The 144,179-nt window shown below is 42.4% G+C and overlaps 1 protein-coding gene across 1 annotated transcript; it reads right to left on the bottom strand.

Annotated features, from left to right (window-relative positions):
* Positions 1 to 23,583: 23,583 nt before the first annotated feature.
* HNF1B (HNF1 homeobox B) lies at positions 23,584 to 134,387 on the bottom strand. The gene is made up of 9 exons (XM_068269375.1): positions 133,916 to 134,387; positions 107,512 to 107,711; positions 100,941 to 101,196; positions 100,259 to 100,500; positions 50,991 to 51,151; positions 44,088 to 44,226; positions 41,874 to 42,053; positions 36,582 to 36,700; positions 23,584 to 24,135 (listed from the first exon to the last, which is right to left on the bottom strand). The coding sequence occupies exons 1-9, from the start codon at positions 134,257 to 134,259 to the stop codon at positions 24,115 to 24,117; spliced, it is 1,662 nt and encodes a 553-aa protein (XP_068125476.1). The 5' UTR covers positions 134,260 to 134,387; the 3' UTR covers positions 23,584 to 24,114.
* Positions 134,388 to 144,179: the final 9,792 nt, after the last annotated feature.

Here is a 144,179-nt window from a genome sequence, read left to right as displayed (position 1 = left end):
TTATAGCATGTAAAAATCTCTTCTATGTTGCTGTCACGTACAGTAGGTAGTAAAGTAGGTAGTAGAAATCTGACAAAAACAACAGGTTTCTCCTCATTGGGGGTTCACAGGGATTTCTTTATTTTCAAAATGCACTTAGTGAATGGCAGTTGCTCTGTCCAACTGCCAAAAAAAGGTGTACGGTGAGCAGGGAGGCTTGCCAGCATCTTTGTATAAATCTTTTTTAGAGAGTGTCTTTATAAAGAATAAAGGCCTTGCTGAGAATCCCCTATGGAGAGATGGACTAGCCCAAAACCTGTCTGCAATGTCAGATTTCTACCACTAAAGACTAGAAACAAACCCCACGCTGCAATACTCAAGGGAATTAAAGAATATGCTTAATGATCTTTCCTCAGTATCATCTAACATACTTACATTAATACCAGATAATCCTAAAATAGGCACCTTCTACAACTTACCAAAAATACACAAAGAAGGAAAGCCAGGTCGACCTATCATCTCTGGTTTGGGGACACTAACAGAAAAGATATCTGGCTGGGTAGAAAACATTCTTAAACCTATGGTAAGAAATACAGCCAGCCACATCCAGGACACCACTGACCTTCTTAACAAATTGACTGCCATGGGTCCAATCCCAGGAGGGTGCTATCCTGGCTACAATGGATGTTGAATCCCTTTATACCAACATTCCACGCGAGGACGGTATTGCAGCTTGCCAACATTTCCTACAGCTGAATGATCTACCAACAGAGCCCACACTACAACTTATCAAATATATACTAACTCATAACTATTTTTCATTTGGGAATGATGTTTATCTACAGACAATGGGCAGTGCTATGGGAAGTAGAATGTCACCCCAGTATGCAAATGTTATGGCCAGATTGGAGGAAAACTTCCTTTCAACTTGTGAAATTAAACCAAGGGCTTACTTTAGATTTATAGACGATATCCTATTAATTTGGACAGCATCACAGGAAGAATTAATCAAATTCTCAGAATACCACAAGAACATCAAGTTAACTCTCAACCTTTCATCCTCCCACGTCAGTTTCCTGGATACCACAATTTATGTACAAAATAGATTTTTACAAACATCCATCTACCGTAAACCAACTGACCGGCATATTTACCTCAAGTGGAATAGTTTCCACCCGGAACACACCAAAAAATCTATTGTTTACAGCCAACTCTGAGGTATAACCGAATATGTTCTAATTCAGAGGACAGAGACAGACAACTTATGTCACTACGTAATATATTCATAGATCAGGGATATCATCCACGAATCGTTGATGATCAAATACACAGAGCAACTTTAAAATCTAGAGAGGAACTATTAAAGTACACACCAAAAGACTGAAAGCAATAGAGTCCCAATAGTGGTAACCCACAACCCAAGATTAACCACTTGCCGACCAAGTGATTTCCCATTGATCTGTGCTGAGTGTGCTCTTCAGCCCCCAGCACAGATCGTATTGCAGGCAGGGCGATTAGACTTCCCCCCTTTTTTCCCCACTAGGGGGATGTCCTGCTGGGGGGGTCTGATCGCCGCTGCTCTGCTGTGCCTTGCGGGGGGCTCCTCAAAGCCCCCCTCCGCAGCACTATTCCCCCCTTGTTCTCCTTCCCTCCCTCTCCCTGGCTCTGTGGGCGGTACAGGATGGCGATACGTCCTGTACTGCCTCTGATAGGCTTCAGCCTATCAGACGGCGGCGGTCCCCGGCCTATCAGAGGCCGGGAATCGCCGATCTCCTTTACGGCGCTGCTGCATCTGCAGCGCCGTACAGTGTAAACACTGGGGATTTCTTCCCTGCGTATTTACATTTCGCTTGCGAGCCGTGATCGGAGGCTCGCAGGCAGTTCACGGAGACACCCTCCGTGAACTGACATGGAACGTTTCCATGGAAACCCGCAGACAACCAGTTTATGCCGATCGGCGTTAGCTGGTCGTCAAGAGGTTAAAGACACTGAGGAAGATATCGAAAGCCCTGCAACCAATACTTCACAAAGACAAATGCCTGAAAGAAGTTTTTCCTGATTTACCACTGCTAACTTTCAGACAACCTCCCAATTTGAGACAAATGATTATCAGAAGTGCATTATCTACACCAGAAACTCCAGGCACATTACCCTGCAATAACGCAAGGTGTGAGACCTGCCCTTATATCTTGTGCACAAGCCAAATACAAATACCAAACTCACAGAAATCTCAAATATCAGACCAATTTTCCTGTGAGTCATCCAATGTTGTATACATGATACGCTGCATGAAATGCCCCTCAAGAGGAATCTATATAGGAGAAACAGGACAAAAACTGCGCAGAGGAATGACCCATCACTGCTTTAAAATGAATGAGGGTAATATGGACACACCAGTGGGCCAACACTTCTGTGAACCAGGACACAGCATGCAAGATCTCAAAGTACTTATTCTTGAAGGGTAACTTAAAAAATGAACTAGTAAGAAAGATTTCTGAGTACAAATTTATTAAAATGTTTAAGACATTAACAGAAGGGTTAAATTGTGGAACGGGATTCATGACTCCTTATGTAACATGATTGACTTGGCTTCATGATCTTCAGAAACCTGCTAGATTTCATGTTTGCTTGCATGAGCTCACTGGCTCCAGCCTGCTGATCACCTGACACCTAACGGATAAACAGCAACCAGCACAACTGCCATCTTTGTGTTTACTATTTACCTGCATCAGTGTTTTACTACAGCTAACATCTGGAAATATGCCTGAAGAAGGGGCTAGATCCCAGAAAGCTTGCATTATTTAACTTTATCAGTTAGCCATTAAAAGGTATTATTTTTTACAAGACTTTGTTTTTTTCTACCTACATATATTGTTTGGCTAACACGGTACAGAAACATTTTTACTACTACTTACTGTAAATGCCAGCAACATAGGGGAGAAGTAATTTATGGCTCATTTTACTCAGGAAGAAACGTACTTCTTATTTGTATTTGTTTTAAATTTTAAGATTTTTGCAACAGTTCCTCTTTAAAGTAAAGATTAAATACTTACCTATGTAGTGGGAAGGCCCTGGATACCATAGAGCCCTCCCAGTCCTCCCTTCTGCCCATCATTTCAGCGCCATCCTCGGGTATAGCTATTCGACCGGATCAATCTAATTGCTCTTCAGTAGAATCACTCCATAGTGATTCTGCGCATACTTTAACTACACACAGTTGCTTTGAATGATGTACAGACTGTGACTGAGGATATTCATTCAAAGTTCATGCAGAGATGCTGCAAATGCGTACTTGTGGCAACGGTTATTCATAATGATATTTTTACATATAGTCTACTGTCTAATATGTAACATAATTAATTTGCCAGATTGGATCCACCAGGATTTTGTCTGAGAACCCCAGATGGTCTTAATCTCTGCACAATATTTGGCTGTTTTTCAGCAAGTTATTGTCTGATGACCAGCAGTGGTTTATACATTTACAATTTCTTTTGTCTACCATGTGTAGAATGGTCTCTACAAAAAGAGACTAACCAAATAGTTGTTCGCACTGACCCATGCGACTTACTATTGTAGGGTATCTACAGTGTATGCCACATTGCATATAACTAAGGACCGTCATGGCTGAGAATTTTGCGTGTGTACAGGAGCACCCCCCACCACCACCACCATGTTGCCTAAAGATCTGGCAATCCAGATCTTTGTACAATAAAATTACAGTAGTATACTCACCCCTCGATCAGCCAGATCTTTAGCAATGAGAATGACCCATTGATACCTGAGCACATTGTTCTTCTCCTTAGCCCTAATGCCAGAAACTGCTTCATCCTATATCTTGTTACGCACGCCATCCCTCCTCCTCTTTCCATAGCAACAGCTAGACTGGAATCTGTACTGCCCTCACGCTCTGACCTGTCGCCAAAAAGGATTGAGTCCTGATCCCTGCAGGCAACAGTAGTTGTAAAGATAAGTACTCACCTTGCGATGCTGGGGGATGAATCCAGCAACGTCTCCTTGGCGACGAGCACTCCGCCGATCCATCTTTCCTGATCTTCCAGCCAGCGGGTATGCTCGATGTTACTCAACGGGCCCGACGAGACTTCAAGCAATCGCGGTACTTTGCGCAGGAGTCGTCAGGGATCTTAAGGATCTGATCTGCAGTGACGTCGATTTCGCCGTGCAACGCTAAGCAACATTTGCATGATTGTGCACCTGCACCCACGTTCCAAGATCACATAAACGATTGCTCGCAACTCAAAAAAAAAACACTGGTCATTGGGAAAATTTTCGGAAGTATTGCGAAACGGGTACGGGCCTTGAGTCTATGTTAGGTACACACCATACAATTTTCTGTTAGATAGATGGTTCTATAGATAATTTCTATCATGTTTGATCCTATTTTCAATCATTTTTCTGGTCAATTTCTCATAGAAGTGAATGGAAATCAATAAGAAAAGATAAGAAAATTGATCGGAAAATCGATCTAACAGAAAATTGTATGGTGTGTACCTAGCATTAAGATGAATGTTCATACATGGTCACACCACTAGGCAAGCACAAGGCAAAGCTTAGCAGTCTGTAATCAGCTTTATGCACACTGATTACTATAGACAGTGATTGCACCTTAATTATAACTATATTATCTGCATAGTGCAGCTGCATGCCTCTTAGGAGGTGGGAACTAATGATCACGTGTAATTTTACTAACAGCTCATCATTCACAGCAAAGGGCATTGTTAATTGTATTCACTCCAAAATAAATGTGATCACTTAACTAGCAATGATTCTAGCCTTAACTCATGACCTGAGACCCCTGCAGTGTGATCCAAATCATTAGCAGCTTTTGTGTCCTTTAGATCTCAGTGTGACTTGATGTAGTGCCTATTCTCTTTCAGGAAAGAAACATGCTCCTCTATTCATGTGCCCATTTCCACTTTCTGTTGCTTTGTCTTGTCCTTCTGTTCCCTGTGTTGTAACCTGGTCACAACTTCTTGACCCTGTGTCCCCTCCCACCCCCCATAGGTCTTCTATCTCTCCCTACAGTAAATGAGGACTTTTGCTTTTTTTTTTTTTTTTTTTTTTTTGCATGAGGCTTAACAGTGAAACAGCATCCAACTGGGCAGTGACTTTAACTAATTGTTGCTTAACACACTTTTAGCAACGGAATGGGTTATATGTACCTTTATTTTTAAAATGTTGCAATGTTGCTCCTCTGTGGGTAGAGCCAGACAGGAATGATTATCGGAGCTCTGTAAAGCACTATTTTATTTATTTATTTATGTATTTATATAGTGCTAACATATTACGCAGCGCTGTACAGAGTATATTGTCTTGTCACTAACTGTCCCTCATAGGGGCTCACAATCTAGTCCTTATCATAGTCATATGTCTATATATGTATAATGTAGTGTAGGTATCATAGTCTAGGGCCAATTTAGGGGAAGCCAATTATCTGCATGTTTTTGCGAAGTGGGAGGAAACCAGAGTGTCCGGAGGAAACCCACACAGACACAGGGAGAACATACAAACTCCTTGCAGATGTTGGCCTGGCTGGGATTCGAACCGGGGACCCAGCGCTAACCACTATGCCACCAAGCTGCCCATGATAGACGCACATAGGACAATGTAAATGAACAATCTGTTAATAAATTCAGCTGATCAAATTAAATAACTGGTACCAATCACTAGGTTTGATTTAACCCTGCTAGCAAGGCTGATTAATAAAAAGATTGTTCAGATTATTATTATTATTATTTTATACACAGAACTGACACATTTTCCAAAGCACTTTACAGACTGTATTCAAAAATTGACTGATGGCACTCACTAACTATCCCTCAAAAAGGCTCACAGTCTAAATTTCCTACACACAATACAATAAAATGATCAGATTTCACAGCTAATTCGATAAAAATGATTGGTTGTCCCAAAAAATCAAAAGCTTTTTTTTTTGTTTGATTGTCTTTTGTTTTGTTTTTTTATTCAAGTGAGAAATCTTATTAAATTTCCTTTTTTTTTTTTTTTTTTCTTTAATACAAGTCGATCGGAAGTGGTAGATTTCCAGCTTATTAATGTATAGTCCCAAGCAATTTTTTCAGAGTTTCCAATCTTTTTTTTTTTTTAAATATAATTGGGGAAAACTTGAACACACGTGCGTGGTACATTGGTCAGATTTTTTAAATGTTACAATCAATCAGAAAAATTGATTGTAATTACTGAATTAAAAATACATTTAAAACAATTGTATGATATGTGGCCACCTTTAATCCCAACTTTCTGGGAAAGCCAATTACACTACCAAAATGCTCTCTGTATTGTGAAATAAAACTTGAGTGCTTTAAAAGGACTCAGAACTGAAAATATTAAAAAGATTTATACATACCTGGTGCTTCCTCTAGCCCCATCTGCTTCGATTGCTCCCACGCCAGCGTCTTCCGCTGCTCGCAACTTCGCGAAACAGGTACCGTCACTGACGTCAGTCGGCTCCAGTCTACGCAAAGATAAGTGCGCCCTCTACGTATCTCTCTAGCGGCTGCTGGAGAGATACGCAAACAGCGCACGTCTCCTGTGTAGAGTGGAGCCGACTGATGTAAGTGACGGGACCCGTTTCCCAAAGCTGCGAGCAGCGGAGGATGCTGGCGTGGGAGCAATTGAAGCGGATAGGGCTAGAGGAAGCACCAGGTATGTATAAATCTTTTAAATATTTTCAGTTCTGGTACACTTTAAGGAAGCCAGAGCAAAAAGCGGAAGAAAGTACTAACTCAGATTTTAAACCAATCATTAGAAGGGGCAATATGTGTGGTGGGAGCATGGCCAGTTTCATAGCAATGCCTGTGTTACCTGGGTACAGCAGGTTGTGCTAATAGAGCAATGTGTGCTGCATCCCTGCCGTTAGTACCGGTAAAGTTACTGTGCACAACAATTTTACTGCTGCTTCGTGCATCAAGCTCTATGTTTGGAATATAGCTGATTCCACTATATAGTATAGGATGTCATTCATTTATTTAATTTATTTAACATGATGACAGTATAGGAACCAGCTGCCATTAGCAATCTCTGAGCACCATGCTGCTTTTATTTACAGTATTTAAGTATTTATATAGTGCTGACTTATTCCACAGCGCTGTACAGAGTATATTGTCTTGTCACTAACTGTCCCTCAGAGGGGCTCACAATGTAGTTCCTACCATAGTCATATGTCTATGTATGTATCGTGTAGTGCATGTATCATAGTCTAGGGCCAAATTAGGGGAAGCCTGTTAACTTATCTGTATGTTTTCTGGATGTGGGAGGAAACCGGAGTGGCTGGAGGAAAGCCACACAGACATGGGGAGAACATACAAACTCCTTGCAGATGTTGACCGGGCTGGGTTTCGAACCAGGCACCCAGTAGAGACATAGCGATGCAAGGCGAGAGCGCTAACTACTACGCCACCGTACTGCTACCTATGTGTCCAATTACCTTTTCACAACAATACTAGAAGAATACATCAAATGATGATATTCTGTCATTTCTAACTATGTACTACAAAATAAAAGCGCCCATACACTTGCTTAATTTTTCTAGCAGATTTGATAATTATCATCAAATCTGTCGGAGATTAATATTGCAACATGGTCACCAATTCATTCTGAAATGTACTGGAAATCTGTGTATAGTGTGTGGCAGTAATAGATCCCTCTCTTATCATATTCATTTAGAGAGGGATCCATTCGATGGTAAAATCTGATTTCCATCAACAAGTTAATGGGCACCTTTATTAGGAGCCAATTGAATCCACTGCATATATTTTTAATTAGCTGTCATAACACAGGCAGCTGCATGTATCTTATTCTTTCTTATTCGTTAATACCTACATCATTATTGTTTCATTGATTTAAATATCTCATCTCTGCATTGATTCTAATTGTTCTTTCAAAGCCACCCTTGATCTTACCACACTGTCTCCCCATACTGTTAAACTGCCATTCAGGACGATGACGCCTTAATTGGCAGCCGTGGCCAAAGGATTCTGGCTTTTTCTTGTTTTTCTACCCTTTTCCCTACCAATTTACCTTGTTTTCCCCCTGAAGGTGTGCAGTGTGATCTTGTGTAGCCTGGTACATTGGTGCGGGGAGTGGGGAGTCCGGGACCTGGAGTTTTTTCCACCTTGTCGCTGCCTGGGTCCATGTCCAGGTACAGGCCTTGAGGAGTCCACTGCTGCTACCCAGGTGGTCGAGGCTCCTCTAAGGTAGGAAGACACCATGTTGATCGGGAAACCTTTGGCCTTGTTAAATGCCGGCTCCATCCATCCATCCACTGGACGCTGTTGCTCCACCACCGCAGGGACACCACTGGTTCAGCCCCTCCATGATGCCAGCCACTTAACCATCCACCACAGCCGGATGCTTCTTAGACAGATTATCTTGACCAGCCCTGCTGAATGCTTCACAGGAGTCGGGACCCACCACAGAAACGAACACTACTACTGCACCTTTCAAACTGGAACACCTTGGCGATCACTGACAGATGCCAGATGTCAGCAATAAGGGCTCTCAGCAGTGTCAGCCATCACCGCAGGTTTCTTTCACGAAGAACAGGATCATCACTGCTGAACCTTCTCCTCTTTTTGCCCCCCCCCCCTTAGGGATGGCAGATGATTGCCAAGTGTGACTGGTGGCGCCGTAGTATGGCAGCCTTGGCTCTTGGCTTTTGAACATTATCCCCCGATTCTTCCAGAACCTGTATGAGCAAAAACCAATTCTGGGTACAACCCCCCATTTGTACTTGACAAAATTAATGATTCTGATACTGTCTGACTATTTCATAAGCAGAACAGATTTGGATCACGTTTTCTTGTTCTCATTTTTAAGCTATAAATAGTTTGACTAGATGTGACTAAGAAAACATCACTAAAATGATTCCCCATGGTTCAAAGGATGTACAGTACTTAGTAATGAGCAATGCAAATGCATGCTTGATGAAAAATGATTGTCCATGTTTGTAAGTTGTGGGTCGGTGTCAGCCATGAAGTGGAACCAGAAAAGTTATATAAGTTACTGTAGGTGATACATGTTGACCATGACCAACTGCATACAGAGGTTCCTAGATAGCTTTGAAGGATTCAGCTACCTTTGGCCGCCTTATGAAGGAGACTTGATCATTGAAAACTATCAAAATACCTCTATTTCCAGATAGTTAAAATATATTAGTTGCACTAATGTGAGATTCTAATTCTAAAAGAGATGTTATTCAGATCTGCAAATAGGGAATGCTAAAAATTGTTTCTTTGGGGGTACTCAAACAATGTTTATGAATTCTGAGTTTGGCAAATTGTCTAATTTTTTTGGAGCAGAAATAAAGGGTTGGTCTCTAGGTAAGACTGACCATTACCAGAGAACAAGAAGAAAACACAAAAAAAGAGACGGTGCTCCCCTTGTGTAAAGGTTTAATAGTGGTGAATCCCCTGTGCTAAAAAGATGCTCAAGTTATAGAGTGGCTGAAATTGTCACCCGACTAAATCAGCATAAAAAGCATGAGTTCTCCAAACATCAGTGGAAAAAAGCCATCTGCTGGAATCAGCTGTGCCGTCTGTGAAAGCAAAGCCAGAAGGTACTGTAGATCAGGGCTTTTCAACCTTTCCACTAATTGTACCACTTTTATTGCCTGAAAACTTTCAAGTACCACCAGTGTGCCTGCACAGTAGATTGGATGCAATTGGGCTTGGCTGTTTCTGCTGGAGCCTGAACGGAGAGCAGCTACTGCGCATGCGCACACCGATGAGGAGAACTTTGGGGCTCCCAGCACTAGATCCCATCTACTGTGGAGGAAGGGGGAAACCTCTTTAGGATACAAAGGCCTCCCCTTCCCTGAGGTAAGTACCCTCGAGGCACTTTTTTCTTACAAGGTACACTTTAAAGAGAAACTCCAACCAAGAATTGAACTTTATCCCAATCAGTAGCTGATACCCCCTTTTACATGAGAAATAGAATGATTTTCACAAACAGACCATCAGGGGGCGCTGTGTGACTGATTTTGTGCTGAAACCACTCCCACTAGAGGCTCTGAATACCGCGGTACTCCTGGCAAACTGCCACAATGTAACAATGTTCACAGACAGGAAATGGCTGTTTAGAGCTGTCTAACAGTCAGAACAGCTAGAAACAGATACATAACCTGCCCACAGTAACAATGTCACCATGTAATACATGTCAGAATGTGAATCTGGGAGAGGAAAGATTTTACAATGGGCAAACACTGACTAAATCATTTATACATAATTATGGTAAAAATGAAGCACTTTTTTTATTACATTATTTTCACTGGAGTTCCTCTTTAAGAAAAAAAGGCATTTGGGAGGGGAAAAGTAGGAGGCATTGGTGGGGAAAAAAACTACAATTAGATTGCAAGCCTACATATTGTCAGTATTGGCAACCTAGAGGTAGATTGTCAATATAGGTAGCCATACAAGTTCCCCCCACACGCGTTTAATTATAGGTAGCCTGGCCCACCACCTGAGAGCTAGGCAATGACTCACCACAAAGTTTGGCTCCCCCCTTGCTCACTCCTTGCTGTTCTGCCCTGCAGAATAGTTCACACCTCAGATCATCGGTAAGCCAGCCGCAGTGAATAGACAGCCAGGCAAGCGGTGCACAGTGACGGCGTGTATACTTCAAATGAGCAGTGATGTTACTTTCTGTATCTGCGCCATCACTCTGCACCGTTGGCCTGGCTGTCTCCTCCACACTATTTTGAGGTCTGAAGTATGCTGCAGAGAAGCACAGCAAAGAGCGAGGGAGGGGGAGCCAAACTTTGTGGAGGCAGGACAGGACCAGGACCAGGACAAGTGGCAGGTGGACAAAAAAGTGGCAGGCAAATCTGGTGTGTACCACCTGGCCAACAGCAAAGTACTACCAGTGGCAAGCGTACCACAGGTGCAAAGCCCTGGTCTAGAGAGATTAGCCTGTCTAATTAGGCCTTATCAACAAGTAAACAGCAAGTGTAAATTAGGGTTGTCAGATGTGCCACTCTATGCCATAGTTTGGGCTAATATGTAAACACAGGAGGTTAACCCTTTTGTGTTCCTAGGACACCGGAAAGTAAACACTGCAGGGTTTTTGTAAGATTCCTGTAAGTTGTAACAAAGAAATGTTTTTCTTTAAAGTTATGATGCTGTTGCTTATCTCCTTAGAGCAGAGAGGAAGCTCTCAGTTTAGGTCCGCTTCAAAAGCTGACAGAACCATCAGGTTTTGGACTAGTCCATCTCCTCATGATGGAGTCTCAGGGTTTCCCTTTGTTTTCAAAAGCATTTGCTGACCGGCCATTGTTAAGTCTGACTGCCAAAATAGTGTGCGAGTAGGGACGCTGGCTGGTCCTATTTTGAAGTTCGGGGTAAGCCGCGCAGGAGGTTTTCTCAGGCCCTGCTGGGCCGATTTGCACAATTTTTTTTTTTGGTGCACGCAGCCAGCACTTTGCTAGCTGCGTGAGCACACTGATCGCCGCCGGGTAGGGGGATGCCGCTGCACGGCGGCTATCATGTAGCGAGCCATAGGCTCGCTATACGATTTAAAAAAAAAAAAACGGCTGCGCTGCCCCCTGGCGGTTTTTAATAGACCGCCAGGGAGGTTAAAAAACAAAGAAAACCCTTTGTATCCCCAATGAGGAACTCGACTAGTCACAAACATGTTGGTTCTGAAAGATTTTAACTGCTTACTTTTTCACTGTAGTGGTCCTTTAAAATGGTAATTTGAAAACAACCGTGAAGGTCAGGATGTACTGCTGCATTGCTGAGCTTATTTCAGTAATGTGTTACAGACTCTCATGTGCTGTGCTGTGTTCTGACAAACTGCTGCATGCATCTCTGTGCCAACACACTGCTGCCTGATTGCAATTAATACTGCCATGCAGAGCAAAACACGTGCCATACATTTTTGTAAAGAGAAGTAAATGGTTGGCACTCCAAAAATTTGGTACAGAAAGATCTGTAATTAAGATAATCCAAAATTCCAAAGCAACAAAGTACCTCTTTATCAAGAAAAAAACAGTGCAAGTTAATCTGAAAAACAACTCCGCAACAATAAATCACCATAATGCATAATAAATAAATACTTTTGAAGTAGCCCAAGAAAAAGAGGGTCACCATTGTGGAGGAACACCAGTACCAAGCACTAAGGTAGAGAATGTGTGGACAAGTTTCAAAGGTGGCTAAGGGCTCGTTTCCACTATCGCGAATCTGCATGCGTCCAACGTATGCAGATCCGCACATGTAATACAAGTGGATGGGCCTGTTTCCACTGTAGCGTTGTTGAGGTGCGTTTTTTTCAGCGTGAAAAAAACGCACAAAAGAGCCAACGATTTCGCCTGCGTCGGGAATCCGTGCGAATCGCCGCTAATGTATTTAATAGTAAAAACGCATGCGTTTGTTACATGCGTTTTTACCCGCGATTTCGCACCCTTTTCAATTTTATTTAGCCCTGGCAGTGTCATGGTTAATTTCGCATGGCACCCTGCCATGCGAAATCGCGGGTAAAAACGCATGTGGAAACGCATCCGCATGCGTTTTTACAAGCGTCGGAATGCGGCCGAAATCGCGTCGCAACAGTGGAAACAAGCCCTAAAAGTGCTGCTAACCTGGAAAAAGAACCACTATGAAAGTTGAAGACAATAAATGGGTCATTAGACTGGGAGCAAGATAAGAAGATAAAAAGCCAACATAGGCTTTTTTCTCCACTCCCTCTCTACAGTTATTCATATAATAATTCCTTTTTTTGTATAGCGCTTTTCTCCTGTCTCAAAGTGCTTGCGAGGAAGCCACTACAGCGCACTCAGTAGGCAGTAGCAGTGTTAGGGAGTCTTGCCCAAAGAACTCCTTACTGAATAGGTGCTGGCTTACTGAATAGCAAGAGCCAAGATTTGAACCCAGGTCTCCTACAACAGAGGCAGCCACCATATCTGACACCTGTCACTGTTAGAGATAGCCAGTTTTAAATTGTGCAAATCGTGATGCAAATCTAGCCCCCCAAAACACAAAATGAGGTGGCAAATCAACATTCAACACTGAGGATCTCAAGGCTTGTGTTTGCGAAATAAATAAAATAGGAAAGGAAGAAGGAAACCATTGGAAAAGGATAGTCGAAAAATGGAAGTTAAAAAAATGACAGTTGGAAAATAATGGCAGTCAAAAAACAGTTGAAATTTGGCTGTTGGAAAATGACAGTTAGAAAATGGCAGTTTAAAAATGACAGTTGAAGAACAGTTAAAATTTGGCTGTTGTAAAATGACAGTTAGAAAATGGCAGTTGGAAAATGACAGGTGGAAAATGACAGGTGGAAAATTACAGTTAAAATTTGACAGTTGGAAAATGGCAGTTAAAAACAAGAGTTGAAAAATGACGGTTGGAAAATGGCAGTTAAAATTTGACAGTTGGAAAATGGCAGTTGGAAAATAACAGTTGGAAAAAAGCAGTTGAAAAATGACAGTTGGAAAATGGCAGTTAAAATTTGACAGTTGAAAAATGGCAGTTAAAATTTGACAGTTGAAAAATGGCAGTTAAAATTTGACAGTTGAAAAATGGCAGTTAAAATTTGACAGTTGAAAAATGGCAGTTAAAATGTGACAGTTGGAAAATGGCAGTTAAAATTTGACAGTTGGAAAATGGCAGTTAAAAAACAACAGTTGGAAAATGGCAGTTGAAAAATGGCAGTTGAAAAATGACAGTTCAACTTTTAACTGCCATTTTCCAACTGTCATTTTCCAACTGCCATTTTCCAACTGTCATTTTCCAACTGCCATTTTCCAACTGTCAAATTTTAACTGCCATTTTCCAACTGCCATTTTTAACTGTCAAATTTTAACTGCCATTTGCCATTTTCCAACTGCCATTTTTCAACTGCCATTTTTCAACTGCCAAATTTCAACTGCCCTTTTCGAACTGTCTTATTTAAACTGTCATTTTCCAACTGTCAAATTACAACTGTTTAAAGGACCACTACAGTGAAAAAGTGAGTAGTTGAAGGCATAAGTGAGAGGCATATTGAGGCTGCCATATTTATTTCCTTTTAAGCAATGGCAGTTACCTGGCTATCATGCTGATCCTCTGCCTCTAATACTTTTAGCCACAGCTCCTGAACAAACACATGCAGATCAGGTGTTTCTGACATTATTGTCAGATCTGACAAGGTTAGCTGCATGCTTGTTTCTGGTGTGATTCAGACACTTCTGCAGAGACATAGATCAGCAGAGCTGCCAGTCAACTTATATAGTTTAAAATGAAATTAATATAGCAGCCACCGTATTCTTCTCACTTAAAAGGAGTTCTTTTGCAGCCTAAGAATCAAACAAGCTGACACTTACCTGGGCTTCTATCGCCCCCCCTGCAGCGGTAATGTCCCACGCCGTCCTCTTCCGATGCTCCGTTCCCTGCCACCGGTCCTGGTGTAAGCACACGAGTTATTACACTGCGGCTGTGCAGTAAGCTCCCGATGACGCGAGCAGGAGCTAACATTATTCGTCTGTTTAGACGACTATTAAACTGGGACCGGCGGCGGGAAACGGAGTATCGTAGGAGGAAGGCACGGGACATTACAGCTGCATGGGGCCGATAGAAGCCCCAGATAAGTGTCAGCTTGTTTGATTGATTTTTAGACTCCCACACAACCTCTTTAAAGAAGACCTAAACTCAAGCACTGCAGTCAAGGAAAACAAATACTACTGCGCATGCGCACACCCTGACAAGGAGAACTTTGTGGCTCCCAGAGCTGGATCCCTTATACTGTGGAGGAAGGGGGAAACCTCTTTAGGATACAAAGGCCTCCCCTTCCCTGAGGTAAGTACCCCCCGGGGCACTTTTTTCTTACAGGTACACTTTAAGAAAAGAAGAGGGCATATGGGAGTGGAAAAGTAGGAGGCATTGGTGGGGAAAACGAATACAATTAGATTGCAAGCCTTCATATTGTCAGTATCGGCAATCTGTAGGTAGATTGCCAATATAGGTAGCCTTGCAAGTTCCTCTCTTTCCCCTCCCCCGCATACATATGAACTGCCCGCCGGGAGATTGGGCGCAGGATACAGCTGGTATACGGCAATTGCTGGAAGCCGAATTGTATTGTTTTAAAAGCAACTTCAGCACTCTCTTCTGATGCCGCCGAAGTTACTGACTGTGCGCCGCTATAGCCGTAATACCTATTTCAGCCTATGATGGCGCCGGCTGCGCCCCAAATCTCCTGCGCTGTTATTACAGTGCTCGCCCCCCCCCTCGCATAATTATAGATAGCCTAGTCCCACCATCAGAGAGCTGAGAGCTAGGCAGTGACTCACCACAAAGTTCGGCTCCCCCCTTGCTCACTCCTTGCTGTGCTGCCCTGTGGAATAGTTCCCACCTCAGATCATCGGTAAGCCAGCCGCAGAGAAGTGACAGTGAGGCAAACGGTGCATGGTGACGGCGTGTATACTTCAAATACAGCAAGTGAGCAGTGATGTCACTTTCTGTATCTGCGCCATTACTGTGCACTATTTGCCTGGCTGTCTCTTCCCCACTGATCTGAGGTCTGAAGTATGCCGCAGAGCAGCACAGCAAGGAGCGAGGGAGGAGGAGCCAAACTTTGTGGAGGCAGGACAGGACCAGGACAAGTGGCATGCGGGCAATAAAGTGGCTGGCAAACCTGGTGTGTACCACGTGGCCAACAGCAAAGTACCACCGGTGGTATGCGTACCACAGGTTAAAAAGCCTTGCTGTAGATAGCCTGTACATGCCCAGGGAACCACTTTAACAATGCCACCCAGACTCCGTGAGTTTCTCTTTTTTATTAACAGGATAAAAAAACATTCAAACTAAAACATTTTGCAAGGGTCCGACCTCACTTCCTCAGATGAGTCCTGATGGACTATTGGATAGTATTTGACACATGTATATGCTATTTCCTGAATTGGACCTTATATATACCATAGCCACAGGTTATATTGACATAGCATGCAATTTTGTATGTAACAAAAAGTCTAATGCCTAGTACAGAAAAATCTAACGGAAAATTGTATGGTGTGTACTAGGCATTAGGCTAATATGCAATTAACCTTTTCTCCTGAATTATGTACTAGCAGATAATTTTGAAATTCTCTTTAAAATAACTTTGAAGCATTTTACCATTGAAAAAAACACCCAAAAGTTGTTGAAAAAAAATACTATGAAAAGTATTTTAAGCATTTTCTTGCTTGCTGGTGGTTTAAAAGACATTTTATGACAAGAACCCATATGCAATTCACTTTTCCTCCTGAGATTTCTCCTAGGTGATATTTTCACAACTTGTCATAAAATGCCTTTTAAGCCACTAACAAGCAAGAAAATACTCCGAATAAATTTGATAGTACTCTTTAACCAAATTTTGGGTACTGTTTCAATTGTAAAATGCTAAACATTTAGTTTAAATAGAAGATGAAAATGATCTCCTAGGAGAAAACTCAGGAGAAAAAATTGGCACTACTGCTAATACTAAGGTTACCAGTTATGTGTGTCTATCTGAAAAATATGTTTTCTTTATCTCTTCCCCTCTCTTCGCAACTGACATGTCTGAAATGCTCTGTATGCTGGCAAATTAGGCCAGCCAAGTAAACCAAGTTCTGCCTCATCACAAGCTGCTAGTGTCTTCTCTAATACATAACCAACAAAAATGAATTCCATATGGGCCTTATGTCTTTGAATGCAATCTGATGGAAATACTTTGCCAGTTAGAATACTGCCCTTTTTATGGGTTTTACAAATATTAATTAATAAAGTCAATGATTATTTTTTTCTCTTAATTAGTTTTTTTGACGTTTTGATGGAAATCGCCAAAGAGGAGCAGGGAGACAGCCCTGTCTCCCTGCTCCTCTTTTGGCGTTTTCCACCGGTAAGCTGTTCCTATTCACTTTTCTTGTTCCTTGTCCACTTTCATGAGCTTCTCGGGCTTCTTTCTGATCCGCAGCACTGTTGCACTATTGCACTTTTGTCTTTGATTGCACTGATCTTCCTCTACCTTCAATATTAATTACTTTCATTTAATAACTGTTGCACTTTGTTTTTATATATATTTTTTGTTGCGTAGATCGATTGATTCACCCATCTTGGTTCACTGCATTTGCAGGAATCTTATGCACCTTTTAGTAGGGTTAGCACTATTTATTCAGCTTGCCAATGGATATTGATATTATATATATTTTTTTAATATTCATAATTTTGTGTATTGTACATTGACTGGCATATATAGAGAGGTGTTGATCATTTTGAACATTCAGGGAGATTTTATTGATGTCTTTTAATTGTTTTTATGGGATATGTCCCTAATAAATTGGATACATTTTTGACCTTTTACAATGGGATTGCATGCCATAATTTATTGTGGTTAGTCATACAGTAACCAGTGAGCCTTGATGGGGTTTCTTTGTGTTGTTTGGTGCAGTGTATTAATAACCCTAGGGGCACATTATTATTGTGATATTATCTGTACTGCTTATTATGGTGTTTAACACACAGTTTCCCATCATCGTGTTGCACCTCTGTGACACTGTGGTTGTCCTTGATTGGTTTTGGTGTGTTGTATCAATTGTTATCTATAGCATACTTGTGGGGCCCCAATGCTAAACTTGCGCTGGGGCCCACGGCTTCTTAGCTACGCCTATGGCCTTTTGTATAGTTCTCTTTGAATAGTCTATCCTCAATAGAATACTATTCCTTAAGATAATAGCGCCCTTTGTATATAAGAGTGTCTCCAGCAGATAACAGTGTCTCTTGTATAGTGCCCACTGTATCGATCCTGTGTGTCCCAGTATGACCATTATAGACACTAAAAATCATGAATATTATATGCTAAGATGTACAGTTTATATATTAGTTTTGCAAAACTTCACAGCACCATTTTGATCCATATTCACTAAAATAATAAGGTCCACAAATCTTTTTCTCTCCAATATAGATGGTAGAGGACTCCACAGACTTTAAGGCATAAGAATATAAGAATGCTCTCCCTGTTGAGTATTGTTGTGTAAATCCATTTGAGTGGGTGTATCTCAGTGACTCTGAAAAGAAGAAGCTAGATCCTCTTCGTAGGGTGTTCATATAATCAGAATCAGATGAAGTCTCAAGGTAGAGAGATAGTAGAATGCAAGTAGCAGTAATGGTGCGTACACACGCCCTACTGAAGAGAACGACGGGTCCGTCAGACCCTCCTGCTGGGCGGGCAATCCAGCGACAGTAGTGCGTGTGTACAGGCTATCTGCCAACTGATAAGGCTGTTTCTGAACGATCCGCTCAGCGGATGGCTCTTTAGTAGTGCGTGTGTACGCACCTTAAGGGCTAGATGCCATGAGATGTGTATTTGTGTACAGCTGTTTTTGGATAACAATTGGAAGATCAGATGAAAACCATTACATCCACACTGATGCCCATATGCAATTCCCTTTTTCTCCTGAGTTTTCTCCAAGGTGATATTTTCATAACTTGTCTTAAAATTACTTTTGCGCCACCAGCAAGCATTAAAATGCTAAAAATAAAATTGACCTTTTTTGGGTAGTTTGAAATCACCTTTTTTGGGTAGTTTTTCAATTGTAAAATGCTGAAAAGTTAGTTTGAAGAGGAGATGAAATTTATCTGCTAGGAGATAACTCAGGTGAAAAATGTGATTGCATATGGGCCTGAATGTTGTAGTGTTTCATTTCGGTGCCTGACTCAAGCTTCCTCAGAGGTTGAATATGTGTGAATATGTCAACACTACATTAACACAAGCAATGGATAAATACCCAAAACACACGTTGCGCTTCATGTTTAGATGTCTCCGAACAAAAAAATTCAACACAAGTTTTAGGGTTTTTAGTTTACTTGAAAAATTGGCTTTACAGCAAATATAAATATGATTAAAAAAAACAAAGATTGGCTTCAGTTTATTACAAACAAATAATATATTACAAGAAATCATCAAGTGAATTCTTCCTTCCCTATTAAGGACCGGATCTTTGGCAGTAAGTTCGGCGAGACAACCTTTGGTCAACTTGTTCTTTCCATTTGAACATAGAAAATTATTAGCCAAAAATCTTTCTGGGGAAGAATTTGTCCAGTGCAAACGCTACGTTTGACATTTCATTGGAAACACGGTTGGTATTACACATTTAGTAGACAAAAGTCCAAAATTAAATTAATACTGTTGCATATAAAACAAATGATCTTTTAAAAATATACTGCTTGTATAGTACAGTTACAAATGCACTATAAAATCATGAGGAAATATTAAATAATACTGTCTGTAATGAAATGGATATTCTTTGTATCATGAAGTCTGTCTGGAAGGCTTTGGAATAGGCAATTATAGGTGGGAAACTGTTTACTTCAAACTTTACCAAGTGATTGATATATATCACCCCCTTTCCTTTCTTAATTCCTCTTAGGGATGTGAACTGGGGCTTCAGTTGACCTTTGTTCCGATTCGCTAATTTGATGGCCCATATAGACTGTCAGTCCTCTAAATACAATAGCACGAAGGTGCTGTCTTGTTCAATGAAGCGAAGGGCCTGAGTAGCCAGTGATGAGAAGAGTCACATGACTCAGGACTACTTTCCATCCCAGTTGCAGTGATGTGTTCTGTGGTCAGATAGCATGAAATTACTGATTTCTTTTTCTCAGGCCACTCTTATCTAAGGACAAATTCATTTGCATACATTAGGGGTAGAGTGTACCAAGACAGGAGGGAAAATGCAGACTCACCATCTGAATTTAGTTATTTACCTTTGTCAGTCTTTGATTTTTTTTCCAATTATACTGTGTTTTATTAGTATTTTATGTAACATTTGTCTGACTATATTTACTTAGGTAGCCTCTTTTGGAAGATAATTAGCAAACCTGGAGAGAATATGCTAAAAGAAGACTGCTTTCAAAGGAAATATTGGAAGGAAGCACTGGAAATGGGAAAAGCTAAATTTAGATATTGATTTGATGTAACAAATTTCTGCCAGTTTTTGTAACCTCAATCCCCTAACACTAGGTATAGTCAATGGAATGGAAATAATTCTGGAATGATGCAGGATTATGCAAATTTATGTAACTTGAAAACAGACCAATGAGATCCAGCCAAGGTGGAATTTGATTGACCCTTCTTCATGCTGCATACATTTGAAATTACAAATTTGCATACTCCTGCTTCAATTCAGAATTATATCCATCTCATTGGCAATTCCTACCTTCTACTACTCACTGTGCTACCAATAAATTCAGATTTAAAGCAGTTTTCAATTTTCCAAATAAAGAGGAAATCCGCCTTCAAATATAGACCATCAGGAGAGCTCTACTTGTTCACAATGACAAATAATTAGAAGGCGTTTTTTAACTTCTTTTTTTTACAGTATACCAAATGAAATTATAAAGAATCAGAATTATATTTTTTTCTGGTCGTCCACAAGAAATGCCCCCTTCTGAATAAGTCACACCTTGCGCAAATCTGCCTTCTTGAAACAGGTGAGTCCAAAGAAAATGTGTAAATACTTTAAGTTTTAAAAAGGCAAGATTGTATTTAACTAAGGAGGAGAAAACTTTATTTAATAAGCCAGGATCTCTATTTATAATAAATTTTGCTTCTGATTTACAAAGTCACATTGAAAGACAACTGGAATGAAAGTGTTAAAGGTGTCCATGGCAACCAATTAGAATTCCTTAATACGAGAAGCCTGTCTGGTTGCTCTGAGCAACTGCTACAGGTTCACTCCAGATGTCTTTGCACCTGCACTAGCAAATCAGACTCCTCCTCCTGGTGCATTCCAGGTGGCAGCATGTCATATTCCATGGCTACCCGGCAACTAGAGGAATCCTTCAGTAAACTCTTCACATGCAAAAGTTAATAGTGTTTGAAGAAAATATATATTTCCATTATGAGATAAGATACAGTATTGTGTTAAGGCAGTGCTAGTACAACAATAAAGGTGATGAGTACCACCAGGAATTACTGTGGGAAATATTTACATTACTGGGTATCTTGATGTCATATGTATAAGGGGAGTTGTTTATCAATGCAACAAAAAGCCCTTTCTGTTATGATCAGAACTGGAACGTTTTGGATCTGTCAAATGAAAAAAATACTTTTCTGTACAAATGTTTAATAAATCAAAAATAAATAGAAGAAATCTTTCAGAATGCCTTCTGTCCAGTGGTAGTTCCAATGATTCCAGTGAGGTATGTTTACAAAAACTACTGAGAGGAGCAACAGAAGGTGTTGCCTTTGTCAGTATATTCCAACCCTGCCCTATAGTTCCACCAACAGTGCATACTTTTATTTGTATTATGATGATGATGATGATGATGATTACTATTCTTTTTTTATTTTTTTTTTTGCAGGTAAGCTACCATAGACATTGCTGAGATAAACAGTGAGGCTGCTTTACTAAACCAAAAGACTGCAAATAGTCATCTTGTTACATAGTACTAGGAGGTGAACGCGGCCACTGGCTGGGATCTAATAGTAATAATAATGCTAACATTTGTGTAGCCCTTTTCTCCTGTCAAACCCAAAATGCTTGAGAGCTGCAGCCACTAATGCCTGGCACACACCAAGCAATTTCCCATCAGATAGACGGGTCAAATTGATTATTTCCAACAGATCCGATCTGATTTCCAATCATTTTTCTGATCTATTTCGTATATAAGTGATCAGAAAATCGATCAGAAATCAGATCAGACCTGTCGGAAATAATTGATTCGACCCATCTATCCTATGGGGAATTGCATGGTGTGTATCAGGCATCAGGGTGCTCTTAGTAGGGTACCCTGCAGTGTTACGGATTCTTGTCCAAGGACCACTGAATAGGTTTTGGCTTCAGCCAGGATTTGAACCCTGCTCCGCTATGTCAGAGGCGGAGCCTTTAACAAGTGTACACTATGATCCTTCCCTGGCTGGCCTTCCTGATGAAACCCAGACTACAGTGACTAAACATCCCAAAATTAAACCTCCATGAAAAAATACAAGCATGCCCAAATTTAAAAGTATTGTATTAAAATACAGTGCCAAGAGCTGTGTCTATATTCCAAATATTTATCTTCTCAACCCGCCATCTGTTCTCACTGCTGTAGTGACTATGAGGTTCCCAGTCAGCTACAGCAGGGATTACAGTGAGTACAAATGGCAAGTACATCACATGCATAGTACAGAAGAACACAGATGAAGAAAAGAAGAATATTTTGAAAACAGACATGGATGACAAGGCAAGGTTATGTGTTTTTATTTCTTAAAATTTTTCCCCAGAGCATGTGTGTTTTATTTAAACCCTGATGAATACAACAGGGGGCAAAAAATTACCCTTTTTCCTTATTCACTTGGCAGGGTAGTTATTTGCTCACACTGTTATTTAGGGGGTGATTAGGTAGTACTTTAAGCCCTCCGCACCTGTTTACCCCCAAGTGTTCTATTTATGGGACATGGAGAAAAGCCCCTTGTTCTGCAACACTGAGACATGGGTACTTTGCAAGTGAGAGAGGATTTCCACCCCCTTATCAAGTTGTAACCCACTGGTGTAAACCATGTAGGTTGACTCTGGAAGAAGCCACACAAATGCTTTCTCTTGCCCCTGGTCATCCAACCTGAATAGATGGATAAGATGTTAATAATTCTCTGGGAGCTACGCTGTTATTGTTAACATGAGTGTAAAGCACTTCAAAAATGATTAGTGATATACAAATAAATAATATAAACAATAGTTATCTACACTTTCAGTGATGTTTTATAAACATTTGCCCTGAGAATGAGGTGAGATCATGAGTTGTAGGTATGTTTCTGGCTCTTGATTTATTAATAAATGTTCATTCAGGATTTTACTTTTCCCCCATTAGTGAGTCATTACGCTGTATTGACAAATCATTTCCAGTGTTTTAAGGCCCATACACACGTCCGTTTTTTACGAACGACGGGTCGTTCGAACGTCCCGTCGTTCAGTCGTTCGCCCGCTAAATTGGGCGAGTGTACAGACTGTCGTTCGCGCGATAAGAGTGAGTTTGAGCGATGCGCCGGGCGGATCGCTCAAACAAAGGCTCCCTGCACACTGCAAATCCGTTTTCCGATTCCGATTCCGATTCCGATTCCGTTTCCGATTTTCCTTGAATACATTCAACAGAAAAACGGATCAAAAAACGCAGCATGCAGTTAAGATTAAAAATCTGAATCGGAATCGGAAGTAAAAACAGATTAAAAAGCGGAATCGGAATCTGAAATGCATGCAGTGTGCAAGAGGCCTCACTCCTATCACGCGAACGACAGTCTGTACACACGCCCGATTTAGCGGGCGAACGACTGAACGACGGGACGTCCGAATGACCTGTCGTTCGTAAAAAAATGGACATGTGTATGGGCCTTTAGCAATGTGGATTAACTAATGTGTACTTTTGGTGGGACTCTAGAACAAGTTTGGGAAACACCGACCTACAATAACCAATCACAGAAAAGCAGAAATTTGGCAGCTGTTTCCTCCACACCTCTCTTTTCTATGTGTGTCTGTAAATCAGCCTCAGATGATGGACTGTGACTGTAGCACACACAACACCACATTGGAATCAGTGACACCACAAAGTCATCCCTTAGCTTTGGACGTATTGATCAAATGCTTTCGTTTTGTTTGGATATTTGACCTTTTCCTTTTAGAATAAGCTAAACATTATATTTAGGCATTATGTACAAAATAATTGCACTTTTGTTTACAATTTACAGCTATTCAACAGATTAAACTTTTCAAACATTTACAATGGCTCAGTTCTCAGCTTTGTACACAGATTTCGGCTCCAGAATTTCCAGTTTCCATGGCACTGATCCAGCAGCAATCTGTACGCACCACGTAGGTGTGCAGTTCCTGTTACAAATAAGGAATTGCATTTTATCACACTCCATCTACATGTCACGTCTGGGTCACACAATTCAGGAGAGTGCAAGCCTTGGAATCACCAGGGGAGATGCCTGCAAGTCCAGTATTGTGATGGAGATTTAAGGAGCTCCGTGGGCTTCTGTACCTTCTTCAGACAGTGTGTCTCTCAAGTCCTCTCATCAGCTCACACTGATCCTTCCCACAAAGCCACATCTGAATGCCCTTGAACATACTGCTTGGCTGGACAATTTTGGAAAAATGTTCATGTTACCAGGCAAAAAGAAATTAAGTGCAGCAGGATATCACCAGGCTTGCAAAGGACACTGCAAAAGAGAAAAAGAAAAAAGAAACACTTACTTTCAGAAATCTTATTTGACTTTGATATATTACCCTAATTTAGCAAAATTATTTTATTGCACCACAAATGAATTTTATGACAGTGCTACTTGGCCATGGAATATGGACATTTGCCCTCCGTTGTATACATAGCTACAGTAGGTTACTATGTACGCTTTGAACAGAACAACCATAATATGCCTTCAAGAAGCCTGAAGGGCCCCTGACGAAATGTAGAGTTTGCTTTCAGTGTAAAACTTTATTGCCCCAGGGCTATGATCCGTCATATTCATGGAGAGGCAAATGCAAAGATCAAGAGGCAAGAGAAAAACTGCCGGCTTGCAGATATTCTGCCTGTGAAGAACAAACATTGTGATCAAGATAAGGAGACACTGCTAGGGTTCTGCACACAATTAAGATATGGTATTTAGTGTCTGAATATGTATCTGAACCAGGAGACTTCTATGGGAGATTGCACTACAGAGATAAGAGGAATACATTGTGTTACAGTGTCAGGAATTTGGAGGTCTGCCCATGATCAAGAGTTTTCCCCTTGCACTGCCACTGACGAAAACCAAAACAACCTGAAGCAGCTGTCAGATATGCTTAGAGGGTCCTGGTGCTGGATCAGTGGGCTCAGGGAAGATGGGGAAGCCTCTGTACTATCTAGAGATTCCCTCTACTGAGGTAGGCATCTAATGTTTACTTTATGCCCCACTTCAGGTTCACTTTAAAGAAATATTTCCCAACACACTATTCTTCTATAACAAAGCTCACAATGAAAACATTTCCCTCCACTCATGTATGGGGAGCTAATAAATAAAGTAGCTATCCAAGGAACCGGCATTGTAGAGGGATTTTACTGTAAATAATATTTATCCCATTGGTGAACCACCACACACAGGCACACCACACAAACACGCACACAAACACACGCACACAAACACACGCACACACACACACTACACACACACCATGCACGCACACCATGCACGCACACACACATACACACACACTACACACACACACCACGCACACACACACACACACACACACACACACCACGCATGCACACCATGCACGCACACACACACACACACACACACACACACACACACACACTACACACACACACACCACGCACACACACACACACACTACACACACCACGTGCACACACTACACACACCACGTGCACACACACACACCACGCATGCACACCACGCACGCACACACACACACACACACACACACTACACACACCACACACACACACACACACACACACACACACCCCACGCATGCACACCACGCACACACACACACACACACTACACACACTACACACACACCACGCACGCACACCACGCACACACACACACACACACACACACACACACACTACACACCACACACACATACACACACACACACACACACACACACACACACACACACACACACACTACACACACACTACACACACACACACACCACACACGCACGCACCACACACGCACGCACACCACGCACACACACACACACACACACACACACACACGCGCGCGCACACACTTCCTCTCACTGTTGAATGCACTGAATGCCAAATTCATAAAAAATAATAATAGTCATTGTTGCTATCTCTGTCACACTATGATGCCTCTTTCGTTTTCTATCTCTCTTGATGTACCGTAGCAGGTGAAGGTAAATCACCCTAGCAAGGAACAGGCACATTTTCCAATCATTTATATCAAACTAATGCATTGTTACTATCAGGTATTTGGACCTTTTGGGGGCTTTTGAGACGTGCTATATTGAAAGCAAAAAGTAAAAACTGGGATAACAATTATTACAAATATTACTGTGACCAAATGAGGGAACATAAAAGCTGAATGATGATTTGTCCAGGCAAAACAAAAATGATATCCTTTTAAACATCATTACCTCGCCAACTTTGATCTGACATAAATATAAAAAATGCCCACAAGAACTAAGAACAAGGACTAAAGCAATGTCTCAGTTATAAATCTTTTTCTAATGCTGCCTCCCAGGGACCAGAGTTCTATATTATTATTATTATATTTATTTATTTATATAGAGCTAACATCTTCTGCAGTGCTTTACAGAGTCCATAGCCATGTCACTGACTGCCCATCAGAAGAGCTTATAATCTATTCACTACCATAGTCATAGTCTAATGTCTGTAGCATAGTCTAAGGCCAATTTGGGGGGGGGGACCAATTAACTTTCTAATATGTTCTTGAAATGTAGGACGCAACTGCAGTGCCCAGGAAGAACATACAAACTCCTTACAGAGTGTCCTGTGCAAACCTGGGGCTGTAGTACTGTAAGGTGAAAGGCTATCTACCATGCCACCAGGCTACCCATCATACCATCTAGGAACACCTTCATGAGTCATTAGGGCAAATATTATTAGGTTTCCATATCACTAGCCAGTCACACAAGGCAACAAATGTCCCTGTCACATGCTAAAGAAGCAACAGCAGTCTGGGCTGTCACGTGACCATGGGCGTCCGCAGAAAATTTTCCAGGGGGGGGCAAAAAGTGGGGAGTTAAAAATTTGGGCTGGTGTTGTGTGGCGCGCTACGCGCGCCAAAAAATGGAGCTACGTCATGCGGCGCGCGTAGCGCGCCGCGCCGAAAAATGGGTGTGGTCATGAACCAGAATGTGGGTGTGGTCGTGGGTGGAGACAAGTTTACATGAACTAAGCAATGGTGGGACATTAGATTAGGACAATGGTGGCGAACCTTTTGGAGGTCGAGTGTCCAAACTGCAAAGTCACTTTACTATCACAAAGTGCCAACAGCAATTTAAACTAAATACAAACGTTTTAACTCATACATGAACATTATGGAAAATTAAGTTGAAAATAAACTGTGAAGATAAACAATTTCATCCATCGTACTCCTGAAAAAAATTATTCATTTTTTTTAGAACCTCCCAGTTTCATTTTCTGTTTTAAAAAGCAGAAAAAGTAGGTTTAATGCTATTGTCTCATATGATGATGATTCAGCTTTTTCCATAGTCTCGCAGTTAGCAATCATGTGACCCCCAACAAGACAAATTCAGCAATCATGAGGCCCCCCCCATCAAGACAAATTCAGCAATCATGAGGCCCCCAACATGACCAACTCAGCAATCATGAGGCCCCCAACAAGACAAATTCAGCAATCATGAGGCCCCCAACAAGACAAATTCAGCAATCATGAGGCCCCCAACAAGACAAATTCAGCAATCTTGAGGCCCCCAACAAATCATGAGGCCCCCAACAAGACAAAGTCAGTAACCATGAGGCCCGCAACAAGACAAATTCAGCAGTCATGAGGCACATAAATAGACAGCTTTTCACATAAATAGGCAGAATGCCCCCTTAATATGTAGACACCTCTCACCTGGCAGCAGTTCCCCAAAATACACTCAATCTGACAGCAGTGGTTCCCCAAAAATAGGTAGCCCCAGGTCTATAGGTGTCCCCAGAATAGGTGGCCAGCGGTATAGATGTCCCCAGAACTGGTAGCCAGGGGTAGAGATGTCCCCAGAACAGGTAGCCAGGGGTATATGTGCCCAGTATATGTAGGCACGGGTATATGTCCCAGTATATGTAGGCAGGGGGTATATGTCCCAGTATATGTAGGCAGGGGTATATGTCCCAGACAGTATATGTAGGCAGGGGTATATGTAGGCAGGGGTATATGTCCCAGACAGTATATGTAGGCAGGGGTATATGTCCCAGACAGTATATGTAGGCAGGGGTATATGTCCCAGACAGTATATGTAGGCAGGGGTATATGTCCCAGACAGTATATGTAGGCAGGGGTATATGTCCCAGACAGTATATGTAGGCAGGGGTATATGTCCCAGTATATGTAGGCAGGGGTATATGTCCCAGACAGTATATGTAGGCAGGGGTATATGTCCCAGACAGTATATGTAGGCAGGGGTATATGTAGGCAGGGGTATATGTCCCAGTATATGTAGGCAGGGGTATATGTCCCAGACAGTATATGTAGGCAGGGGTATATGTCCCAGACAGTATATGTAGGCAGGGGTATATGTCCCAGACAGTATATGTAGGCAGGGGTATATGTCCCAGTATATGTAGGCAGGGGTATATGTCCCGGTATATGTAGCCAGGGGGATATGTCCCCAGAAAAAGTGGCCATGTGTGCAGGAGGAGGGGAGCAGCGGAGAGAAGAGGGAGAGCTATGGGCACTCACCTTAGGGGGCTCTCCCTCCCTCTCTCGCTCTCCCCTCCGGAGTCCGGAATGAAGTGTGCAGCGGCTGGCAGCGGTGGGCGGAACTTACCTCCTCTCGTCGCACGCGCCGGATGGATTAGCCGCTACTCTGGCCTGATCCAGACCAGAGTGCGGCACCAGAACTTCCGGCGCAGGAGCGAGAGGAGGTAAGTTCCGCCCACCGCTGCCAGCCGCTGCACACTTCATTCCGGAGGGGACAGCGAGGGAGAGAGAGACCCCTAAGGTGAGGGAAGGGGGGGGAGACGTCCGCCCTTCCCCACTGTGCCCATAGCGCTCTCTCTCTTCTCTGCGTGTTCCCCTCCTGCTGGCTGCACGGGCACGCGGCCAGGGGGGGGCAGCGGGCGGCCAGGCTCGGGCAGATGCCCGGTTTTGCCATATGTGCGGACGCCCATGCACGTGACTGAAAGTTCTTGACAGCTTTGTAGGTGATTGTAGGGATTTGTCTATGCCATTATTACATTTTATAGGAGAACACTACTAGGGAGGTCACAGGAATTAAGAAGACTCATTTTTATATTGCCCCGAATTCAACTTTAGTGTTTTCCTTATCTGGCAGAGCCAGTAATGAAATTGTAATTCCATATATTCCTTGTCAATTCCTTTTTGCATTTCCCACTCTTTGTAGTCAAGAGAAAAAACATTTATCTAACCCCACAAATCATAATCAGTCAAGCAATCAAGCACATCAAGGCTCTGTGGAATACTATTTCCTTGAAGAGGCTTATCAATCCATCTGGTGGGCACTCAGCCCTAACCAAGCCTGATTAATTATTCATCTTGCCCAAGCAGACTTTGATGCTTGTTGAAACAAGCCCTATAGATGCAGGACATAATTATCTAATCCAAGTACATTACGATTCTGCCCGTTAAGATGTCACAACTCCCAATAATTACTGCTCCACTGAATGTGTAGCGGACAAAGTCCAATGAAATTGTCTTCATATTTAAGGTAGAACTATTTAAGTGTTGGTAAACTTTAGAGTCATGATTACAAGCAACATCTGCGTCTTATAATTCAGTGTACCAGCTTAGACAGCAGTTCCCTACCTGTCAGGAGATACCGTATATATATACTGTATATACAGGATCTTCTCAAAAAATTAGCATATTGTGATAAAGTTCATTATTTTCTGTAATGTACTGATAAACATTAGACTTTCATATATTTTAGATTCAATTACACACAACTGAAGTAGTTCAAGCCTTTTATTGTTTTAATATTGATGATTTTGGCATACAGCTCATGAAAACCCAAATTTCCTATCTCAAAAAATTAGCATATTTCATATAACCAATAAAAGAAAAGTGTTTTTAAAACAAAAAAAAGTCAACCTTCAAATAATTATGTTCAGTTATGCACTCAATACATGGTCGGGAATCCTTTTGCAGAAATGACTGCTTCAATGCGGCGTGGCATGGAGGCAATCAGCCTGTGGCACTGCTCAGGTGTTATGGAGGCCCAGGATGCTTCGATAGCGGCCTTAAGCTCATCCAGAGTGTTGAGTCTTGCGTCTCTCAACTTTCTCTTCACAATATCCCACAGATTCTCTATGGGGTTCAGGTCAGGAGAGTTGGCAGGCCAATTGAGCACAGTAATACCATGGTCAGTAAACCATTTACCAGTGGTTTTGGCACTGTGAGCAGGTGCCAGGTCGTGCTGAAAAATGAAATCTTCATCTCCATAAAGCTTTTCAGCAGATGGAAGCATGAACCCAGTTTTGAACCAAAAACAGCTGCAGAAGCGCCTGACCTGGGCTACAGAGAAGCAGCACTGGACTGTTGCTCAGTGGTCTAAAGTACTTTTTTTGGATGAAAACAACTTTTACATGTCATTCGGAAATCAAGGTCCCAGAGTCTGGAGGAAGACTGGGGAGAGGGAAATGCCAAAATGCCTGAAGTCCAGTGTCAAGTACTCACAGTCAGTGATGGTCTGGGGTGTCATGTCAGCTGCTGGTGTTGGTCCACTGTGTTTTATCAAGGGCAGGGTCAATGCAGCTAGCTATCAGGAGATTTTGGAGCACTTCATGCTTCCATCTGCTGAAAAGCTTTGTGGAGATGAAGATTTCATTTTTCAGCACGACCTGGCACCTGCTCACAGTGCCAAAACCACTGGTAAATGGTTTACTGACCATGGTATTACTGTGCTTATTTGGCCTGCCAACTCTCCTGACCTGAACCCCATAAAGAATCTGTGGGATATTGTGAAGACATAGGCATACAAGCATATCACTTGTTGAATATAAATTCTAAAATAGATGAACATGGAATCACATAGTTATGTGTTTTCCTCAAATGGGTTGACTGATAAAGCTATACAATGAAAGCTACTCTATATGGAGGTCTTTGCTTATCCCCCACACTCCTGGCGTCGCCTCTCAGAGTATGGTGTAGCTATTCCATACAAATTACATAATCAGGCCCCACTGACACTGAAAGAATGCACTCCAAAGAAACTCCTATCGTAAATGTAGGGGACTAATAGCCCAGATATGGAGTTCTCAGTAGGTAGCAGTGCATGCATTCAGCTAGACAAAGGAGGTATATACAAGGTGGATCGTGCTCTATAGTACAAGTGCTGTAATATGAATCTCTGACATGTTTCACCTCACGGCTTTTTCAAAAAGATGCTATACATATTTACAGTAAAAACATATATACAAGTGCGCCCCCCACCAGCAGTATAACCCCCAGCAAAAGCCCCTGTCAGAGCTGGAATAGCTACACCATACTCTGAGAGGCGACGCCAGGAGTGTGGGGGATAAGCAAAGACCTCCATATAGAGTAGCTTTCATTGTATAGCTTTATCAGTCAACCCATTTGAGGAAAACACATAACTATGTGATTCCATGTTCATCTATTTTAGAATTTATATTCAACAAGTGATATGCTTGTATGCCTATGTACTTATAGGGCTTGTCCTTACGGACCCAGTGTGTGGTATATTTTTCCCTGGTACTCTTCTCGGCTAGTGTTTGCGGATATTGTGAAGAGAAAGTTGAGAGACGCAAGACTCAACACTCTGGATGAGCTTAAGGCCGCTATCGAAGCATCCTGATCCTCCATAACACCTGAGCAGTGCCACAGGCTGATTGCCTCCATGCCACGCCGCATTGAAACAGTCATTTCTGCAAAAGGACTCCCGACCAAGTATTGAGTGCATAACTGAACATAATTATTTGAAGGTTGACTTTTTTTGTTTTAAAAACACTTTTCTTTTATTGGTTGGATGAAATATGCTAATTTTTTGAGATAGGAAATTTGGGTTTTCATGAGCTGTATGCCAAAATCATCAATATTAAAACAATAAAAGGCTTGAACTACTTCAGTTGTGTGTAATTGAATCTAAAATATATGAAAGTCTAATGTTTACATTACAGAAAATAATGAACTTTATCACAATATGCTAATTTTTTGAGAAGATCCTGTATATATATATATATATATATATATATATATATATATATATATATATATATATATATATATTTACTGTGTGTGTTTGTGTATTTTATTACACATTCATGTTTTATAAACTTCCCTCTTTTGGTTTAAGTAAGAACATCTGTGATCATTTGTGTATGTTTCGCTGACCTACTTTGTGCATATAAAATCATTTAAACGAGAAAAAATTGACAAGATCAATTTTGATTTCAACTAATTGCTACACTACTGGACTGCCCACATGCTGGCCTGGAGAATAATAGTTAACCCCCATTTTAAACATGGAATTATACATCCTTACTGTCCAGCAATAAGACATAGAAAATGTGCCTGTCAACTAGATGGAGCTTAAAAAACAAAATGGAACCAGCGATTCTAATAGTTAATATTTTCCTGACTCATGATAGTCATGCCGAGAAGAGCTCACGGAGGAGCATGTGATCAGTTTGGTCAGGTGATAGATATGTAAGTCTCTGATTTGCTAGTCATGATAATGTGCGAAATCAGAATGTGATCGCAGCAAATCAAAGCTGTGCAAATCTATCTGCTGATCAAACAAATCCCATGCTTCTCCATGAGTTCTACTAGACATGACCATCACTATTCCTGATGAAAAAAAAAATCCAACTTTAGAAATCTTCCTAATAAAACAATTAATAAATACGTAAATAAGTATACAATTCCTATAAATAAATTATTTTAAAGCAAAACTCATCGACTACCATTTGGCTGGGTGGGAGGAGATGAGGGAAGGTATACTTCCTACACCTACTTGAGAGAGATGGTTCCACAGCAGACATTTATGACCATACTGCTTTTGCTGTTTGGGTCATTGCTTACATCAGATGATCTGTTTAGTAGATTTACCAAAGAAGGCTTCCCCAGGATACCACAGGTAATCTACAAACCAGAAGCTGTAAACCGAAGTGTGGCATAGACATGAGTAATGGATGGCGGACAGTCTCTTCAATCAAGATTATCGATTGCTGGCTGCTGGATACATGTATATCAAGCATACCTGAACTAACCTCCATACCCTCTGCCATTTGTCAGTAGGTGGAGCTCTTCTTATGGATATGGTTAAATATTGTCACAGTGTAGAGCACTGTGGGGAACCCAGGTGATCCTATAAACTAGGACTGATTTATAAATAAAACGTTTTGCTACTAAATTACATCATAGCAAACAATGGTCAGAACTTCTAACAGGTTGGTAAAACTGCACAGTTGTAGTCACACAATACAACCTATTGTAAAAAGTTCTCCCTTCAGGTGTGTTCACACCACCTGGCCACTGTTTCACTGGTCTTTCAGCAGTTCTCACAATGCTTTCAGTTAGGTGAGAGCTGCAGTCTAGCATTTTATACTAACATCTAGCATTTTACACTAACATCTAGTTTTATACTAACATCTAGCATTTTACACTAACATCCAGCATTTTATACTAACATCTAGTTTTAGGGCTCTTTCACACTAAGACGTTGCGTTTCATGCGACGTTAAGGTCGCATAACGTGCCCCTAACGCAACGCATGTTAGTATTGAAGTTGGACGTTATATAGAGCCGCGTTATGCGTCTCTTGATGCGTCCGTGATGCGTACTTTTTGACGCATACTATCGAGCGAAAACGGCGCATGCGGCAACTTTAAAAAAAAAACAGTACTGAGCATGTGCAAACATCCGAACGCAGCCAAATACGAGTATAACGCACAGCACGCTGCACTTTCATTGAACGTGCAGCGTTATACTCCAACACAACATGGGAACTGTGAACAGCCCATTGATTTTTCATTGCTGTGAGTTGGGCTGCGTTACAGGCTGCACTAACGTGCGCCTGTAACATCCCACTGTGAAAGCAGCCTTATACTAACATCTAGCATTGTATACTAACATCTAGTTTTATACTAACATTTAGCATTTTATACTAACATCTAGCATTTTACACTAACATCTAGCATTTTCAGTCTGGAATGTTTGAAGCACAAACAATAGACTTCATATCAAAATCTTCAAAAGTAATATATTTCATTTTTTCTTCATGATTTAATTTTATTACATTAGGCTAGTGTTGCTGGATTGGGTAGGTTTTTCTCTGTCCTTTGACCATAGTAAACTGAGGCCTTTTTCTAAAGGTAAATACTAAGTATGTCATATAAATCTTTCATATTAACATGAAACTATTGTGCATTTATATAACATGCTGTTGTACTTATATATATTGTATAATAATAAATATGAGGGGAGGCTTTGGGTATCAGGTGAGCAGGTATCAGGGGCACAAAGAGGCCCATATATTCACCAGGCTGCAGGTAGATGATAGGCTCATTATATATATATTGTATAATAATAAATATATATGTCACTGTGAGGGGAGGCTTTGGGTATCAGGTGAGCAGGTATCAGGGGCACACAGAGGCCCATATATTCACCAGGCTGCAGGTAGATGATAGGCTCATTTTATATATATATATTGTATAATAATAAATATATATGTCACTGTGAGGGGAAGGCGTTGGGTATCAGGTGAGCAGGTATCAGGGGCACACAGAGGCCCATATATTCACCAGGCTGCAGGTAGATGATAGGCTCATTATATATATTGTATAGTAATAAATATATATGTCACTGTGAGGGGAGGTGTTGGGTATCAGGTGAGTAGGTATCAGGGGCACACAGAGGCCCATATATTCACCTGGCTGCAGGTAGATAATAGGCTCGTTATATATATTGTATAGTAATAAATATATATGTCACTTTGAGGGGAGGTGTTGGGTATAAGGTGAGTAGGTATCAGGGGCACACAGAGGCCCATATATTCACCTGGCTGCAGGTAGATGATAGGCTCATTATATATATTGTATAATAATAAATATATATGTCACTGTGAGGGGAGGCGTTGGGTATCAGGTGAGCAGGTATCAGGGGCACACAGAGGCCCATATATTTACCTGGCTGCAGGTAGATGATAGGCTCATTAAGTGAAAAAAAATTCGAAAGTACATGTGGACGGGTCCGGCAAACAAATAAATTTACGTACAAAAAACAGGCACTGCTCTACACCACTCTGGGCACTCTACACCAGCATAACCCGCTGCCAGGGGTGTAACTACAGATCATGGGACCCGCCACTAAAACTTTCATGGGGCCCCCCAATGTTCAAACCCTTTTCCTTGCCTTCCCCTGGTGACCCTCAAGGGTTTCGGGCCCATGTTGCAAAGGTCATAAAACAAGTGTGGATATAATAATCATCACACCATAACCAGTGTAGCTGCAAAAACACCTGATCTGAAGGATGGACCCCTTTATCATAGGGAGTGAAGTAGTAGTGGGGGCCCCCTTACAACTCTGGGCCCCCCTGCGGTCACAGGGGCTGCTCCCTTGTAGTTACGCCCCTGGCCGCTCTTATACCAGCTCCAATCATAGAGCTTAACATCTGAGCGCACACAGGATGTCCTTCCCTACATACCATGTATGGAGTGGAGTGGAGAGCGGTGGGACAGTTACTTCTTTCATGGGGTGGGTGAGGTTTATGCTGGCACACCCTGTAATGACCCTGGCATATAATCCACCACCTACCATCGTATAGCCATGAGGAAGAGTGACTGCTTGTATGATTGGGAGATGTGAGCATGGCACAGGCACTACTCTGTAGCATTAGATTGCATTACCAGGTCCATTGTTCCGTTATATGCCCTGTGTATGTTTTTATGGGGGACACTTCTAGATGGTTATGACCACACACAGTGATTTTATAAAGGGGCATTGTAGCATTTGTAACCAACAAAGATAATGGTTTTATAAGAAAACATTGTGCAGCCAGTGGTTTACATTATATAACCCATTCTGCTGACTACATTAGCTAGAATGAAAAAGGAAAGAGAGAGAAGGCAGGTGGATTATTCCCACACAAGGTATTGGTTCTCAGTGGTAATCTGATTTTACAGCAAGGCAGTATACTAACATCTAGCATTTTCAGTCTGGATTGTTTGGAGCGCAAATTACATGGTAAATACGAAATATTCAAAAGAAATACCCTATTTCATTTTTTCTTCATACATTTTTTAAACTAGTAACAGAAATAACAAACACATAACCAATATTAATTTCCCTTATAAGCAATTGTAGTAATAAAAATATGGAGGATGCCATTGTGTGCCTCACCCTGGAAATGCTATTCCTAATTTTTAAGGCGATCTTTTTGGCTTTCTGTATTTTCAGTGTCAATGGACCAGGTTAGCCTCCATATTTCTTTTTGTACATGCTTCCCTATAGCCTCATGCACATGTACGAGGACTAGCGCCCACAAGGATCATGGAGGTCGAATACCATACAGATATGTTGCTAGCCTGCAGGCTAGTGGCGTATTCTGTTTTTATGGAGAGGGGAGGAAGGAAGACGACGCAGTGCAAGACGGAGTAGCATGGAGCAGGAAGTATAAGAAGGACACCAATAGCCTCATCCTGCGCTTGGATGACATAACCCAGCAGGCTGCATCTCTAGCTGATACATGTAGGCCACTGATCCCTGTTTGAAAAATGCGCTTCCAACATATTCCTCACTACTTCTACATATTTCGTTTCTTACTTTCTTCCTAGTGTGTACTCTTTATCATCACTATTCAGATTTTATCAGCACATCAGAACATAAGTGCCAAGCACTAGCTAATGAGGAGTCAGGACAAGCATGTGAACCCTGGGTAAAAGAAGCTGACCTTACCTGTTTGCTGGAAGACATGTTTGTTAACGTGCTTAAGCTGCCGGTATCCGTGACAACCATTGCTGAGGGAAAGCGGGATGTGTGTGAATACTGGGGAGGTTCCTGTTTGTGTACATACACTGTGGATATCAGCAGACAAATGAACAACATGTCAGCTTATTCAGCAACACAGTCAAACAACCAAATTAAAACACATAAGTAAAAAGCGACACAAATATACGGATACACTGATTGATGCAAACAAATCATAATAGTAATAATGTCTTATGAGTGCAGTTTCAGTGAGAAGCTAAAGTTCAGTTTTCTAAGCTGCTTTCCACTGACTAGAAAAGGAAAGCTCTTTGGTAGTAACTATGGCTCATTCTTATTTATTTACTCGGTTGATGTATTCATAACTTAGGAAGAGGAAGGTAAAGAGTAGAAGGCCTCCCACTGCAGAGGGGAAAAAAGAAGATTCAACCTACCAAAACACTACTCTAATGAACAAGATTATCTTTCTTAGTATCACTGTATACATAATCATATCACTGACTGTCCCTCAGTGGAGCTCCCAACTTAAAGGGGAACTTCAGCCTAAACAAACATACTGTCATCAAGTTACATTAGTTATGTTAATTAGAATAGATAGGTAATATAATCTCTTACCCTCCCTGTTTTAAAAGAACAGGCAAATGTTTGTGATTCATGGGGGCTGCAATCTTTGTCATGGGGGCAGCCATCTTTTTGGTTGAAAGGAGGTGACAAGGAGCAGGAGACAAAGTTCCAACTGCCCTGTGTCCTGATTACCCCTCCCAGCTGCACACACTAGGCTTCAAATGTCAAATTCAAAATGTAAAAAAAAAATAAAAAATTGCACCAAAACAGCAGAACGAGAACAACAACATCAGAAATCCTATCATGCTTTGCACAGCATCCGGGGGAAAAAGCCCGGGCAGTTTTCTTCTGTGCGTCTAAAAATGAGGCTTGTATAAGAGAAACAAAGTTCTGATGCTGTGAAACTGTTGAAGAAACACCAAGCCTTTTCAGTGCTGCTGAGTTGATTTTTAGTCCGGAGGTTCACTTTAAAGTGAACCTCCAGACTAAAAATCTATTCAGCAGCACTGCAAAGGCTTGTTGATTCAGTTGAACAGTTTCATAGCATCAGAACTTTGTTTTTCTTACCCAAGCCTCATTTTTAGCTGCACAGAAGCTAAGCTCCGCCCCATCAAAGAAATCTGCCCAGGCATTTTTCCCCTGATGCTGTGCAAAACATGATGGGATTTCTGATGTTGTTGTTCTCGTTGCCTAGCAGCTGGGAGGGGTAATCAGGACACAGGACAGTTGGAACTGTGTCTCATGCTCCTTGTCACCTCCTTCCAACCAAAAATCCATACCTACACTTTCAACCAAAAAGATGGCTTCCGCCATGAACGCACAAACATTTGCCTTTTCTTTTAAAACAGCATGGGTAAGAGATTATATTACCTATCTATTTTAATTAACATAACTAATGTAACTTAATGACAGTGTGTTTGTTTAGGCTGAAGTTCCTCTTTAAAGTGACACTGAAGTGAAAAAAACTTATAATATAATAAATTGTATGTGTAGTACAAATAATTGATAGAATATTAGAAGCAAAGAAAAGACTCTCATAATTTGTTTTCCGTTATACAGCTGTTTTTCTATAACATTGCATCATTCTCTAATATTTACAAATTACACTCTGTATTGTAAATGATGAAACAGAGCAGAGCTAATGAAATTACACTTTGAACTTCCTGGCAGAAAAACCTTAAACAAGAAACAGTGAGAGACAAGTTGAGATAAGAGCTTCAGAAAATGTCTATCACAGTTATAGGGCCTGATCTATTAGCATGTTCTCAGGGATCTCCAGTTCAGATAGAATAAGGGATGTACCACACCTAGACTGGAGCTTTTAAAAACTGTCTGCTATTATGTGGTAAAATATTGCAGCCCCTGCCTCATACTGAAGGTGTACACACACACACACACGTACTGAATCAAACTCAATCCCTCGAGCGACAGCTCTGGGCCCAATGCTGAACAGACACGTTGCTAGCCATCAGGCTGGTTATGCATTCTGTTGCTATGGAGAATGGGCAAAGTGACAATGCACAGCACACGATGGAAGAAGGAACAGTGGACTTAGCTGGCACTTTAGAAGATGATCTGACAGTTCAGACAGAACTGACTGAAACTATTCAGCTCTATTAAAACCCAACCCTGGCAGCAAAATTGCCCCCACAAACTGTATCCACTTGAGCAGGTCTAAACTGCTAATGGCTTTTTAAGATTGATTCACAAAACCAGTTTAATGAATTATCTCCCCTTAACTATTCTTCATCTTGGGGTTTATTCAATAAATGTATTTTATGAACTATTGCATCTTACTTATTATTCTTCATCTCTGGTATGAGGAGGAGAGATAATTTGTGAGATAAACAAGGGGAAACTGAATAAAAAAGGAAAAATAAATAATGAGTTAGGTAACCTGAAGTGAAAAGGATATGGCGGCTACCATATTTTTTTCCTTTTAAACAATACCAGTTTCCTGGTTGTCTTGAAGATCCTCTGCCGCTAATACTTTCAGCCATGGACTCTGAACAAGCATGCAGATTAGATGTTTCTGACAAAAATCTGACAAGATTAGCTGCATGCTTGTTCCGGGTATGTGTTGAGACTACTGCAGCCGAAGATCAGCAGTACTGTCAGGAAATTAGTAATGTTCAAAAAGAAATAAATATGGCAGCCTCCATTTACCTTTAACTTCAGGTTCCCTTTAAGATGGATAAGGGCAGATAAATTCTGTGTTAAGAGAGATAAGTCATGAGTTAAAGGACCATTAGCGCAAAACAATTGGTAAATTTAACATACTTGTGCTTGCCTACATATAAAGGTGGCCATACATGGTACAATTTTTCAATTAGATAATTTAGTTCGATTATTCTGTTAGATCGAATATAAAGATTTTTCCAGCATGTCTGATAATTTTTCACGAAAAAACGGGATAATCGTTCGAATTTCTTGATCGAAAAAAAAAATATTTTCAACTTTCATTCAATTCGATCATTTAGATCGAATAAACGGGAAAATCTAACGTTTTTATTGTATCGTGTATGGGCACCATAAGACAGATCTTTCTCCGACAGTAAATTGTGCTGTACATTTCTTTTTCCTTATGTTGTGTCATTAACAATAGGTAGTAAAACTCTAAAAGCTCTGACAGGTTTTGGACAAGTTCATCTACATATGAAATTAGTAATTTACAATGCATTTTACTCTGGGACAATATGTATGAAAACATGTGCACATTCATTTTTACATTTGTTTACAATATTGTCCCTTTAAGAGAGATAAGGATACATAAATCATGAGTTAAAACGAATAAGGACCCTTATTCAATCGACTTTTTCTTTTTCTCCTATCAGATTATTGTTCATCTTCTTTTTAAAATAACTTTTCATTATCACTCCAATTGAAAAAGTACCAAAAAACAGGTGATAAGAACTGTCAAAATGTTTTTTCTCATTCGCTGATGGCTTAAAAGTCATTTTATTAAAAGGTGTAAAAAATATTATCAAGGAAAAAACTTAGGAGAAAAAGTTAGGACATTGTGGCCCATATGCAACTGACTTTTTCTTCTGAGTTTTCTCCTAGGTGATATTTTCAAACTTGTCAATAAAATGCCATTTAAACCACCAGCAAGCAAGAAAATACATAAAATAGTTTTGATAGCACTTTTCCATCTACTTTTTAGTACGTTTTAATCTCTTGAGGACTGCAGGGCTAAACCCCCCTAGTTACCAGGCCATTTTTAGTAAAACACAACACAGCACACAAGTGATTCCCCCCCCCCCCCTTTTCTCCCCACCAACAGAGCTCTCTGGTGGTGGGGTCTGATCGCTTTATAAATATTATTGTTGGCGTGTTTTAAAAAAAAACCTGTTCCTTTACATCCCTTCCCTCCCTCCCTCCCTCCCCACAGCCAGCCAATTACGGAGATCGGCTGTCATAGGCTTCTGCCTATGACAGCCGATCGCTCTCTTGTCCCCCAGGGGGGCAGCCGTGTGACACGGCTGTCCCCAGTACAGCGCTGCTGCCGATTGCAGCGCTGTACATAGAAATAGACGGCGATCACGCCGTCTAACAGTCTCCCGAGCGGCAATAGCCGCTCAAAGACTAAAGCCGGGGAGGAGCTCCGCCCCCCAAGCAGGAGATGCACGCGCATACTGCGCACGATCTCCTGCATTAGCTGGCAACGGAACTTTACACCAAACGGCTGGGGCTGCCGCCGCGGCGTAACGCTGTGGGAAAGAGGTTAAATTGCAGAGTGCTGAAAAGTTTTTTTTTAAATAGAAGATAAAAAATTATCTCCTAGGAGAAAATTCAGGAGAAAAAGTTAATTGCTTAAGGGCCATGAACTAGGACAGATGAGAAGAGATGGGTCCTGAGTAAAGATAGAAAAGAATAAATGATGAGATAAAAAGGAATAGATCATTCCTAATTTCTATGAATCTCCCCCTTTTCTAAAAAAAAAAAACAAAAAAAAACAAAAAAAATAAACCCAAAACAGTTTTTCCACATTTTCCAAAGGAAAAAATGTCACTCAATATAAGTTGCTCCTGATTCATTTGTGGTACATTCAGTTTTACTTTACATGCTTTCTTTTAATACTTTTTTCTTATTGGGTGCTCAATATGTTTTACATAGATTAGGTGAAAACAGATAAAGTGAGATAATTTATGAGAAATGTTTTGTGAACCAATTTTTTTGCTACTTAAAATGTAATTGTTTGCAGAGTTGCCAAGTGGTCTGGCTCCCATTCACTTACATTTGGATAACCGCACATCCTTATGCAACTGAATGACAACCAGACAAGTGTGAGCTGTAATGCTAGGAACACATGATAAGATTTTCTGGCAGATTTACTGTCAGATTGATTAATTCCAACATGTCCGATCTGATTTCCGATCGTTTTCCCTTCACGTCTATGGAAAATCAGATCGGACATGTTGGAAAGAATCGAACTGACAGTAAATCTGCCAGAAAATCTTGTCATATTTACCTAGCATAAGACCTAATTAGTAGGTACAGTTAGCGAGGATATATATATATATATATATATATATATACACACAGGTATATATATACTGTATATGATCTCTGCCTCATAAACTGTATCTTAATATCTTAAACATGTTAGGTTCATAGGAAATGTGAAGATTAGTCAGGTGCAAATATCCACACTGTCAAATGCAAATGATGGTGACCAGACCAGACCGTGGAACTTACTGTGTGAATTCTGAAGTGGAGTCATGGTGGCCATAAATGGCTGCTGTGACATGTGACCAGATTGCATGATTTGCTGCTGATGAGGGCTGTGTAACTGTGAGGAAAAAGGCTGTAAGGCTGCTAGGCTCCCAGCAACACTGTTGATGACAGGGACACTCTGTGCTTGAGAAGTGTTCAAATCTGAAGATGAAAATATATTATTATTGTTATTATTATTAAATTTCAAACACAAGTGCAATATTTAAAGCACTTCTGAAGTGTGTGGAAACTTTAAAATTATACATCTGGTCCACTCAAGAACCCGTTTACCAATAAAATTAAGTGTTAAAATCAAATGACTGTTAAATATTATCTAAATATTCCATATTTGAAATTTGAGCCAGGAGGGTAAAGGAACCGAGGCCCTTATTCAATTCACTTTTTCTCTCTAGTTTTCTCCTAGGAGATAATTGCTCAGCTTCTCTTTTAAAATAACTTTTCATCACTTAGCGATTGAAAAAATTAAGGTGGAAAAGTACTATTTTCTTGCTTGTTGGTGGCTTAAAATGCATTTTATTGACAAGGTGTAAAAAAATATCACCTAGGAGAAAACTTAAAAGAAAAATTGAATTGAATAAGGGCCTGAGTCTCAAAGCTTTGCTTTTTCTCTGGCTACACACCTTACATCTAGAAATAAGATATTTTTGCAGTCTTCATAACAAGTACGGTATGTAGATTCAAGCTAGTAGACTTCATCAGCAAGAGAGAAGGTGAGTCTAAAAAAAGCCTATGGAGACTTTTCACAAGTGTGAGGATCCCCACATACCATGAAATAAAGGCTTCAGATCAGAAAACCAGGGGATACAAAAATCAAGACAGAGACAGGAGTCTTATGGGTATCTTTAGCAGAATGCTTTATGCTGTGACATGTTCCCACTTGAGTAGATGCAAAATGGACTAAGCAGATGCACTCCATCCATTTTGCACCCACTCTGTGCAGTTCCAAAGTGAACGCCTTTCACGTGTTCCCCCACCAATTACCATCACTTGGTCCCTCTGTAACCAGCCCGCGGCCAACATGAGCATTGGGCTCTCCATAGGCTGTATTAGACCAATTCTATATAGCAGCAGGAAGAATTTTCATTCGTCTACCTTGAACCAATGAGAATTCTCCATGTTGCTCAGGAGCTATTGGTCATTTGCAGCATATGGTGATCCCCATGCATCTGCCCTGTGTACAGGGAACAAGCGGCGGTGATCAATGGCGGGGAAGGTAGCACAGGGTAGATGAGTTACCCCATAGGCTATATTGGGGAATGCATCTGCCTGCCTAGGATTATTGCGGATGGCACAGAAGTGCAGTCCGCTTACTGCAACGGATCCCACGGATCCATTGCAGAGTGACAAGTGTGAACAGCTCAAGTGGGAACACAGCCTAAACCTACTTTTGATTTCTAAGGCTCTGTTCCCATTTAAGCAGAGAACGGACAAAAAAAGTCCCTTCTCCGCTCACTGATTAGTGGAGAGTGATCTGCTCCTTTGTTATACAAAGGAGCCATTCATACTTGTCAGCTGCCAGATCCACGGGATCCGTGGCCATAACCAGGCAACACTTCTGTGCAGTCCGCGATAATCCCGGGCCAGGCGGATGCTTTCTCCCATATAGCCTATGGGGGAGTGCATCTGCCCTGGGCTCCAGCCGAATCACTGCGAACCATCAGAGCAGACATTATACTGTCTGCCGCACGTGACGCAGAAGAGAAGTGGGTAGTGGGTACAGAGCCTTATTGTTTCTTCAAACTATCAGTTAAAACATTTGCTTTCTAATCAAATCCTCCTGATGTGAATGTGAATCCAATCAAAATAAATGGAACATTGTACTCTGCATCCATTGTACTGTTGATTGCAATCCAAAAAGATTAAAGTGGATCAAAACTCAGGTTTCCGTCTCTGATGTAAAAGATTAGCATGATAACCTTTATGGACAAAAAAAAAATCATTACAATTTTACATGTTAATTCTTTGCAGTGAGCACTGAAGGATTAGGTTTGTTCTGGCAAAACAAGCACAGGAACACAGAGCAGTGAATTCTTCAGCACCGATATGTGGGATAAAGACTTGTGTACTGTGCAAGAGTTCAGTTCCGCTTTAATGTTATTGATAAATCTACAGTGCAGCACCAGATGTTAGACAGATCTGATGCCATGAAATAAACACACTCTTCACACAACTTACTTTGCGTTATTGCCATCACTCCAGATATGGGGGACATGATGAGGTTCTGTGATTGTTGGGAATTGTGATGCATTGATTGCAAACTATGAATATTTGTCAGTGTGCTCACTGGTGGCAGTCCACCCCCAGAAACAGATATCTGTACAAGAAAATGACAGAAAGAAATTAGTAATGTGCTCCAATAAACAGCAACGCATTTATACCAGAAATACATAACATAGATTAAACATATTTGAAATGTGAAAAGTATCAGTTTACTGATACAGCTTATCTAGGTTGAGCTTTGTGGCTTATTTGAATTTCCCACCATCCATTCATCTAACCAATGGGAATCCTTAATTGGCAAATTCAGAAAGTCACAGAATATGTTGGCGCTTTATAAATCAATAATAATAAGCTTTGACAGGAAGCTCTAATTCACATGTACTGCAGGGGCTTATTTAACTTTGCCATCCAAGATTTCTGTAGGCTCCAGCAAATGGACCAATGGGAAGCATTGTCATATAGTTACATGTAGTTATTTGGGTTGAAAAAAGACTTACATCCATCACCAGCCTGCTCCCTCACATATCCCTGTTGATCCAGAGGAAGGCAAAACCCCCTTACAAGGCATGGTCCAATTAGCCCCAAAAGGGAAAAATTCCTTCCCGTCTCCAGATGGCAATCAGATAAAATCCCTGGATCAACATCACTGGGCATTACCTAGTAATTGTAGCCATGGATGTCTTTCAACGCAAGGAAAGTATCTAAGCCCCCTTTAAATGCAGGTATAGAATTTGCCATAACTACTTCCTGTGGCATTGGTAGCAAATTCAGATATATAAAGGGTTGGGCGTGGATTTGAAGGAAATACTTTTAAAACATAAATTTACTTCATTAAAATATTTTTCCCTTCAGTCATATTACAGATTGCGGTATTATAAAAGCATTACATTCCTCTTTTAGTTTAAAGGATAGAGGCTACTGTATGATATTTTTTGTAATGCATGTGCATCACCAGCAATAACATTGCGACACCTGAAGTGAGAGGAAATGTGGAGATGCATCTGAGCTGCATGCTTGTTCAGGTTCTATGGCTAAAAGTATTAGAGGTAGCCGGGCAATGTGCATTGTTCAAAAGTAAATAGATAGGGCAGCCTCCATATCCCTCGCACTTCAGTTGTCCTTTAACTATATTATCGTATTATATTATTAATTATATTATAACAATAATAATTAAAAATTATGACACAATTTCCCACTGCTTTGATTGAGGTCCCATCAATTAACTTGTCATCTCTAATTCAATATTGAATGTAGGTGCCTGCCTTGGATGTTATCCTACTTCAGCCTTTATTCATTTTTCACCTTATGCATCCGAGCAATTTTCACCTCCCATTCATTCGCCAATAACTTTATCACTACTTATTACAATGAATTGATCTATACCTTGTTTTTTTCCACCACCAATTAGGCTTTCTTTGGGTGGTACATTTTGCTCATAATTATTTTTTCTAAATGCATTTTAACATTTTAATATTAAGAATAAAAATGGAAAAAATGCATTATTTCTCAGTTTTAGGTGATTATAGCTTTAAAAATTATACATGCTACCATAGTTAAAACCCACGTACAGGGAGTGCAGAATTATTAGGCAAATGAGTATTTTGACCACATCATCCTCTTTATGCATGTTGTTTTACTCCAAGCTGTATAGGCTCAAAAGCCTACTACCAATTAAGCATATTAGGTGATGTGCATCTCTGTAATGAGAAGGGGTGTGGTCTAATGACATCAACACCCTATATCAGGTGTGCATAATTATTTGGCAACTTCCTTTCCTTTGGCAAAATGGGTCAAAAGAAGGACTTGACAGGCTCAGAAAAGTCAAAAATAGTGAGATATCTTGCAGAGGGATGCAGCACTCTTAAAATTGCAAAGCTTCTGAAGCGTGATCATCGAACAATCAAGCGTTTCATTCAAAATATTCAACAGGGTCGCAAGAAGCGTGTGGAAAAACCAAGGCGCAAAATAACTGCCCATGAACTGAGAAAAGTCAAGCGTGCAGCTGCCAAGATGCCACTTGCCACCAGTTTGGCCGTATTTCAGAGCTGCAACATCACTGGCGTGCCCAAAAGCACAAGGTGTGCAATACTCAGAGACATGGCCAAGGTAAGAAAGGCTGAAAGACGACCACCACTGAACAAGACACACAAGTTGAAACGTCAAGACTGGGCCAAGAAATATCTCAAGACTGATTTTTCTAAGGTTTTATGGACTGATGAAATGAGAGTGAGTCTTGATGGGCCAGATGGATGGGCCCATGGCTGGATTGGTAAAGGGCAGAGAGCTCCAGTCCGACTCAGACGCCAGCAAGGTGGAGGTGGAGTACTGGTTTGGCCTGGTATCATCAAAGATGAGCTTGTGGGGCCTTTTCGGGTTGAGGATGGAGTCAAGCTTAACTCTCAGTCCTACTGCCAGTTTCTGGAAGACACCTTCTTCAAGCAGTGGTACAGGAAGAAGTCTGCATCCTTTAAGAAAAACATGATTTTCATGCAGGACAATGCTACATCACACGCATCCAAGTACTCCACAGCGTGGCTGGAAAGAAAGGGTATAAAAGAAGAAAAACTAATGACATAGCCTCCTTGTTCACCAGATCTGAACCCCATTGAGAACCTGTGGTCCATCATAAAATTTGAGATTTACAAGGAGGGAAAACTGTACACCTCTCTGAACAGTGTCTGGGAGGCTGTGGTTGCTGCTGCACGCAATGCTGATGGTGAACAGATCAAAACACTGACAGAATCCATGGATGGCAGGCTTTTGAGTGTCCTTGCAAAGAAAGGTGGCTATATTGGTCACTGATTTGTTTTTGTTTTGTTTTTGAATGTCAGAAATGTATATTTGTGAATGTTGAGATGTTATATTGGTTTCACTGGTAAAAATAAATAATTGAAATGGGTATATATTTGTTTTTTGTTAAGTTGCCTAATAATTATGCACAGTAATAGTCACCTGCACACGCAGATATCCCCTTAAAATAGCTAAAACTAAAAACAAACTAAAAACTACTTTCAAAAATATTCAGCTTTCATATCAATGAGTTTTTTGGGTTTATTGAGAACATGGTTGTTGTTCAATAATAAAAATTATTCCTCAAAAATACAACTTGCCTAATAATTCTGCACTCACTGTATTTTATTTGCCCATTTGTCCCGGTTATTACAACATTTCAATTATGTCCCTATCACAATGTATGGCGCCAATATTTTATTTTGAAATAATGGTGCATTTTTTCAGTTTTGCGTCCATCACTATTTAAAAGCTTATAATTTATAAACTAATAGTAATATACCTTCTTGATATGCATATTAAAAAAAAGTTCAGACCCTTAGGTATCTATTTATGTTGTTGTTTTTTTTATTGTAATTATTTTTTTAATTAAAAATGTTATTTGGGTATTTTTGGGACAGTGTGGGAGGTAAACTGCTAATTTTAATGTAAGTGTATGTATATTTATTTTTTTTAAAAAGTATGTAGATGTAGTTTTACTATTTGGCCACAAGATGGCCACAATGAATACTTTTTGGTTTTGCAAGCGTAACAAGTACAATTACAGGAAGTGCAGAGGGGACATAACACTTAGAAAGATCACGGCTTCTAATAGAAGCCATTGGTCTTTCTAACGGGGACTTACATCAATGAATGAGAACTGTGTTCGGGCGGCGGCATGGGAACGTGCGGGCGCATGATTGTCCGTGGGAGTGTGCAGCAGCGCCGCAGAAGCCTTTTGGACGTAGCAGCTACATCCAAAAGGCTTAAATGATTCCATTTTGTGGTCATCTTATCAATATCCTATTAAATTACAATTAAAACTGAGCCATGTTAAATCCTTGTCTGGTCCCACTCTGGTGTGCATATACATAAATGGGACTATTTTAACACTATATTTTTGTTTTATTTTGGGATCCATGCCCGATGGATCCCAACCCTTTCGTGCTGACTCACATAAATGCATACTGTATTGCATTTCTATGGCTCTCTTAGGAAATGATTTGCTACCTCGATATTTGACAGGTTTCCTTGGAATAAGTTATATTTACACTCAGAAGTTGGGATTTTGTCTATAACAAGTACCTGTAAATGTTACTGTTTATCACAGGACTGATATAGGTATGTGCAATCCTTTATGTGACCTTTATTAACATCTGAATCTAGCTTTGTGCAGTAAGTGGTGTAGTGGAAAGCAGTCTTGCCTTACAATTGCTAGGGGCCTTTGTTCAAACCTGGGCCACCACTATGTCTGCACAGAGTTTGTGTATTTGGATGGGTCTCCTTTGGGCACTCTGATTTCCTTCCACATCCCAAAAACATACAGATAAATTGATAGGTTTTACAAAAATAGGCCTTAGTTTTAAATATGGACATAAGAATATGATATAATTATAATAATTTTTTTATTATTATTTGGATTCATGAATTTGTGTCTTTTAAATGTATTAGTTTTGTATTTACTTTTTTGGTCTATAACCACTCATGTGTTCTTTGTTTGCATTGTTCTCGTGAGAAAATAGTGCTGCCCAAGTAATACTGTTCCCTTATTACAAAGTTTGTTAAACGTTATTGGTTTATTTAGACTATTACTATTAGTACTGTGTTATACTACATTCACATAAAAAGAGCAGCGAAAAATCAAGGAAATGTCTGTCAAGATTCATAATAATAATGATTTATTTTTTGGCTTGTTTTATGTTGTTTTCAAAATGGTATTTGTAGGCTATCCTCCTGTTCCTTCCCTCTCCTTTCCCATATTATGCTATGTACCCATACTATATTTTTGTTGCTGAAAATTATTGTACATGATAATTTCTAGGGAAAATATTTTGTGAGTACAGGTATCCCCTGATGACACCAGCCTTCTCTTTACTGATTTGTCGTCTTACAGCTTGACCACTATTGTGAGCTGCAGTAGGACGTCTAATGCACAATCTACGTCCACCCTCTCCATAGGAAGGAAAACAGCCTGTTTGGCAGAATACCAAGCAGTTCCTTGGTACACGGCTCAAAGAAACCTAGCACCGGTCTGCCACATGGCCCGGTCACTGTAACTCTCCAGCATCTTCTTCACTTCCATGTCATTAGGGGCCTGTCTGACGTAATGCAGGGGATAGACACTAGGGGCCTCTAGTGTTCACAGTGATCCTAGCGTCTGTCCCCTGCATTACATCCCACATGCGCCCAGGAACACAGAAGTGAGCAAGATGGAGTAGCTGCCGGGTATTAGCAGTGACCGGGACCACGCAGCAGACAGTTGAGAACCATGGGGGGGGGGGGGACCTGGCAGGCACATGGATTTTCAAAGCGTTCATGCTGAAATTGATTGAAAAACTGTGTATAGTGTGTTCAGGCATTTGAGCAGATAGATCCTCTCTGTGATCAGATAATAATCGGAAAGGGATTTATCTGCTGGCCATTTCAACCAGTGTATGACCACCTTTAAGCTATGTCCACTGTCCACTGATGTTGTTGGCCTTCCCTAGCAACCTGTTGGGACTGATCACACTTGCCCATGCCTATTGTTATGGCCCATACTCACGGGCTACATTTGTGGCCTGTCGCCAGCACACGTGAGCGTGTGCGTGACAGGCCGGCGACAGCTCGTCGCCAGGTCCCTCCGCGTACACACGCGGAAGAGGGATCAGCTGTGCGACGGAAGCTGTCGCTGACGTTCCTCCCCCTCGCCGGAAGCGCCGTAGTTTTTCTATTATGTTGCTGTCGCTAGTCCGCATACTCACGCGGACTAGCGACAGTTGCGGCAAAGTTGCGGCAGCCACTGTCGCCGGGCGATTGACCGTGCCAATCACCTGGCAACAGCAGCGACGACCGATGGTTCGGGGTGCGCGCCCGTGTTGCGCCTCATACTCACGGGCGACCTGTCGCCGCAACACAAGCGCGCCGCGTGTTGCGGCGACAATTGCAGCCCGTGAGTATGGGCCATTACTGAGGAAAGTTCTTGCAACAGGTTATCCTCCTCTCTCCCCTCTTCATAGAGTAGAACACAAAGCTCAGCTGGTAGCCAAACAGTGAGCTATACAGTACTCTTTGATAAACTGCAGTCCAAAATGATCAGGAATATTTATTTGGATCTCTACATGGCTTTGGAGTATGACTGGCTAATAGCGATCCCTAGTGGGAAATGATCGGTCAATTTTTAAGCATATACAATTCTCATAATCCTGTATCAACTCAGGATTATTAATATTATTATTATTTGATGGCTTTATAAAGCGCTGACATATTGCATGTCGTTGGCCATTCCTATTGGCTAATATCTTAAGCCTGTAGTTCTATGTCTGTAGGTACTTTGTAACAAATCTGTCTGGAATTTAGGCGTTCAATAGAATTAGGTGTTAAAACCTGGTAAGATGATTATCCCATCAGTGACACTTTGTGATGTCCCTGTACTGATTACTACACTCTGAAAAAGCAGCAAATAGCTAAAAAAAAGAAAAGGGAAAGTATTTGCCTCAAGCAAAAGAAAAAAAACTGTCTTGCTTACACCTAGTCTACCTCTTTAAAGAGAAGGCTTTAGGAGAGCCAGTTTTATCAAGGTGCATGTCATCTGTGAGGAAAAACAAACATTGTTCCACCCACTTTCCTACTTTGCAAGGTATTTAATCAATAAAAAGTGAACAGCTCTTTGTTACATTTATTGGTCAGCTTCAAAAAGGCCCTAAAGTGGGTCAGAGTACTGCTTTTTAGAGCAAACTGTGCATTCAAGATTTTTTTTTTTATCCACAATGCTTCTTTGTTTACTGCTGACCCTGTGAGAACCTAAAAAAAAAAGAATACTGTGTATTTTGCTTGCTTGTCTCTCTTATCTTATCAACGCTGCAGCTACAATAGGCCAGGTGTACTCACCAATTTACCATCAGGTGAAAGCATGTTATGGCCAGGATCCAAGCTTGCTGGGGAAACTTGCTGGAGGACTGACTGACTGGTCAACATGGCACTGTTACCATGGTGATTAATCGTTGAAGATGACGTGACTTCACTGCTTCCTTGCTGGCTGTACCTTACACCTGCAAAGTGTAAAATATATAATTTAATTATACACAGTAACTATATATTAAAAGAAAAAAAAAACTCAAAATCTTAAACTGATAGCATTGCTTAGTTTTGCCCTGTTTTTTTTTTCCTTTTTTATTTCAAAGAACAAGTATCCTAAAATCACAATTTCAATGAATATATGGTCAATGATGATGTGTTTAATAACAACATGCTTTAATCCCATACTGCCTATTTTTACATAAATTTAATAAAAATAAATGAATTATGGATATTGAGAGAAAACTGAAGCATCTGGTAGAAACACACAAGCAGAATGAGAATGTACAAATTTCATACAGGTAGTGTGAGTTGGTCAAAACCATAGCCAGGTCAATAAATCCCATCACTTTAAAGCTAGTCGTACATCTAGCGATTCTGTTCAATCAACAAAACGATCGACTTTATTAAGGAATCGACTTCAATATGGTTGATCAAAAGTCAATCGACTTGTGACCCACACACTACAAACAATATCCTATGCGATTCACCTTCACTAATCGATCTGACTGATGTTGTGTCTCCATGCTCTGTATGCAAAATTGATTCAGAGTCGATCGAAAGACGTGTACAGTAGCCGATTCCTGTGCGATCGACCGATACTGTATATCTTGCATCCTGCTCGATCAACTAAGCTGGTCGATTTAACATGATATCAGCCACTTTTCATCCATTGGGAATTCTGGAACACACTCGATTCTCTCTGGATTCTATAAAATGATCAAATCGAATGGTGGATTATACAGACATATCGCTAGATGTATGGCCACCTTTAGAATTCAAAAATCACTAGAACCTCTTTAATGGAATATTCTATCCCAATAAGCTAAACATTAGACTATAGGCATAAACAGAAAAATTACATTATTACAAGATTCTATTGAATAAAATTACAATATATTACAATAAATGTAAAATATACCAGTACTTGGAATATAATATCTCTGCGGTTGTATAAATATGTACATGGACAACTGTGCTGCATTTACAGAGAAATATATATCATTTATCAATTTTGTAACAAGCTATTCACCTTCAATGATATAAAAACATAAAAAAGCAAGCAAAAATATACAAAAAAAATATTAAATAAACAAAAATACAAAAAAGGGTGCCCTTGTTAATAAAACATATTATAATCAGGTAAAAGTGAAATATCAGTTATATGAATATTGCAAATTCATAACCTGCTGCAAGTAAAAGGCACTTAAAACAATCCAGATTGCAAACATAAAAAAGTTAACTCATTGTTTTTCTCACTGCTTTGATATGACATATGATTACATGGACACATGCAGTAACATGTTGAATTAATATAGTGGCAAATAGTCCTTACAAAGAGAATTTAAGATTAATTAATTGATTAATTTTAAATATATAAAAAACTAAAAATGTGTGTTATTTTAGCATTATTTTTCTGAAGAAAAGGCTTTCATACCTTTATAAATAGGTAACATTTTTAGAAGCTCACTGTTTTTGCTTTGACTATAAACTGTTAGGGTACAACAGCCCCTTCACTTTACCAGTTCACAGGGTCACACACTTTTCCAGGACTCTGATCTGCTGCATTGTGAGTCCTGGTTTATCTACGGGTACTCTCATACTCTGACAGTTGCATTGCAACGGACAATATAATCACATAGCAACCACAATGCAATTACAGTATATTGTAATGGTACATTTACATTGCAGAATAATGCAAGGTATGCTGTGCACTACTGGACAGCATGCATGTTTACAGCTGGGGTGAAGCATCCTTTTTATGGACTGTATGCTTCACTGTATGCAATGCATTGCAGGCTTGTCACATGATGTGAAGTTTCATTTCTGTGACGGATGTGCAATTTAATGACTTATTGAGCAAGGGAGATCACTCAGAAACAGCCTTATCAGTCCGCTGACAGACTCTACACACGCTGTACTGTGTACTGAAAACCCGCCCAGCGGGAGGTGCCGACGGACCCGTCGTTGCCTTCCGTCAGACGTGTGTACAAGTCTTAAAAGTGTTCACTCAGCACTAGTGATAATCATCAAAAAATTAGCTAGCAATTTTAGCAGCTGTCGCTGAATAGATAATACTGACCGACATTTTCAGACACTAAATGGCTTTCTAACTCTAAAACTCTACGTTATTTGTGAGGTGTGGGAAATTGTTACCCAGTTTTCAAGCTACTTATTGTGAGCGCTGATACAAAACATGTTCAAAGCCAATATTTAGAACCTACAGTAGAGCTAGGCAGTGTGTGCTTGTAGAGAATATTAATGGTCCTTCTAGGACTCTATTATTTCCTAGAGACTGTCAATAATCTAATGCCCAGGGATGCATTTACAATGAGAAAATCTTTTACTGAACAAAAAATATCCAGTCTAAGCAAACAGCAGTCAGTTGTTAAGAAGCTCTTGAAATACAGCCAAGTAACCTGAAATTCTTCCTTTGTTTAAAGAAAAAAAAATACTCTCAATGTCAGCTCTATACATTGCAAAGTTTTTACTAACATTGTTTTGTTGTGCATATGCCTACACTAGCCACTGCAGTGAGACGCACGTATTTATAGCGCATGGCCTTTTGGAAAATTGGGCACCGCCATAGACTACAATGTGAATTGTGGTTATGGTGGCATCTACAGAGTAATTTTGTTGAAGGGGTCACTGGCTTAGTGGCTGGAGCAGGGGTAAGTTGGGGACAGGGTTTGGTCAACATATAGCCGGACTCTGAAGCATTTACAGCTCACCTAAACCCAAAACTGAAGTTGTTAAATTCTAAAAGTGTAGACGTTTAATGTAAATTCTATGTTTTTTGGCACTGCATTTTCAATGTAAAAAAAACACAAAAAACTATTTTGAAATACAAAAGGATGCCAAAGTAAAACATTTTATCAGTCTTAACACAATGGAAGGTGTGAAAGAAGGCCATTTATTCCTTTCCAGGATTACAGGGTTTTCCACAAGAGAGTGCTGTTTTCAGCTACATTCTAAAGTACACTCCAAGCAAACAGAGGCGCCTGATGCACCAGGCCGCACAAGCTGTCGCCTGGACCACTGTGCGGGGGGAAAAGCGCAGCCACTGGGGGGGGGTCTGTGACCATCCCCCACCAGATGGTGTCCCCCCCCCCCCCCATGTGGTGAACTGGCTTGCACTGGTTTACCAGCCGCAGCCTGCAGCTCACCTCCAGCCTGGGGAGTATGTGGGTTGCGGCAGGCAGAGCAAGGCTACTGGAAAATGGCGTCCAAAGCCCTGCACCGGAGACTATTTGTGTCTCCAGTGCAGGGCTTCAGGCGCAATTTTCCCGTAGACCTGCTCTTCCTGGCAGTGAGGGAGTTCTGCAGCAGGACTTGGTGCACTGAAGATCATCGCGGGCGGAGCTATGCGCCGGAGGCCTGAAGAGGAGACTTCTGTCAGGTGTGTAAATGTTTTTCTTTGCAGGTGTCTTACTAGCACCAGGGCAATTAATGGGCACTAATGAAGGGGGGGGAGAGACAAAAAAGAGGACCCTACGAGCACAATTTTCTGCTGAAACATTGTCGTAATATGTGTATTTTCTGGTGAACGCTGCTGCATTATGATTGTTTTCTGGTGAAATGCTGCCGCATTACATGTATTTTCTGGTGAAATGCTGCCACATTACGATTATTTTCTGGTGAAATGCTGCCGCATTATATGTATTTTCTGGTGAAACGCTGCCGCAATATGTGTATTTTTGGGTGAAACGCTGCTGCATTACGATTATTTTCTGGTGAAACACTACTGCAGTAATTGTATTTTCTGGTGAAATGCTGCCGCATTACAGTTATTTTCTGGTGAAACACTGCCGCAATAAGTGTATTTTCTGGTGAAACACGACTGCATTCCGAATATTTTCTGGTGAAATGCTGAGACATTACAATTATTTTCCAGTGAACCGCTGCTGCATTCTGATTATTTTTTGGTGAAACGCAGCGGCATTACAATTATTTTCTGGTGAAACGCTGCGGCATCACGATTATTTTCATGGGGGTGTCACGGGGAGGGGGGGGGAGTGATAAAATGGCTAGAGTCGCCGTTGCAAGCAAATAAAACAGTACTCAAATAGTAATTACAATAAGTGATAAACTAGATTAATATTTATGTTTAATATATGTTGGAGTTCTTGGCCCATTTGTAATTCACTTTTTCTCCTAGTGATAGTTTCAAACTTGTCAATAAAATGCATTTTAAACCACCAGCAAACAAAAAAATACTCAAAGTAATTTTGATAGCACTATGTCGCCTAATTTTTGGTACTTTTTTCATTGCAAGTTCTGAAAAGCTAAATCAAAGATGAAAAATCATCTCCTAGGAGAAAACTCAAGTGAAAAAGTTAACTGCATATGGGTCCTTCTCTAATATAAAAGGATAACCATATATTTCCAGGAAACCCAGAAGCTTGCAATTCATTTTCTCTTTATTTTAGAACTTTTTTTCAACACAATATCTTTCTTCTTCAAGGAGGCAGAAAATGCTCAACGGCCCCACATGACATACAAGGGACTATCACAGCTCAGAGCAAAGTGAATACGGATAATCAATTGCAGCGTGCTGAAAAGTTATTTTAAATACCAGATGAAAAGTTAAAGTTATTTAAATACAAGATGAAAAATTATCTCCTAGAAAAAACTTAGGAGAAAAAGTTAATTGCATAGGAGTTCTTCTCTAATAAATATAAAATGATAACCATATTTCATCCAGGAAACCCAGAAGCTTGCAATTCATTTTCTCTTTATCTTAGAACTTTTTATAACAATATATTTGTTCTTTAAGCAGTCAGAATAGACTTAAAGAGAGTCTGGAGCCTAAAAAATTACCTGTTTTTAATAGCCAGTCCTCTTAAGCATTAATTCCATAGCTCAACCGCAGAACGAGGCCTTAAAGCGGTATAAAAACCCTGACATAATATTCAATAAAAACATGTTTTCCTACTTTTTATATGCCATACGGTTATCATATTTGCATTTGTGCGTAAGTATTATTATTCATTTAGAAATTACAAGTTCCCAAAAGTACAGTTTTTTGCTTTGAGAGCTACCTTTGCATTATATTCATAACTGGTTTTATTGATCTTGTATTGAAGGCAGAAATGCTTTCAGTGTCTCTCTGTGTCCAGGAGAGTCTGCACAGTCAGAGAATGTGTCACATTCCTCACTTGATACAATTAAGTAGACACAAGATAACATTATCTTCACTTCGGATGCGTCCAGATTTCTCTGCACTGAACTTTCAAACTCTGTGTTTAACTAACTAAATGCTGTTCTAGTAAAAAAAAAAAAGGTGGTAGTATAAAATATGCTGTAAATAATTTTTTAGAGCAAAGAAGAAATGCTGGGTTTCATTCCGCTTTAATCACTCAGAAATCCCTGGGGCTAAATTCAGGTCTCCCTCCGGGTAGAGGCAAAGTTTTGTGCATTAGCTCTGCCTCTACTCATGTCAATCTCCATGGATCTCTGCCTCCTTCTTTCACTGAGAGGGGCGCGGAGAGGCGGAGATCCGTGGAGATTGATTTGACTGGAGGCAGAGCTACAGCGTTAACCTCTGCCTCCCCTGGGCAGCAAAATCCTCAACCTGGAAAGTCGTGGATTTTTGCCCCAGGATTTTGGGGGGATAAAACCTGTTATGGCATTAATGTTGAAGAGGACTGGCTACTAAAAAGAGGTAATTTTTTTTAGGCTTCAGACTCTCTTTAAAGGCCACACATGATATACAAGGGGCTATCACGGCACAGAGAAAAGTGAATACGGATAACCTAGGCAATAAAACTAGCTTGTTTTGAGCCCAAAAAGTTTCTTCATCAAGCCTCAATACAAAATGTCCCAAATGACAAATCATGGGCTTCAAACGTAGTAACATAAAATATAGAGTGTAGTCGCCAGGTACAACCTCACAATCCCCACCCTACAGCCGGGGATTTCACCGTGGTTGTGTAGTAGTACTTGGGACTAAACTTATATTTTTTGTTACTGTGTTTGATGAACAACTCTGTCTGTTCTCAATTCCCTGGAGGTATGAGTGGCATAATAGTGTTGAGCCACGTAGCAACCCCACCTGCGCTGTTTCAAAAAGTGACCACATTGTTAAAGGAATGTCATCTACATAAGCCTAGTTCGGCACAAAGAATTAAAATGTGGCCACTCTACTTACTGAGTTATCAGATGTTACATTCAGAACTATGCCTGGAGCTGAACTTCATGGAAAACATGAAGTGAGGGGAGTATAGAAGAAGCCTGTGTCTGTTGTGTATTAAACTGCGCAATGCACATGCCAACGAGCGCTCCGCCGATCCATCTTCCTCCATCTTCAGGCTGGCAGGCATGCACGATGTTACACGATGGGTGCGACGAGACATCAAGCGATCGCATTACTTTGCATGGGAGTCGTCGGAGAGCTACCCGATCCGAACCGCCGTGTCTGTCGCTTAACATTGCACAATCACCGCCGGTGGCATAAGCATGTTAAACTATGTTGCCCAACATCAGGTAACATCCCTGCAAGTATCTATTATCCTTTAGTAGCAACAAGCACTGATTACGTCAACATGTTCATTAGGCATATATGCTAACAGGCCCAATATCTGAAGTAACAGATCCACAGTATGTATGTAAATCATGTGTTCTGACTCGACTATGACTGGCTTGTTCTTCCTGAGATTGCTACTCACACATTCCAGAAGCCAAAAGATTAGCATGGCAGGCAGGTAATCTGCATATCTAAAGCCTCATACACGCGGGGCATCGTTGTTGCTGTTGCTAGCACACAGGAGACGTGAGCGCAAAAGCTCAGCGACAGCTCCGCATGAGCGACAGCTGTCTACACGTCTCTGCCCAACAGGCAGAGACACGGCGGAAGCTGTCACCAAAAGTTTTGCCAATCCCCCCCCCCCCCCCCGCCGGAAGCTCCCTTCTGGCTGTGGGTAGCTGTCGCTAGTCCACACATACACACGCAGTACGCGTGGTGGACTAGCGACAGTTGCAGAGACAGAAGTTGCCAGCAATTGAACTGGGGTGCGCGCCTCATACACACAGGGCAACTGTCGCCCAGACATGCGCGTGCCACGTTTTTGTGGCGACAGTTGTGCCCTGTGTGTATGAGCCTTAAAAGAGTGATGGCACTACTAAGGTCTCTAAAATCATGCATCCTTAAAGAAAACCTGAACTGAAAATTCAAAGTCAAAATAAACATACACAAGTCATACTTACCTCCTGTGTAGTCTACTCATCAATCTATTTTTCCTCTCCTGTGTCCTGTTTGTCCACTGTGATCAATGGAATTCTCTGTCCTACATTTTGAAAATGGCTATTACCCCATAACAACCCCCTGGTCAGCACACTGTTAAACTGTAACATCGCCCACTTGAGCCATAGGGAAACATGGACACATCAGTTCTCCTCTCAGCTGTAACTGACAGCAACTGATATATAACTGACAGCAACTGTAGTATTTCAGTTCTGACAAAATGTTGTCAGAACTGGAAGGGATCACGGTAAGAAGAAAATGGTGAGCTTCTGAGAGGAACTGATGGCAAGGTAACTATTTAATGTTCATTTGAAGTTACCTCATGTGTTTATTTTAAATAATTGTACTCAGTACAGGTTCTCTTTAAAGCAGACCTGAACTCAGAACTTACTCTCTGCTCTAAAAGATAGGCAACAGCATAGTAACCTTTACAGAAAAAAATACAAATCCAGCAATTAATCTGCAGGATGTCTACTTCCTGCTTGCCTGGAGGCAGACATAGGGTTAATATCCTGTGTTTACAAATTAGCTGCTCTGACGAGGACTGCTGAGATTCCTGAGCTGACACAGCGAAGAGATCAAATTACAATTGTCATTAGTCACAGATGAGGGGGAATTAGACAGGCTAAACTTTCTAAATACAAACAGGGTGAATTTCTCTCTGTTTTCCTTCTGTCCTCTGCAAGAGTTCAGGTCCACTTTAAATTTTCCATACGTGAAATACCTTGAAATACTAGGAACTCATGAAAAATATAACGTTCTTTTTTTTTGTAAGCTTCATGGCATTGTTTAATTGCATTGGGGCTAAAGCAGGCCATACACTGGCTCGATTCACGGCCGTTTCGACAGCAGATCCGATCCTGGGATCGGATCTGCTGCCAATCGCTTGCGCTAAACGCACCCGCCGATCCGATTCCCTCCCGAAATCGGATCGGACCGTCGATCGCGCCGTGCGGGAAATTACCCTCGATCGCCCGGCGGTAGGAGCGCGTCGCTTGCGGCGTACGATTCGGGCCCGATCCGAGCATGTATACATTACCTGAAGCTGGCTCCGGGGTCCTCTTCTCCTCGCTGCACCGCATTTCCGCATGTCCCAGTGTACGCTTATACTTCCTGTGTCACTCCGGTGACCAGGAAGTTGAAATAGAGGGCGCTCTATTTGAACTTCCTGGTCACGGAGTAACACAGGAAGCGCCGGGATGGAGCAAGAACAGCGGTGCGGTGCAGTGCGGAGAAGACGCCCGGGAGCCAGCCTCAGGTAATGTATACGGGGGGGGGGGGGGGGACAGGCGGCAGGAGCAGCTAACAGATTGTGATCGGTTTCAGGCTGAAATCGATTCACAATCTGTTTGCAGTAAAGGCAGCCATACGATCCCTATCTGATCAGATTCGATCAGATAGGGATCTGTCAGCTGGTCGATCTAATGGCACATCGACCAGTGTATGGCCACCTTTAAGGTGGCCATACACTGGTCGATGTGCCATTAGATCGACCAGCTGACAGATCCCTATCTGATCGAATCTGATCAGATAGGGATCGTATGGCTGCCTTTACTGCAAACAGATTGTGAATCGATTTCAGCCTGAAACCGATCACAATCTGTTAGCTGCTCCTGCCGCCTGTCCCCCCCCCCCGTATACATTACCTGAGGCTGGCTCCCGGGCGTCTTCTCCGCACTGCACCGCACCGCTGTTCTTGCTCCATCCCGGCGCTTCCTGTGTTACTCCGTGACCAGGAAGTTCAAATAGAGCGCCCTCTATTTCAACTTCCTGGTCACCGGAGTGACACAGGAAGTATAAGCGTACACTGGGACATGCGGAAATGCGGTGCAGCGAGGAGAAGAGGACCCCGGAGCCAGCTTCAGGTAATGTATACATGCTCGGATCGGGCCCGAATCGTACGCCGCAAGCGACGCGCTCCTACCGCCGGGCGATCGAGGGTAATTTCCCGCACGGCGCGATCGACGGTCCGATCCGATTTCGGGAGGGAATCGGATCGGCGGGTGCGTTTAGCGCAAGCGATTGGCAGCAGATCCGATCCCAGGATCGGATCTGCTGTCGAAACGGCCGTGAATCGAGCCAGTGTATGGCCTGCTTAAGTTATGTGGCTTGCAAAGCAAAATTACTGGAATGTTTCCTCAAGTCTACATCAGATAGAACAGATTATGATAAATAAAATAGCTTTTTGACTTATAGTGACCACCACTAGCCAAGTGTTTACCTAGTGAGGTTACAGCTACCTGTGGTAAATATCATTTTTAAATCAGTAAGCATACACCAATGGGAAAGCCTAAGCTTCACTCAGAATAAACATTAATTAACCCGGGCAATGCTGCACACATTCTTCTGTTGTATTTTTAACCCCATGCATAGCTGCATAGCAAAATGTCGAGTCCAGAGAGTTTGAATTCTCTTGTATTACCCCAACACTGATCAAGCAAAGCTGAGAAAATCCTAATGCTCGAAGCTCTCAGCTTTTAACTGTGGGAGCGAAATCTGTTCTGCTTTCATAAGAGGACCTACTAAAAAATCAAGTACTGAATTTAAAGTCCTATTTCAGATCATTTTTTTTTATTATGCATTATTTAATAGAATATTTCTAATCAATTATGCATACTAAAAGGTTGGTAAAAATACTGTGTTTTTTGCAAAGAAGAAAATAAAAATGCCTCAGGAGGAGGTGACTTATTGAATAAGGCATTTTCATTTTCTATTTTGCAAAAACCACAACATTTCACCAACCTTTTAGCATAATTAATTAAAAACATATTCCATTAAATACTTTCTTTTTTGAGACAAGTGTTTCAGACAGCTAACCAGTCTTCTTCCATGTTGGTAGGAAACACTGCCACTTTTGTCCCATGAGCTTGTATCAGAATCAGAAACTTTATTTCGCCAAGCACGACTGGGACATGCCCGGAATTGGGCTTGGCATGTACAGGGTACTGATACACGGTATACAGTAGTTACAGATACAGGACATGCAGTAGTAACAGAACATTATACAGAAAAACAGAACATTAGAAAGGTGATGTAACATGTAGGCTGAAAACACACCACAAAGACCGCAGAAGATGGATCGGGGGATACACGGTGATGAAAGATGCAATGAACGATCGTTCCCCGAACCCTCTTCCGCAATCATATACTGTAGGAACAAACAACAGGCAATGTTGAACGATCAAGGTAATTAGCGCAGGGGTCGATGGAGATTGGAACAACCGTCCACAATTGCATCCGTTATGACAGTTGATTGTAATTGGCCGTTGTTGAACATCGTTTAACAAACTTTCGTTAAACGATGTTACACAATATTGCGTAAACGGTATTCCGACATTAACGATTTCACGTGAAAATCTTCTGGTGAGAATGAAGATTAAATCAGATGAAGCCATGCCTCCCTACTTCAAGTTGCTGCGGATAACGTCAAAGTTTAGGAATTGGTGCAGAAGCAAATAATACTATCCTTTTTATTTTGCAAAAGGTTCCTGAGCTTCATGTAATCATTTTTCCAGTGTGTTTACCAAACATTCTAAGAGCAATAGAAACTCTGGCAGATGAAATGTATATATTTTTATGATGGCCATAAACTAGGAGGCTATTGAAAATAAACTGTCTGAAGAAGTCTGTACATCTTCACTAATGATTTTTTCTGGAAATTCATTCCTAGTGAAAAACGTTATGAAAGCATGGTGTTTCAGAAAGAAGAAACTCTCAACATTAGGGAATTGTTTTCTTACTTACAAATTAGCAAGCCACTTTAATTGCAAAACATTATGTTTCTCTCAATACCCCCTTTTGTAGGCTTAATTGTTGGATGTATCTCCCTTTAGCCTTCCTCACATGCTTTATAACAAAATTCAGAAGGCAATGCAATAGTGCACATTGGAGCAGCCTCTAGCGAGTGGGATAAGGAGGGGAAAAACATCCTCATCTGTTGCTGTTGCTTAAAGATGAACTTTAGCAAAAAAGGGTAAAAAATAAATGATTACATTGCAAAGTGAGAAATTAAAAAATAGAGATCAAGAAATTATTGATATTTGCTATGTAATTTGTTAATTTTGTTTGATCCCCAATCACCCTGCACGTAATCATCTTTACTGCTGGAAGACATGAAAAAAAAAACAGACAGCACCAATTTCTATTATCTATTAACACGTCCCTAACAATGCGATAGGCTAAAAGTTTTTTGTTTTTTTTTATAGATATACACAGAGGAAGATACTGGTTGTTTGGCAGTTGGAAACAGCCATTATTTCCCACAATGCAACAAGGTTCACAGACTGGAAACTTTTAGGACCTAGGTCCTGACATCACATTGTGGGAGGGGTTTCACCACAATATCAGCCATACAGAGCCCCCTGATGAGCTTATCAATAAAAGGTAAAGATTTCTCATTGGAAAGGGGGTATCAGCTACTGATTGGGATGAAGTTCAATCCTTGGTTATGATTCCTCTTTAAAGACTCAAAAGAATAGATTGATTGTAGCTTTTTTTTTTCTGTACATGTTGGAATCAGCTCCATAGGGTAGGCTTGCATGTGAAAAGGCACAAGCTCCATGTATTTTAACTTTTAAGGTTAATCCTGGGAATCATGAAATTAGGGCACTGAGGGGGCAGCTACCTAATCGCATCAGGCAACTGCAATGATAGTCCTATGAGGCTACCACAGTGACAGCAGTGCAGCATGGCAGGTTCAGACACATTAATGCGCTATATACAGTGCATTAACAGGATGACTGCGTGTTTACATTGGAAGAGAGGCATACTTGCATGCAGTGGCGTAGCTAATGAGCTGTGGGCCCCGATGCAAGTTTTAAATTGGGGCCACCCCAAGCACTCTATACATAACAATTGATACGGCGCACCAAAACCTGCCATTGGCAACTACTGTGTCAGAGGTGCAAGAAGGAGATGGGGAACAGTTTGTTAATGATTACCACTATTCAAAGTATCTATAGAAGTGATCATTATGAGCACAGGATCAATAGAGAGCTAATACTGTACTTGAGGGAGGGTCCTTTGGGGCCCCTCTGGCCCAAGGGCCCCGATGCGGTCGCTACCTCTGCAACCCCTATTGCTACGCCCCTGCTTGCATGGCACTGTATGCCTCACTATATGGGTGCACCAAACTGTCAAAGTGCAATGCAACTTTTTGGCAATATTGCAGTGGGATATGGAAAGTAAAATTAAGAAGCTAGAAAACATAGGACTAAAACACTATCAAAATAAAGAAAATAAAAAATAAATAAACAATGAAGAGACATATGGTACTGACCAACCATAAATAAATATATATATATATACTGTCAATAAATTAAAAAACAAAACTGTTTTCTGCTGTCTGCGCAATGCACTTCTGTGCCCACAATGGCAGGCACGGTGTAAAGAACATCCAGATTAAACATCGAAACATCGTTACTGCTAGGTCTTATAAATGACTGTCTGATACCACAACACATCCCAGCACAACAAAGATAAGGTACAACAAAATTACAACACAGACCTGTCTTAAGCATCATACAAGGACTGTTGCTCCCAGTAAATTGATACTTGATCTTTCGGGGAACAGTTTGGTATGTAGGGCGGTGGATGTGAAGGGATGAGGGCATGGCGCACAATTGAGCTGCACAGAGTGAGTGGTAAGAAGGCTAAACAGTAACCTCGGCCTGCACTAGGATGAGATGATCCGGCAGGCCACAGGCTTCTCCGGGGACCTGTACACATACTAGACTCTTGCCAGAAGCAGCCCCAACTGAATGGCTCAGCCAAGAACCATCTGGCATATGGGCTCAGAGCTTAAAAGTCCCTGCTTTGGTATAGATAGATACCCAGACTCCTGTTTTTCCACTAACATACTCCCCTTCTTGCTTAGGTCATGAAATTAATTTCATCCACTTATCCCTATTTACATCCACGCCACTCAGAGGATTAGAAAAGTCAATTTTGTGGCAGAACCATCACTTCAGCCCCCTTACCCGATACAGACATATTTGAACTGATTTTAACCTCTTATATGTAAATTGTCTAATAGTGCAACAATAGGGGAGGCAACCATTACTATACTATTTTTGTTGGGTCACCTCCCCGTAATATAAAGCTAAATTAATCAGGAAATCCAAGATAACATGAGGAGAAAATACTATATTCAGAGTCTCCTAGCTGCTATTCAAATGTGGGACTCTATTGTTAAGGTGGCCATACATCTATAGATTTGGCGGCTAACCGACCATCCAGTTCGATATTTATTATCGAATCGGATTAAAAATCGGTACCACCAAAAGCATGCCTGATCAATAATTTGACCAATTTCACACTGAAATTGGTTGAACTGACATGCTGCAAGGTGTCGGGCCAACATGCTGAATAGGGTGGGTGGTGGTTTCAGTGTGCGAATTGAACGACGAGCGCAGTGGATATCCCTGGCCACTGTCCCCCCTAGTGTATTATGTACATGTAGTGTTCATGTACCCCCCTGCTGCCCCTGCATTAATACTTTACCTCTCCACCGCCTGCTCCCGTATCCAGATTCCTCTTCCCGGATCACACTCCACATGGTGGCCAGCACCCCAAGCGGGGTAATGAGGCAGCATTGAGAGTCCGATTGCCAAAAGGTTTCATGCTGAAATTGGTCAGGAATCGGCCTGCGGTTTATGGCAGCCAGCAGATCTCTCTCTGATCAGATTTTATCAGAAAGAGATCTGTCTATTGGTCAATCAGCCTCCAAAATAGTAATCGGCGCCTTTATAGAGTGAGAGAGCAAACCACTTAGCCACCATGGTGCCCATACTTATACCCAAGTTATTATACTTCCTGTTCCTGTTTGTACTTAAGAAGAAGGAGGTACATTCACAAATGAACAGAACAATGGTCAGACCAGATGTACTGTACAAGTCTTGCGGGTAAAGCTAAAGGTGCGTACACACACCTGATCTCTTCACATGACGGGACGTCAGACCTGCCCGCGGGGCGGCCGTTCTGACGACAGTTTCCTTGTGTGTACAGTCTGTCGGCAGGCTGATAAGGCTGGTTTTGACTGATCCGCTCGGTGGAACGGCCGCCCCAACATGTCCGATCTGATTTCTGATCGATTTCTGATAATTTTCCGATCGATTTCTGACTGTTTTCCATTCACTCCTATTGAAAATCGATCAGAAAACGATTGGAAATCAGAACAGACTCGTTGTAAATAATCGATCTGACAGTAAATCTGCATTAACATTTTGCAGCTAATTAGCCAGAAGATTTGTGTTATCTTTTCCGCAGACAAAATCAGCAATGTGCTTTAACTGAATCATCGATCAATAATCCTAAATAAAATAGCTTCTTTATAGATATAAATGCCTTATAAATGAAATGAATAAGACCTCACTGCTGTATCTTTGCACCATGCTCATCCAGGGAAATGTTGCACTGGTATATGAGAATGCTAAGATCTTGCAGTCATTTTGCAACAAGTGCTGTAAATGTATAAAATGATCCCACCACAGTGCCTGGCAACCAAGTGTTTCCTTATCAGTAAGTCAATAAAGATAAGGAGTCTGAGAAGGGGAGGGGTGAGGGAGTTGAGAAACTACTGGCATCTGTCAAAACATGAACACAAGCTCATTCAAAGACTGTACTACCCCTATGGCACATATACATGTAAATGCATTGGCAAAACCTGCATAAGCCAAGTTACTGTGATAGTCCAAAAAAACTTTCATATACCAATAACGTGGTATGGCTTTTAGTAATGCAGCCCTTTTAAATAACCTGACATTCAAGCTCCTTGAGAGTTATTATGTCACAAAAAGTTATAAAGTGTAGCTTTTATGTCCATCATAAACCTGTTTATTGCAACCAACCCAACCCACTCAGCAGTGGTTTCAAAGCTCTTATTACCCCCAATAAAACTGGTAGATTTTCAGGATCACAATCCATTGGCATGCTTCTGCACTAAAAAGAACTCTAAAATCTTACTTTTGCATTAATTTCAAATATTCCAATTTTAATTATATTATTACTTTTTATTTTTTTCCTTTTGTGACGACATCTCATATAGAATTATTTTCTAATAGTTATTAACGTCATCTTCCTGAAGTAACTGTTGAATATATTAGTAATGCGCGGTTATACCTGGCCAACAATTACTTATGTAAAGCTAAACAGCAGTAGTAGAGACTTTTGTATTGCTTTGAATGTGTGAACAACCACATCATAGTTAAAGAAAAACTCCACTCTGCATTAAATAAAAGCATTCCACAACTTATAACAGAGTACTTTATTGCTTACCTAGTTACTGACTGTGATCACTCGCCCTTGCCCAAAAAGCAGCAACTCTAATGCTGGGAATACACGTTAAGTTTTTACTTTAGATAGATGGGTTCGATAGATAAATTCCAACCTGTTGGATCTGGTCGATTCTACTTTCATTTCGATTCTCCTCATTCAAGTGAATGTAATTGATAAGAAAAGATAAGGAATCGAGAGGAGAATCGAGCAGTGAATCGAGAGTAGAATCGATCGAAAGCGAAAACGACGGCAAAAACGAACGCAAAAACGCATCGTGTATTCCCAGCATAAAGCAACACTTTAGTGAATTGGGTGGAGACATGCAAATCATTGCTATTTGCTTGTATTAGTCAGGCATCCTTCCAGAGCATTTGGCTTGTTGAACACTTTTGGCTGATTATAGCTATTATGCAGCTAACTATGGCACAATTTGGGATACTTCTTGCTCTCTCTCCCATCTCTGTTAGTGATGGCCATGTCTAGGAGAACTCATGTAGAAGCATGGAATTTGTTTGATCAGCTGATAGATTGGCAAAGTTCTGATTTGCTGTGATCACAACCTGCTTTAGCACATGATCATGACTAGCAAACCAGAGACTTGCATATCTATCACCTGGCAACCTCCATATCTATCACCTGGCAGCCTCCATATACTTCTCACTTCCAGTTCTCTTTAAAATACTTTTTTTTTTTGCACACATTATAAATTAACTTTTTTTTTTGGGGGGGGGGGGGGTATAAGAATTGAGCAGTGACAAAACCCTGCATTGCTGACTTGGCTTGTTCTGAGTTTCCAGTTCATAACACCTCATAAGATCTACCAGTGCTTTAACTGTGTGAGACCTACTGAGTAAGGTCGTCCCCATCAAAGCAGCAAAAATCATTCTTTTCCATTCACTTGGTTTCTACAAGAGCAAACAACCGACATTTGCTGCCCAATCATGTGAATCAGCCACCTATGTCTAAGTAATTCCAATCACACTGCAGTTCTCATTTACTTTAATAGCCTCCAGCTCTTCAGTTTTACAGTCTTCATGCATTAGCAAGCGTATCAAGGTGTAACAATAGCTGCTTTGGCCCATGTAGCCATTATGAGGCCAAGTACAGAAAGCCCAGTGTACATTTTAAGAAGGAAACTATGGTAACCTTAAAGTGAAGTTACAGCTTTTAAATCTAATGCTGGGAATACACGATGCGTTTTTGCGTTCGTTTTTGCCGTCGTTTTCGCTTTCGTTCGATTCTACTCTCGATTCACTGCTCAATTCTCCTCTCGATTCCTTATCTTTTCTTATCAATTACATTCACTTGAATGAGGAGAATCGAAACGAAAGTAGAATCGACCAGATCCAACAGGTTGGAATTTATCTATCGAACCCATCTATCTAAAGTAAAAACTTAACGTGTATTCCCAGCATAAGTTTTCATAATTTTTATTCAGTATATAAGCCGATATATTGTCATATTCTAATTATACCTCCATAGTTTAAGTTTAAATATTTAATATAGGTTGGAGCCATGGAATCAACTTGCAAAGGACACTGGGTTTCTTTGCATGCCTAGAAGCAACTTCTGTGGCATTAGGTGAGACTGTAGAGGTGGGAGTGGTTTCCCTATGCATTGTGGTACAGGCTGCCCTCACAAATACTGTTTGTTAAGATGAAATTCCATTATAGATGAAGCACAAGACTTCCTCTCCAGGTCATCTCTAAATATTTCAAAGATTATGGCAAGCATTATTCCATATTTCTTACTGCAAATGTTGCCATTGTAAGCCTGTAGAAGCCACATTAGTGCAAAAAGAGAAGCAAGTGTTTCAACTCTGTGAACTTAATATTGCTGAAGAAGGATTAGAGCTTGTAGGCAGTGCAGTTTCTAAGCTAAAATGCACCCAGGGCGTAAAAATTGCGCCCCCCCCCCCCCCCCCCGCAGCAAGGTATGGGAGCCCGCAGTATAGGTTAGCCAGGTATAGTTGCACTCAGTATAGATTCCCCCAGAATAGGTACCCCAGTATAGGTAGCCAGCTATAGGTCCCCCCAGTATAGGTAGCCAGGCATAGGTGAGCCAGTATAGTTGCCTCCGGTATAGGTTAGCCAGGTAGGTGCCTCCAGTATAGGTAGCCAGTATAGTTGCCCCCAGTATGGGTTAGATAGGCAGGCGTCCCCGGTATAAATTAGATAGGTAGTAGGTGCCCTGAGTACAGGTTAGCTAGGTGGGTGCCTCTCATATAGGTAGCCAGAATAGTTGACCCCAGCATAGGTTAGATAGGTAGATGCCCCCAGTATAGGTTAGTTAGGTAGGTGCCTCCAATATAGGTAGCCAGTATAGTTGTCACCTGTATAGGCTAGCTAGGTAGGTAGGTGCCCCCAATACAGGTTAGATAAGTTAATGCTCCCACTATAGGTTAGATAGGTAGCTGCCCCCCAGTATAGGTTAGATAGGTAGGTGCCCCCCTGTATAGGTTAGATTAGGTAGCTGCCCCCTCAGTATAGGTTAGATTAGGTAGCTGCCCCCCAGGTTAGATAGGTAGCTGCCCCCAGTATAGGTTAGATAGGTAGGTGCCCCCCAGTATAGGTTAGATAGGTAGCTGCCCCCAGTATAGGTTAGATAGGTAGCTGCCCCCAGTATAGGTTAGATAGCTGCCCCCCAGTATAGGTTAGATTAGGTAGCTGCCCCCCAGTATAGGTTAGATCAGGTAGGTGCCCCCCAGTATAGGTTAAATTAGGTAGGTGCATTTTTCGGTCTGGCAGAGGCGGTGTATGCCTGTGCGATTAACCATTCAATTGCAGCATGTGTTTAGGGATGCTCAGCCTTCCCTCCCCCCCTCCCCCCCACCTTTCCTTAACTTTGTAACTATGTAACTGTCAGGTTAGCTGCTCCCAGCCCCTCCTCCTGAGTTTCCTGTTTGCATGATAAGTAGTAGCAGATTTGCATATGATTTGCATCTGAATTGAATGCGAAGTGTGTAGAAAGTCTATATAGGTGCTACACACTGAGCTGGTGGTCATTTCAGATGCAGCCTTAGTGGTATGCGCTGGCGTTCTCCTTGCTGTTCTACCAAATGTAAGTTACACATTTTTTTCTGCTTAGCTGCTCCCGAGGTTTTAAATTTAAGTTAGGTCACTTGCCCGGAGGTCTGCCTCACCGTGGCGCAAGTGTCTAGTATAATATACTTTGCATGCAAACCAAATTGGAAGCTAAAGTACCTCCTAGTTTAATAAATGTTGGCACTTGTCTTGGATGCAGGGCATGCATTTTTCGGTCTGGCAGAGGCGGTGTATGCCTGTGCGATTAACCATTCAATTGCAGCATGTGTTTAGGGATGCGCAGCCTTTCCCTCCCACCTTTCCTTAGATTAGGTAGGTGCCCCCCAGTATAGGTTAGATAGGTAGCTGCCCCTCAGTATAGGTTAGATAGGTAGGTGCCCCCCAGGATAGGTTAGATAGGTAGGTGCCCCCCAGAATAAGTTAGATAGGTAGGTGCCCCCCAGGATAGGTTAGATAGGTAGCTGCCCCAGTATAGGTAAGATTAGGTAGGTGCCCCCCAGTAACGGTTAGATTAGGTAGGTGCCCCCCAGGATAGGTTAGATAGGTATGTGCCCTCCCAGGATAGGTTACATAGGTAGGTGCCCCCCAGGATAGGTTACAACAACAACAAATAACATTTGTAAAGCGCTTTTCTCCCGTGGGACTCAAAGCGCATAAGCATGGCTCCGACCATCGTGGTACAGAGGAAGAATTTTATAAATCTGGAAATGCCAGGCTAAACAGGTGGCTTTTCAGTCTGGATTTGAATAGCTCCAGGGATGGTGCTGTCTTTACTGGGTGTGGTAGGGAGTTCCAAAGAGTAGGGGCAGCATGACAGAAGGCTCTGTCTCCAGATTTTTTGAGGTGCACTCTGGGAGTGACCAAGTTTATAGAACTTGCTGATCTGAGGTTGTGAGAGGTGTGGTGCAGCTTCAGCAAGTCCTTCATGTATCCAGGGCCCAGATTGTGCAGGGATTTGAATGTCAGCAGTCCAATCTTGAAGAGTATTCTCCATTCTACTGGTAGCCAGTGCAGTGAGCGAAGGATCGGTGTAATGTGACAGTGGCGAGGCTGGTTTGTTAGCAATCTGGCAGCAGCATTCTGCACTAATTGCAGGCGACGCAGGTCTTTTTTGGGGAGGCCAGCATAAAGGGCATTGCAGTAGTCCAGCCGTGATGTGATGAAGGCGTGGACTAGGGTTTGAAGATCCTCTGGGGGAATCAGATGTTTAATCTTTGCAATGTTCTTCAGATGAAAGAAGGAAGATTTAACTACAGATGAAATTTGGTTTCTGAAACTCAATTCCCCATCGATTAGTACGCCAAGGCTGCGCACAAGGTTGGAGCTGTTTATGTCTGAATTCCCAATCCTGATTGGTGTTGCTTTAGGATAGAGCTGTTTTGATGGCGAGCACTGGCTTTGGACAAACAGGACCTCAGTTTTGTCAGCATTCAGTTTCAACCAGTTATCATTCATCCATGCCTGAAGCTCAGCTAAGCAAGAGTTTATTTTTGGGGTAGGGTCTGTTCCACCAGGTTTGAAGGACAGGTATAGCTGTGTGTCATCGGCGTAGCAGTGGTACGTCAGGCCATGTCGTTGGATAAGTGTACCGAGTGGCAACATGTAGATTGCAAACAGCAGAGGGGATAGGATTGATCCTTGTGGCACTCCGAATTGTAGAGGTGCAGGTTTGGACATTATAGGTCCTAGGGATACTCTCTGTGTTCTGTCAGTCAGGAATGATCTGAACCACTGGAGGACTGATCCACTGATGCCACAGTACTCCTGCAGTCTGTTAGGCAGGATTTCATGGTCAACTGTATCAAAAGCAGCTGAGAGATCCAACAGGATTAGGATGGAGCATTCCCCTCTGTCCCTTGCCATGAGCAGATCGTTGCAGACTTGGATGAGGGCTGTTTCACAGCTGTGGTGTTTCTTAAAGCCAGATTGTAGAGGGTCCAGGATGTTGTTTACTGACAGCCTGGTTTCAAGTTGCAGATAGACAGCCTTTTCAATAACTTTACCTAAGAAGGGGAGGTTGGAGACAGGTCTGTAGCTGCTCATAGCATCTGGATCCATGGAAGGTTTTTTAAGAAGGGGCTTGATGATTCCTTCTTTTAGAGAGGTAGGAAACCTCCCTGCTTGCAGAGAGCAATTTACTATTTTGTGAAATGCTGGACCAAGCAGGTCAGGGCATTTCAGCATATGTTTAGTTGGTCCAGGGTCCAGGTCGCAGGTTGTCTGGCGGAGACGACAGAGGATGTCTGAGATCTCTTCCTCACTAATACTTTTGAAATCAGTCCAGGGTGTTAGGTTGTTTTTGCAGCTATTTCCATTAGTTGCATGAGTCTTGGGTGCTGTGGACTGAATGAGAGACCGAATAGAAGATACTTTGTCAGCAAAGTAGCAGGCAAATTTCTCACATAGCTCCTTTGAGGGAGTTATAGTGGGTTTTAGACAGGATGGATTACATAGTCTATCAACTGTGCGGAATAGTTGGGCTGGTCTGTTGGCGGCCTTTGCGATCTCCTGTGATAGGTAGGAGGATTTTTTCTTGGTGATCGCATTTTGGTAGCTTTCCCGGTGAGAGACAAGGGTGTGTTTATCTTTTGAATTCTGAGATTTCCGCCACTTCCTTTCTAGTCTGCGCACTTCTTTCTTTAGGTCCTTTAGTGAGCTGTCAAACCACCGTGCATGGTGAAGTGGTGTAGATCGTTTGATGCGAAATGGAGCGAGGGCGTCATAGGCAGATGACACTGCATGGTTGTATATCAGGACCATGGAGTCTGGGTCTGCGCAATGATTGGTTAATGCGTCGAAGTTGAGGATATTCTGAACATGCTGGGGTGAGACATCTTTCAGTGAACGGTATTTTATGAGTTCTTTCCCTCTGTGTTTTATCGCTGGTGCTGTCAGAGAGAAGTGGATGGTGTGGTGGTCTGACCATACCGCTGGGTTTATATCCATGTGTGATATTAAAAGTCCGGAATGATCCAGGGTGTGCCCTTTCGTGGGATAGGTAGCTGCCCCAATATAGGTTAGGTAGGTGCCCCCCATGATGGAGGGGGGAGCCGCAGCCGCGGGGAGGGCAGCCCAACCTCTCCCTCCCTTCATCTCCCTGGGCTGCCCTCCGTGCGATCCCCCCTTGGACTGCAGAGTAATGCAGCAGGGAAGCGCTATAGAAAACTACTCACCTCCCTGGTTCCGATCGCTGCTCACTCGCCGCCAGTCTCCTCTCTGCATAGACGCTGATACACACACGCTGCTTCCTGTTTAGCCGGAAGCAGCGTGTGTGTGTATCAGCGTCTATGCAGAGAGGAGACTGGTGGCGAGTGAGCAGTGATCGGAACCAGGGAGGTGAGTAGTTTTCTATTGCGCTTCCCTGCTGCATTATTCTGCAGTCCGAGGGGAGATCGCACCCCGGGGAGTGGAAGGGAGGGAGAGGTCGGGCTGCTCTCCCAGCGGCTGCGCTCCCCCCTTTATCACAGCGCCCCCCTCCCAGCAACGCTCAGGGCGGCGGCACGGGCCGCACGGCCGTAGAAACGGCCCTGTCTGTAGGCATTCTGTACACCAAAGAATACACTAAACAGCAAATGGTAGCCATGATTGCAAATAAATTATTTCTGAACTTTACAAATTTATAGCAGACTGCAAAATGAAATTGAATGATCCTTTAATGTATTGACAAGGAGTCTTGAATCAGCATGATACTATTTATTGGCTAACTAAAGAGAAAAGGAGTAAGCTTTCGGCTAATGAGTCTTCTTCAGACTCAAGTCCTTCATTGATACAACTTAAAGGCAATTTTTAAAGAAAATGCATTTAGCCCTCTTAGATAGCTTCATTTGGAAAAAATGAAATATGCATAGGCAGTATTTCGTATTTACCTGGCAAAAATATGTTTAGTCGGGCAAATATAAAAAACACATTATCTTGTTTTCCTGAACATCAAAATTCCCTTTCAGAATGAACCCATGTGTCTGTAAACTGAAAATAAGAGCAAACTGCAATGCAACTGTGCTCATAAAATATATTCTAAAATAAAATATAATTCTTAAAGGGACCCTGAGCAGTAGCTATAAATGAAATTACTTACCTGGGGCTTCCTCCAGCCACTGCAGGCTGCCAGATCCCCCGGCATCCTCCTGGGTGCTCTCCCAGTCCCGCTGGCCACTTCATTACTGGTGACACCCAGGCCGAGTGTCGGCCTGACACTTCCTGAACGGTGACGCTACGCGCCATCACGTCAGCCGCTACATGTCATCATGACGGCTGGTGTGACAATCCTGCACTGTTCAAAGTTAGAAATACGCGCATGCGCAGGACTGTCACGCTGGCTGCTGTGATGATGCGTAGCGGCCGGCGTGATGACACGTAGCGTCACCGTTTAGGAAGTGTCGGGCCAACACTCGGCACTGGATTCACCGGTAATGAAGTAGCCAGCGGGACCAAGTGAGGAGCCAGGAGGATGCTGGCGGACCTCACGGCCTACAGTGGGCTGGAGGAAGCCCCAGGTAAGTACCGATTTCATTTATAGCTGCTGCTCAGGGTCCCTTTAAAGAAAACAAGCTGAGGTGCATACAGCCTATTCACAGAATGGAGCTACTACAGACCTGACGAAGTGGTGTTACACCACGAAACACATTTTTATATACTTTACCAATGAACTCCATTTCATTTTATCTCTTGTACAGTTATGTACTTACACAAAATTACCTAGGCAGTCTCAATGAGTCAAGCAAGCAAGCAAGCACAGTTATGATGTTAGCAACCAGAACCAAGTGGAGGTTTGTGGAGGTACATACAGTATAAACATGAAGGAGCATACAGCAACAGAACATGGGAGAGGAGAAAGAGATAGATGAGTAGACTAAGCGGAAGGTAAGTATGACAGTTGTATATTTTGACTTTTATTTTTCAGTCCAGGTTTGCTTGAACAGCCACGAGTCAACCAACAGCCACAGCACCTGTAACTCAATGAGACAGTCCATGTGGGCAGTTGTTTTTGGCAGTTGTGCAACATTCATCGACCAAGTGACTTCTAGTAGTAAAAAAGAAATGAATATTCAATGTCAAACATTAAATTGGTTTAATCACCTTCATAGGCTTGAATGCTTTGTGAATGTCTAGATCATCAGTGGTTGACCAGCATCTAAAATTCTCTCACGAGGAAGCTGAGATATACAAACAGAACCCCATTACACACTGGGGGTATGAGGATTAGGGATGGTCAATGATATGCAAACAATTCTGAGTTGATGCAGGGTGCAGATTTTGTGTTCAAATGTATGTAGCTTTAAAATGCATCCACAGAATCCCAGAATTTAAATGGTCCATTTTTAAGATGAATATATTTGCATACGCCTTTTGCATAATCCTGCATCAATTGTTAGCACCTTATTGACCATCCCTACTGATGATTGTAAATACAATCTTGTGGTGCTGTTCCATAGTTCAATAAAATAACAAGAGGGTTCCCAATGTGAAATGACCCAGGTAACAAATGCAGTCACATTTATGAACTGCCCCGAACAATTGGGAAAGAGAGAGATCACCACAGAGCTTGGTAGTTTATTACTACAACAAAAAATCTATTTCTAGTCATATACATTACTTATGCTAAAGCCTTACTAGCTTTTCTGATGCTGAAGAGGATCTGCTTTCAAACTTTCCAGCTGAGAAACGGCACACTCTGCTGGATGCTGTCATAATGCCCACTGCAATTATTTTTAGTAACCTTTATGTATCATATTACGGAGCACTGCAATCTCATCTAGTGCTGTTGCCTCTCCTGATCTCATATTGTGCACCTACAGTTTTTCACATAAAAACTACACGAGGTGAGCAATTTCCCAACCCTTCCAGACTGTACTTCTTACTAAGGTTCTTTCACATAGGGGAGCTCTTTCATGCCCTTCTAGACTGTGCTGAAAGAACAAAGTGAGGAGATTGACCTACTGGACCTACTGTATAACCACTTTTTCACCAGATGTAGTATGCACCAGGGGTGTAACCAGGGCCAGGCCGAGGCATAGGCTGGAGAGGCTCCAGCCTCAGGGTGCAGTGTAGGAGGGGGAGCACAATTCATTCAGCTGTCATTCCTAATTGTGTTTGAAACAGAAAGAAATAAGAAAAGGGGATAGCAAGCCAGATAACTAGATATTAAGGTGTTGGGGAGGTTGTGGGCCCTGTGGCGCCTCTTAGTCTAATAGCAATCAGTGTGTGGCGGCTGGGGTGGCAGGGATGGAGGGGCACACTTTGGTGTCTCAGCCTTGGGTGCTGGAGGACCTTGTCCCGCCTCTGAGTGTAACTACAAGGGAGCAGCCCCTGCGGGCTCCAGAGGGGACCAGAGCTGTAAGAGGGCTCCAACTACTACTTCACTCCCTCTGATAAAGGGGTCCATCCTTCAGATCAGGTGTTTTTGCGGCTACACTGGTTATGGTGTGATGAATATTATATCAACACTTGTTTTATGACCCTTGCAACATGGGCCCCAAGGCTTTGAGGGTCACCAGGGGAAGGCAAGGAAAAGGGTTTGATCACTGGGGGGACCCATCAACATTTTGCTGTATCAATCCACACAACCATTTAAATAAATGTGCCCCAAAAGTATCGGTCCACAACCATTCATTTGTTCTAGTCCTTCCATGCACATGTGTTTTGTGCCATACAATCACCAGTCTATCTTTTGGCATTTTGTTCTTTTGGAAAACCACTAGACTGCACAGCATGGGGGCTAAGCAACACAGTCCATATTAATCTTAACTTATGTAGAGGGCACTGATATAGGCTTGTGAGCTCCCCCTAATAGAGTCATAAATGTTACTCGCCCTTTGTACAATGTGAAGTACTGTGCTATATATTTTTGGAAGGATGAATAAAAGGGGGTGGAGGGGGTCTAATAGGCTTCCTGCACAATCCTTCATAATAAAACACAAGTGTCCCTGCGTGTTCCTGTCTCGGAATCCTTGGATCCGTGCCTTTTGCTAATGCGCATGTGCGCAGCAAGTACCCGGACAGCCATTGAGACAGGAGGATGGGGACCGTGAGCTGGGCAGGCGTGTGCAGGGGCGGACTGGTGCATGCGGGTGCATGCGGGCTGTAAAAAACAGATCTAGAACCCGTTTTTAAATGGGCTTGGGTCTACTAGTTTTACAATAAAACAGCTAATATGTGTCTGTTATCACAATAATTAAATAACATGTTCTTACTCAGATTTTTTTCCATCAAGTTCTTTTCTCTGAGCAGACTACATTCCAGTCGTATCTACTCTTCTTATTGATGACTGGTGTAAAGTTTGTGCCCAGAATTGTAACTGCTATTGTACAGAGTTAAGATGATCGTCACATGATCATTCCATTTGAAGCTGGATCAGGCAACTCTCCTATCTCCCTACAAAAATCAGCATTCCTTTTAGACTGACCCTGCTTAGGGAGTCAGTGATCACCCTGCTTAAGGAGTCAGTAATCCGCCTGCTCAGATTTTCATTGCCATTTGCTAATATAAATGTAATTTTGCCTTCTTAAAACAAAAGGTATTTGTGATAATTCCGCTTTAAGTGAGCAACTGTGGTTTTCCATGATACATCACTCCTGAATATGCAAATAATCTCTTTATGTCCTTGAAAGCTAGGCGCACACATCCAGAACCGCTTGTGTATAGTGAGCCTGTAGCTGATACATTTTACAGAGCCATGCCAATCCAACATGCATACAGCTGTTTCAGACTTTCTGGCCCACATCAGTGCATGGCATGGATTGATATGGCTCTATGGATAGGGCTTGGACCAGTACTAAGGTTTACTTTATCATTGAATAAAAAACAAGTCGTAGTTGAACCTTTTTGGCAAGAAATAAAAGACTTCTCAAGCACTCTGTTAAAAGAGCGCTTTAAACTAACAGCATCAGAAGCTATCCTCAGTTTCACTGCTAAATATGATAGCATAGGTTGCTGGCTTATAAAAGAAATTGGAACAGTCGTGGCCAAATGATAGCATCCAACTGGAAAAGCTCTACCCCACCATCACTGATTGAATGGTTCAATAGGATGAATACAGTGCATGTATGTGATGAAAACATATGGAATAAGCTTGTTAAAAATCTCGAGGAGGCCACTTAAGAAGGGCATGGCTTAATAGATTGAGTGATCAGGTTGTACCTATAGTAGATATGGGTGGACGTGCATGAGACAGGGAACTGATGATGAATGTTGTAGGTGTGTGTGGGAGTTGAGAGTATGAATATGAAGGATGTTATATGAAGGAAGGGAGAGGGGTGTGTTATATAATAGCGGGGCCTTGCCCCAGGCAGTGCTATCCCTAGTGAAGGGATGGGGAGGTGTTAGCACTACTGCCTATTTTGGTTTACCTTATCATGGTGTAATAAAGATTAATTTTAGAAATAAGTATATTGAATCACATTGAATCACAAACTATGATGACAGCACCCCTCAGCTCAAGTGTGCAGCAAATAATAGTTGAGACCATATGTGCGCTGAGTTTGAAAAAAAAAGAAAAAAAAAAGTCTTAAGGTGCGTACATGCGCACCATGGCCGCCAACGACGGGTCCATCATACCCTCCCGCTGGGCGGACTTTCAGGCGACAGTAGCGCGTGTGTATGCACTGTTGGCGGACTGATAAGGCTGTTTCTGAATGATACGCCGAGCGGATCGTTTAGAAACAGCCTTATCAGTTATCCGACAGTGCGTACACACGAGCTACTGTCGCCTGAAAGTTCGCCCAGCGGGAGGGTCTGACGGACCCGTCGTTGGCGGCCGTAGTGCGTACGCACCTTTATTGTTTATGGCAAACCCCAGGGGCTCTAAACCTTTTCCAAAACGTAATAGGTATTAATTTATGTGTTGCTCTGTGGGCAATTGCTTCTAAATGGAAATCTGACGAATCCATTTCCATGGTCACTGATCGAATGAACACAAACTCTCTGGCCCAGTGCACACCAGAGCGTTTCGGCTGCGGTTTGCGATCCGCTTGCCGGTGCGGATCCGCTTGGGTAATGTATTTCAATGGGCTGGTGCACACCAGAGCGGGAGGCGTTTTGCAGAAACGCATACTCCCGGGCTGCTGCAGATTTTGGATTGCGGATGCGTTTCTGCCTCAAGGTTAAGTATAGGAAAAACGCAAACCACTCTGAAAAACTGCACTTAAGAGCGGTTTGCCAGGCAGTTTTTGTTACAGTAGCTGTTCAGTAACAGCTTTACTGTAACAATACATGAAATCTACTACACCAAAAACGCTTCCCAAAACCGCAAAATGCTAGCTGAAACGCTACAGAAAAATAAGAAAAAGCGTTTCGAAATCTGCTAGCATTTTGCGCATCTGCTAGCGGTTTTTGGTGTGCACCAGGCCTCTGACTGTTTTTTTTATGCATCTTTGGACAATCTAGACACATTTAAACTTATTTGGGAAGAATGGACTACTTTCATAAATTGGCACAGAGGCTTATGTATCTTCTGTTTAAATTTGAGGTTCCTATGGTAAAGTTATGAACAATGTGCAGTTATCTTGCCATTGGATTTTGTACCAAACAGATATCTCGAATGTTTGAGACCTGCCATATTTATTGTTGCTCTTCCTGATGTGATATTGCCAATCCATGCTATCTACCGATATGTTTGATGTTTCCATTTCCTTATTTGATATACTGTATATTATTTTTGATTGAGTAAAGCCTTTGAACTGTTGAAGTTAAGCTCCATTAAAAGAAATTGAATTAGACAGTGCTATTTTTTTTCTCTGTAGTATACCTCATTTCTATTAGTATACCTCATTTACTTTCCCACCAGAGTTCTCACTAAAGTGATAAAGGCCCCAGGAACAGAAAGTGGGTAAAAATCTTTCCAAAGAGGGCATAGACAGAAGAAAACCACAAAATGTTCTATGTAATATGTCTAAAAAGTGTTTTACGATATGAAGGGCTCAAATGTCTTTCAGGTCCAAGTGGGCAAGATGTGTCATGTTTTGACTTTACTGACTGATGTGACCCTATAAGAAGCCTTCAGAGAAGAAGGCAATGCTTGGATGAAAAATAGTGAGCTACAATGCCCACAGGAAGAGAGCATCTTTTTAATTATACGAGCCATTTGCAGACATGTTCAGTATATAGATGTGGGTTAGATGAGTAAAAGTGTAATGTAGCTATGTAAACTTCCAGAAAAAGTTCAGGAAGGCTTAGTCTGAGCAATTGACCTCTGAACTTTTTGCCAGTCAGCTGTGAGTGATGTCCTGTAGTGTCCCTCAATAGCCTTACAAAGCAGTACCTCCTTGTTCCTATGAACATGGAACCTGCTGTGCATTCAACAAATCGGATTCCCTTGACAATATAATTGCCATATCTTAGAAAACCTTTACATAAGATGTTTAAGAGTCATACTCAGAATATACACGGATGGCAGGTTCAGGACTGCAGCTTGTCAATATCGCAGAAGCAATAACATTGTTTGTCACACCCACAGACGCAATCACATTAGTCTCAATAAAATACACTGCAAGACTCTGCTCAGTTATTTAAATGGTAATCAGACTGTGAAAAGTCCTGCAGTGGATCATATGGAGATGGAGGTCACAGAAACAGAGCCTGCCTGCAGGACCCCTAAAACTAGACAGTCACCTAAGTGTCAACTGCAATCACTCATCTAACAGGACTAGGCACCTTTATGTTACCAGAATACTTCCTGCACTGGTGAAAACAATCCTGATCTGAATGGAATATGGAGACTGTACCATCTCTATTCCCAATGCCCAGTTCCCTGGTATACAGATCTACTAGCTTCAGGCATTTCAGTAAAAATTCTATATCTGTAAAGAACTCCTGATTCCTGATCAACACTGCAATAGCCTCACAACCAGCATTATAAACTAATGGAACCCAGTGGCGTTCCTACCATTGGGCACAGGGGGCGTGTCGCCCCGGGTGACTGACAGCCAGGGGGTGTCGCCACGATCCCCCAATTGTTGCAGAGCAGGAGGGGAAGAGCAGCTCTAGAAGGGGGGGTGACAGGGACAGCGGAGGGGAGGGGGGACAGACCCCTCCTCCCTCACCTGGGTCCCCTCCTTCCGCCTCTCTTCCCCTCCAAAATGACAGCGGGGGCAGCGGGCACCAAACAGGCAGGGCGGGCGGGTGGAGAATACTCACTTCACTTCCACGTTCCAGCTGCTGGAACGCTGCGTCGCAGTCACGTGCCTCTTCTGTGCCTTCAATGCCGTGACCAGCATTGCAGGCGCAGAAGAGGCACGTGACGGCGACGCAGCGTTCCAGCAGCTGGAACGCGAAAGTGAAGTGAGTATTCTCCGCCCGCCTGCCCGCCCTGCCTGTTTGGTGCCCGCTGTCATTTTGGAGGGGAAGAGAGGCTGAAGGAGGGGACCCAGGTGAGGGAGGGGGGATCTGTCCCCCCTCCCCGCCACCTCTCCTTCTAGCTATACTGGGGGGCCACTATACTAGCTATACTGGGGGGGCACTATACTATCTACCAGTGGCGTAGCTAAGGCGCTGTGGGCCCCGATGCAAGTTTTACAATGGGGCCCCCCAAGCACTCTATACATAACAATTGATACGGCGCTCCAAAACCTGCCAATGGCAACTACAGTGTCAGAGGTGCAAGTAGGGGATGGGGAGCAGTTTGTTAATGATCACCACTATTTAAAGTATCTATAGAAGTGGTTATTATGAGCACAGGACCAATACAGAGCTAATACTGTAGTTGAGGAAGGGCCCTTCGGGGCCCCGATGCGGCCGCAACCTCTGCAACCCCTATTGCTACGCCCCTGCTATCTACACTGGGGGGTCATTATACTGGGGGGCCACTATACTAGCTACACTGGGGTGGCACTATACTAGCTATACTGGGGGGCACTATACTAGCTACACTGGGGGGGCACTATACTAGCTACACTGGGAGCCACTATACTATCTACACTGGGGGCCACTATAGTAGCTAAACTGGGGGCCACTATGCGGAGGAGACTTGCAGTCACTCAAAAGCAGCAGACGGTAAAATATTTATATGCACGGGGCGGTGGTGTGAAATCATGAGGCCGATTCCAGAGAGATTTCCTGCGGAAATTGATTGGGAGTCAGCCTGAGGTATAGGGGCAGCCAACAGATCTTTCTCCAATATGAATGGAGAGAGATCTGTTGGCTGAATGAAACTGCTGCTTGCCATATTGAGACAGTTATGCTTAGCGGCTGTAGGCAAGGGGTGCAAACGGAAACCTGAGGGTTTATAGCAAGCTGTGAGTAATCAAATACACCAAAGTCCACCTAAACTGTTGTAACCAACTCTTGAAAGACTGACCCTCCGTTGCCTGTTTTGAACAATGTACAGCACAGCATTATGCAGAATATGTATCCATTCAGAAGCAATAAAATGTAACAAACACCGACTGGTATAACTTGGCCAATTTGAAATCCTGTAATACTCTGACAAATTCATATCTCCTTTAAAAGTTGCAAACACTATTCCTGCAACAACCTCCTCCATGCAATTCTGGTAGACTATGTACATTCAGTCCAAAAACAGTGTTATTATCACTTTCTGCCAATCTTTTCTTGTTCTTTATCAGAAATCTAAACTTTGTCCTTATCAGAAAATTACAACATTTGTCTTCTGTTTTACCTGAAAGCCATAATTGTATAATTACACTTCAGTGCTAAATAAGGAAACGTCCTGTGCACATGTCCCGCTTCCATGGAATGTAATCAATGAGCGCACCAGTCTCCAACTAGTTCAATCAATTTTCAGACCGACCTTGCATGACCTCTAATTCAGTAACCGTATTATTGAGGCAACCATCAGTCCTGTCTGGTGAAAGAGAGTCATAGAATAGGTTTGCCACTATACTGCCTAAATCCTAGGACAGCTCCTGCTGTCTCAGTATAGTGCCAGTAAAACTACAAGTCTTAAGGGGCCTTCTGGGTTAAGATAAATGAACACTTGTAGAGTAATTGCAGTCCCTTTAAGAGAAAAACAAAAACAAAGGGTGTCATGGTGTGACTGAGTACGCAATGGAAGCATGAGGGCACTTCAAAGACTACAAGGCTCCTACAAAGGTACAGTTTAATTGTCTCCACTATGCATAAAGGCAACAATGCCATGACAACAGTAGGCTACATGCTGGTGTATTATAGCACAGCCAGAGTACAACACTGGAAACAGCTGACTTTGCTAACACTGTTCAGTTTTGGGGCATCTTGAAAGCTATCTGTCTCAGGCAGCAGAAGTTATCTTCTGTCATTCTTTTATGTAAGGCATTCCTGAATTAGGGTCACATTTTGGTCATCTCATCTAGGTTTGCCAAAGTGGCCTTCTCATATCGCACTGCCTGAGTGTGGCCCAATCTGTTCAAAAAGGGAAAGCTGCGTGATACCAGCTGGTGTACAGCACAGCTTATTACAAAAGCAGATATTGTAAAATGTGAAGAGCGTTTAATCCACTATATACTGTAGAGGTTCATTCATCCATTATGGAGAAGTTCATCCATAGTCACAATTAACTCTTGCAAGGTTTCTAGAGGATGTTATACACACTTCAGGTAAACTGAATATTTTGGACTTCCTCATATAATTGTAAACAAAGAGTTGGTCAGACAGATGAGCAGTGGTGTACCAATAGAGAATGCAGAGGCTGATATAGTACTGGGGCCCCTGGACAAAATGGGCCCACCAGGGGCCATCCTTCGACCCCTGTAATAGCTCTTCATTGGTGGAATGCTAGTAATAATCATCTCCATATATTCTTTGAATGTTGCATTCTATTGTGCTTTTCTAAAAAACAACAAAAACCAATAAAAACCAAAGCAGGTAATTTTAACACATTCTGGTGCAGCCACAGAGCCATTGCAAACCAGAAGCTTGGCAGTGCCAGGTGTATGATTTAGGTGCCAGTCCTCGGCTTTTATACAGCTGAGGTCCTGTATCAGCTGCAGTGGGTAAATTAGGCACTATAACCAAGAGCTACAGTTGAGAGGTTATAATTAGGCATCATAATGCATTTCACAGTACGTGGACAGATTAGCAAAATGGTGCCCATTAATGGTACAATTTAGCAGCTGATCGTTCGCCCAGTTCGATCGTTATGATCAATCGGAAACGACTGGTCGTGCCCACTAATGGACACAAACCAACTATCCAATTTGATCAGATTGATGCGATCAATCCGTTTTCCAGATCAATTCCATCAATCTGATCAAATTGGACAGCAGGTTTGCAGTCGTTGGTGGGCACAACAACTGATTGTTTCTGATTGATCATAATGATCAGATCGGGCGATTGGTCGTCCACTACATTGTGTCGGTAATGGGCACCATTAGATATCGGGAAGGAGAAGAAAGTTGGTACGAGTGGTGAAGTACCAAAGACACTAATCAATGGGGGAAAAGCACCAAAAATACAGATGAAAGTAATGTTGCAAAGCTGATAGTAGACTACTGGTAAGTGAAAGATACTGGCATTCTATCACTGGTCCTGGTGACCAAATTTAGCATTCATGTGTATTTCTGTACAGTTGTTTATTTAAGTAATTTAAAATGATCAGTGGTGATCTTAACTAGTATGTGTACAGTGACCCCCTGATCCCCTTGATGTGTCACCGACAGATCCGACTGGTGGATCATCTTGGCTGAGCACTGCAGGCTAGCAACGCATCTATACAGAATTTCACCCCAAACTGTTGCCAGGGCCAGATTTGTACTCTTCACCACCCAAGGCCACTGTCAGCAGCAGCCCCCCTTCAGTATAGATAGCTTGATGACCCCGCCCTTCCCTCAAGTATAGGTATCCTGATGCCCCCCCCTTCCCTCTAGTATAAGAAAGCCAGATGACCCCCCCCCCTTTCCTTATAGATAGCCTGATGACCACCCCTTCTTCCAGTATAGATAGCCAGGTGACCCTTCCCCTAGTATAGCCTGCTGCCCACCTGCCCTTGATACTGAGGTGCCCTAGGCCATGCCCTATGTGGCCTTGGCTTAAATCCGTCCCTGACTGTTGCCCAAGGGATTGAGTTCTGATCCTGGCGGGTGACAGTCCTTGTACATGTGGGAGATGCTTTAGGTCAGCTAACTGCTATATTTTGTCACTGAGTATATTTTATGGTACTGGGAAATACAACCCTGCTTTCATAGAAAGTTGTGAGGCACTGTACTATGTAAATGACTATGTAAATCCAAGATGATCTTGCAAGAAAAAAAAAAGAAAAAAGAATGATGAGGACAAAACCAACTCATTCAAAATCAAAAATGGATAAAGTGATATTGTGTTTAAAGCGGAATATAACCCTGCATTTCAACTTTGCTCTAAAACATTATTTACAGCATATTATATGCAACCAGCATTTTTTTTTTACTAGACCAGCATTGGAAGGGTTACACAGAGGTTTAAAGTTCCTGGATATTTCTGCAGACGCATCCAAAGCTGAAATAGGTACATTTTGTTTACATAAATGTATCTAAGTGTTGAATGTGACTCATCTCTCTTACTGAGCTGGAGGACAGCCAAAGTGTGTAACATTCAACACTTAGATACATTTATGTAAACAAAATGTATCTATTTCAGCTTCGGATGCGTCTGCAGAAATCTCCAGGAACTTGAAAGCTCTGTGTAACCCTTCCAATGCTGGTCTAGTAAAAAAAAAAAATGCTGGTTGCATATAATATACTGTAAATAATGTTTTAGAGCAAAGTTGAAATGCAGGGTTATATTCCGCTTTAAGGGAACTTGAAGTGAGAGACATGTGGTGGCTGACATATTTATTTCCTTTTAAACAATACCAGTTTCCTGGCAGTGCTGCTGATTTTTCTGTCATCAGTAGTATCTGGATCACACACCTGAAACAGGCACGCAGATAATCCAGTCAGACTTCAGTCAGAGCATCTGATCTGCATGCTTGTTCAGGGTCTTTGGCTAAAAACATTAGAGGCAGAGGATCAGCAGGATAGCCAAGCAATTTCCATTGTTAAAAAATGGTAATAAATATGTCAGCCTCCATATCACTCTCAGTTTAGGTGTGCTTGAAAGAAGTGTAGTAAATAGTTCCAGGCTGCCAACAACATAAACAGAGTTCTAACTGCAAAACAGGACACTATAATATAGTAATTCCCAAGACACTGATAAGAATCTCCATGAAAGATGTGCATTTTTATATAATGTAATAAAACCATTAAAAATAATTAAGGGGAATTAAAAGGGCTTGTTTCTTTCTCAGAAATTAATGTAGTGTGAGCAATATCAAGATTGCTCAGGTCAATTGGAAAAAGAGTATGTGATACAATGGTGTCAGGCTACAGATAATATAGGCACAGTGCTTGGGTCTTAGCCTATCATTTGTGTGATCTATGGTATTTCTTCAAATAGGTCTCTGGTAACCGCTAAATCCATTTCTAATCATCTAAATTAAAGACCACTAACTTAAAGTAACCAATGAGACTTTGGCCTTCTATGTCATTGTCTGGCCTGTAATAAAGCCCTAGTTCACCTTTGCATTTTCTAAAAACATGGTAATAAAAATGTGCATTAACCACTTCAGAACCAGAGCAATTTTATCCCCCCATTCACCTCTCATTAACTTGCATAGATCTATGCCCCTGGAGCAATAATTAAAAATCAATTTGCTTCCAGTGCACAGGTACAAGGTACCACATGGGGTGGACTTGTCCAGTAGCTGCCCAGCTATGATCTAAGCTAGTTAAAACTCTTAGGGCTGACCCAGGCATATTTTTATTGGGATTACAAGCAGAGATACTACCACATGCTATGCACAAACTTTACAATTTCTTGCCAATGCAACTAAAACTTATATAACCTCCAACACAGCTGACAGCAACTATCATATGGATCGTATTTGTTATAATTCAGCTTTAGGTAAACAACTTTGGTTACCCACAATGCATCAATACTGAATATGGAAATTATCTCTTTATGCCCCTGAAACCAGGCTTACATCCAGAACCGCTGGTGTATAGCAAGCCTATAGCTTGTATAAAAAAAACCTTCTGTTTTAAGAAGGCAAATTACACTGAGTATTTTTTCTAGCAGTAGGGGGGCTTTTTGGTCTATTTTAGTCCCCATAATTTTCCAGTGGTTTTGGGACACCCTGACCTGCTTCTGTTATCATATTGTCACGGGTGAAGAACTGTTGACCTCACCACTGGGATAGGACCACTCCAGCACAGAGTCTAAGTGACCACGGGTCTTCACCAACACCCCCCTAATGGGAATGCTGGAACACCCCCCTAGCGGGGATGCCACACTTCGCTGCCTAGTGCCCACCAGGTTGCGCTGGAGGAAGCCCACAGTGATTCAGAGAACAGGAGGACACTGCTGGATGGATGATCAGGTGTAGCAAAGCAGGACGTAGTCAGGGATAGGCCGAAGGTCGAGGCAGGCAGAGATCAAGGATAACCGGATACACAAGCCAATAGGTCGAGGCAGGCAGAGTTCAAGGATAATCAGGTACACAAGCCAAAGGTCAGGGCAGGCGGAGATCACGGATGGTCGGGGTCACAAAGCCAAGGGTCAATTCAGGAAATCAGATCAGAGGTTTAAATGCACTTAGATACGCTAGCCAAACTGCCAGAACAAGCAGCACTGCAGTGAAGGGCAGTGCTGCTTATATACTGTTGCTAATTGAAACTGGCGCCGGAATTAACGCTCGCGCATGCGCAGTGCGCAATGCTGCGCACGCACTCTCCTTTGCGCAAGCGCTGTGCACAACTTGGTGCGCGCCCCTGCGCGTGCCACCGCAAGTGCGCGCGCGCACATCGCGCAGCACTGGGCGCCATGACAGTTCTTTGAGGAACTACAAGACCCAGCGTTCTCCCGTGCGCACGCGTAGAGAAACCAGCTCGGGGATGCTGCAACCTTCTGACATGGTGAGTATGACATTGCCCCCCCCTTAAGGGCAACCTCTGGGTGCCCCCAGATCCTGGTTTTTCTGGGAATCGTCGATGGAATTGTTTGATTAGTCTAGGGGCATGGAAATTCTGAACAGGTTCCCAAGAATTTTCCTCCATGCCGAACCCCTTCCATTTAACCAGATATTGGATAGAGTTCCTCACTTTTCTGCTATCCAGAATCCGTTCCACTTCATACTCCTCCACACCCTCAACCAGGATTGGAGAAGGAGGATCAATAGAACGTCCAGGAAATCTGCTAGGTTCAACCTTCTTCAAACATGAAATGTGGAAGACTGGATGGATCCGTAGGGTACTAGGTAAAGATAATTTAAAGGCTACAGGATTAATCTGTTTGAGGATTGGGAAAGGCCCGATGAACTTGGGACCTAATTTCTTGGATGGACAATGAAGTTTCAGGTTCAGAGTGGAGAGCCAGACATGATCACCTGGTACCAGACTTGGTCCCTCTCTTCTGTGTTTATCTGCAAATCGTTTTCCCTTTTCCTGAGACTGTTTCAATATCTCTTGTACTTTTGAGAAATTTTCTGAGATTGAAGATATTCTCTCCTGGACTTCCGGAACGGTGGACTCCGATCTGAGACCGAGCACAAATGAAGGATGAAATCCATAGTTTATGTAGAACGGAGATTGATTGGTGGAAGCGTGGATTGTGTTATTGAATGCGAATTCTGCAGTAGGTAACAGTGAGGACCAGTTGTCTTGTGATGAAGAGGTGAAACATCTGAGGTACTGTTCGAGGGTCTGGTTCGTTCTTTCTGTCTGACCATTGGTCTGGGGATGATAACCTGAGGACAATGAGGTATTAATGTTGAGGTTCCTGCATAATTCTTTCCAGAACTTCGAAGTGAATTGAGCTCCACGATCGGAAACGATGTCTACTGGGAGTCCGTGGAGTCTAACTATTTCTCTCAAAAAAATTTCAGCGGTTTCTGCAGCTGTAGGCAGTCCTTTGAGTGGAAAGAAGTGTGCCATCTTGGAAAATCTATCTACCACTACCAGGATAGTAGTGAATCCCTTAGAGGGTGGTAATTCCACAATAAAGTCCATGGCAATGTTCTCCCATGGTCGGCCAGGAATAGGCAAAGGGTTCAAGAGGCCCCAGGGTTTCATTCGAGGACTCTTGGACCGGGCACAAGTCTCACAAGAGTTCACAAAGTGATTACAGTCCTTAATAACCTCAGGCCACCAAAAGGATCTCTGAATCAGTTCAAGGGTCTTAGCGGTTCCAAAATGACCTGCTAACTTGTCATCATGGCAGGCTTGAAGAACCAAGAGTCGGGATTCAGGAGGGACGAAGATCTTGTCTTGGTGATAATAGAGACCATCCCTGCAGGTCAGTTCAGGAGAAGCTTGGTGATGCAAGGTAGTTTGTCGAATCGAAGTGAGCAGGCTAGACTGCATAAGAAGGAAATGTTGGGAGGACAGGATGCTCTCTAGTACTGGGTTAGAAGTAGTTTCCGTAATGAACATACGTGATAATGCGTCTGGTTTGACATTCTTGGATCCGGGACGATATGTAAGATGAAAGTTAAACCTTGAAAAGAAAAGGGACCACCTGGCCTGTCGGGGTTTCAACCTCTTAGCTGATCGAAGGTATTCAAGGTTTTTGTGGTCTGTGAGGATAAGGATAGGATGTTCTGCTCCTTCTAACAGGTAGCGCCATTCCTCCAAAGCTGCCTTAATAGCGAGAAGTTCCCGATCTGCCACATCATAATTCTTCTCGGCTGAATTGAGTTTCCTGGAGAAGAAAGCAACCGGGTGGAGAATGGCCTTCTGATCGAAACGTTGGGATAAGATGGCCCCAATGGCGATCTCGGATGCATCTACTTCCAGGATGAATGGTTTAGTAGGATCGGCGTGCTTCAGGATAGGTGCAGACATGAAACAGGTTTTAAGCTTGTCAAAGGCAGTCTGAGCTTCAGAAGTCCAATGAAAAGGCTGTCGAGTGCTGGTTAATCTGGTAATGGGAGCAACGATCTGGGAAAAGTTCTTAATGAATCGTCTGTAAAAGTTGGCGAAACCGATGAATCTCTGTACAGCCTTTCTGTCTGAAGGTGCTGGCCATTCCAGAATGGCGGAGACTTTCTGTGGATCCATTTCTAGACCTCCTGGTGATATATTCAATCCCAGGAATTGGATAGTCTCTCTCTCGAACTCACATTTTTCTGGTTTGGCGTAAAGTCCATGAGTTCGAAGGCGGGACAGGATCTTCTTGACGTGGACTCGGTGTTCTTCCAGAGAAGAGGAGAATACTAATATATCGTCCAGATAAACCACCATGAAGTCATCGATAAAATCACGAAAGATGTCATTAACAAAGTGCTGGAATGTGGCTGGGGCATTACAAAGCCCGAAAGGCATGACCAGATACTCGAAATGTCCAAATCTGGAACGAAAAGCCGTCTTCCATTCATCTCCTTCTCTAATTCTGACCAGATTGTAGGCCCCCCGAAGGTCTAACTTGGAGAAGATCTTGGCTGTTCGCAGTCTTTGAAACAAATCAGACATGAGAGGCAAGGGGTACCGATTCTTGATTGTGATGTTATTTAATTCTCGGTAGTCTATGCACGGTCGAAGAGAGCCGTCCTTCTTTTCCACAAAAAAGATGCCGGGCCCGGCTGGGGAAGTGGAGGGCCGTATGAATCCCTTCTTCGGGTTTTCATCGATGTATTGCTTCAACACCTGGGATTCTGGTTCTGAAAGCTGATAAGTCCTTCCAAAGGGAATAGAAGCTCCTGGCTGAAGATCAATCGGGCAATCATAAATACGGTGGGGAGGAAGAACATCTGCTGCTGTCTTGTCGAAGACGTCCAGGAAATCATGGTAGGCAGTAGGCACCGAGTCCTTCTTCTCCGTATTTAAACAAAACAGTGTCCCAGCTCGGGGAAAACAGCTACGAAGGCAGTATTCTGAATGGAAAGACACCTCCCCAGTCCTCCAATCGACAGTCGGATTGTGCATTTTTAACCACGGCATTCCCAGAATGATAGGGAAAAGGGGAGAAGGAAGCGAATCAAAACTGAGGTACTCATTATGTTCTTCGTGGATAGTGACCATAAGTGGAAGAGTCTCTGATGTAATAGGACCCGAATCAATGGCAGATCCATCTGCCAACTGGATAAGCAATGGCACTCTCTTAATACGGGTCGGAAGTTGTAGTTGGAGCGCCAGTTTGACATCAAGGAAACAAGAGCAGGCTCCAGAGTCAATAATGGCCTTGACCTTGACGATCTCTCCTCTGGGGCCCTGAAACGAGAGGATGAGAGGAACATGAGTAACAGACGGTGGTTTGGCAACGACGTCCTTGCAGAATGGGAGCTCCAGCTTACCCAAGGGTCTGACCGGGCAATTTAGATGAAAATGTCCTGAAGCACCGCAGTAGAGGCAGAGGTTAGAGGCTCTTCTGCGCTGTCGTTCCTCCTGAGAGATGGCAGGCCGGGCCAGTCCCAACTGCATGGGTTCAGGAACATCAGAAGCAGCAGAAAAGACTGGAGGGTTCGGAGTGGCCGTGCTTTCAGACATGGATGGAATCCAGATGGGTCGGGAAGGACCGGCTCTTTCTAATCGTCTCTCTCTCAAACGCCGGTCGATCTGGACGGAGAGATGAATTAAGTCCTTTAAGGTATCAGGGACCCCAACTCTGGCCAGCTCATCTTTTAGGACATCAGATAATCCTTGACGGAACTGAAATTTGAGTGCGGACTCGTTCCAAGAGGTGTCTCCCGACCAGCGACGGAAATCTGTGACATATTCTTCCACAGGTCTTTTCCCTTGGCGTAAGGCTTGGAGAGCTGTCTCAGCAGAAGCTCCTCGACCAGGATCGTCATAGAGCTCAGACATTGCTTCAAAAAAGGTTTTGACATCAAGGAGCACTGGATCACTCTGCTCTACCAGTCGAAGGGCCCAGGCTTGTGGTTCACCCTGTAACAGGGATATGACAGCTCCAACCTTAACTTGTTCATTGGAGAAAGTTCTGGGCAGCAGGGAGAAATGGAGGCGACAGGCACTCTGGAAGAGTCTAAACTTAGATCGATCCCCTGAGAACCGATCAGGCAATGGTAGTTTAGGTTCCGGCACAACATTAGTAGCCCCGTCTACCGCAATCGGTAAGATGTTAACTGCCGCGGCTGGTACAGGAGCCTGAGCAGGGGCTGGAGCAGGAGCAGGAGTAGCCGGCTGATTCCGAAGGTATTCCCGAATCTCAGAATTCTCCTTCTGGACCTCTGCAACAGAAAGTCGTAGTTGAGAAACCATCTCGCATAGTAGGTCCATCTGGGTTCGATCTCCATCGGCGTCCATAATGGCTGCTTGTTACTGTCACGGGTGAAGAACTGTTGACCTCACCACTGGGATAGGACCACTCCAGCACAGAGTCTAAGTGACCACGGGTCTTCACCAACACCCCCCTAATGGGAATGCTGGAACACCCCCCTAGCGGGGATGCCACACTTCGCTGCCTAGTGCCCACCAGGTTGCGCTGGAGGAAGCCCACAGTGATTCAGAGAACAGGAGGACACTGCTGGATGGATGATCAGGTGTAGCAAAGCAGGACATAGTCAGGGACAGGCCGAAGGTCGAGGCAGGCAGAGATCAAGGATAACCGGATACACAAGCCAATAGGTCGAGGCAGGCAGAGTTCAAGGATAATCAGGTACACAAGCCAAAGGTCAGGGCAGGCGGAGATCACGGATGGTCGGGGTCACAAAGCCAAGGGTCAATTCAGGAAATCAGATCAGAGGTTTAAATGCACTTAGATACGCTAGCCAAACTGCCAGAACAAGCAGCACTGCAGTGAAGGGCAGTGCTGCTTATATACTGTTGCTAATTGAAACTGGCGCCGGAATTAACGCTCGCGCATGCGCAGTGCGCAATGCTGCGCACGCACTCTCCTTTGCGCAAGTGCTGTGCACAACTTGGTGCGCGCCCCTGCGCGTGCCACCGCAAGTGCGCGCGCGCACATCGCGCAGCACTGGGCGCCATGACAGTTCTTTGAGGAACTACAAGACCCAGCGTTCTCCCGCGCGCACGCGTAGAGAAACCAGCTCGGGGATGCTGCAACCTTCTGACATGGTGAGTATGACACATATGAATGTGTCTTTGAGGGAATTCACACTACCATGATTAATCAGAAAATTAATCTGAATATCATGGATAGAGTCTATCATTTTGATAAAAATCGGCAGTCCTGAAATTTGGCAGTCCTGGATCCAGAATATCTGTTATTTGGGTGTTAGATATGCTGAGTCACAACTTTGATCATTGTTATGCTGATAATATGGTTTCAGTTTGCCCTGGGGTGAATTTCATTCCCCCTTTATGTCCTGTTAGTTTCCATGTATCCTTATCCTGTCCTTTTCCCTACATGTTAGTGACTGAACAATGTTGTTATTATACCTTTTTGTACACTTTTCTTAATAGGTTCATAGTGAACCTGGTTCGCTTGTTCACTGTAACAATAATATTTTTTAATAAAATGTTTTTTGAAAGTAAAAAGACATTTTCAAAAATGTTTCATTCCAAGAGAGTACCTGCTGCAGTGGACCACAGGAGGCGAGGTCCTCGTCACTAATGAACTTGGCCATCACCACACACACTCTTCCACACAGCAATTGCAAACAGGCGACTAGGAAGTCACATGCCCCAAATCTATGATGCTAGCAAAACAGCTGATTACCACTAAAGCAACAATCAGTGTTGGAAGGAGATCCACAACTGGGCATTCTAGAGCATGGGCATTCTAGAGCACGGCCATGGTTGTGGTTGTGACCTTTGCGACCCCTATTCATATGCTGCTGCCATTATCTTCAAATCACTAAATCATCATCATCACTATATGAACACATATCACTGGGAAAAGCTCCATGTAATCTTCACATCAGTTACTTTTCCACTACAAACCAGCCGTATGTAAATATTTTAAATGTGTTTCACTGAGTACAGTAGACAGGTATTCACAGGTCAGCTGCTATGTAATGCTCATACTACTTACACAAAGCCAAGAAAACTTTCCTCACACTTTCATACTCATGTCAAAGCAAGTCACAGCTTTCATATTAACAATTCTACCAATGTTTATACAAGCCCTATGAAGCAATTTGTCTAGATAGTACTGTATGATGTGTAATGCAACTTGACACTGTATTTTCCTTGTGCTATAGGCCTCCAATGTCTGCATGGCCTCATTCATATCACATCACATGGCTATCAAAATCAGCAGCACTTCACAGATTAAACTGTTAAAGCTTTTTACACATGCTAGACGGTGCTCTGTCAAGGGGGGCGATTATGTTTGCCTCTTTGTTGAAAATCTGTGTGCAGTGTGTGGAGGCAATCAAGCAGACAGATCCTCACTCTGATCAGATCATGATAATCAGATAATCTTCTGGCCATATTGACCAGTGTATGGCCACCTTTGCTCAGTATAGACAGGGGTACAAACATGCACTCTTGATCAAAGACCTGTACCACCTTCAACTAGTACAGAATGCCGCCGCAAGGCTGTTAACTAGCCAACCCCGCCATTGCCACATAATACCAACCATTTACTCACTCCACTGGCTACCGGCTCCACTAGCTACTGGCTATAAAATGGAGAATTCTGTTTAAGATTGGCTTATTGGCATTCAATACTTGCACAATATGGGACCTGGATACCTGAAGGACTTGATGCAACTGTATTACACTCCTCACAATCTTTAACCAAAAGGATGTAATACCTTGGTCACCCCCAGAGTCCACCTCAAAAGAAAGAGTCTTCTGTCATGCTGCCACTTCACTTTGGAACTCCCTGCCACACCCAATCAGGACAGCTCCATCCCTTGAAGAATTTAAGTCCAAACTGAAAACCCACCTCTTTAATCTGGCATTTATGAACACCTGACTATTCCCTCTGTAACACAGTCCAGCCTGCAACCTTGTATTGATCTGAGACATAACTATGCGCTTTGAGTCCTATGGGAGAGAAGCGCTTTACAAATGTTATTGCATTGTATCATGTGCGTTTGCTTCTGGGAAGAAAGAGCCCTCCCACATCACCTTTATCTCAGGAGGGAGGTTGGGTGTCATCAGTGATCTGCTGGGAAAATACAACCTGATCAATCTATTTTTCTTTTGTGTTTTAGCGAAAATGGAAATGAGATGTTGTACTGTGAGTCACAACATCTGATTGTTTTCTGATCTGACTGTAAATCAGAGTGCAGATCAGATTACAATTATCTGATGTATGTGGGCATCTACTCAAACTATTGAACAATGGCCAGCTTCAAAGGACTTCAATCAATTTTAAATTAATCAGACAGAAAAAAAAGAATATCTCAATGTGGTGTTTTAACAGATGCTGTTTGAACAGGACTGCAAAAAAGGCATCTACTGTTTCATCCAATCGAACCAAAAATCGTAGTACTATGTTTATTTTACGGTACTTTAAAATTGTACAGTCTTAGGGCAATTAATGCAGTGCTTTATAGAGTACAATGTACAGTTAATGCCATTAAATGTCCTTCAGATTGGCTTACCATCAAAAACTATGATAACACACTAGATGTTTGTTGTCTATGATTATCATCTGTGATCATTGTAGATGGAGATCTAGCAAAAAGCACTGGTCTCCTTATTTTCGTTGGTCTCAACCAGCACACTGCTACTTTAGCTCCCACTCACTCTACCACTACTGTAGCTTTTGCAGCAGGACACCTCCCACTTGTCAACTCCTCGCCTTTACACAAATCAGAACAGACAGCCATACAGTGCATCAATGCAGCGATCATTCCTGAGCTGCCATGTGAAACAATCACAAGTGATCATCTGGAGCGACTTTCAACTAGTGTGAACATAGCATAGTGTTCCTGAATCCTGGCTAGCACAATCTCCCTGCTACAGTCACTACCACCATTAGACTACATGATGTTTTGGGATACGGTAGGAAATCAGAGCACCCATATTAAACCCATACAAACATGGGGAGAACGTAGAAAGTCCAAGCACATAAGAATCCTGTCTGAAATTTGAGCCTGGGACTGTACAGCTGCAACATGGCAGTGTCAACTAGTAAACATGCTATAGTGTAACAATACAATAATACAATACAATACAATACAATAACATTTGTAAAGCGCTTTTCTCCCATAGGACTCAAAGCGCATAATATACAGCAAATTCCATTTATTGAAATCACTTTGATCTAATTAATAATGTTATTAGTGTACCTGCAAAGTACTGACTACATTTTTTAATTGGTTATCTTCATTTACATTTAATTGCTAGGCCTCCCAGGGGATGAAGAGCAAAATTAACAAACAAAATGCTTTGACACATGGAGCACCTCTTGAGAGAAAGAGAGAGACATGTGAACTGTAGCCCTTGTCCTGACCCTGTGCTAAACTTTGTGCTTGTCAAATTCTGCTTTCTTTTGTTTGACTTTAGAGCTGGCTGGTGTTTAGATTACAGGTACAGGGACAATAGCCCTGCTATCATACAATACCTCCTGCCCTACTGTTCATCTCAGACCTCTAGTCCGGAATCTAATCACCTGGATACACATCAACAATGGCAGAAAGACACTAAAACAAATGTCATCAATAAAGGCCTACAAAAAATAGCAACTAAAGCCTCCATGCACATGTCCAAAACATGGTACGCAGCAGGGATCAGGACTCAGTCACTAGGGCGACAGTGCAGGGCCAGGGCTGTACAGAGAGCCAACTAAATGGTGCATGAGGAGCATCACAGAGCAGGCAGGGTGAGAGGGGAGAGCCAGGGCCTGAGCTACCATAGGAAAAAATGGGCAATTGCCCCAGGGCCCCAGAGCCTGTACGGGCCCCCAAGGTGTCTCTCCCCCATCTTAACTGTTGCTCCCCAGGGACTCTGCAGAGTCTTTGGCAGAGTAGCGTCTCATCTGTGCTGGCAGGCAGGTGAGACACTTCACTGACATAGACACTGCTGAGGTCCTAGGGAGCACAGTTAAGTTGGGAGGTGATTGGGGGAGGGTCAGCAGCCAGCTCAGGGGCCCAGGAGGGAAATGTGGCTGCAACAAAGGGCCCCTAATGATGCTTTTTGGTCGGGGGTCTGTTGGGGGGCCCCCAGGCTAATTCTGCGCTAGGGCCCAATTGTTACTTGAACCGGCCCTGGGGAGAGCAATGCTACGAGCCAGCACTCAGCTGAGCTGATCCACCAGGCAGATCACTCCCGACATGCTGATGGGGAGGGACTTGTTTTATGACCCTTGTGAGATAGGCCCCAAGGCCATGAAGGGCACCAAGGGGAGAGGTGTGAACATTGGGAGGGCCAATCAAAGTTTTGCTGGGGGGCCCCATGAATTGTAGTTATGCCACTGCCAGGCTTGTTTCATTGAGTTAAAGGGACTCAGAGCAGTGCAGAAACTATGGAAAGATGCATACCATTTTGAAGCTCTCTTTCTCCTCTTTCCAACGACACATAAACTGCCGCCCTACGTCTTTTAGTTTTCAATATTTTCACGATTGAATTCGCGAAGGCCGCGATTTTGATCGCGAAAATAGCGAAAACTAAAAGGCATGGGCAGCGGTTTATGTGTCGTTGGAAAGAGGAGAAAGAGAGCTTCAAAATGGTATGCATCTTTCCATAGTTTCTGCACTGCTCTGAGTCCCTTTAACTGTAATATTGTATAATAATGTCTAAACCTTTTTATTCCTTTCCCAAATTTGCACCTCAAAAAAGTTCTATTTCTTTCTCCCTTCTTGCTGACCCATGGAAATCTTAAAGGAGAACTCCAGAAAGTGCTACTCAACTAGGAAAGTAACACAAGCATTCTTTTACTGAGGCCACATAAAGACACCAAACTGTGTTTAGCAAATACATTTTTTGAGATGGGCTCAGCATTCTTAAAATGCTACAAAAAGAATGCAATCTCCTACCCAAAAAGAAGTGTTAAATTTACCAAAGACTTATACCACAGTTCCAATTAGGCAGACTTTATGAAAACGCACAGAAAGAGGAAGAGATAAGGCTCTATCCAAAGTCATACATGGCAACATACAAGTGGTGACATATAAGCATATAAGGCACACTTGGTGACATGATTGTAATGACATCTAGCCTGAGGGAGTATCAGTAGCGGCTGTAGCACAAAGTCGGGTTCACCAAATATATGCACTATTCTCAGCATGGTAACTTTATAGCAAATGCACTCTACTGTAACTTTAACAATTTTTTTTTTAAAAGCATTTACCGGTATTATAGTACACCATTTCCTGTATTTAAAACAACTCTGTACTTAAGCACTGCAAACTGCAATATCAAACCACCCATCTTTTTGAGAAAAAAGGGGGGTGGCACTTTAAAGACATGCCCCTGCCACACCTCCAGCCACACCCCTAGTTACAAATACTACAGAGAATTCTTGAGCAGAAGATGCATTTCTACAATTTGAATCACATTGCTCTTTTCTAGGACATTTGGGAGCAAAGTGCAGAATTGCTTTTGTAACGGAAAATCCAGGTCTCCATTCCCAAGAAGTGATAAAAAAAGTCATGGTGTTGTGGACACACCCTTGTTAATCACTGTTTTTGGTTACAGTGCCATTGAAGATGATGGGGCCATACAAATCAATAATATACTGGTTTAACTGTTATTAAAGGCTATCCCTTTTTCTGTTGAATCAGAGACATATTTTCACCTAAAGAATGTTAGATCACATCCCACAGAACAGTGAAGCATTTAGTTAGGTGTTTTTTCTACCCCCTTGGCCAGTCACTTCCTGATCAAACTGATGACATCAAGCGCATTCCAATGAATAGGAGCGAGACAGAAACTCGGCTCTACTGGCCTCCTGGAAGCAGCAATATGCTCTAATAAAATCTATGCCAAGCTGCACTAAAAAAAAAAGGTTAAACAATGTTATAGAGATGAACATTCCAGACAAGCGCTACTCCTCCAAAAACACACTAAACCATGGAGCTTTCATTCCTTTGTTTTCTTAATGACAGTCATCTCTAAAAACCATAATGCAGTGACAAAACACTAAGCTGACCGAAAAGATAACCCCTTCATTATTAATTCTGAGGTAATCAGTCCTACGAAGGGAAGTGATTAATAGAAGCTCATTAGGGAAAATTCTGTCATTACTGTGACACCATCAGTCTTATTTCATAAGCCGAAATGCAAACATGTTCTTAGTCGCTCTTATTAATTCAGGAACACGTTTCAAAACCTCCATTAAGCAGTTTCGGCCTATGACCGTGTAAATTCTATTTACCTTACACAAATACATTGGAAGCACAGTGCAATGCATAAATACTCTAGTGACTACAGTACATGTACACTCTGCAAATTGCTAATACAATGTTCAACTTCCATCAGTTATCTTTTGTAACTGATGGTGGTTTTCCTTGATTTTCGGCGTACTTAATTACATTTTCAGGGATTAACAATCCATATCAAAGTGTGCTGACAATTTCCAAAATTATGTGAACACCGGATTTACTCTGTACAAGGCAAATTGAGCACATTTGACAACATTATGAAAAAATCCATAAAGTTTTATCTTAAAGCGGTTTAACACCCAGCATTACAACTTTGCTTTAAAAGATTGCTTACAGCTTACAAACTATTATGCCAGATTTTTTTTTAAGCAGAAATTCACTGAATGGGTTAACATGACATTTTAGTGTTGGATTTAACTAGGAATCCGCATCCGTTCTTATCTGTAGTTACAAAATGTATCTTTATTTGTAATACAAATAGACCTTTGAAAAGCCTGCCGGGGAAGCCCTCTTTGTTCTCTCAGAGCAGTGTTTGTTTGTTACATTGTAGATAGATACATTTGTAACTAAACAAGCAAGCACGAGGAGCATTTCTAGCTAAATGCAGCACTAAAATGTCATGTTTAATCCATTCAGTGAATTTCTGCTAAAAAAAAAATCTGGCATAATAGTTTATAAGCTGTAAGCAATCTTTTAAAGCAAAGTTGAAATGCTGGGTGTTAGACCACTTTAACCGTAATTAAGTGGACACGTGAATTATGCCCAGACGGGTAAAGGTGTATGTCTGCACTGTAGTAGCGCACACTGAAATATGAATCCCTGCCCTTTGTCCACTCCAGCTCTCCACTGACTTCTTGCTTGTATGAGGTCTTCCTTACCCATCCTCAGGTGTTTGGTATAGCTGAATACTCAGCAAAAAAAAACCCAGACAGTACCCAAAATGCAAAAATGGCATTCAGCTAATCAATGCTGGCTGTGAAGTTCTTGCAATAGTGCTAAAACCATCTGTGCTGATATTACAATATCCAGAATCAATCACCCCTACAAAGAATATTACTAAAACTGGCAATAAAGGCCTTCACATTGTTTCCCAGCTGTATCCCCTTCCATAAGTCAATACTGGAGAAAAGGGGAGTGGCAACTGTGTCATACCCATATTACGCACAGTATAAAGGAAGAGGGGCACTGGGGCAGGTCATGTCATGCCCCCTCACACTTAGAACAGCAAGTGGAAGGTGAGTGGTGACATGGTGAATGCTCCCACCTTTGAGGCACTGAGGGAGGCAATGAAGAGATGTGATAATGTGAATGATATTACATTTCAGTTAAGTGTTTGTATATTTTCATTACATCAATCCACAGTATTTTATTACTTTCCTACCTTGCAGTTTGCTTGGAGGAGAACTTGACTGACCATGGTGCGGAGAGCCATGTAACATATTGGGAGTCATACTGTGCTGATGAGTGGATCCCGTACTGTACGCATCCATGGCTAATTTTTGTCTAAATGCTTCTTCTTTCCTCCTATTGGCAAACCAGTTATACACACGAACCTCTGTGACCAGATTTGATCCTAATCCATGCGCCTTTGATGGTGATACACCTCGTTGCAAGCATTCTGCTCTGTAAACAGAAGCAACAAAAGAGTGCATAGAGCATAAACCATTTGAAATTGTTTATTTTCTTCATAGAAATGCAGTGAGCATGCATGTGCCAATATTTACACTAGAACGTGTACATATAAAGAAAAGCTGTCTGCTTTACAACTCTCACTAGGCTTGGATTTGTCAGATTATGGTTAAAAAGGTTTAAAGAAAAACTGTAATGTTTGGGAAGGGAGGCAGCCATTTCTATTCCCATTGAAAAATGTTTCTTCCCTGGATGTCATGTGCATCAAGGTCTGTAATGTTTTATGGGCAACTGACAGGGACATAGCTATAAACCATAGGAAACTATTTTCTACCCCCACACCCACCCTAGCCCCTGTTGTGATCCCCTCACCCCCACCCAATTACGTTAACACCCTCATCTTTATCCTCCAATGGTCACCATTTATACATTACCTGTTACATTCTTCCACCAATGCCTCTCTTTCCTCTTTGCTGGGATTCTTCTGTCTTTCATAGGCTTGGTAGAGAATGTGTTGGGATGCAGGTCCCCATTTGAAGCGGTTTCTCCTCATTTTCTTGCTGGCTGGCTCTGAGCAGGAGTCATCAGACTGCCCAGTGACTTGGGTTTGTGGATTGAACTCTGGAAAGAGAAACAGCAGCTGATCCTGACTGCTTTTGTCTGTCATATTTCCAGAACCCTGGTTGAATTCTGTAAAGAAAGGGGAAAAATATCTAGCTACAACAGATGTAGAAGTACACAATGAGGTGCAAAGATAAATAAAACATCCCATGTGGCCCTGATAGCCCCTTTCCCAGGATGAAGCCATACTACAACATATCTAGCAATTTGCTTTAAGAACCAGACAGCCAACTATACACTTATCAAATTTTCTTGCTCATGACTATGGCCAAATGTGGATGCTTGGTATAGCAGTGTTTTAAGATGATCTTTATTAAGCTATAAGGGGCAAACTGAATGTGCAGGCACTGTCCTAATGAAAACCCTGCATTTGCCCCATTCAGTGTCCCTATTCATGCTATAGAGACAAGTAGAGGAATGCACTGATACTGCCTATGCCTTTATCAGGGTGGAAGTAAGGTCTTAATTACGGCTCATGCATTTGACATGTGATCACAGTTGGTCTGGTCTTACCAAGCAAGGTAGAATCAATGATGGATTTCCAAAACAACTTGCGCTATCGATCATCTACAAGTTTGGGTTTGACTATATGTATGGTAGTTAAGAAACATTCTCCCACACTGATTTCCAAATCTAGACAAATCTGAACAAAACCCGAATACTGGTACACGTTATGTTTGGATTTGTTTTGGAGTATGATTATTTAAAACAAACTGGGAGTGACTTGTGATATGATGAAATAAACATATGTATGTACAGTCCATATTTCACTTAGGCTACTTTCACACTACACACGTCACCATGCGTCGCGGTACTCTCCTCCACTTCAGCTCGTCGTGAGGGTAATGTAAGCCTAAGGAGACAAGCTGTAGTGGAGGAGAGTACCGCGACGCATGGTGACGTGTGTAGGCTTGCAGCAATTTGGCTACTTCCATCACATCGAATCACGTCGTAATAGTGTGTAAGTCTATTGAGAGTTACACACTATTACGACGTTATGCGATGTGATGGAAGTAGCCAAATTGCCACAAGCCTACCACAAACTCTACAGTGCGTTACTACATGATCCGTGCCTACCGCATGGATTATGCAGCAGTGCAAGTCTTTGGTGACGCATGGCCACACGGTAAGTGTAAACCATTGATCGCAGTAGCGGCACATATACTGTCCAGCAGGGAGTACTGAGGAAAGAAATTTACCTGTAAAAAGCACCACTGTCATATCATAATTCCTTGATCAAAAGAACCAATTCCATGCAATTATATTCAAAAAGTTACAAAAGTGTATTTGATAGCCAAAAAAAGAGTATGTCACTGATTGGGGGGTGGTGCTATGCATATATTACTATGTTGGTGCACTAGGCCACAGGGTAATATGGAAGAGGACATGGTGTGGCACCATTATCCTGCCCAAGGCTCTCCTAGTGCAGGATGATTGCATGGCTACAAGTGTGAAACTAGAATTAGGCTGTGTCCCTCTTTTCTTGTTTCTCATTTGGGGTTAAGAATCTAGGCCTCTATATGATAATAATCATTTAAAAACAGACTGCAGTCGAACTGTAGCATACATTTCAGTGAGAAATAATGGGAGGTTGAAAGCCTCCATGTGGCTGAGAAATACACAAAGTACAATAGTTCAAGATTTGTCTATTTGGAAAGCTGAATGATATTAAAAAATATATACCCATTTCATGGGCGTCCGCAGAAAATTTTCCAGGGGGGGGCAAAAAGTGGGGAGTTAAAAATTTGGGCTGGTGTTGTGTGGCGCGCTACGCGCGCCAAAAAATGGAGCTACGTCATGCGGCGCGCGTAGCGCGCCGCGCCGAAAAATGGGTGTGGTCATGAACCAGAATGTGGGTGTGGTCGTGGGTGGAGACAAGTTTACATGAACTAAGCAATGGTGGGACATTAGATTAGGACAATGGTGGCGAACCTTTTGGAGGTCGAGTGTCCAAACTGCAAAGTCACTTTACTATCACAAAGTGCCAACAGCAATTTAAACTAAATACAAACGTTTTAACTCATACATGAACATTATGGAAAATTAAGTTGAAAATAAACTGTGAAGATAAACAATTTCATCCATCGTACTCCTGAAAAAAATTATTCATTTTTTTTAGAACCTCCCAGTTTCATTTTCTGTTTTAAAAAGCAGAAAAAGTAGGTTTAATGCTATTGTCTCATATGATGATGATTCAGCTTTTTCCATAGTCTCGCAGTTAGCAATCATGTGACCCCCAACAAGACAAATTCAGCAATCATGAGGCCCCCCCCATCAAGACAAATTCAGCAATCATGAGGCCCCCAACATGACCAACTCAGCAATCATGAGGCCCCCAACAAGACAAATTCAGCAATCATGAGGCCCCCAACAAGACAAATTCAGCAATCATGAGGCCCCCAACAAGACAAATTCAGCAATCTTGAGGCCCCCAACAAATCATGAGGCCCCCAACAAGACAAAGTCAGTAACCATGAGGCCCGCAACAAGACAAATTCAGCAGTCATGAGGCACATAAATAGACAGCTTTTCACATAAATAGGCAGAATGCCCCCTTAATATGTAGACACCTCTCACCTGGCAGCAGTTCCCCAAAATACACTCAATCTGACAGCAGTGGTTCCCCAAAAATAGGTAGCCCCAGGTCTATAGGTGTCCCCAGAATAGGTGGCCAGCGGTATAGATGTCCCCAGAACTGGTAGCCAGGGGTAGAGATGTCCCCAGAACAGGTAGCCAGGGGTATATGTGCCCAGTATATGTAGGCACGGGTATATGTCCCAGTATATGTAGGCAGGGGGTATATGTCCCAGTATATGTAGGCAGGGGTATATGTCCCAGACAGTATATGTAGGCAGGGGTATATGTAGGCAGGGGTATATGTCCCAGACAGTATATGTAGGCAGGGGTATATGTCCCAGACAGTATATGTAGGCAGGGGTATATGTCCCAGACAGTATATGTAGGCAGGGGTATATGTCCCAGACAGTATATGTAGGCAGGGGTATATGTCCCAGACAGTATATGTAGGCAGGGGTATATGTCCCAGTATATGTAGGCAGGGGTATATGTCCCAGACAGTATATGTAGGCAGGGGTATATGTCCCAGACAGTATATGTAGGCAGGGGTATATGTAGGCAGGGGTATATGTCCCAGTATATGTAGGCAGGGGTATATGTCCCAGACAGTATATGTAGGCAGGGGTATATGTCCCAGACAGTATATGTAGGCAGGGGTATATGTCCCAGACAGTATATGTAGGCAGGGGTATATGTCCCAGTATATGTAGGCAGGGGTATATGTCCCGGTATATGTAGCCAGGGGGATATGTCCCCAGAAAAAGTGGCCATGTGTGCAGGAGGAGGGGAGCAGCGGAGAGAAGAGGGAGAGCTATGGGCACTCACCTTAGGGGGCTCTCCCTCCCTCTCTCGCTCTCCCCTCCGGAGTCCGGAATGAAGTGTGCAGCGGCTGGCAGCGGTGGGCGGAACTTACCTCCTCTCGTCGCACGCGCCGGATGGATTAGCCGCTACTCTGGCCTGATCCAGACCAGAGTGCGGCACCAGAACTTCCGGCGCAGGAGCGAGAGGAGGTAAGTTCCGCCCACCGCTGCCAGCCGCTGCACACTTCATTCCGGAGGGGACAGCGAGGGAGAGAGAGACCCCTAAGGTGAGGGAAGGGGGGGGAGACGTCCGCCCTTCCCCACTGTGCCCATAGCGCTCTCTCTCTTCTCTGCGTGTTCCCCTCCTGCTGGCTGCACGGGCACGCGGCCAGGGGGGGGCAGCGGGCGGCCAGGCTCGGGCAGATGCCCGGTTTTGCCATATGTGCGGACGCCCATGACCCATTTACCTGAGACAGTCAAAACATTAAACACAGAACCTTTAAATACAAGATGCCAATGCCAAATCCTTCTATGCAAACTTTCCACTGTTGTATCCATTTACCATACTGTTCACTATCCCTTCCTTCCAGGACAATACAAGTGCTTCATTTTTAGAAGCCTAGTTTGATTTTTAAAATGACCGAGCTCTTAAGTTTTTACTAGAGGTAATTTCCCAGTACCGTGCAAGCATTCACTATGTTAATACAATAAGCTCCTAACTGATAACTTCTTTTGGTTACACTAGTGGTTTTATAGGGAGCACACAACCAAATACAGATGATATTTCCTTCCCAGAATGTATTACTTCCCCTTATGGGTATCTGACCTCCTCTCTACTCTGTCATCAGGTTTCATCTCACTACTATACACAACATGTGTATAGTTAAATTGAAAAAAGTGACGTTTTATAAATAGGATATTGTTAGGCAACATGCCTAATAATATCCTATTTATAAAACGTCAATTTTTTCATGATTTAACTACTTGATTAACTATTGTACATAAGTTCAATAACATTTGTAGATGTTTCAGTCTGACAGCAATATACTTTCTTTATTTGCAGTGGTTGGTAATGCAAAGCAACTGACTTAACCAGATGAGTTCCATCTAATAAAAAAATCAAGAAGTCATGATAAACAAGCCTTGGCTAAAACAATGACTAAACTATGGCTAAATGATTACCGGGAAGGCTGTCCATGTGTTGAAAACAATCATTAAAAGCAACACAGGATAAAAACCTGATGGCCCATATGTATGAAATACAATGCAAACTGAGTCTTCAACTTGTTACTCCAAATTGAGGCTTCTCCTTGAGGAGACCAAGCAAGAAAGCATTTTGATCAAGAAGTCTTACATTTTGCTAACTCTATTCTCCCTCACTAAGCTGCTCCCACATCCCAACTGTCACCATCTTTAATCATGTGAGGGAGAAAATGTGAATCAAATGTTGCCTACTGTGAAAACAAAATATCTACATTTCAGTAGTACCATAGATTGTAGCTGCATTAATGGAACTGACAGTAAACTGACCTAGGCTCCTGAGCTTCCCTATGGATCACAGATAAGGTCCATTATATTGATAGCAATCGGGATGCTTGAAGGGCAAAGGAAAACAATTCTTTTTAATAAAGGCAAAATTTTCCTTCGTATCCCCTTATCAACATCACAAAATTACTTAGCAACTGCAAAGACTGCCAAGTAGTCCACTCTTGAGTTAAGGTGCTTACACACCTTTGATACATGTTGCCCTTTGGGGAACAGTATCCGATCCCCTTGGGCGACATTGCTGGGCCGGACTGCACAGACGCGTGTCAGCTGAATAGCTGATGATAGTGCTAGCTGTGTTGCTATGTGAGGAGACGGAGGGACAACAGAGCGGCACATGCATGACATCACGTGACGGGCAGGGGGCAGCGTGAACAATGCGATCAACCATTGCTGAGGGCCACTTACAGCTTGGGGTTCAGGGCCATTGTACACACACCTGATTATTGGTTGAGGCAGTTGTTATCAGCCACCTCAGACCACTTTAGTTAGGTGTGTGTACAGACCTTTAGCGAAAGTAACTGGTCACGGTTGCAGTCACCTGGGACCAATTTCCACTTTTGGCCAACGTTTGGGCTTTGAAAAATTCTCTCTCATTTAAAATCGCTGTAATTTTTAAAAATCTCAGCAAAATCGTCAGTGGCGATTTTCCCGCAATTCTCATTCAAGTGAATTGGAAAGCATTTTTCAAAATGCAAACCCTGGCCAAAACACTGGTGAAAGCTGCAAGTGGGTCCCAGGCCTAACTGTAGGCTAGGCTAGCCAAGTGAACCTTGTAATGAGACTGAGACTTCAGGCAAAACAAGCATCCCCCCCCCCCAAGATGTGGGCCATGTCATTGTGGGTACCATGCAATAATGGGGGGAAGGGCTTAGCGTGTCAGAAAAGGATTTGGTGTGTTAGAAAAGGGGGAAGAGAAAGGACATTGGAGCATGAAGTCTATTTGCGGTGATGATCTAGGGGCTTGTGATCCATTGCAGCAGTAGCTTTACTTTTTATACTGCAAAAACAACATACTTTCCCATTGTAAAGCAATTGTTTTTATAATCGCATTTTTATGAATGCAGTTATTAAGGAGGAACCAAAGCTTTAAATAAGATCCTGATATAACACAAAAAATGTCTGAAAATAATCTTTCCTCGAGGCTTTCTTTTCCAAGGAAACCTTCAATATCAGCTGTAAACATGTTTCAATTCCTGGAAATGACAATTCACTTGAAGCTATACTTTAGTATTGAGTGCCTGAAGGGCAGGGGTATCACGTAGTTTAGTCATCTACGAAATGTAACCAGCAAATAACAGAAACAGAGAATTCATGAAGCTTCCATTATGAGGTGGATGAGAAGGCTGTGCAGCTTGGGTGAAAATTGGGCACACTTGGATGAAAATTGCTCGTCTACAGCAGGGCATCTCAAGCTTTGGGGGAAAGGAATGGCACAGTAATGCTGGGTAAGGATACTTACGCCTGAGTATCTCTCTCTGCTTCCGCACATACCAGGTATACAGTGCAGCGCGCTTCTGCGTTTTCATTGGAGTGCCTTTGTTAAGGTGCTGGGAAAGATGTGATTGATTCAGCCCAGTAATATCAACCACCTCTCTCTGAGGAATGTTGTGTTGTTGCATATATCCTTTTATCATCTTTGCAGCTCTCCAGGGATCCTCACTGTAAAAAGTAGTAATAATAAAGTTAAAGAGGAACTCTGTTTAAAATGTAAAACAAAAAGCAATGTTGTATTTATGCATGTGCAAAGTTAGATGCAGATATCATTTGCCTGTCGCTTATCTTTTTTGTTTCTCTGCTGAACGAAAATCTTTATGGCCAAACTACTGTGTCGTTATGGCAATGGGAGAAAGCTGTTGTGATTTTACTGCTTGCATTGTCACATGATGGCCAGCAGTACCACAAGCAGTGCTGGGCCGAAATTACGCATTAGCGTAATTACGCATCGTAATTCACTACAAATGCACCGTAAGTGTTACATGTAAGGTTACGGTATTACACGTAATTAATTACGCGTAGACCGTAAGTTACGTTATTACGCATAACAAATTACGCGTAAGACCGTAAACTCCTATTGAAATGACACAGTCTGCCGTAATCGCGTAATATTACGCTCCCGTATAATATAAAAAAGCCGCCGACTTTAAGGGTTAATAGCAAAGCCCCCTTAAATGCTAAGAGCCTCAAATTTGGAGAATATATTAAGGAGATCAGAAGGAATAAGAAGAAAACAATTTTTTCAAAAAGACCTTATAGTTTTTCAGAAAATCGATTTTAAAGTTTCAAAGGAAAAATGTATACATTTAAAAACCCGCCGACTTTAACGGTTAATAGCAAAGCCTGCTTAAAATTTATGAACACCAAATTCCCAGGGTATATTAAGGGGATCAGTGGGAATAAGAGGAAAAAATTTTTTTTCAAAAAGACCTTATAGTTTTTGAGAAAATCGATTTTTAAGTTTCAAGGGGAAAAATGTCTTTTAAATGTGGAAAATGTCAGGTTTTTTTTGCACAGGTAACAATAGTGTATTATTTTCATAGATTCCCCCAAGTGGGAAGAGTTTTACTTACTTCGTTCTGAGTGTGGGAAATATAAAAAAAAAACGACGTGGGGTCCCCCCTCCCAGACCTCTTTAACCCCTTGTCCACAATGCAGGCTGGTATAGCCAGAATACGGAGCACCGGCCGCGTGGGGCTCCGCACCCTGACTATACCAGCCCGCATGGTCCATGGATTGGGGGGTCTCGGAAGGGGAGGGGCAGCCAAGCTTTTCCCTCCCCCTCCGAGCCCTTGTCCAATCCAAGGACAAGGGGCTCTTCTCCACCTCCGATGGGCGGTGGAGGTGGAGGCCGCGATTTCCTGGGGGAGGTTCATGGTGGCATCTGGGAGTCCCCTTTAAAAAGGGGTCCCCCAGATGCCCACCCCCCTCCCAGGAGAAATGAGTATAGGGGTACTTGTACCCCTTACCCATTTTCTTTAAAAGTTAAAAGTAAATAAACACACAAACACTTAGAAAAAGTATTTTAATTGAACAAAAAACATAACCACGAAAAAAGTCCTTTAATATTCTTAATTAACCATTAATACTTACCTGTCCCTTTAAATAAATGATCCCTCGCAATAGCCTCGGAAATGTTCTATCAGTTACAATGTAAGAAAGTTATTACAATGTAACAACTTTGTTACATTGTAACTACGCCGCACCCGACGTCACTCGCCGCTCAGCCGCCGCATACACTTACGCGTCCTTGCAGGACGCTAAGTCCCCGCCGACTCCCGCTGTCCACCCCGGCCACATCTGTCACCCACATGTGGGTGACATGTTGGTGACATGTAGGAGAGGCGGGGAGGGCAGCGGGAGCCGGCGGGGACTTAGCGTCCTGCACGGACCCGACAGAGCTCTGAGCTATATAGCTCAGAGCTCTCTAAGCATCTTTCTGATTTGAAGGAACCCCATTGGTCTGCTAAGGACCAATGGGGCTCCTTGGAGCCCAAATTCAAAGATGCTTAGAGAGCTCTGAGCTATATAGCTCAGAGCTCTGTCGGGTCCGTGCAGGATGCTAAGTCCCCGCCGGCTCCCGCTGCCCTCCCCGCCTCTCCCACATGTCACCCACATGTCACCCACATGTGGGTGACAGATGAGGGCGGGGTGGACAGCGGGAGTCGGCGGGGACTTAGCGTCCTGTAAGGACGCGTAAGTGTATGCGGCGGCTGAGCGGCGAGTGACGTCGGGTGCGGCGTAGTTACAATGTAACAAAGTTGTTACATTGTAATAACTTTGTTACATTGTAACTGATAGAACATTTCCGAGGCTATTGCGAGGGATCATTTATTTAAAGGGACAGGTAAGTATTAATGGTTAATTAAGAATATTAAAGGACTTTTTTCGTGGTTATGTTTTTTGTTCAATTAAAATACTTTTTCTAAGTGTTTGTGTGTTTATTTACTTTTAACTCTCAAAGGAAATGGGTAAGGGGTACAAGTACCCCTATACTCATTTCTCCTGGGAGGGGGGGGTGGGCATCTGGGGGACCCCTTTTTAAAGGGGACTCCCAGATGCCACCATGAACCCCCCCCCCCCAGGAAATCGCGGCCTCCACCTCCACTGCCCATCGGAGGTGGAGAAGAGCCCCTTGTCCTTGGATTTTAAAATAGATTTTCTCAAAAACTATCAGGTCTTTTTGAAAAAAAATGTTTCCTCTTATTCCCACTGATCCCCTTAATATACCCTGGGAATTTGGTGTTCCTAAATTTTAAGCAGGCTTTGCTATTAACCGTTAAAGTCGGCGGGTTTTTAAATGTATACATTTTTCCTTTGAAACTTTAAAATCGATTTTCTGAAAAACTATAAGGTCTTTTTGAAAAAAAATGTTTCCTCTTATTCCTTCCGATCTCCTTAATATATTCTCCAAATTTGAGGCTCTTAGCAATTAAGGGGGCTTTGCTATTAACCCTTAAAGTCGGCGGCTTTTTTTTATTTTACCTAACATTGATCCATGCGTCAACTTTTCCGCTTGGGAGCATGGCCTTACGCATTAATTGCTAGTAGGAATTTACGCGTAAGACCATACCGTAACAACCTGCATTACGGTATTCTTACGCGTAATTGCGTAAGGACCATGCGTAATTACAGACATGAACCGTAAATAAATGTCTACGCCGTTACCGTAATTCCGTAATGCGTAATAGCTTAAAATTACGCGTAATGATCCGTAAGCATAGTTTTTTCCATTACGCCCAGCCAGTCCTCACACATATTATCCACCCAGGGCCATTGCCCAGCCAATCCCTTATTGCTCTCTGGCACACCTTCTGGAGAATGAGTTATTTTCAGCTAACTGTCACAACCAGATATCAAAGGAAATGCATTCCTCTGTCCAACAGGCAATTGGTGCTCCCAGTAGCCTTGCTGCTAGTTTACTACAACCTGGCTAGAGTGATGATGTCATTGCAAAATTCAAACGATTCACAAGCTTTCACATAGTTACATAGTAAGTCTTGTTGAAATGAGACATCCATCCAATCAAGTTCAACCAGAAAAAAAATGTAAAAGTTTTAATGTGAAGCTAGTCAGTGGAGGGTGAGTAATGGGGTAAAATGAAGACGTTTCAAGGTCATTTACACTAATAAAAGAATTTACTTCTTCAGACATCATACTATCCTACAACAATGGCGAAATACCTAAAACAAGAAGAATAATTTAAAAAACATAAGTTAGCTTAAAGGACTTTCGAGGCCAAAATCCGGGCCCAAAACATAAAAAAAGTTAGCTACCTTCATGGCTTTGTAAGGCACGGAGGACGCCGTCCGCGCCCTCCGTGCCGTTCCGCCTGGTCCCCTCTGGTGAATAGCCCCCCGAAAGGCTGCGACCCCACGGTCCGGGTCGGCATCTTCTGCCCCTATAAAGATGGCCGCCGGAGCTGGCCACGGCTGCGCAGTCCGCATAGCCGCTACTGCGGCTGCGCAGCTCTAGGGCCAACCCTCCGATCCACGCTGCCTGTTACGTGATCGGGGGGTTGGCCCTAGAGCTGCGCAGCCGCAGTAGCGGCTATGCGGACTGCGCAGCCGTGGCCAGCTCCAGCGGCCATCTTTATAGGGGCAGAAGATGCCGACCCGGACCGTGGGGTCGCAGCCTTTCGGGGGGCTATTCACCAGAGGGGACCAGGCGGAACGGCACGGAGGGCGCGGACGGCGTCCTCCGTGCCTTACAAAGCCATGAAGGTAGCTAACTTTTTTTATGTTTTGGGCCCGGATTTTGGCCTCGGAAGTCCTTTAAAGTGTACATTTAGGGGGGGAAAAACTGCCCATTTTGGATACTTACCTCAGTATCCCCTTCCTCCTCCATCTCCCCATTCCAGTCCTTGGACCCCCAGAATGTAATCTACAAGGGTTTGTCAATGGAACACGGGTGCAGTGCGCAGGAGCAGATGGCTTGTGTCTGCACAGAAGCACAGAGTTAGCTTTTTCCACCAAGCAGGCACGAGCAATCCTGCACCTGCACAGAGTGGCCCCACTCGTTCACGTACGAGAGCGCGGCTGCAAAGTTCAAGGGGGTTCCGATGTCTGTTAAGGTAAGTATGAATTACTCTCCTTTTAGGGCTCTTTCACAGTGCGACGTTAAAGTCGCACGTTATAAAATACTTTAACGCAGAGTAACGCACAGCAATGCAAAGTCTGTGCGACATTCACAGTGCATACGTTGCGTTAGTGTGTAACGTGTATCGTTATTAAAAGGTGCTGCATGCTGTGCGTTTACCAATGTATCTGCTGCGTTATGTGTTGCACATGCTCAGTAATGTATTCTTTTTTAAATGTAACGCATGCGTCGTTTTCATTCCATCAGTATGCGACGAAAACGGCACACCAAGAGACACATAACGCAATGCAAAATAACGTACAATTTCATAACCTACATGCGCTGCGTTAGGGGCACATTGTGCGACGTTAACGTCACATCAAACGCAACGTCCCACTGTGACAGAGGCCTTAAACATACAGATTTGCTTAACCTCCTTGCCGGTTATCCCGAGCTCAGCTCGGGGTAACCTGCGCAGGAGGATTTCTCAGGCTCCGCTGGGCCGATTTGCATATTTTTTGTTCCGATCGCCGCCGCTTGCCGCCGATTCGCCGCTACCCGCCACGCCGAGCCGCCCCCCCGCCCCAGACCCCTGCGCAGCCTGGCCAATCAGTGCCAGGCAGCGCTGAGGGGCGGTTCGGGATTCCCTATGACGTCGGTGACGTCATCCCGCCCTATCGCCATGGCGACCGGGGAAGCCCTGCAGGAAATCCCTTTCTCAACAGGATTTCCTGCATAGTGGGTGGGGGGATGCCGCCGCTCAGCGGCTATCATGTAGCGAGCCCTGGGCTCGCTACATGATTTAAAAAAATAAATTAAAAAAAAGTGCGGCGCTGCCTCTGTGCCGGATTTTTTAGACCGGCAAGGAGGTTAAAAAGGTTTGCCAACAGTGTACAGATGTATTGAGGCCACAAAATTAAAAGTCAAAGCCTCAACAACTATCAGACAACTTTTGGAAATTTGTTTTGTTATGGTTGACACTAAACAAAACACTCCCCTGCTTAACCACTTGATGACCCACCCTTTACCCCCCCCTTAAGGACCAGCGCTGTTTTGAGTGATCTGTGCTGGGTGGGCTGTGCAGCCCCCAGCACAGATCAGGTTGCAGGCAGACAGATCAGATTGCCCCCCTTTTTTCCCCCCTATGGGGATGATGTGCAGGGGGGGTCTGATCTCTCCTGCCTGCCTGGCTGTGGCGGGGGGGGGCACCTCAAAGCCCCCCTCCGCGGCGAAATCCTCCCCCTCCCTCTCCTACCTGGCCCCCCCGGCGATCGAGGCTGCACAGGACGCTATCCGTCCTGTGCAGCCAGTGACGGGACGGGGATCGCCGATCTGCCTTACGGCGCTGCTGCGCAGCAGCGCCGTACAATGTAAACAAAGCGGATTATTTCCGCTTGTGTTTACATTTAGCCTGCGAGCCGCCATCGGTGGCCCGCAGGCTATTCACGGAGCCCCCCGCCGTGATTTGACAGGAAGCAGCCGCTCGCGCGAGCGGCTGCTTCCTAATTAATCAGCCTGCAGCTGGCGACGCAGTACTGCGTCGCTGGTCCTGCAGCTGCCACTTTGCCGACGCACGGTATAAGCGTGCGGTCGGCAAGTGGTTAAACGAAACATGGACTGAGAGCATATTTCATTAAAGAGGAACTCCAGCCTAAACAAACATACTGTCATTAAGTTACATTAGTTATGTTAATTAAAATAGATAGGTAATATAATCTCTTACACACACTGTTTTAAAAGAACAGGCAAATGTTTGATTTCATGATGGCAGCCATCTTTTTGGTTGAAAGCAGGTGACAGGGAGCATGAGAAACAGTTCCAACTGTCCTGTGTCCTGAGCACCTCTCCCAGTTGCTAGGCAACGTGACTAACAACATAGGAAATCCCATCATGCTCTGCTTTTTTTCTTTGATGGGTGGAGCTTAGCTAAAAATGCAGCTAAAAATGATACAAAGTTCTGATGCTGTGAAACTGTTAAAGAAACACCGAGCCTTTTCAGTGCTGCTGAGTAGATTTTTAGTCCGGAGGTTCACTTTAACTTTTCTCCTAACTTTTCTCACAGCAGATGTTTTCAGTTTTCACACAAAGGGCCTGATGCACGAATGTTCAGTAAAGTTTCTGTGTGCAGGCAGTGCACAGCAATTTTACCGTTACTACTGCTGGGGGAGCAATGGCTGTTTAACCTTAGTGTCAACTGCGTTACCTGTGTTACTGGGTTGATGCTATGGTAATGCTTGGCATTCTGCATGTTAACCCAGTAACACAGGTGGTGCTAAGAGTTGTGCCACTAAGAGTTAACGCTGCTCCCCCGGCGGTGGAAACAGAAAAATTGCCATTCACTGCCTGCACACTGCAACTTTACCAAGCGTTCATGCATCAGGCCCTTTATTAGTAACTAGTGACCTTCGCCCATTTAAAAATGGGCTAGGTCTGTCAATAATCCGCCGTGCGCGTGCACGCTGCCAGAAATGCGCGCACGCCGTGCGCGCACACACAACTGCCCCTTCTGGCCCCGTCCTCCTCCGGCTCTCGGCAGTGTCTCTACGTCTTGTTCCGGCACATGCGCAGTGCTAAAAAGCACTGACACACGGACAGACGCAGGGACACTTGCCTATGATTAGGTCGGATGTAGCTTTTAAGCCTCCAGCAAGTAAGGAAATATTGATATTACTTTTTATCTACTTTTTAGTATTTTCTCAATTGCTAGGTGCTCAGCTATTTTGTGGATGAAATGAGAAATTATATCCTGGGAGAAAAAATTCTAGTGTCATAAAGACAAACTGAAAATATTGACAAATCCTACACATATTGTACAGCTACAGTTCACAACCATACAACCCCAGATCAAACCGCCTGGTGCATCAAGAGACAAAACGCGTTAGCAATTACAAGGCTTGACAACTTGTGATAGGAATGTACCCCAGTAGCTTTTACTTAATTGGAAACTTTGCTGTGTCTGGCTAATTGGACATATACAAACTTCCTATTTTTGCACTAAGTAGTACAAAAAAGACGTTTAATAAATTACAATTTTCCTGAAATGCAGATGCATGTGTATGTGCCTGCCTGTTTTACCCCTCAGTGGAGGAGTGTTAAGTGGTTAAAACAAATCTGGGTATTTGAATACCCCTTATCTGCAGAAGATGGGATTTTCTGCCCCCCCCCCCCACACACACACCCTTCCCCCTTCACCTTGCCTTTGTAAGGTGCCAACACATGTGTTGGTATTGGTCAGAAGAGAAAGCATCAAGGATCCACTCTCCAAGCCAATACTAGCCTGCTTAATGGAGAAGGGGTAAGATAGTTTGGGGGGAGGGGTGATTATTAGATTTGAGTGCTTTTTGTTCTAATTTTCAATTTAAAAAAAAATATTTTAAACCCTTTTTTCACACGCTGTACATGGCCACCGTACCTGTAAGAAATTGGAGAAATTGCTTATTGGAGAGCGACATAGCGCTGAAGTTTAGAAAAATAGTCGGGAATCTGGCCCGCATCTTTATATAGATCCTTTCTAGGGAGTTCTTTTGTAAAGAATAAGGGTATACTGAGGATAGCTTTTTACTACTTCCTGTAAGTGACAGCAACATAGGAGAAAGGTCATTTATAGTTCATTCTGCTCTGCGACAAATGCACATTTTACTTGTATGCATTTTGGATCTTTCAATTTTTCTCCTGAAATCTAATGCCTGGAATGCACAATGAAATTTTCTGGCAGATTTACAGCTTGATCGATTATTTTCAACATGCCCTCTATGGAAAATCAATCGGAAATCAGATCGGCTATGTTGGAAATAATCAATCTCGCAGTGAATCTGCCAGAAAATCTCATTGTGTGTACCTAGCATAATATTCATTGTTGCAAAGTGGTCAATACAGTATCAGGGAGATGATGATTGCTTTCTTGATCTACCACAAATTGTATTGCTTATGTCTTGCATTACTGTTTGATGTTATGTACTGTAACTGTAGATCAAGTGTACCATAGGTGTATCCCTAAAACCTGCGCCCTGTATAAAAAGTTTTGCGTACAGAGAAATGCAAAATATGTGAACAATATCTTATGTGAGCAGGCTTCTCTATGTAAAAATAGATGTACAGGTATAATCTTGACTGTATAGGACATTTAGAACATGAAGTATCATTGAATAGCTGAAAAAACAAATGTATTAGCCGGATGTTTTACAAATAATATTTTTTTCTGAAAAACATTCAATAAAATCACAAATAAAAAATTAAGAAAACGGCAAACATCTAAAAATAAAGAATACCACAGATGGACGGATTTTCCCCTTTTTTCTTTGAAGCATAATCCAAAAATGTACTTCTCATATAGCCATGAGAAATCCAGAATTTCCAGACTTTCTTTTCGATTGAGCTGTGATATTCTGTCACATATTGCAAACTGTGTAACAAAACATATAATAGGCCCAATTTAGTAATATCAGAATCTCACTGACAGCAAGTGCCGGTGAGACTTTACTCTGCTGAGTTCATTTTCACACAAGTCAGGTGCCCACAAGCATGTGATATACCTGGAGCAAACAGGTAGGTATCATGTTGAAGTTAAACTAAAGGTTAATACATTTTCTTCATTTGCAGCACCGTGAGAGAAAAACTGTAAACAGGAATGCTGTATATGAAATGTATACATTTAAATAATTTCTACATATTTTACCTATTTCCCAATGAAAATGTCCTTTTATTGCAAACATATACTGTACGTATGCACTCATAACCACACACACACACACACACACACACACTCACACACACACACACACACACACACACACACACACGCAAAAAAGCAAAGTATAATACAAATACTACTCTTGTGGGTCAATTGCCTTTTAAGCTGCTCACTGTTTGCAACTTCTGTGTTAGTATGGATTGCAAAAAAAGCTCAAAATAGTGGCACTGAACAGAAGCAATACAATAAATCCTTGGATTTAGAGTAACTTGGTTTAAGAGAACTTTGCAATACAAGCAAAAACTTTTGTGACATTTTGAATGGGTATACAAGCTATGTCTTGATATACAAGGAAAATCATGTATACATGTGTTACGTCATCACAACTGAGCTGATATTTCTTCTCCTTTTGGTGCTGCAGGATTGTACTTCTTGTACTTAATCTGAGTGTAGAGACTGTGCAAAGTCACATTTCCACAAAATCCTCCAAAGTAACTGTCACTGGAAAAGTTCCTTGTTAAAGCCACACAAAAAAAATTGGGTGAGCCAACAGATGGCAATTATTCTGTTAGTTATAGTGAAAGTCTTGTTTACATTTTTATTTCATACTATTTTACTATAACTGTTTTTGGATTGTGGGACGAATCACCTGGGTAAGGGTTTCCATATTGTGGGGAAATTTGCTTTGATTACAAGCATGTTTCCGGAATGGATCATGCTTGCAAACCAAGGTTCCACTGTACTTTAATAAATATATGAGTCAATAAACACAATGGTACAAATAACATGATGTAATCAAACGTTCTTCGTGTAGACACACATAACTCATGGAGTTCCCCTTTAAATTGCCTAGTTATCAGATAGCCATAAAACATTGACCTGTACTATCAAATTCCAGGGTAAATTGTCTCCTTAGTGGTACAGTTCATGGGTCTATAATTCCTTTATACAACGAGGAAAAAAATATATAAGGAAAATAATGTTTTTTTCCAAATTGCACAAGGGAATTATACATGCATGAACTGTACCACTAAACATGGCTCAGACTTCAAACTTACATTTTAAGCCCTGAAACCCAAAATATAGCCTGGAAGCTATAGGGCCTGCTCTTTCTCCCTTCCACCTTGCAGAGTAGCACAGGGACCACTGTAATATTTACCTGGTCTATGCTGCATTGTGTCTCCTCTTCCTCCCAGCAACTGCAGATGCATGTCATGTGATCAGGAGCCGTAGGATGGCAGCATATAGCACGTGGTTTCTGGGAGAAAGAGGAGACCTGATGCAGCATGGACCAGGTACATATTACAGCACTCCCTGCTCTACTCTGCAAGGTGGAAGGGTGGTGAAATTACTGGCCAATATGGGGGGGGGGGGGGGGGGGAGGGGCGCAGGGGTCCCCATGATCATTTTACTTGTGGGCCTGGGGGCCTGTGGTTACATCCCTGGACTACAGGAAAGTTCCATTTAGGATTAATCTAACAGATATAGGGTCTGATGCACAAAATTGCAGTAATACTGCTTTGCACAGACAGCGCATGGCAATATTACCCTTACTTCTGGCAGCAAGTACTGTGAGTTACCCCATGGTACACCAGTAGCACGACCGTTACTACAGGAATGAGGATTACTAATGGTAACGCTCCTAAGTAATGTCTGTTACCATAGAAACGGTCACACTACTTGAGTACCATGGGTCATGCCAATAGCATAAATCGCAGTACTTGCTGCTGGAAGTATGGGTGATATTGTTAAGCGCTGTAGGCGCACTGCAGTTTTAGTGCGATTTTGTGCATCAGGCCCATACATATTTCAAAAAGTTTTTTTACGGTTCAGTTTACATTTTATAATATTGCTTCCAGATTATGTTAGTTTTTTTGAGCCATATCAGCAATGCCAGAATTCCAGTATGCATGACTAACCAATGTATGGGGCTAAAAAAAATTACTGGACATTTTGTATTAATAAATAAGTGTCAGGGCCACTGAAATAAAGTCTTAAAAATGTGTAGCAATTTGAAAATGTAACAATGTATTCTTTAATAAAGAATAAATGTACAGCTCAGGCATCACTACTCCTAGCAAACTAGTGTTGCAGGAGTTAATCCTGGAATATGGAACAGACAATAGTAATTTGCTTATGAATGGTCTATGCTGAATTGTACCAGTACATGATGCACATATTTGTTTCTGCTTTCTATAATAATGTGATAATGATTATCACTTCCCACAGACAATTCTCAAATGGCTTCATTGACTTTAATAAATCATGCTTATTAGCCATCTAGTTTCTCCATGGCCCCCAACAAAAAAAACCCAAACCCCATTTACATCAGTGTTGGACTGGATCATGCATGCCTAAAATGACTTGGCAAATACCACAGGCTTATTGGAGAGATAAATGACACATTACTAAGAAAAGCATACAGGAGATATAACTGAGCTACTATTCCGTCTACTGTATAAATGATCAAAAAAAAAAAAAAACATCATTAGAAAGGTATGGTCTGTGCAACAAAGTGAACTTCAAAACCAGTAAATACACCTGTTTATACAAGCCATTTATTTTAGCATTCCACTGCTATCTGATGGATCAGTTATTTTGTCAACATACTAAGAACCAAACCCATCAAGCTTGTAAGAAAAGTTCACCATTTATAACATACGACAAAATTACCAGCATTTTACAGTGTCTACATTAGCCAGGGGTAAACAGGCCCCATCTCACTTTTGCCCCATAACTCCAAAAATGGCATCACTGACCATTGGAGATGTACACTGAAATTTAGCACGGCTGGGTTTGGTGTCAGCAAGGGGTTTGGCTGCTCCCCTTTGTCGCCTGCGTCAGCTTTGTGACCGTGTTTTCAGCGTTGGTTTCTTATTCTGTTGGTCAACTTGCTTTAACCCCTTCTGCTGCAAGAACGTGAACTTACTAATTCCTGACTAAATAGCTGCATTCCCAGGCATCGCAGCTTCCTCCAGGCCATGGTGCTTCCGCACAGCTTTATGATCAAACAGCAATCAGAGACCAGTCGCTAAAGGCCCATACACATGTCAGATTTTCGTGAACGATGGGTCGTTTGAATGTCCCTTTGTTCAGTCGTTCGCCCGCTAAATCGGGCGTGTGTACAGACTGTCGTTCGCGTGATAAGGGTGAGTTGGGCGGATCGCTCAAACTCACCCCTATCACGCGAACGACAGTCTGTACACACGCCCGATTTAGCGGGCGAACGACTGAACAACGGGACGTTCAAACGACCCGTCGTTCGTAAAAAACGGACGTGTGTATAGGCCTTAAGTCTTCTGATCATAAGATCCTCCTGATCACCAGGAGTAGCCAATCATAGTGATCATGGGAAAGATAAAACTTTCCAAAGCAAAATAAATGTAAAGCAGCAATGGCAAGGAAGGACTAATACTCCTTAACTAAATACCCTTCCTGACCTCCCAAGGCCCCTTATTGATGCCTAACACTAACCTCCCCATTGATAATACCTTAGCCTAACTGATCCCACTAAACAACACCTAACACTAAATTTCTAGCCTTAACCAACCTAACTTTCCTTATCCAGTACTGATGAAATGCTGACTGATATGCCTGACCGAAATATGTAACCCTAACCAATACTTATCTCACCTCAACTTTTGCACTAATGCTTTGATTTAATGATGGCTTCCAATGCAATGCCCCTCCTCTAATAATTACAGCATCTTAAGGTACGTTAGCGTACGTTAATAACAGCATGGTAGGTTCGAAACCCGATCCCCTTGGGCAACATCACTGGGCTGGCCTGCACAGATGTGAGTCAGATCTTTAGCAGGGAGGCGGATGACAATGGAGCAGCACATGTGTGACGTCATACAGCGGGCGGGGAATCGTCGTGGACAATAGGATCACTCGTCGCTGGGGGTGAGTAGATCCACCGGGCAGATCGCTTGCACTTCTGAGGTCACAGGCCTCAGTACAAATGTTTGATTATCATCTGAGGTGGTTGTTATCTGAGGCGGTTGTTATCAGCCACTACAGCCAACTTTAGTCAAGCGTATGTAGAAGGCTTTACAGTGTTTTTGAGTACAAAATAAGTATAGGCAAGAGCAAAGTTTCATAGCACTACTGTCAAAAGGGGCAATGCAGCAAGCTAGTAAGTGATGTATCAGGTAGATCATCTACACATCATACCCAGTAATAAACAGAAAGAAGATCAGATTAGTGATAGGATATGTTACAGTCAATAGATCATAAGAAGATTCAAACAAAGTGATTACATTTGGCAGAAAAATCAACCCCTGAATAGCGACCCTTTCACAGAGATTTATGTTTATTTGGAAATAAATAATCTGGCATCACTCTCTGACTCTCTGCAGTCGACATGCACGTCTACTAACCACGTGATCTCCCCATTGTTGTCTCTGTCAGTTGTTTGCTGTTTAAAGTAAACATTTTACTATGTTAGATAGAGGCCAGTTTCTCGTTTCATTATGTGACTTGCTGATGTCACACTGATATCAATGGTTTCATACTGACCTGCACAAACCAGAACTCAACTGGGCACCTTCAGTTTGGGAGATCAAAACTTGTATAGTTGTAGTCAGCTATGCCCAGGGGATTGCCAAAAACAGGACTCAGATAAATACTTGCCATTTGTCCCACTATATTTGGAAAGACTAAGCAATCACTCTGAAAGAAGTCTGGAGGAAATTAGGCATTAGTGACCACATTTTGAATTCAACTACTGATGACACAAGTTACTGACTAGTTATTGACTAATTGCCAGGGGTTACAGCACAATCTGCCTGGCAATGCTTCTAGCATCTTTTGCATAAGGCTAGGTTCCCAGTTGAGCCGGACAGCCTAAGGCCATACATGTACTTCACCAGGGAATACATGTAGATACTGTAGTGTATACAAACATACAGTCTAAGCCTAAAAAAAATAGCATTTTACCCTACAGCTAATTTAATTTGGTTACAAGGGCTGAATTAGGGTGTCTAATGACAATCAGGCTGCCTGTGATTATAATAAAAAAAAGAGAGTCAAGCAATGTTCAAATGCTGCCTAGCCATCTATTCGCTCTAGTTTTCCCACTAACCCATGCGTAATTACTATTTATGCAATGGAACAGCTCATAGCCAAGGCATCCTGAACAGACAGGTTGCTGCTGGAAACCTAATGGCTGGCTGGCAACAATGTGTATTTTATGATGTCCTGCATGCGTGTGCGCTCACCCATGCTGTAGAAGGACATTCTTCAACTGCAGCGTAATGCGTGAAATGTACAACACTTAAGGTCTCTATCAAGCTATAGTGGAATCATGAGATCTAATTTACAAAGGTCATCAGCAAACCTAGCAAGTTGTCAGTATCAGGAAATGCAGTACAAATATTTTCCCCTAATTTGAATAACCTTAAACTACCCACACACATCAGATTTGCATTGTTGGAAACAATAGTCTGTGAAAATCCCAATCCCATGTATGTACAGATTTCTCCCAACTTTAATAGCCTCCTCTTCAGTTAGGTAATACTCAGCCCACCACTGCTGTAATCTCAGCAATGAAACACTTCCATCATATTCTCTTCCCTCTTCTATCCATATGACCGGATAGGATGCTTGGTAGAGAGACATACAAGCAGCTCGACTGTACACAGAGCAGGGTAAACTGTCAGCTAAAGCAGTCATTGGAGGAACAACAAGGTTAACTTCTCCAAATAACCTAAACAGAGTCCAAGCAGAGATTGCAGCCGGCCTGGGCAATCTAACATCTATGGGATCTGTGGAGAATGCTGCTCTTGTGGAAGAAGAATTACCTGTGCATGTTGGAAAACATCACCAACCTCTCATCTGCTATAGTTTTCTCTTGAAATGAGCAACATCAGCCTCCTCTGTGGCTGGTCATGCTGCTCTTGATCTTTGTGCCAATTTAGGGTCAACCCTATCCTCACTGAAACACTTCCCCAACCCTAGCCAATGCACCTAGCAGAAGCCTAACCTGCCCCTAGGTGACCTCAAAACCCTTTCCCTCTAAAGCCCCATCTACACGATGGGACATTGCAGCGATCCGGCGGCTCGATTAGCCGCCGGATCGCCTCTTCCGCGTGCCCGCCGCGTCGCCGCGCGTGCGCCGGCATCAATACCCGCTCGATTCCCGCTCGTCGCCGCGCCGCTTATCTTCCGCTCGATTCCCTGCCATTGTCCCCTAGCGGGGAGCAAGCAGGGAATCAGCGGAAGCAAGATCCGTCCTGTCGGATCTTATCAATCGAGCCGCATCAGCGGCTCGATTGATAAGGAGCATCGCGGCCGCATCTACGCGTGTAGATGCGGCTTAACACCTTTACCCTAATCTCAATGAGCTTTTCCAGCCAATCATTGTATGTTATGTATCAGCATGAAAGTACGGTATCTTCAGTACCATCTTCGAGTTCCCTGTTCGCAAATTTCAAATGCTTCAGGAATGACAGAGAGACATACCAGCAGCTCATCTGTACACAGAGCAGACTAATCTGTCATCCTGATTCAAAACTTTCAGAATGTACTAGTGGGCATGTTTGCATTTGCCCCATGCACATAGTTGGGCAAAGATAAACTGGCAAGTGATTTTACTGACAACAGTCTAAACTGCTTATCCCTCCAGGCAGCACATTATTGATTTCAGTAAATCAAGGCCACAACGTCTATATGGACTGTAGGTTTATGAACTAGCCTACTACTCAAATCTAATATCAAATAATAAAGCCTGCCCAGTGTATCACAGATTCAAAGTATATTCAAACTTCTAATTTTCAAAACTTGGCAGCTCATAATCTGTAATCAGGAACAACAGAGGTGTAGGGTTCCCAATCTCATTAACAATCTTACTGGCGGATGAGGAGATGTCGTTTTCTCTAATGCCTATTCTAGGTACACACGTTGAGATTTTCTGGAAGACTTACTGTCGGATTGATTATTTCCAACAGATTTCCGATCAATTTTCCCTTCACTGCTATGGAAAATCGATCGTAAAGGTTGGAAATAATCAATCTGACAGGAAATCTGCCAGAAAATCTCATTGTGTGTACCTAGCACTATAGTCTACTGGAACTGGTACCTTACATTGTGTTTCCATGAATTGTTCAATATACTCTGTAAAGTACTAAGTAATATGCTGTTATATAAAAACTTTAGATAATTTTTAACATTTCTTAGCAATCATTAAAATCTGGTCTTCACTAATGATGAACCAAAAATGTAACTAAAATGCTAAACAACTCCACCTTATAGTTGCATGTGCAGTGCGTTCACATGCAGAAATGCGGCGAGCAGCGCTGGGAACTTCAGTTCACAACTGCACCTGTCCATGAATGAGCGTGGCAAGGAGACATCTGCACCTGCACAGTGTGACCTATCAGGGGATCCCAGCACTGGAACGGTGAGGAGGAGGGAGACCAGGTAAGAGGCTTCTATCTACTTAAGTAAGGACCCTTTTGGGGCACTTTTTTCACCACAGGTAGGCCCAGTTCACACAGGCATAAATGAAAGACTGATCTGTGTAAAAACTGATCCCTGGAATGAATAAGTTTTTAAAGGACACCCGAAGCGAAAATAAACGAATGACTAACCTGCGCAGGAGGATTTCTCAGGCCCCGCTGGGCCGATTTGCCGCCGATCCGCCGCTATCCGCAACGTCGCGCCCCCCCCCCCCCCTCCAGACCCCTTGCGCAGCCTGGCCAATCAGGGCCAGGCAGCGCTGAGGGGTGGCCCGGGATTCCCTGTGACGTCCCGACGTCCATGACGTCGGTGACGTCATCCCGCCCCGTCGCCATGGCGACCGGGGAAGCCCTGCAGGAAACCCCGTTCTCAACGGGATTTCCTGCATACTCTGATCGCCGAAGGCGATCGGAGGGGCTCGGGGGATGCCGCCGCTCAGCGGCTATCATGTAGCGAGCCCTGGGCTCGCTACATGATTTAAAAAAAATTTTTTTTAAAAAGTGCGGCGCTGCCTCCTTGCCGGATTTTTTAGACCGGCAAGAAGGTTAAAGGCATCAGTTTTCCATTGTTGATGCTCCGTTTTGTTAGTGCATGGTCAATACAAGACAGTTGTCATCCAGAAAAATTACTGCAGATCCAACAGTCTGTCCAGTGGATCATGCAGAACGAATCCATTCAAACTGACCAATGTGAATGTATCCATAGATTAACATTGGATCCGTTACCATCCGTTCAGATACGTTCCATTACTATCTGCTAACGGTCCATTTTTAGTGCCAGTGTGGGGCTGTACACTTTACGGACCAGAGCCTTTTTTTCAGATTTCAGTTGTGGTCACTGGGATTTGCTCATAGTGATGACAGGGTCAGGACCACCACATGGAGCTCAGCTGTCATTAGACAGCAGAGTGCAGTGGTGACGGAGTGGTGATAGCAGTGAGATTGAAATCTATGCCCTGGGAGCTTCAAAAAAGGCATAGATTTCGATCAGCCTCATCTGGAACCTGTCTGCTGGGATCCCTTCTTATTTCTGTCATATAATCTAGAGGTGCAATCCTCATCTTCAGTTATATGCTACCGTTTGTCCCCACTTATCTTGTTATATCCTTCATAGCATAGATATTACAACTCTAGTAAAATATTTTACAGGAGGTATGGCAGCACAAACACAAGTAAATCCTCAAGAGAGCCTTGGCTCAACAAAGACAAAAAGTCAGTTTCCCGCAGACTGCTCCCTTAAAGAATGTAGTTCACGATCATGTTTTCATAACACACATATATGGCCGTAAAAATAATGTGCTGCATGTTTCAGCCAACAGGAGAAGCTGGAATGGTCACTTTGTTAGCCTTTGTTCCAGCCTCATGCCTTAGAAATAATACCGTGAGCATATGGTAAAAGTACACAAAGGCTACTGGGTAAATGGACCATATATTACACATCAGCAAAACACATATTTGTTACTCAAATGTATGCCTCATTAGCATGAAGCAAATATAAGCAATCCCTAGTTCACCTCACCCGATTTTTCATTGTTAGTAGAGATGATAAATAGGAGATTGTGATATTACTCACACTGACTTCAAATTTGCAACTGTTTTAGAGAAGTCTCCTTTGGCTAATCCAGAGATCTGTGAACAACGTGTGGAGCTGCCTGGAGAGTGAAAGTTGCTTCCCCAACATAAAGCCATCATCTAACTTGGTCCTTGGGCCTTTACTCCCCTCTGAAGAGCATATAAAAAAGAAGGTGGACAGGGTCAATTCTAGGTTCAGAGGGAAAGACTAGCTGAGCCCCATACCAGCTACTTCCTGATTATCTCATGTCAGTGGTGAATGGATATGAGGGTGTGAGACTTAACCAATCCAATAGACTTGCTGCTCTCTCAGACAAGCAGCCTCTGATAATGGCAGAATGCAGTATATGGTTTTATGTGCAGAGCACTAAACATTACAAATTATCATTTGTCCAATACAAATTGTTCTCTTTGGTAAAATTAAACTAGCAGCAAGGTGGTGACAGAGTGAATTTCTAGGACAACTGAAATAAAAATGTGTTAAGATGATAACCTTTCTCAGGAAGAATTTGTATTAAAAATAAACCTTTAAAACTATGCATACACCTTAGACCTTCTTCACCCGAAACTATCATTCCTGGTCATTCAAATCTCTACAAGATCTAGGCCCCAGATACCTGAAGGATTTTTTGCTACTGTGGCACACGATGCACAACCTCAGATCAACAGGGTCTAACAACTTGACCACCCCCAGAGTTTAACTCAAAACCTTTGGATCAGAGCCTTCTGTCATGCTGCTCCTATCCTTTAAAATACCTTACCACACCCATTCAAGACAGCCCCAACCCTAGAGGCATTTAACTCAAAACTGAAAAGCCACCTGTTTCATCTTGCATTTATGATCACATAACATTTTCCACTTTAACTTATTACAAACCACAACTATCGGCATGTACTGATCTGTGACATGCTTATGTGCTTTGGGTCCTATGAGAGAAAAGTGCTTTACAAAAGTTTCGTTGTTGATAATGATGGAAGTTGAAAAGCTGTCTGTACCGCAATCTTTCCAAGACTGTTGCATGAAACATTCTCCAAAGATTATTTCAGGTGACAACATCTACCAGAGTACCTTAATTCTGGTATCCGACATTAAGTTGTAAATTATTATATAGTCAAGTAATGCACTGGTGGATGAAAGCTTGTGAAAAAAATGTCCTTTGCAAATGTCTTAACGCTGCATGCTTACATGATCACTACTACGCAACTGCTTATCTACTTAACAAGCCTCACTATGGTCCATTTTCAACAACACATTCCTGCATCAGAGCCACATTCTGGAATTGGGCATGCAGGATGTGCACTGGTATAACTTACTGGCAATGAATGGAAAGTGAAAATGATTACTGTATCCACTGCAGTAAACTCAGAGACAATATCTGAGATCATGATGGGAGAAGGAGGAGAAGAAACAGGACAGAGACAAATCAATCTGCAAACAATCACCATGGCGAGCTGCTTGTTGCTCATTCTTTGATGGGCTTCTGGTCGGCATTATTATTATTCAAGATGTATATAGCGCCAATATCTTCCACAGCTCTGTACAGAGTATATTGGCTCACAATCGAACCCCTACCATATAGTCATGTGTCTATGTATGTGTCATGTAGTGTATGTATCGTAGTCTAGGGCCAGTTTTAGGAGGAAGCCAATTAACTTATCTGTATGTTTTTGGGATGTGACAGGAAACCAGAGTGCACGGAGGAAACCCACAAAGACACCGAGAGAACATACAAATTCTGTGCAGATATTGCCCTGGCTGGTATTTGAACTGGGGACCCAGAGCTGCAAGGCAAGAGTGCAAACCACTACACCACCTGAGCCTAACAGAGGAGGTCACTGGATAGGAAACAGGCTTTATTGATATCTTGGATCTTGAATCAGCAGTGTTTCTCTCATTCAACAAACAGCATTATGTGGTGGCATCTTCCTGGGTATGCAATCACCAGCAATGCTATTTGGGTGAGGCTGTTCCTGCTTCCTTAAGCCTTATTGACCTTTATGTTCATAAAGGACAGTTTGGCCAATAAAAATTGGATATGTGTACCAGGCTAAAGCTATATTTTGAGGCTGCTTGTTGTCCATGTTTGATGGCTGCAGGAGCCGGTGTTGTAGATGGCTATTGGCTAAAACAATTCTACACTGGACATAAAAAGTTTAATGTCTTACAACATTTTTATGCACTGAACTTTCAGCAACCCATAATGACTATTGTGTGATATGAAAATTCCATGAAAGTTATAAACTTTCACCACCCAATAGCAAACAATTGCTGATAAACATAGGCCAGGTTTGCTAGATGACTTTTGCTATTCAGTATTTTCCTACTTAGAAGTGCATCAGAAAATCTGGCTCAGAGCTTCTTTGAATTGCATCATTTGTAGACTGAAGTTCTGAGCGGCACCTTGATTTTCCTATCACTCACTGAAGGGTGGCAGGGTAGCTGGGGATGCGAAGTATATGCAGGTGTACTGACAGACAATGGGGTACATTTGCCAAGCTGATATACACCACAGTCTGGCTGTAAACCTCAAATAATATTGATATTACTATGTCTCAATTTTAAGTTGATTTACAGCCGCAATTCCTTGAGTCAGCAAAAACCTGCAACATATATGCAAGATTATTTAAAACTTTGTTTTCTCACTAGTTTTCCCATTCAATAATAATTTCTTAACCCCATAGTAGTGTATGGGACCATCGGGCAGAGTACACTAGGGTAGTGTAAGGCTACTTTCACACTGGGAAGTTGTGCTGCGTTTCCTGCAAAAACAGCAACGCGATGGAGGGGAAAAGCTGCATTGCACATTATGCGCACATTGGGCTGCATACAGTGAAGCATACAGTCACTGCCACTGTTAACGCGCGTATTAAGCACTATACCCTGTATACACTGCATTATGCCCTACATATCCATCGCACTGCCCTGTTGAGGCACCGATGTGAACACTAAAAAAGAATTGCGTGGCTGTAGCAATGCGGATATATTGTCTGACAACAATTTTTATAAGATTTTAATCTCTTATGTTTGCTTGGCACCATAGATATTGAGAGGCCAAAAAACATTACAGCCAGTGCCTCACTGATGGCAACCATCTCTGGAACTCCCATTTTTACATTACAATGTTTGTTCTGCAGATTTTCAGCATGCTGCAGCTGCAAGAAGCCTGCACTCCAGAAGATGCAAGGCGATTCCAAACATTGAGCGAACCAGGGAAAAACACATGAAAAAAATGAGGAACAGGTTGATACAGTGGGAGGCCACCATATTGTAGTTGTGTGAAAAGTCCTGAATGTGGAGCAGTTTGCCCAGAGCAACCAGTCAGAAGCCTTGTTTCATTTATAACCGGAATAGTTGATCCTCGAAAATACTCTACTACTGCTTCTGCTTCTACTCCAGCTTTCTTTGCACATGGCTTCATAAATTAGCCCCGGAGGGATTACATGTCCCTGAATCATTACACTTTTCTCCTGACTTCTCTGGCAGCAGAGTCGAAAAATACAATACATCCAGCTCCAACTGAAAAAGTACTAAAAAGACGAGACAGGCAAAAACAGCGCAGGAAATTAGGGCGCACCATGCGCGTCCATAGGTCATAATGTAAATTACGGCTATAGCGGCGCTCAGACAATAATTTCGGTGCTGTCAAAAGATGAAGCCCAAATTACCATAAAAACAGCATCATTCGTACATCTTACCCCTGAGCGCACATCAGCCTGGAGGGGGAATAGTAATTAACGCTTTTGCAGGAGCAGGGTGAGCTGTTTTTTGGCTTTGCCCTGCAACCAAAATTCCCGGCACCTTAATAACATATATATCTAAAAAGAAGGTAAAAAAGGGTAACATCAAACTTAATTTAATTTGAGCTAACTCATTTTGTGGACTTGCCTGGAACAACCATGCAATTTCCTGTCCGATAGACGGGTTGAATCGATAATTTCCAACATATCCGATCTGATTTCCAATGGCTTTTCTGATTGATTTTATATAGAAATGATCAGAAAATCGATCAGAAAAAGATCTGACAGGAAATTGCATGGGGTGTACCAGGTCTCTTTCGCATGGACGGCTCAACTGCGCACTTGTCAGACAATTCCGCCTCCTGTCTGTTAGCCACCAAAGCCTATGGGTGCATATACACATGCAATTTTAATTGCCCAAGCACAGACCAATTTTACCACCTCTACGTAGCATGAGGGCCAACAGATTTTGAACACTATGAGCAGATTGCACAGGTGAGCTCTATGGCAGCACTTGTAACCCCATGCCTGTCCGCGTTTGACACACGGTGCAATTACTGGCAGCACACAAAAAGCTATATATCGCCTCTGAGTATGGCCAAAACAACATGTGACTCAATACAACAGACGCCTCAGGAGGACTGGAAAGGTGCTCCATGGATGATAATGTGCAAAAGCACGTCCTATGAAAAACCTCAGGAGAAATGTTTACTGATACAAGGCAAATAAATGTCCCTGCCCAGCTATATAAATCACTGCCTGTTTGCTGCATTTTGGGGTCTCTTTCTTATTTGGACTTCAGTTCAACTTTTAAAACATGACATTTACCTGATCCAAGGAAGTAAGCAGCTTTGAACTAAAGTGCAGCCTGCTGTGATTGGAGGAGGTGTGTGCTGTATAATTCATGATTATAGTTCCCATGAATTCAGCTGCAGCAAGGTGACCACAGAGCTGTGTAGTGGGCTTGGATGTATTGCTGTACATCTCCTGTTTGCCTCTGTGCATAACTTAGTCCCACGCCATTAGCCGCCCCATGTAATGCGATGGGGTAGTTTCCCTCAGCACCCCGCGAGCAGCACTGAAAGAACAGCAGCCGAGCTGCCCTGGAGTAAATTAGTTGAGTAAATGGACTCTCCGGAGCTCTCTGATTTATGTACTCAGAAAATTAGCTTCATATCCAGCTCCGCCAAGCAGTACTCAGGAGTGGCCTTCATTCAGAAACCTGATTCAATTTAATAAGACAGAAGTCTCAAGGCGGGATCTCGCTTGTGTCTGCTGGAACCTCACACAATTCCACACAAGCATTTAAAACTGCACAATAGGTGTGTTTTTCTGTGACTTAACGGAGGTGGTTATTTTAGACTGGGGCCGCACCTGTATACAAGTGCATGTAATTTTGCACAATGTGAAATCGCACGTAATGCTTTTCAATGGCGACAGGACTTTGTTCGGGAGTCCACGCTTTTTCAGCCGCAATTTGCAAGTTTAAAAAACTGGTTCCCTACCACATAAAATCGCAACATGCAGATGTCTGCAGTCTATGGTGGATGAAGCGCAAGAACACATGCATAAAATGCAAAAAATCGTCCGCCAAGCATGGTCTCTCCCAAAGTAGCCAGTGAATGGGACACACTTGTCTTTCAGTTTTCTGCGTGTGTTTCTCTGCATGCCTTTTCTGCACACCATATGTGTTTGTATGCAAAAAAAAAGTGCACAGTTTCTCAGAGCAGCTAATGTAATTGATAGAAAAAACTGACAAAATGTGCAGAATTATCCTGCAGGATGTCATTTTTTTTCTGTGTGCGAAAAACGCATTGTGTGAACTAGCCCATTGATTAACATGAGTTCTCAGTTTAAATCGCCTGCGATTTCAACAGGTTTGAGAGCTGCAACCCACTAGAGCAAGTTTTTGAGCATTTAGGGAGCAATTCAAAACGCTAGGGATTTCCCTAAACACTCAGGATGGGCCAAATTCCACTGGAGCAATTGCGATTAGCAAAATCGCTATCGCAGGACATGCAACATTTTGGTGGCGTTAGCGTTTCTGCAATGTAAAGTATATAAACGCTGGCGTAATCGCTCATGAATTGCTACACATAGCGATTTGTGTGCGATTTTAAATTACTGCAAACTGTAAAATAAATTATAATAAATTGAATTGACCAATCAGAATTAAAAACGCTAATCGTAAATCGCTACACAATCGCTGGCAAAAAGCGTACACTTTTTAAAATCGATACCAAAATCGCCAGAAAACCCTCAAGATATCGCTTACAAAGCACACGATTTGTAGTGGATTCCAGACCTGACTTCCTAAGTACTCTGTTCTCATAGTGGGACAGTTGAAAAAATGAGAACCACTGGAAAATATGCATAATTCCGCAGTTACTTCTGAGACGTTTTACCTGCCTTCCAATAAGCCACAGACTGAATGAAGTGCACGTCACACAGAAAGAGGCTGCCCTGCGTCTCCTTACTTTGTCTGCTGTTTGCACACTTATATGAGAGGGCTGGAGAATTTCCTGCTCAAAGCATATGTATTAAGCAAATATTTGGTTGGAAGAGGAACCAGCAAAACATGCCCACTACTGGGGGAGGCGGCTGATTTTAACCTGATTATTATTATTCCTTGAGCCTGTCTCGGAAACAATACATGGTGTTAACTACCATCCACCATAATAAAGACTTTATCAAACTTATCTAGATAGACTGTAAGCTCATAAGGCCACAGGCTGGGTCACAGCTCCCCTATTGTTTGTTGTCATTTACTAGCAGCATGTGTATTTTGTTATTTACTCGTTGATCAAAATGTTGTACGTTTATATTTATGCTGTGTGTGTGTATTATGCATGTGTTTGTGTAACCCATCACCCCTCCGTGCAGCTCATGGAGGATGGCGCTATAAATGTCACCAACAATTGTGTGTAAATAATAGAAATTATCCCATATTACATTACATACAGTGATTGTCAGGCGAATTACAACTGACACCAACAGTAATGAAAGGTCGCATAGACGTGGTGGGAGGGCAATTGTCTAATGAGTTATTATTAATAATAATAATCATCGAAGGTACTAGTTTAGCATTAATCTGTCTTCACACAGATGCGCATTTTCATTCCCACTTCATGCACTATTTGCTGGACCTCTGAATCGCGATGACACCAGGACCATAAATATTATTCATTTATGGCCAAAGAAAAGATCCAAAAGAACGGGGACTACACAGGTCGGTATTAACTCTGCATCCAGTACAGTAACGAATCTCCTTACTGTCTGATGACTGCAATATTCTGCTTCTTGCTAAAACTGTGATGCTGTGGCCAGACTTACATACATTAGTAACGAAAAACATAATATATGGGCGCAGAAATATAACCCATCTCTCGATAGCGTCTATAATTTGTAGCTATCCGTGAAAAAAATGAGAATATATATATATTCATGCATCAAAACTATATATATATATATATATATATATATATATATATATATATATATATATATATATACATATATATATATATATATATATATATATATATATATATATAGTTTTGCTGTGCAGATGTAATTTACTTATTATTTTTATAATTATTATTATGTTTATTATAACGACTATTACTAGTATTAGTACTTCTAGTAGTAATGTTTGCAGCAGCAATAACACAGTCTATACGGAAGTGACATGTGTAGACGAATGAATTTAGGGCCTCCAACATATAATTAGATCCCTTTGTAAAGCTGAAAATTTGCAGTTTTACACAATCAGAGCACTTGTCCTTGCAGTTATTATTCACAAGTGCAAACTGTCTGGCAAAACTAAGTGGTTTAATCAATTAAAATGGCTACAAAGTAATTCACAAGTTAAAAAAAATCGAATTTGCGGATAGTATAAAGTCATACAATGTAAAGCAAAGTATTAGTAAGGTTACTTTTGTTCTTCTACAATAGGCCGAGCACTGACATTAGGAGCACTGTGTGGTGGCTGCCACGTTGTGTAAACTGTGTTGCATTATTTGCAAAAAAGGCCTCCTTTGCTTAATAAATTAAATTAATATAAATAAAGTCAAAATACTATATTTAGATGCTTAAAGCCTAAAAAAAAGTCCCATTATGGTACAACAAATAATATCCTAAAGTGAATAATAAGAAAATATCCGATTACATAGACTGAGACGTGGCTCAATACAGTTTTAAAAATGTTATATCCATAACATTTGTTTTACATTTTTTTTAAATTCCCTGCATAGACAAGAATGCTTGTCCAGCACGCTGGAGATCATACAGCAGACTCCCCCATTAGAAAGTGAATGGCTGTTGGCACTCACCTCAGCATTCTGTCCACCTCGGCCCTCTGCTCCGCCGCCTCCTCCGTGTTCAGAGACTGCAGCTCCTTCAGGATTGGCGGTGTGTCAAAGTCCTCTCCGTCCTCGGAGCCCTCGTCCCCAGACAGCTTGCCCTTGTGGTGCCCATTGGTCAAGTTATGGAAGACAGGCTTGGTGTCAGGGTCCTGCCCCGGGGACATCTGCATGTCCTCCAGCTTCACTCCCACTCCAAAGCTGGGCGAGGGGATGAGATCTTCCAGAGCCTGGATCAGCACCTCCTTGGTTATTCCAGAATTCAGGAGAGCATTCAGTAGTTCCTGCTGCAGAGAGGATAACTTGGACACCATTTTACAAGGATAAGGGGAGGGAGGGAAAAGAGGTGAAGGGGAAAAAATGAGTCTCCTTGGCACTGAGCACCTGTTCTTGGTGGTGCCTACTGCCTACAGAAAAGTCAGAAATCCTCCTACTGTGGGCCTGTTTCTTCTAACTAGCCATGCTCTCCTCTGTTGGACAATATAACTCATGCAAATGAGTGGGAAGGCAGGCCAGCCATCCAGAGAGCAATAGAAGGAGGAGAATGGAGGCTGGGATCATTTCCCCTGTTTATGCTGCTCTCAACACGCTCGTTTATTGGCTGTGTTTATCGGTCAAACTTTGCGTGAACTTTGGACTTGTTAAGCAAGAAGCCACCAAGTGCAAAGAGGAGGAAAAACCTCTCACAGCGCGGCTGCCTTGTGCTGTGCCGGGTCCTCATTCATACAGTTATGACTGTGCTGCCCGAAAGACTACACACCTGAACAGTCTATAGAATGGATAAGTAAATGTGAGCTATTTACAAACTTCTCCAGGTGTGACAAGCATTGCTGCAGCCGTACATTACATATTTATACATTTATTATAGCATCGGAACCTTTATGTTTTTGGTAGAATAATGAAATATTGCCCTTATTTAATGCACTTTATTTATTTACTTCATTTTATCAATAAAAATGCTTTGTTAGGCACCCAGCAAGCAAGAAAATACTCAGGTCCTTATTGAAGTCACTTTTCTCCTACGTTTTCTCCAAGTAGTTATTTTTTTCTTTTGTTTGTAATCACTTTTCAGCACTCTGCAATTTAAAAAAATGCCAAAAAGTGGGTAAAAAGGTACTGTCAAAATTATTCTGAGTACTTATTTTCTTGCTTGCTGGTGGCTTAAAAAGTGACTTATTGACCAGGTGAGAAAATATCCTGAACGAGAAAACAAGAGAAAAAGTGAATTGAATACAGGCCTCGGAATCATTTTGGCAGCACTTTCTATCTACTATTTTCGAACTTTTTCAATTGCAGAGCGCTGAAAAGTATAAACCAGAATTTAAATTATCACCTAGGTTAAAGAGAAATTTGAATTGAATAAGGGCAAAGAGAATAATCTCATCCTCTCCATTTTTTGTATTCGTTTTAAAAAGTCATACGAACTTAAAAAAAAAACTCCAAATCAATGTCTATTTATCTATCAGAACTATATTAGTTTGGATTATAAGGTCGGGGGTCTAGAAGCAGTAAAGTTACTCATAAAGCTCACATTGGAATCAATATTCACTTGGGAATATTGTAATACTTCAGGATACATACCTCCAATGTAAGGGGGTAATTTACTAATAATGTTAAGTAAAGATGGGGGATATAAACGGTGTTCTCTACAAGCAGGTAAAACGATGTTTCTGTATTGGTAGTGAACACTGGCTTTTTATCCACTTCTGCTAATTTAGCAAATCTTGTCCGTGGAGTGATCGAGCAATCATTTCTGGAGATATCACAGATCAGTTTATTAGCCGTTGCTAAAATACAAATCCCTTCTTCTAATTGGATTTCCGAATGCTTTTATCACAGCTGCATAGGACAAGATCGCAGGAGGGAAGCCGGGTGCCACGCACGGTGCCATAGTGAATTGTTTTCTTGGCCATTTCCATGCGTTTGATCAGGCTATCAGTAATGTTGTTATCCTGACGTGTACCATGTTGGTGCGGGCTGTCCAAACAATAGCCCCCCAGGACATCAATTCTATTCTAAGTGCGTTTTTCATAGAGAGTCCACCAGTGTAGCACAGAGAATCCACTAGTGCAGCACAGAGAGAGTCCACCAGTGCATAACAGAGTCACCAGTGCAGCCTAGAATGCACCAGTGCAGCACAAAGAGTCCTCCAGTGCAGCACAGAGAATAGATCTGTGCAGCACAGAGAGAGTACACCACTGCAGCACAGATATTCACCAGAGCAGAGCAGCACATAGTCCACCAGTGCAGTACAGAGGAGCCTCCAGTGCAGTACAGAGAGTCCTCCAGTGCAGCACAGATTCCACCAGTGCATCACAGAGATGCATCCATCTGTGCAGCAGAGTCAGCAGTGCAACACAGAGAGAGTCCTCCAGTGCAGCATAAAGAGAACACCAGCGCAGGACAGAGTCCTCAAGTGAGTCCACCATTGAGGGGACCGGGCCATTGAGGACCTGTGCAGACAGGGCAGCCCTGACTACAGCTCATTATATTCCTAGTCCTGACAGAGACAATCCTACACTGACAATGCGATCTATCTAATCATTCTCTCCAACTCTCCATCTACAGCTCATTTATTGGTTTACATGTGTTTACTTTACTCTGATATTTGCACCACTTACGGTATGTACTTTTCGGATATACATCAGTCCCCACTCATATCCCTACATACAGATTATACTAGCTACTAGCTTCATCGGATGCTGCGAATGCAAAAATAATGCCTCAGGTGAATATATAGCTATATGTTTTCTTCTTTTTTCTAATGTGATTAGATCTAACCTGTTCTGAGGCATCTGACTGGTTGAGTGAGAGACAGCATTGATGGACGGTAACGCAACTACAGCGGGCGATAATATCCAATCCAAAAAGCTTTATTGTATTTGAAAGTAAAGCAGCCCATACACTCAGCCGATTTTCTGGCCGATCGATCGATCGCGGTCGATCGATCGATCGATCGATCGCAAATCGGTTGGCCGATCGACCGATCGACGGCCGATTTCGATCGATTTCGATGGATTTCCATCGAACTAGCAGGGTGGAAAATTTAGGTCGATCTGATGAGATTGCTTATCAGTTTGCATTGGCCTTAATGGAAATCTGATGGCAAAAAAATGCCATCAGATCGAATTTCAACAGATTTCAAACTGAAATCTGTTGGAATTCTATCCTGGTAAAAAATGTTCTAAAAACGCATCAGATAGATCATCAGATGCATTTCTTATCTGTCTGCTGCCAATCTGACGAGTGTATGGGCACCTTAAGTCTTGGCCTGAGTCCTCCAGACCAGTGCACAGGACGCTGGAGATACTGGACATCGGAACCCTGAATTCTAGGCAGGAGGAGAACTGTCTATTTTTACTTTGAGCATCTGTGGCTTTTTTTCTTTCCTGCATCTTGACAAATCAGCCCATGATGAGAAGGCTTTGCAAATGGACTACTCTGACCGGTAACCTCTGTTCTTATATGTTTATTGGAAATACGGAATAGGCACCACAACAGTATATTATACCCAGTCACCAAAAAAGCTATAAGGCAGCATGGTAATACAACGAATGTGACTATGATAGTGATACAACTGGTTACATTTCACATCCAGTAACAGTGGCGGATCGCTCAAAACCAGTCTTATCAGCTGAACGACGGACTGTACACACGCCAGATTTGGCGTCCGAACGACTGAACGACGGGACATCCAAACGACCCGTCGTTTAAAAAAATTATGGTGGCCATACATGGTACCATAAAAACGTTCGATTATCCCGTTTATTCGATCTAAATGATCGAATCGAATGAAAGTTAAAAAGTTATTTTTTTTATCAAGAAATTTGAACGATTATCCCATTTTTTCAAGAAAAATCTGATCGGACATGCTGGAAAAATCTTTATATTCGATCTAACAGAATAATCGAACTAAATTATCTAATCGAAAAAAAATTAAAAATTGTATCATGTATGGCCACAGGGATGTGGTTGGTTTGCTAATATACCGCTTTCTGCCTTATTTCATAATGGATTAAGGACAATGCTGTCTTTTCTAGTTTCCTCCAAACACAGGCAGGTTTTTATATGCTCTAGTTTTCATGAGATCACAATGAAGCTCTATTCTGTGCACTACAAAACCCATTCTATTTCTGTTCATCACACCACTACTCGTCTAGAACAGGGCTTTTCAACTTTCCCACCACATGGCTATCTGGTAAAGTATATTATAAGTACTGTGATGTAAGGAAGGCATATCCAATGTGCCCATGCTATACATTTAGAAGATTATGCTGACAACAAGGTGGATTCATTTGGACTTCCCTGATACAGCACTTATATATCAGAGGATAAGGACAGTTTTTAACATATACACCTCAATTGTGTTTCAGGAACTGTGCTGGGCATGCATGAAGTGTTTGATGGGTATACCGATTCCTAATCAACATCATATAGGATACCATCTTTAACCCATTCGCGTTCCGTCGTTTTCACTTGAGAAATGTTCACCTCCCATTCATTAGCCTATAACTTTATCACTACTTATCACAATGAACTGATCTATATCTTGTTTTTTCCGCCACCAATTAGGCTTTCTGTGGGTGGTACATTTTGCTAAGAGCCACTTTACTGTAAATGTATTTTAACAGGAAGAATAAGAAAAAAACGGAAAAAATTCATTATTTCTCAGTTTTCAGCCATCATAGTTTTAAAATAATACATGCCTCCATAATTAAAACTGACGTATTGTATTTGCCCATATGTCCCGGTTATTACACCATTAAAATTATGTCCCTATCACAATGTATGGCAACAATATTTTATTTGGAAATAAAGGTGCATTTTTTCCGTTTTGCATCTATCACTATTTACAAGTTTAAAATAAAAAAAAATATAGAAGTATTTTATCTTTACATTGATATTTAAAAAGTTTAGACCCTTATGTAAATATTTACGTTTTTTTTTTTATTGTAATGTTTTTTGTTTTTTTATATTAAACATTTTATTTGGGTAGTTTTGGGAGGGTGGGATGTAAACATGTGATTTATAATGTAAATGTGTGTTTGAATTTAATTTTTTTTTACTTTTAGTTGTAGTTTTACTTTTTGGCCACAAGATGGCGGCCATGAGTTTGTTTACATGACGTCACTCTAAGCGTAACACACGCTTAGAGCGACGTATGGGGTACGTTACAGCCAGAAAGCTTCCGAGAGAAGCTGTCGCTTTTTCAGCGGGGGAGAGGAATCAGTGATCGGGCACCATAGCCCGATACACTGATTGCCTGGCTAACAAACCGTGGGCCGGGAGCGCGCGTGCACGCGCGCGATCGGCCGCGGGAGCACGCGGTAGCGCACATGCTTCCTGGACGTAGTTTCTACGTCCAGGAACCAAAATAGGTTAACAGTACGATCCAGGATGGCCATAGAAATATCTGTGTGTGAGTGGAGGCCTTGAGGGGTGCGCCGGTGGTGGGCCCACTTGGAGGCCTGGAACCCACTACAAAACGCTAGCGCTAATCGCAATCGCTAGCATTTTGTATGAGCAGTTTGTAAGCGATTTCATAAGCATTTTAGGGAGCGATTTTAAAAAGTGTATTCAATTTGCCAGCGGTTGTTTAGCGATTAGCGTTTTAAAGTCTGATTGGTCCTTTCAATTAATTTTAATTTTGTTACAGTGTACAGTAACTTTAAAACGCTAGCAAAATCGCTCCGTGCAGGTTTCGATAAGCGATTACACCAGTGATTATATACTTTACATTGAAGCGCAAACGCTAACAAAATGCTGCATGTCCTGCGTTTGCGATTTTACTAATCGCAATCGCTTCTGTGGAATTTGCACCATCCATTTACATTGGCAGAGCGTTTAGGGAAATCACTAGCGATTTATCACGCTCCCTAAACGCTCAAAAAATCGCTGTAGTGGGTTCCAGCCCTGATGTCAGTTTGCGATTGGTGGACCAATTCGATTGGCATAGGCTTTAGCTGGGCGATCTGAGTGTGGTCATGACCATCGCAGTGCCAGTGAGGTTATTATACATGCGCTCATTGTTTGTGATCAGTGTTTTTAATGGTTTTTAGAGGGGAGGGTTTCCTATTGCATTTGCTGTGATGATTTTTGTATGCCATAAATAAAGTACAATTTTGAGAAGCACATGCAGAGACGGAGGTTTTGTATTGGTTGCACACCCATTCTATTTCTGTTCATCACGCCACTACTCATCTAGAACAGGGCTTGTCAACCTGTGGTACACATACCACCAGTGGTACTTTGCTGTTGGCTAGGTGGTGCACACTGAGTTTGCCTGCCACTTAATAGCCCAACTGCTGCTTGTCCTGGTCCTGTCCTGTCTCAAGTTCTGCTCCACTTTGCGCACTCCTGGACATACAGCCCTGCTGCATACTTCAGACCTCAGATCAGCAGTAAAGAGACAGTCAAACAGAGCACAGTGATGCTGTGTGCATGCAGGAAGTGGCATCACTGCTCTCTTCCTGTATTTGAAGTATATGCGCCATTGTTGTGCATTGCTTGCCTGGCTGCCTCTTCACTGCCTACAGATTGCCAATAATGACAATTATAGGCTAGCAATCTAATTTTAACTACTTCACCTCCAAGGGTTTTTCCCATTTAAAAACCAGAGCATTTTTTTTACCAGTCAGCACTCCTTCCATTCATTTGCCTATAACTTTATTACTACTTATCACAACGAAACAATCTATATCTTTTTTTTTTTGCCACCAATCAGGCTTTCTTTAAGGGCACTTTTTGCTAAGAATTACTTTATTCTAAATGTGTTTTAACAGGAAAAAGGAGAAAAAATGGAAAACATTCATTATTTCTCCTTTTTGGCCATTATAGTTTTATATCCTGGATTGGCCTGGTAGACATTCTGCATATAAATAAAAGACTAGAACACACATTTTGTGAATTAAGTAAGTTTATGAAGACCCTTACAAATGTTTAAAATGTACAAATAAGAGAGTAGTCAAAATCAGGGCAGAGGTTGGTGCAGGCGGCAAGCAGAAAGCAGTCAAAATCAGGGCCAAAATCGGTAACAGTATGGCAGAAGCGCTTAGCTCAGAAGCAGTTGGGAACCAAATGGCTATATTGTTACCATCATGTGCTTTCAAATAAGCTTTTCTGCCATCTCTGCCATGGCAGTCAGGTGACACAGGGAGAGATCAAATTACAACTTGTGATTAGAGACAAATGAGGCTAAACTCTCTCTATATATACATGAACATACGTACACGTACATATATACATACATACATACACGTACATATATATATACATACATATATACATACACGTACATACATACATACATTCATATATGTACATACAAACATGTACGTACATACATGAACGTACATACATGCATGTATGTACATGCATGTACGTACATGTATGTACATGCATGTATGTACGTGTATGTATGTATGTATGTACGTACATGTATGTATGTATGTATGTATGTACATGCATGTCCAAGCATATACATACATGTACCTATATGTGTGTATATATATATATATATATATATATATATATACACACACACACATATATATATATATATATATATATATGTATACAGTATATATGTGTATATATATGTATATACAGCATATATATATATATATATATATATATATATATATATATATATATATATATGTATATACCTTTATATACAAAAAAAATGCAGATCCTTCTTCAACCCCATGCGACTCTTTATGGTCACTGTAGAATATTTTCCTGCCCCCGACCCCTGACATCATGTCGCACCGCCGCTCTGATTGGCCACCGGGTCCTCGGAAGAAGAGCGGGGCTATGGGGATCCCGGGGGAGATGCTGGAGTCCCGCTGCGCAGCAGCGATCGCGCACGGGACTCCTAAAGAGCAGGGAATTGCTCAGCCCGACCTGAGCTCGGGCTTACCGCTCGCAGTTCACTTCTCCCAGCCCGAGCTCAGGTCGGGCTTACCACCAGGGAGGTTAAGGAATTATCATTGCATGGACTCTTCTCCAGCCCTCATTTTCTCTTATGGGTTTGTATGGTCATACAGCAGGTAGTATCATATCCTAGTTATTGCCCTGCCATTGCATTGGGGCTCATTCACTTTTATTCGCATTATATGAATATTGTTGCACTTTACTCTAGATTGTAAGGCTTTAGGCAGGGTCCTCCTTCTTTTGTGTCCTACCTGATCATGCACCTCCATTACTGTGCACCAGGGGTCTAGTCCTGGGAAAAGAAGTGAGTGGACTCACTTGGAAAGTCTGCGCGGCGCGCCAAAAATGGGCGTGGCTAAGCACAACGTGGGCGTGGTCAAGCATAAAGTGGGAGTGGTCATGGGTGGAGCCAAATATCCTGACCTTAGCAGTGATGTAAAAGGTCTGCCGAGGAAGTTTGAGCTCTGCCGTAGTGTATCCCCCAAAAATAGATGTGATCTGACAGCATTTCACCAAAAAGACACATAATCTGGTAGAAGTTCCTCCAAAATACAGATAATATGGAAGTGGTTCCCCCAAAATAGACAATGTGGCAGCAGCAGTTCCCCCAACATACACATAATTTGGAAGCAGTTCCCCAAAATACGCGAAACCTGGCAGCGGATCACCCAAAATACACGTAACACCCAAAAGACATATAATCTGGCAGTAGTGGTCCCCCAAACATACACAATCTGGCAGCAGTTCCCCAAAATACACAAAAATCTGGCAGCAGCCGTTCCCCTAACATACACATAATCTGGCAGCTGTTCCCCAAAATACATAACAGCGGTTCCACAAAAATGCAGATAATCTGAGCGCAGTTCCCCCAAAATAGGTACCCCCAGCATAGGTAGCCAGGTCTATAGGTGTTCCCAGTATAAGTATCAATGAGTATAGTAGTCCCCAGTATATGTAGCCAGAGGTATAATTGCCTAGTATATGTAGCCAGGGGTATATGTGCCCAGTATATGTAGTCAGGGGTTTAGTAGTCCCCAGTATATGTAGCCAGAGGTATAGGTGTCCAGTATATGTAGCCAGGGGTATATGTGCCCAGTATATGTAGCCAGGGGTATGTGTCCCCAGTATATGTAGTCAGGGGGTATATGTGCCCCAGTATATATAGCCAGGGATATATGCGCCCAGTATATGTAGTCAGGGGGTATATGTGCCCAGTATATGTAGTCAGGTGGTATATGTGCCCAGTATATGTAGTCAGGGGGTATATGTGCCCAGTATATATGTAGGCAGGGGTATATGTGCCCCAGTATATATAGCCAGGGGTATATGTGCCCAGTATATGTAGTCAGGGGGTATATGTGCCCAGTATATGTAGTCAGGGGGTATATGTGCCCAGTATATGTAGTCAGGGGTATATGTGCCCAGTATATATAGCCAGGGGTATATGTGCCCAGTATATGCAGTTAGGGGGTATATGTGCCCAGTATATGTAGTCAAGGGGTATATGTGCCCCAGTATATATAGCCAGGGGTATATGTGCCCAGTATATGTAGTCAGGGGGTCTATGTGCCCAGTATATGTAGTCAGGGGGTATATGTGCCCAGTATATGTAGTCAGGGGTATATGTGCCCAGTATATATAGCCAGGGGTATATGTGCCCAGTATATGCAGTCAGGGGGTATATGTGCCCAGTATATGTAGTCAAGGGGTATATGTGCCCAGTATATGTAGTCAAGGGGTATATGTGCCCAGTATATGTAATCAGGGGGTATATGTGCCCAGTATATATGTAGGCAGGGGTATATGTGCCCCAGTATATATAGCCAGGGGTATATGTGCCCAGTTTATGTAGTCAGGGGGTATATGTGCCCAGTATATATAGCCAGGGGTATATGTGCCCAGTATATGCAGTCAGGGGGTATATGTGCCCAGTATATGTAGTCAAGGGGTATATGTGCCCAGTATATGTAGTCAAGGGGTATATGTGCCCAGTATATGTAATCAGGGGGTATATGTGCCCAGTATATATGTAGGCAGGGGTATATGTGCCCCAGTATATATAGCCAGGGGTATATGTGCCCAGTTTATGTAGTCAGGGGGTATATGTGCCCAGTATATGTAGTCATTGGGTATATGTGCCCCTGTATATATAGCCAGGGGTATATGTGCCCAGTATATGTAGTCAGGGGGTATATGTGCCCAGTATATGTAGTCAGGGGGTATATGTGCCCAGTATATGTAGTCAGGGGGTATATGTGCCCAGTATATGTAGTCAGGGGGCATATGTGCCCAGTATATG

The sequence above is a fragment of the Hyperolius riggenbachi genome, chromosome 2, assembly GCF_040937935.1.
Source record: "Hyperolius riggenbachi isolate aHypRig1 chromosome 2, aHypRig1.pri, whole genome shotgun sequence".
Taxonomy (NCBI): Eukaryota; Metazoa; Chordata; class Amphibia; order Anura; family Hyperoliidae; genus Hyperolius; species Hyperolius riggenbachi.
The sequence above is the reverse complement of the archived record's forward strand: the minus strand, read 5'-3'. Positions and strand labels throughout refer to the sequence as shown.

What these genes read in the sequence shown, in the direction of transcription:
- HNF1B (XM_068269375.1), bottom strand. Translation starts at nt 134,259, where the DNA reads ATGGTGTCCAAGTTATCCTCTCTGCAGCAGGAACTACTGAATGCTCTC. An exon ending in TTGGTGGAAGAATGTAACAG is followed by an intron (nt 100,501 to 100,940) that starts GTAATGTATAAA and finishes TTCTGTTTACAG; the next exon opens with AGCAGAATGCTTGCAACGAG. An exon ending in ACATGTCTTCCAGCAAACAG is followed by an intron (nt 24,136 to 36,581) that starts GTAAGGTCAGCT and finishes TCTCTTTTGCAG; the next exon opens with TGTCCTTTGCAAGCCTGGTG.